We start from the raw sequence: 121,896 nt of genomic DNA, 5'->3' as shown, positions 1-121,896 counted from the left end.
TCTATCACTGCATACCTAATAAGCAGTTTTTAAAACCCTGGGGAATTTAAAGCAAATTTATTTACCCTCGTTGAAGGAAACGACATTAAACTTACCATGGAAAAGTGTTGCAATTCTCTTTTGCTATACACACAGTAGCAAATTGAAAACACTTAAGTAGGAATTACACCATGCTTTTGCTGTAGATTTGGGATTTTTCCCTGTACCGCAAAGTTCTCTATGCAAATATGTTTTCCCCTACAAGCTTTTTGAAATATGCTGCTACACTGCTCCTAATTTTGTCAAAGCTGTTAAGGAGATGTGTGTGCACAGGTCATTAATTGTTATTAATGTCAAGTGGATACCGAAATCCATTAAGTGGTTTTGAAAAATCAGAGCTTATTCTGTACCTGATCGACTCTGTGAGGGCATTTGCAAATAAATCCACCAAATCACACTGAGGGGGAGACTTTTCCTCAGCTGTGTGCCCTGGACCTCAGCTCCAAGTTTTTACTGCTAAGAAAGGTGTGAATGGGCAGGATCCAGCTGCTATCTCTGCTCCTCACGGTGTTCATCTCCCTGCAAACTGGCAATGTCTGCCTCAGGAGTCAAAGCTCACCCACAGATGTGAAGAAGAATGTTTTATTCCTCTATTGCTTTGCCATTTGATGATTTTCAAAACTTTTGGTAAGGTTAACCAAGTAAACATATATTATTGAGGGGGAAAGAGACAAACAAAATGACCTGTGATATATCAGGAGGCTGTTCCAGGAGCATAAACCATCATCTTATCCCTCCATCCAAACAGAATATGCTCCACCTCCCATTTGCTCAATAATCCCTAATATTTTGCTGCTTAGGTTACTGGTGTCTAAACAAAGCCACTTTTATCCTGCTCTGACCTTGCCTGGTATCCAGAAAAGGTGGGGAGAAAAGGCAGGATTCCCTTTCATGCATGACCAGCCTATGGCAGCGCCCTCACCTCGGATTTCCCTGGAGGTGATGCCTTGGCAATCCTGGGCTCGAGGCTTCCCATGATAAACCCGATCAATTGTGTGCCCATCACCTGCTCCCTGAATTATCCACCTTTGACAACAGAATGGATTTTTTGCCAGCTGCAAAGGTGCCTGTCAAATACAAAGGAGTGCCCACGCACTCAGCCACAGGGTCTCTGTTTGGGGGACACAGTTTCTCCAGCCACTGGAATTTGTAGGGGTTGGAGCACTGCCTGCATAAAACATCCATTTGTCATGGGGCAGGGGCAAGGCAACTTTTCCCAGTGACCAATATTTTGGTGTATTAAAACCACAAAATTGCTTTGTGACAGTAAATTTAGTCTTCTTAGTTTTGTTTTGGTTCTTGTGGGTTTTTTGTTGGTTTGTTTTTGATTTTTTTTTCTTTTACTTACATTTAACAGTCAAAGCAGAGCTGTTAGGTCACGGTTTGACCCTGCAGTAAATCTAAGTGTAACTTCAGCAATGATGCAAAGGACTGGTCTGATGTAAACTCACTCTCCCAACCCCAATTTACTTTTAAAATCATAAAAGGTGAACATTCTGCAAGCAAGTTTTATGCTGTATTAGGTATCACCTCTCTATCACTCCAGCTGTGTGGTGTAGCAATACTCAATTGCTTCATGCACTGGTTATTTGAACAAAAATATAGAAAAATATTGGGAACCTACACCTGCTCCAGATGAAAGTGGGACTCCTTCCTGCTCTCCATCACTAAGGATTTTGGCATCTTCCTTTCCTGGTCACAGGCTGTGGCAAGTAAAACTGATGAGAAACATGCCCTGTACCTGTCTCTTCCTTCTTCTCTCACCTGGACACTGTGGCTGCCTTTGAGTTCTCAAGTCTGCTGGGGGAAATTTGAAGGATGAGTATATAAAACACTTCATTTACATTAGAAGTTGGGCTTGTATTGTTGAGTAGAAACTCAACAGTTTCCACAACCTTTAAACGCAACACCCCCCTCAACTTGACAGTACTATTTTTACATAGAACCACCAAAAGGAGAAACAAAGGCGTCTCGTGGGCTTCCTGAAACGGTGTGAATCCTCAGGAATATGTTTTTTCTTTATGTATCGGATATTATGAAGATGACTTCCTTGCAAGACCTTTGCAAGATATGACTTTTCGGGCATTAAAATGGGATCTTTCAAACCTCAGCTGCCCTTGATAATTTCAGCGGTGGAGGGGAAAACTGCAGAAGTGCTTAACCCTACATAACATGGAAGTCTGGTATTCAACTAATTAAGGCTCACATCGGAAAAGAGGAATATCTTAAGTTTTCATAGGGCATGCCAGCTGTATGTAGTATACACCACCAGGTGAGAGGGGAAACCCAGCCACAGTTACAGGGGAAGGAACGTCCATAGTTTTAGGTGAAGGAATGCCAAAGCTTGGAGGGAAAGCAAAGCCCGTGTATAACGGAGAAGGAATGCCAATGGTTAGAGGTGGAGGAATGTCCATGGTGAGAAGGGAGAGCAGCGTGAATATCCCCACTGACAGACGCCAGTACTGCCAGTATTTATTTGCTTTTTTTGGCACTGCTGGCCACCATCGACCTTGCACGGAGTCCCCTCTGCCCAGCGTGCACACACCTGAGGTGACATGAAACGGCCCCACACTTAGGGGACCTCAGGGACACGGACCCTCCTCCTGCACCGCACCACGGGCAAGCACCGCTGACGCCCGGTCCCCTCCACATTGCCGGGGGCCTGTGAGCTGAAGAGCAGCCATGGCATTCCCGCCCCACCCTGCCGCACCCTCAGCCCGTGCCCGCACCAAAATGGCGGCGGCCCCTGAGGGCCGGGGCCGCGCGCGCTGGGCGGGGCTGCCCTCCCGGGCCGCGCCTGCGCGGGCCGCGCGCGCCTCCACTTCCGGCTGCCGGCGGCCGCTTCCGGCCCCCCGTTCCTTGGTAACAATGGAGCAGAAAATGGCCGCCTGAGCGGGCAGGAGGCGGCGCGGCGGCGGAGCGGCACGGGCGGAGCGCGGACGGCCGGCACCCAGCCCCGAGCGGCGCGGGCAGCGGCGCACCCACAGCCGGGGGGGCGGCGGCGGGCGGCGGCAGCGGGCGGTGAGCACCGGGGCGGGGGCGGGCTCTCAAAATGGCCCGGCGAAGGGAGAGGCCCAGGCCCGGGGGAGGCGGCGGCCTCCGGCGGGAGCGGGGACCCTCAGTCCCCGCTCGGGGCCGGCGGGGCGGCTCGGCGGGGCGCGGGAGGCTCCATCCGCGGTGCCGTGAGGGAGCGGGGGGCGGTGATGGCGGTCCGAGCGCGGGTGTGCCCGGATGGGCCGCGCTCCGTCACCCCGGGCGTTCTCCTGGCGGGGCCGCCCGCCGCGACCCTGATCCTCCGCTGGGGGCCGGAGCTGGGTTTGCGCTGCCCCCGGGGAGGGCAGGCGGGCCCGGCACCTTCCGGCGGTCCTGCTGGGCTGGGGCAGGAATTGGAAGAAGCTCTTTTGGGAGGGGTGGGGGAGGGGGCGGCGGTGGCCGCTGTCCTGGGCCCTGTCCACAGCTCAGTGTCTGCTGGAGGAACCGCAGCTCCTCACGGCCCTGTTGCAGGCCGAGCTTCCCGCGAGCTGAGGCCAGAAGCCTTGTTGTGGACGACAGGCGAGAAGAACTCTTCCTCTCCCGCTGTGCCGAGCTCTGGATCAGCCTGTGACCTGTTCAGACCTGTGATGTTTGCTATTCCTGTGCTCAGTTTCTCCCCAGTTAAGCATGTCATCTTTGCTCTGTCACCTTAGCTTCCTGTGCAAGGTTTTCCCTGCCCCTTTTAATGGTGTTTGTTGGCATTTAAGGTTTCTGTTTTTCTGTTTCAAAACCTTTGTCAAGTCCAGCTGCATGTATGTGTTTATCTTGAGGGTAACACAGGTCTGCTTTAAGGTCTGCTTTAATTGAGGAGCAATATCAGGTTGTGTATAATAGTGTATATATAGATGTATATAATGTAGAGATGATTAAGGTTTGTTTATAAATTGTATTATGTGTCTTGATTTTAGTGTGCAGTAGAAGTCTGACAAAAGGTTTCACAGCAAAAAAACCCTGACTTTTTAAAATAATAGTAGTAATATTTTGCTGTTTCTCAGGAAGGTGGAGCCTTGATAGAGAAGCTCCTAAACAAGAATACAAACTTGATAATACCCAATAGTACCATCACACATCACTTCTATTTTCCTGACCAGGTTGGCAGTGTTGGGTAATTTCAACTTGGAAATACCTATCAAATGTTCAGAAGAACTTCTGACACTAATTTGTCCCTGAGTTTTAATTGCGGTGACTTGTCAAGTTTTTCCAAAACAAATAAACAGTTGGCTGCTTCTTGGGCAGTTAATTATCTTAATTGAGGGTCGGATATTTAGTTTTGTTGTAGTGGTCACCGAGCACTTAAACTAACTCTGTTCCCTCTACAGGTTTACCATTTTGGAATTAAAATAATGATAGCTTGGAATTATGTCCTGGGTAGGGAAAACACACCACACATTATAAAATTAAGGGTTTCTTGTTATGTTAGACCACTAAGGCACAACAACTGCAGTGTTCCCTTCATCAGCAACTCTGGCTGGGTAAATGTTTGTCACTGAAATAACAACACACCAGTATTTTTCAAGCTGTAGTGGCTGCCATCTGCATCATATTTCTTTTCCATATTACTGAATTCCTGAGCAAGAGTGTTGCAAGTGTCTGCTCTCCAGTATCTGTAGTTGTGCTTTTTAAGAGGAATGGATAACGTGACCCTTGGATTGAAATGTTTTCCAAATACCTCTACATCAATCCACCTGCCTAGCTTGTTCCTTTATTCCTCTTCCCTGTGGGAACGTATCAAAATAAATCCTTTGATCTTAGCAGAATCATTCCAGTTGCAGTGGAGGTGTTGTACATTTTTTAACAATCATAGCATAATATAACATAATGTTCTGACTCCATATGTGAGTCTAAAGATCGTATTTAAGTCCAGCCTAATGTAGCTTAACACATTACTGGAGTGTCCTAAATTCTTTTTTTGTAGAGAACTTAGTTTCCATGTGTTAGAGCACTGGAATCCAGACACGGTTAGTGGGCGTTTATCCAAGGTTTTGTGGTTTAATCTCAGTCTTGGTGAAAACTTATCAGCTGCTTAGCTTGCAAAAATTACTTGTGAGGGGATAAAACCAAATGTGAACATTTCCATCTTCAAGAGACTTTTATGAGAATCTTGTGCTTCTCAAAACCAAAACTTCTGAAGAGTGTACCAGTGTCATAACTTAGTCAGGAGCTTTGTGTGCTGAGTAGGGATAGCCAGGAGCATCCCAGGGACTGGTTTTGCCTTTGCACGGGTTCTGGCTGCAGGTAAGATCATAAACACAAGCCTGTGTCTCCTTCAGACTGCTCAGGTTTGTATTAGCAAGATGCCTGCTAGGAGCTTTTGGTGCTGTGCAGTGTTGAGGCTCAGCTTTTGACTCAGGGAGGTCTGCAGGGTTGGATGGTCTCGTAAAACCACCTGATGATTATGGAACGTAGGAAAAGCTAGCACATATTTTACCTTAGTTCAGTATTTTAAATCATCTTGTGCTCAGAGCACTCTGGGTTTTGATGTGCAAGGTGTACGTGCACATAGTCCTGTTAAAATGCTGGAGCTGCCCTGCCTTGGGATGGCATCAGAAATGGAATTCTCATGGTACAGACGTCTGTTTAAATTCAGATAAATTTGCCTTCGTTTTATTTCCCACTTCTGTGTTTGTTGTGCAGCGGGTATCAGCAAGAACAGGAGCGCGCGTGCGGGAGTTGCTCTGTGGCTTGTGGTTGCAGTGATTCTCTGCTGTTAGCAGTGCCTGCAGTAGCAGCGGCTGTGTGGAGACAGCAAGATCCAGCAGTGCTTTTAAAGATGGCTTTTTCTTTTTTAGTTAAAAGTCAGTGAGTGTTGGTTGGCTTGGTGTTTTCACCAACCACAGCTTGTGTTTCTTCAGGAATCGAAACTTTACTTGTCCTTGGATATCAGTCCTGTTCCAGTGCTGTCTCTCAGGGTCAACGCTGGTTACTTGTGTGCAGCTTCACTTCTTTGGAGTTCAGAGTGGGCCTTCTGCTGCTGACCCAGCAGGAAGCTCATTTCTGGGCAAGAAGAGCATCATTTCATGAGCTGCAGTGCTGGAGACTTGCTGCACCTCATATACACCAAGCTTTCTCTTCTGTGCTATCTGCATTTGATGGCAAAGGCAGTGTTATCTTAATTTTTATTTTCCACTTGTATGTGAGAAGTGTTGTTTTAGTAAGTGCAGATGATAAAAGGCAAAGCCCAGCATTTTGGCAGTTGTTGCTGCATTTTATTTTCAGAGCTCCATCTTGGTTCCACATGCTCTCAGTGTTCTGGAATTGCTGAGCTCTGCCCTGATTTCCTCACTCCTTTCTGACTTATCAGGAGTTGTTAGTGTTTCTCTTCTTTATCTCAGCAGTTGGTTCAGCTGAAGTGTTTTTGCTCTCTGGTCTGTTGGGTTTTTTTATTCTGTGGAACTTTCTGCCACTGTTCTGCAAAAGTATTCATTTGCTTTCTGTTGTTTGAAATGTATGTTCAGAATGACATCTTGTTTGAGGGCCTTTGCTTTGAAACACACTGGGGTGGTAAAAAAGCTGAATCGATGTTTAACACTCCTTGTTAAAGTGGGATTTAAATTTTACAGCACTTTTCACAGAACATTTCCATAGAATACAAAACTTTCTTCCAGCTTTGCAAGAGTGGTGCATGTTTCATGATAACTTTGGAGTTAAAGAGGACATAGGGAGTTCTTGACTTTAAAATTTGTGGTAGGTTTATTAAAAAGCTAATAAGAACCTAAATCTGCTGTTCATCACAGTGGAAATAAAAAACCACAATAGCAGAGGAAAAAAAATCCCAAAATTCACGATGCCACTTTGAAAACTGGAAAAGTTTGTTCCTTTTTCCTGTTTCTAAGATGGAGATGAGTGTATTGGACCTGTGGTATCAAAGCCTTCAATGTGATCACAAAAGGAAGCTTGTGCACCTGCACAAAAAGAGAAAGCCAAACAAACTTGGCATAATGAAGCTCCATGTATAATGCAAATAGATAACTTTCATTTCACTGTCTTAGGTGTCTTTTTCCTTTAATGATGGGATTCACTGGCAGTTTTTGCTTCTGCTTTTGAGCTTGCAGACTTGAGTGATGAAATATTTAAGATGAAAATGTAGTTTCTGTTATGCCTTACTTCCAGCTCGTTTTGAGTATGGAGAAATTGGATACTGACTGGCATGCAAACTGTTTTACAACTTCGAATTCTTCTAGGAAAATGAGGTGGAGTGGGTTGGATGAGTGCTGTGTGTGAAGTGGGTTCAGTTTGTGCTGAAGGAGCTGGGGTAAGAGGACTCCCTGTTCTAGCTGCTGTTCCTGTGTCATTTGAGACATGGAATCGGAGCGTGGCTGGCTGGGGCCGTGCTGCCATGGCACGTCAGAGCTGCTGAAGTCACAGTTCGTGGAAAGCGCTTGGACACGCAGCTGTGCTCTGCTTCTCTCGAGCTGAAGTGTCTCTGAGGCATGTTCACTGCAGCCTGGGCAGGGAAAATAGCCTCTAACGACCCAAAGCAAACAATTCAGTGCTTCTGGCTTCCATCCTGAGTCACTCCTTCAGTCCAAGGGTTTGATCAGTTCTGTAGACTGCAAGGAAGCAAGGTGCTCTACCGGTTGGAGTAGCTAATTAAGGTGAGGGTATGAATCATAAATGAGAATTTGGCCTTCTGCTGAGGACATCTCTGGAACACCCACACTGCCATCCTCTTTTTTGTTTATCCAGAGGTATTAACTGTGTTGCTGGGACGTGAGGTAACTCAGGAAACATTCCTGCCACACAGGGCACGAGAGATTCTCAGGTGAGGTTGAAATACCAGTAACACCGACATGGGGGAGTTCTAGAGGAACTTCTTCTTGCACACCTGACTCATGAGCAGCTGAGTTGTTCCTTCGGTTTAATTAAATTCCATGCCTTGTCCTGTAAAGATTTGAGGCTTGCCCCATAAATCTAATGAAAATTTTAATTTTAAGGTGTTGCTTTTTCATTTAACCCTGCCAATTAGTGATTTCAGGGTTTGTTAGTTTCTAAGTTCTGCCTAGTTGGTTTAATGAGAGCTCTAATGTTTTATTTTAAATTTCTTCTAAATTTAAAAGGATTTCTTTTAAATGTAAAAAAACCCAGGAATGCAGGCTAAGGTAGTGTCTTGGTAACTGATGTCAGGAGATATTAGACATTATTGAAGGAGGAAGAACTAGAGATTTATTACTGTGCATTATGGTCCATTAATGCTTTTTCTGGGAAGAATCCTGTAGTCCACAAGTGCAGTGTAATATGGAGATAGGCTGTGTTACTGTTGAAGGTAAATGGGAGACACACACATGTTATCCCTGCTTGCTGTCCCACTAGATTTGAGGCAGTAGCACACTCCTGACTGGATTTAGTTTACAAACAACCTGGCATGAAAGAAAACAAAATATTTCTTACGCTGTAGGAATGATAACTTTGTATAATTGAGGGAATATTTCAGTACTCTTAAATTGTCCCTATCAAAAAACCACAGTATTACTTCCTCTTGAATTAAAAGAATGTAACAAACAATAGCTTTCGTGGGCTTACTGCAGTCTGGAGCAGCAGTGGGGAGACAGGCTGTCATTTGTGCTTGGAAATCTCTGAGGCTGTTGAAGCGTAACTGCAGGGAAGATACTTTTCTGATTTGTGGCAGGATGGGAACACCAATTAAGAATTCACTGTAGTTACTCTTGCCTGGATATTCAGCTGCTGAAGAGTTTTGTTGTTTTGTTTTGTTTTTTTTCAAGGAGAAGATTGTTTATCCTATCTCTGGTTCTCTTGCTTTGTGCAGTCCTTAGGTGGTCACCCCCTCACTTCCCTGTAAAGAGATTTTCATACCTGGGTGTCTCAGCTGAGGTTGGCAGTAACCAGCAGATCTGAACTTCCTGCTCGTAGTTGTGACCTTCCCCACCCTGTGTCAACTCAGAGCTGACAAGGGAGGACACTAAAGGAGGAAATTCTGAGTCTTTTAGCTTGGATAAGAACAAAGTATTACACTGGAAGAAAGAAAAGCAGAGTTGAACTGTACTTGCTTATTAGATAGCCAAATGTTGGTTGTTTTGTTGTAAGCTAATAGTACACCTGTTGGTTTCCCCTCATCAGGCTTCCCTGCATTACTGGCTTCCTTCAGCCAGTCTTAATTGTCTGCAGGGTGTGAGCTGAGAGCAGCACTCTGAGGGGCAGATTTCCAAGTTCTTTCTGCCTCTCTGTGCAGGGCCGTAGTAACTCCCACTGTGGAAATCCTGCTGTCCAGCCAGATGGGCTCTGTGGAGCTGTGCTGAGGCAGGAGCAGTCTAAACATTCCAGTAGGTTCAGTCTGGCCATGGAGAGCTCTGCAGCAGGCTGGGAGGTGAGGCTTATGTTGGACAATGGGCACAATGAGCTGAGTGCACAGGGAGGAGATAGAAAACAGCAGAAGCCTTGGGGTAGAAGTCCTGGTTTTCATTTGCTGGTTTTAATATCAGAGCTCTGGTTTGAAGAGTATCATCCCATTTGCTGTCAGCAGTCACACGGGGAGAATGTGTTGTTGCTGTGATGTTTCTGTGCCATCTGCATTTCCATCAGTGTAAGCATCCCAGAGAGATGCACAGCATTTCTGGGGGATAGGGGGGACTGGTGTAACCTGTTAGTAGCTTGCAATAGGAAAATACAGCAATTTGTCACTAGCAGGAAACTCCTCATGTAAATTAAATTCTTCATTCATGCCACCTCTGAGGCTTTTTTCTCAGCAGTTAAGTCTATTCAGCCTTGACCATTAGCTGATTTTATGGTTTAAGAGGGAAGATAAGACATGAAGGAGGAGCAAAGAGGAGCACACCTGGAAATTTGTAGTACTGACTTATTCTAAGCATTTCCTAAAGAATCACCCATTGACTGTACATCAGCGTGTTGGTGAAGAAGAGGTTTTTAATTCCCCCCCAATTGACTTGTTTTGAGTCTCCCTTTTTCCCTGACCAAGAATGGTGCCCCTTCGTTTTCTGAGATGGAGTAGGCAAATATCTTTGAATCATGTAGGCATTAGATAGCCGAGGTGCCTGCAAGCATTTTCAGTTAAAGGGAAAGTAGTAAATAATTAGTAAACAAATGTTATGTTTTGTACGTGTAGTGCATCTTTCTGTTTTAAGAGCTGTTGAAGAATTGGTCTAATGCTTATAAAGGTGTTAATATTGCCATCTTTCTGAAGACATTCCACGTGTTTCCAAGTTTGATGTGTATTCCCAAAGAACCGATGCATTTCAAGGTTTTATTTTGGATGCAAGTTTCTCATTCTACTTGAGACTTTTATTGGGATATTACCAGAACCTCTGAGTGCTGCTTTTAAAAGTATCTTCTCCTGCATGTCTTTAAATAACGCTACTTGGAGTAATAATTCTGCTGCAGAAAGCTTGTAAAAACAGTTGATTGAAGCTGTGTTCTCACTAGAAATACGTGCCTGGCATGTGAAGGGCACAGGGATTTCCTAAGTGAGCCTGGTCAGAGCTCACCACACCTGCAGAAACTATTGCTCAACTGTCCTGTGAATGGGGTCATTTATCGGTGTTTAACAGCAAGTCACAGCACACAACACTCGCATGTCACATGCCAGTCTGCAGTCTTTAGATTGCTCCAGGGATTTGGAAATGCACAGAAAGCTGATAGGCTCCCATCTGACTCAGGAGTGACTCTGGCAATTGCCCCTGATTCCTGAAGAAAGGGTGTAATTGCTTTGGTAAAGTGGTGGAACTTCACAGAACCAAACAGCGCCGGTAGCCCTGAGTGGCAGTGAGTTAATATCACTAACTTAAAATCAAGTTCTGCTGCATCAGAACTGGAGACAAAGAGGGGCAGAACAGCAGTTTCATAATTTTCAAGTCTGCAATAATGGGATGTCCTGTCCTGTGGAATTTTTCTGGTGCTGCACACCGAGGTGGTTGGTGCACTTTAATTTTAGCATAGCAGCTGAAATAAAGTGCCCATGGAGATCATGCAGTGCTGCTCTTCTGGAGAAGCACTAATGTAAACTGTGGGCAGTCTTGACTTGACAGCTGTGCTGACAAACCAAAAAAAGATGCTTTTTGCACTAGACAGATGTCTAAGTGTTGGAAATTTTCCAGTGAGAAGCAGAAAAGCTTTATTCTTCCAGTATTTCCATGCCACTTGAAATATGGTTTAAATGAAAGGAATGTTTTCTGATGGGGAATGTTATTGCAGAGCTTTTTAGCATGCAGAAGATTAGCTTCTTAATCACCTCTGAGTAACTAGATTCTACCAGTTGTACAGGAAAATTCTCAGTGCTGTGAATAGTGAGGCAGAGTGATCAAGGAAACTGGTTATTTTATCTTCATTTGATGTATTTGCATGGCACGGCCAGTGCCAGAATGTCTCCTGCATTTGCATGTGTTCCTTATTTATCAGATACAGACACGGCATTAATCGATTATTTTCCTTGAAAGAGAGATGTTGTCGAGTATTTCATCCAAATGAAAAACAATATGAGAAGGTTATATTTTAAAATATGCAGCCTAGAAGACAGCTCTTTAAAGCAGTGGTGTAGCTGGCATATGCTGGAGTTTTGTCTTGGAAATTTGCTCATCAACATCAGTAGTTCAGTAAAAGCTGAAACTTGAAAGCAAATTCCTCTCTTGATGTAAAACTATAAAGCTGATTTTACAAACTCGTTTTGTTTTTTGAGGGAATGAGAACCTGTCCCTTTTATTTTTTTTGTGCACAGGGTTTGACAGCATCTTCTTCATTTGAGTTCTTCATAACCACTTCATTCTGTTAAAATCCACTAGTATGGTGAAGAGGGTGTTTCTGTAGCAGGCAGGAAAAGGCAAGGAGCACCCAATCCTGTGCTCAGAGAGCACGGTCAAGGATGGCTTATGCCTTGTTCTACACTTCAGTAAGGCTGCTTGGAGAGGCAGTTGTGATATTAGGAATATTTTATGCAAAAAGCAGATAATCATGGTCACCTACTATGTGAATTCAAAGATGGGCTATAAGTCCTATGGCAGATGATATTCTGTGTTCAACTTGCTGCCTTGATGAGTATTTGGGCATCAGTTTGGTTTGTACTTCTTGAGGAGGTTCATGCTTTGTTTTTCATTCCTGTGGTGATGAACCTGATCCTAACTAAAGCTTCATTAGCAAACTGCTTAACCTGTACTTCACTCTCCATTGCAAACATGCATAAATTCCATGCTGTATTTCACTGCTCACGAAGGGTTTGTTCTCTCCTTTTTTAGGTACTCTTCTACTCATCAAGATGGAAAGCTCAGATTCTAGTGATAAAGGAAGTGTTGATCAATCAGAAGCCCAACGGCAGAGCCAGCTGGATCGGTTAGATCGAGAAGAAGCCTTCTATCAGTTTGTGAACAACCTGAGTGAAGAGGACTACAGGCTTATGAGAGATAACAATTTGCTAGGAACACCAGGTAGGTAATGCTTGCCTATGTCCATCCTGCTAGAGTTGCTTGTAGGAAATGTGTCATTTTCTGTTCCCCTGAAGCCCTTTCACCCATCTGTGTGCTGCAGCCGTGTTCCGTGGTAGGAAGTAGCTTCTTGCTAATTTGTTCACATTCAAATTCAAGTGGTCCCTTGACTTGTGGAGACCCAGGATGATGTGGATTCGTCAGATACAAAAGTCTGGTGTTTGCACAACTTGGCAGGAACACCCAGATTTGACCCAATTCCAGTTATGAACCCTTAGATGGACAAAAAAAATCTCCTTTAAGTCTGCGTGTGCAGATTTTGTGCTGGTGAGGTTCAGAGTTTGTAACCAGGGTAAGTAGTCTGGTATGAGACTCTGCATGGGCATTTTGGTGTCAGCTCTCAATCAACTTGATGGATTTCCTCTTCATAGGCTGATACCTAATTCAATCCATGACTCAAGTAATTTAAACCTTCTGTTTCTGCCTGTGGAGTGTTAACCTCAAATACTTCATGCTGTACACCCTAATGGGTTTAGGATGACAAAAATTGCTGCTCAGTTGTTGAGATTACAGAACCAGAGAGCGCATCTCTCTTGAACAGGATGGAAATGATGGGTATTTCAGCTTCAGGAAAACTTACTTGGGACAACAGTGCTAAGAGTGTCTGAACTTCCTCTTAGCAGCGTGCTTGGCCAGTGCCATTATGGCAGGATTTAATTAGACAGAACACAAGCAGTGGCTTGTACCTTCTTTAGAAGCTTTTGATAATGCTTGCCATACATATATGATTTGGAAATATTTTTGGAAAATTTTGCTTATTTTCTAAGGTGAAATTACTGAAGAAGAGTTGCTGAGAAGGCTACACCAAGTTAAAGAAGGTCCGCCACAGCAAAACAGTGATGAGAATAGAGGTATATACAGTATTTGTGAAAACTCTTAACTTTAGCACCCCATACGGACCTTAACTTGAGTGCAGGAGTGGAACAAGTTAAGCCTAGGCAGGTGCAAGGTGAGCTTTGTTTCAAAACTCAGTGAACCTTATGTCTGATATCTGCTGCAGAGGTCAGTTTGGGACAGATTTCATTCATAACACATCTGTTACTTGTATCAAAAGAAAGTTTTGCTTAGGTTTGTTTCTTTTTTTATTTCATTTTTTTTAAGATTGCCTTTCTGTCTGCTCCCTTCTGGGATGCTTTTTGGCAGTCCCTCTTTTTTTAATTCTTCCCTTCCAAAGATGCTGCATTGCTTTTGTTGTCACCCTTCTGTAGAGATTGGTGGGGGATGCTTGGAGCTGACCACTGGGGGTTCATTCTTCAGTGAGACAGATTTGCTATAAAGCTCTGCAGGTGAAGGTTCAGGACAAACTTAATTCTCTGTTTCACGGTCGATAGATCGCTTAATTGCTTGGAAAGGAAAACACAGAATATTGATGTGTTATGACACCTGACATGTGACTTTCCATTTACTTATGATAGAAAATAGATGTTCTTTTGATGACTTGTTTGCTCTGTGATGGCTGCAGCCTATCTGTGCATATTAGAGCAATGTCCACTCCTGCTCCCTTAGAAGAGCTCTGGTAGTTACAGAATTGTCACGCTGCCTGTGAAGCCACAGTAGCACTCGGTAGGATTCAGCACTTCTAAATTGTCACTTGTTAAGCTAAGCAATTATGTTCTTGGAAAAGATGGTTCCAAAATTAGCTCAGTACTCTAATTTTGGTAGTTCCCTGTCTTTTTCACAGGTGCAGAGTCCGCAGAAGATGTTTCAAATGGAGATTCTATAATAGACTGGCTTAATTCAGTCCGACAGACTGGAAATACAACACGAAGTGGGCAGCGAGGAAACCAGTCCTGGAGAGCAGTGAGCCGGACTAACCCCAATAGCGGCGACTTCAGATTCAGTTTGGAAATAAATGTCAACCGTAATAATGGGAACACGAATCCAGAAACTGAGAATGAGCCATCTGTAGAGCCTTCCAATGGGGAGGATTTGGAAAACAGCCAAAGTGACTCTGAAATTCCAAGGTCTGAATCACCATCCGTAAGGCAGCCTGGATCAGAAAGGAGCGGTGCGGAGGAGCTGACAGCTGAGGAGGCTTCCCCTCCTAGAGGGCAGAGGAGAGCCAGGAGTAGGAGTCCAGAACAGCGGCGGACGCGGGCTAGGACTGATAGAAGTAGGTCACCTATTAATGCAGTGAGCGAGGCCTCTCGCAGGTCTCATCACAACACATCATCTCAAACACTTGACCACTCCTCAGCGGGCGAGGCTGAGGGCAGCTCTAGAACCAGGCAGCACGTGACGTTAAGGCAGCACACAGTGGGGACTGAGGTACCAAGTGAAAATGCAGTTCTGTTTTCCCCCCCTGAGACGAGGCCTGCTCCTCAAGCAGCAGGCTCTTCAGAAACCACCGGCACCAGTGAGTCCACGGCTCCTGGGCAGAGGCCTCCCACCATAGTGCTGGACCTGCAGGTGAGAAGAGTTCGGCCGGGCGAGTACCGGCAGAGGGACAGCATAGCCAACAGGACCCGCTCCCGGTCCCAGACCCCCAACAACACCGTCACCTACGAGAGCGAGCGCGGAGGCTTCCGGCGCACCTTCTCCCGCTCGGAGCGGGCCGGGGTGAGAACTTACGTCAGCACCATTAGGATTCCCATCCGGAGGATCTTAAACACGGGCCTGAGCGAGACCACGTCGGTCGCCATCCAGACCATGCTGAGGCAGATCATGACGGGCTTCGGGGAGCTCAGCTACTTCATGTACAGCGATAGCGATGCGGATTCCAGCGGGTCAGCTCCCAGTCACAACGTGGAGACTTCTGAGCCGCAGAGCGGAGGCGGGGGCGCCCCGGGCAGCGAGAACGCAGATGTTAGCTCAGGGGAGGTGTACGAGGGTGGGCACGAGGCTAGCTCAACATCTGGTGCCAGGCGGGAAGGCCGGAATATGAGGGGATCGGTCACTTTTGAAGAAAGCGGTTCTCTACCATTCCTTAGCCTTGCACAGTTTTTCCTACTCAATGAAGATGACGATGACCAACCAAGAGGACTCACCAAAGAACAAATTGACAACCTAGCCATGAGGAATTTTGGTGAGAGCGACGCTCTGAAAACCTGCAGCGTGTGCATCACAGAGTACACGGAGGGCAACAAGCTCCGCAAGCTGCCGTGCTCGCACGAGTACCACGTGCACTGCATCGACCGCTGGCTGTCGGAGAACTCCACCTGCCCCATCTGCCGCAGGGCAGTCCTAGCCTCTGGGAACAGAGAGAGCGTTGTCTAAAGCAGAGCTGAGTCGATGGCCAGGCAGCTGGTGTGATAGTGATGGGCAAAGAAGTCACTTCCTTTATGGCCACTTTTTGAGTGGTACCTCAATGTATAGTAATGACTCGGAGTGAATCTTCCCTCATGAAAGCATTTTCTCTGGATTCAAGCTTTGGGAATTGGAAAATTTCTTTAATTAGGTTTTTCGAGTTCTAGTCGGTTTGGGTGTTCAATTTCACTTGTCCAAAGACATCTCCCCGTTTCAAAATATTTTTTTCTTTGTGAAGATATTAAGTTCTTTCTCCTTCCCAGCCCTTGCCGTCCCAGCCCAATAAACAGTTTTTCCTCAAGATTGTGCTTCTGAGGAGTTATTTGAGAAGTTATCCCAGCTCAGTGTCCATGAGTCATAGAGGAATTTTTGCAAGAAATCCAACTCTCTGAAAAAAATAATATTAATTCAATTGCACATTTGAACATACTTTTAATTTTCCTCCTGGGTTAATATTGGACATGTCTGTGTAAATAACACTAATGTTAGCCCTTTCCCCATCACTATGGCACGCTGTAGGATGAGCTGTTAGCGTAATTGGGATATTTATCTTGTTGTGGAAATATAAGAATTGCCTATGCTTGTTTAAATAAAGGAAAAAAAAAAGATCTGTTTTAAAATTGTAAAGCTTTTTTGTAGAAGCTCAGTACTTTTCCAATGCACTGTTGTACTAACGCATTAAGAATTAAAATTGTACCATGCTTAGAAATCAAGAATGCTTTTCATACAAACCCCACTACACAGAGAGCAAACTGAACACGAGAGAGCTGCTTTTGTGACTGTGTACCTGTCAAGAGCAGTGCATATCTGTACTATTTATGTGAACAGCTACTGTAACATAAAAGCAGTTGGATTAGACATTTAATTGCATTTAAAAAAACGGAAAGTAAATGTTATAGTTGCAGTGTTTTGGCTCAGTAATGCCACCAAAAAAAAAAGATTATAAAAATTAGAAACTGTTCTAATGGCTGGTTATTTCTTGGTATGGTTGCAAATATGGAATAATACAAACCTGTGTGTACTGGCTTGTTCACTGAGGTTTGTGCCCAATTTTTCTATCAGCTTTTCCTCACAATTTTTGAGGCAATGTTGTAACTTCAGCAAACAGTATGGACAGGTTGGTTTTTAGTTCTTCACAAGCATCAACTGTACTGGTAACTTCTGGATGTGTTGAGTGCTCTGATGTTGGTAGCCTGTGGTGCAGGTGCCTCAGGGAATAACTGGAAAGCACATCATTAGTATTGGGTTTCATTTTAAAATGAGTGCACTTAAATGTGTAGGAGATTCTTGAGGCTAACAGTAAAAACCCAACAAGCTCTTTATATTCCTATTGGACAGAATGAAAATGAATTTACTTCTGAATTATGTACATGATGTGTTGCAGTTGAGAATTGGAGAATGTGCCTCAACTCTCACCGGAGTGTGTGTGTGGGGAAACATCCTTCACCCTCACTGACCCCTTCTTTGTTTTAATCTCTAAGGTTTTGGGTTTTTCCTGGCTTTCATGTGCAGTGGGAAAGTGGTTTTTATGTATTTCCATTCCAGGGCAGTAGCTCTGAAGGGATATGAGCTGCTCTTGCTGGCTGGATGGGAAATGTTGCTTGTTCCTCAGATGACAAAACCAAAGCTGGCCTATCTTTTTTCCTAATTAAAACACATTTTTGGTGTTTTATAGTGGTGGGTGCATAAACTATAATTGCTGCTCTAAGCCATTTTAACATCTCATCAGCTAGTTCAGGATTCCACTGCATCCCAAAATTCTGGGTTTTTTTCCTCCATGTGCATTTTGTGCTGATGTTTAGTGGGAAGCCCTGACTGACTGTTGAGCTCTTTCCTCCTGGTGGGACACGCCATCATGGCAGAGGGAGCACAAGGGTTCTTTGGGAACAGAACAATCAGTCATCTCACGGATTTGGCTTTTTCCTTGGACACATGACTGTAAAATTGGAGTTGGTTGTTGATTCTGGGTGCTGGCTTCTCTGTGCCAAAATTTCACAGCAAAATAACACTTCTGAATTTCACAGAGCAAATATTCACTCTCAGTTGCAGTTTCCAGACTTACGGAGTGTAGAATTGGAAGGAAAAAAAACCCTCTCATATTATATGAGTACCGTGTTAGATGTTGGAAGTCAGAGATGTTCATCTCAGACTAGAGCTGGTGACCACCAGGAAGGGAGCCCATTTTCCCAAACCCACGCAAAGCATGGCTGTGGTACCTGTCACCCCACCTTTTCCATGGAATTTCCACCTTGGTAGAACTGCCCCAAAACAAGTTTTGTTACAGCTTATGGCATGTCTTAACATTTTATCTTTCTGTAACGAGAGCAACTAATAAAATCTTGGAGGTTTCCCAAACGGTACCAAGAACAAATAATTTAATCTCACTTTGAGAGATGATGATCGTTCTCCGTGGTTTCTCTGCCTTTCGCAGTGCTGAGTGTGCTAAAGGGGCTGGGGGCTCATTGTCTGCAGCAAAAACGTCTTTATGTAGCTCGGTTAATTGGGGTAATTAAATTTCTATTCCTCTAAATTTAGATTGGAGTTAGGAAAAGCCAATATTAACATTTCAGTTGGTTACAAAATGTGAAACACTTTCATAATTAGACTAATTTACATTTCATGAATTATTTTGATAGTGAACATGTGTATTTAGCTCTTCTCTTAGTTTGTTTTTTTTTATTTGTATTTCTGGAGGGACTCAGCGTTTTCACTCGTGCCTGGAGGGGTGTGAAGGGTTAGAAGGGCGAGTTTTGGCACGTTCCTAGGGCTGATTTGTGGGAGTGATGGCTTTGGAGAGGCAGAGCCCTGTGCGCTGTGGCCTGGGTCACAGTGCCACCGTGTGGGATCTGCCTTCAGCACCAGCGGGATTCCTTGCAGGATCAGCAGCTTTTACCTTGCTTCCGAAGGATTCTCCTTGTCATTGCCCGACTCACGGGGTTTTTTCCCAAATGTCCAAACTCCTGCTGGGAATGCCTGGTGCGTGAGCTTCATTCCTTTGTGACAGGACAGACCCCTACCCACAGCAATGACAGCGGGCCAAACCTTGTGACAAACACAGTTTTAATAATTACATTCGTTACGAGTTGCTGTTAGTTGGCATTTTAATTCACGTTGTGAACAAACACAAACTTGTGGGCGCTCACTTTTTTATTTGTTGTTTGGGTGGAGGGGCTTTATCTGAAAAGTCTGAATTCCTGGTGCTGATTGGATTTCCCTTTCCCGTGCATATTTTTTATTTCTGCGAACAAGTTGGGTTTTTTGCAGAGAACTTGGAGGCAGTTGAGTTGTTTTTAAAACGGTTCGATTGTGTCGGTACTTCGTGCGTAGAAATCAGGGGATTTGAAGGGCCTTTTGTAGGAAGCGCTGCCGTGCAGGCGCAGCAGCTGCAGAACACGACACCCACCCTCATTGTCCATTGTGTCGCCTTGCAGACAAGGGGTTTCCCACCAGAGCTGCCACAATGGCTCATAATGAGTGTCATCCCAGTTTCCTGTCACTTGTCTGGGTTATGCAAATGTGGGACTCCAAAGGCCCCTTTCCCGGGTGGTTCCACGGTGGATAAACAGGGACCCGCAGACCCAGCGGTCTCATGATGACAGTGAGGGGATGGATAATGGGAGGGTGAGGAGAGGTGCAGGTCAGGCTGAGCAGGGTTCTGAGCCCTCGCAGCGCAGCACGAGCCTCCATCCCTTCTTGTGTCACCCTTCATTTGGGATCGGTGTGTCCATGGAAGCGGTGCCCTGCTTTGGGAAGGGGTCTGGGAGCCGAGGAGGAGCCCAGCTGTCGGAAATGTCTGCCTGCTCCTGTGCCTTGGAGGAGGAGCTTTGGATGAAGGTTGGCTTGGAGCCACATGCAGGGAATTTATAACAACTTCAGAAATATTTCCAGCCCTCATGTACAGTAGGCTTTTTGTTTATCCACGACTGGGGGGAAGCAGGAGGCTGAAGAGACACAATCACAATTAATGGTAACGTACCCAAAGTACAAATAAGTGGTGGTGTGTTAAAAAAAGAGGTGTGCATCTGTTATACCAGGGCTTCCCAACCTCTCAGACAGACTGTATCTCTTTTGTCTTATGAGGAAACATAACAATGAATTTATTTGATTTATTTCTGGTTTTATTCCCTTCAGCTACAATATTTGAGTCCCTTTTTGAACTTCACTCTGCTGGGAAGGCTGTTGGTTGGGAAGCCCTGAATTCCACTGTGAATGTAATACTTTTCTTTATTATTTTTCCTTTTTTTTTTTTTTTTTTAACAGTGCTTTACATTTGTTTATACTGGACTTGTTTAATACAAACTGGTACTCAGAGGTTGTTGGACACAGTTTGACCAGGTTTGCCAGCTAACACTTAGGAGGAGTTTGTTCCCTATGTAAGGTGTTATAATGCAAATTTAAATAGACTCAATAAAATGCATGAAGTGTTCATTTTGTGCTGGATCATCACTCCTTGGGTTTGTTCTTACGGTGGGAATGCACTGGAGTACACGGTGGTGGATGTTGCAGGAATTCATTTCCTCCATACACCTTTCCCCTTGAGGCAGAAAGGAAGGAGCTGGAGTGGTACAGAATTAACTCAGAAGAATTTATTGCATTAGGACAAAGAACCGAAGAAATAAATACCTCTGTGTCCCAGACTTTGTCGGTCTGGCAATGGATAATGCAGGATACAAAAGCAGCATCTCCAAGTTGTCCTCCAAGGAAAAGCTGGGCCCCGTGCAGGGCTGGCTGGGCTGAGTCTGCCTGCAAATGCAGCCAGGATTCAGGGAGAGTCTCACATGTGGCTTAAAGCTCTGTCCTAAAATTAGCAGCTGAGGTACGTGAATGGGAAGGAAGTTTTTTAGGGTGTGGGAAGCTGTATTTATTATCCGTGCTTCCCCCACCTCAATCCCATTCCTCGGGTAGGAAGTGGGAGCCGCTCGCCGAGAGCAGCGCAATGGCATTGGAGCAGAAGGGGACAGGAAGGCGGTGTGTCCCTGGAGGACACTTGGGGTGCCAGGGCAGGGGCTCAGTGCCACAGCTGGGCTGATGCTCCTCAGCACTGCCAGCGATGCTCTTCTCCAGCCAGGAGAAGTTGTGGGCTGCTCCAGGGATGCACGGAGTTGGGATTCTGCTCCAGCTTCACTCTCCAGAGGGAGAGCTCTTTGATAAAGAGGGTTTTTTCTTATTCCCACACACTTCTTGCTCTTTGAGAGTTCAGTTCAGTCTGGGTGTTTAACACAGGTGTAGCTTTGATTTCAGTGACTATTCATGAAGTGACTCCCACACTGTGTCAGGAGCTCTTTGCCTGGTAGCTGTCTCCAACCCCTCATCTCCCTGTAGGATCTCCTTCAGTTTGGGTAACCCTGGATTTGTTTCTCAAAAACTCTCGATCAACCCCCGAACTGCTTGAAGAGCCCAAGCCAGCCTTGGCACTCGTGTGTGGCTGACTTCATCCCTCTGTTTATTTTCTTTAATATATTTGAGATCTTTGTCCTGACCTGTAAAACTTTATATAACCTTGTTCCTCCCTCTTGGTGCTTAAACTCTGTGACCTTTTACGTTGTCCTACTCCTCCCTTCAGGATATATTTCCATGGCACATCCAGACTTTCTCAGGGGAATGTGTTTGGCTGCTTTGCTGGTCCTGCTGCTGGGTGTGATGAGAAAGTTTGTGTTTGGTGACCTTGAGCCAACCTTTTGGGGGCTTCTCCCTTTTCTGACCCCTCCTCGGTGGGATGGAGTGTTTGGAAAGAGAAGCGGGGAGAGTAGCACAGGCTAGCTGCTCCTCCTTGCCCTTCCCAGCTATTTCAAGTGTGATTGAGCCTGTTCTGGGACTTTTAACACAATAAATCTAAACTCAGCTGTGTTGTGGCTCCCTAAACTCTTACAACAAATTTATATAGGGAAAATTAACCCTACTTTTCCGTCTTAGACTGGCTGGGCATTGTCTTTGGCACTAATGAGATGCTGCTGCCACATGCTCCATCTGTGCCCCAGAGTAAATCCCCTGCTAAGCCGAGCATGTGAAAATCCAGGCGTCAGGTCCCCTCAACAATGATTACTTCATGCCACATTTGTGGAGGGTTCCTTGAGCTCTGGCAGCCTACAGCAGCAGGTTCTGGGATTTCAGTGCAAAGGGCTGCGAGGAGGTACCCTTGTGCTGGTGTCGCAGCACGTTCCCTGTGACCCTGGTACAGCCAGGACGGGAGCCAGCCAGGCTCCTGGTGTCCAGCAGGGATGTCTTCACACTGGCTACATTTCTCAGGCTGCATTTGCAGAGTGTGATTTCTCCAGGCTGGAAGTTTGAGGCCAGTGGATTTTAGCTTTGCTTGTTGCTTCCTGTAGAAAATGCCATGAAGGACAAAGTGCCTGGTTTGATTCCTTGGCTGTAACACTTTCTTTCATCTTTCCTTTCACAGCATTGGAAGAGCTCTGGCACCTCTCCAGACCCAAACCCCAGGGTCTGCCCGGTGTCTGCAGAGCCAGACCTTGGCTGGCCAGTGGGTTTGGAGGTACCAGAGGGTTTATAGGGGTAAAAACTCGAAATAACTTCATTTCAGGAGCCCATAAGGTTCCTCTCCAGAGCAGGGATTTGTGGACTGGAGATGGGACCTGTGTGTGCCTGCCCTGAGCTTCATTCACTGCTCACCGTGCAGGTGAAGGGCTGGAAAAGATGCAGTGGAAGAAATAGGTTAATCTCTCTGTGTACTGCTAAACTAAACTAAATAAATCCTAAATAAACTTGGAAATGACTCAGCCTTTGCTGCTGGCACCTTTGGGATGGTTGTGTGTTAATTTGTAAAGATGCGTCTAAATAAATTCAAATATTTATGGGATGGAAGAGAGTGGAAAGTGCCCTGAGCCACTTGCTGCCCGTGCTGGTTGCCCATCTTCCCTTAAAGTGTGACACAGCCAGGAGGGAAAGGTGAGGGTGGAAAAGATGGAAAGGGATGAAGAACAGAGGATGGGAAGGGGAATAGGAGGAGAAGTAAACCCAAGGAAAATTAAAGGGTGAAAAAAAAAGCCTTTTGAACCATGCTTGTCTGAGTGGGATTAAACATCAACACAGGTGGAAGAAGAGAACGGGTGAGAGCCAAGCCATGGAGAGATGCCAGTGGTTGTGAGGGCACGGAGCAGGTCCAGGAGCACAGTCTGGACACAGCCTGGCTCCGTGGGGATCCAGGAGCACAGTCTGGGCACAGCCTGGCTCCGTGGGGATCCAGGAGCACAGTCTGGGCTCAGCCTGGCTCCGTGGGGATCCAGGAGCACAGTCTGGGCTCAGCCTGGCTCCGTGGGGATCCAGGAGCAGAGTCTGGGCACAGCCTGGGTCCCTGGGGCAGAGCAGGAGGACAGCAGGCGCTGCTGAGGCCGTGTGGCGTTGGCCACCAGGGCAGCCAGCCTGAGCCATGCTCCAGGTGAGCCCAGAACAGATTATAAAAATCTGTTAATAAATATAAGGTATAAATAAAATATAAAAATATATAAATATATAAATATATAAAATAAATATATAAGTAAAATATACAATATTTTATTGTATTATTTTATAGTTATTTATTATTATTGTTATCTATGTTGTACTACTTTATGGTTATAAATATTTTATAAATAGATAAATAAATAAATAAATAAATATGTACATGTATAAATATATAAGTAAAATATAAAATATAAACACCAAATCGTGGTGGTGGGCGGGACAGGAGCATGGCAGAACAGCAGCTGGAGCCTGCCAGGGCAGCCCGGGGGACACGGGGCCAGGAGGGGATTTCTGCACCACCCTGCCCAAAAGCCCCGGGCCCTGCTCGTGTCTCCAGGGCGGGCTGCAGGTGATGGAGGGACTGGTTCAGGGCAGCTGCTGTGCCGAGACAGAGGGCACAGTAAAGCCAGCACAGCCCCGAGCCTGGCCAGGACAATGCTCGCACTCCAGGGGCAATCCTTGCATCCCAAGGGATTTCTGCTCCCGCTCTGGGACCAGCTTGGGCTGCCCCCACACCTGGGCGGGGGGCATTATTTAAAAATATTAAATCTTATTTTAAGATATGAAATTTTATTTTAAAAAACTAAACCTTATTTTAAAATAAGATTTTTAAGAATAGTAGATAAGGGTAAAAACTTTGGGTTAAAAACGAATTAAACTATTTAGTAATTTAATTTTTTGAAGTTTTTTTTTTTAAGATAGAGATTTTTTTAATATAATAAACTTTTTTTTTAAATATTTGAAATTGGTTATAGATAGGATTATGAGTTTAGATTTGGACACTGAAGGTGAAGGTGGAGGAAATGTAGTTGGAGGAGAGATTAATTACTTAGTATGAAATTAAAGAAATGTTAATGTTATGTTTGGATTTTTTGTTGGAGTATTTTTGTAATAATAATTGAAGAAAGTTATGAGATTAGTAGTTTGGATAAAAGCAAAGTATAATTAGTTAGAAAATAAGAAGTAGAATTTTAAATAGATATGTGTTTTGTAGGTGATTATATAAAGAGATGGTAAAACACATGAAATTTGGTTGTAATGCTCTGTAATTTGAAAGGGACCTGGGGGCTCTGGTCAGTCGGCTGAGCATGAGCCAGCAGTGTGCCCCGGTGGCCAAGAAGGCCAATGGCTCCTGGCCTGGAGCAGGAACACTGTGGCCAGCAGGAGCAGGGAGGTCACTGTGCCCCTGTCCTTGGCACTGTGGGGTCACACCTCGAGTGCTGTGCCCAGCTCTGCCCCTCAGTTTGGGAAGGACCTTGGGACGCTCGAGCGCGTCCAGAGGAGGCAACGAGGCTGGGGAGGGGCTGGGAACACAAACCCTGAGAGGAACCACTGAGGGAGCTGGGGGTGCTCAGCCTGGAGAAAAGGAGACTCAGGGGTGCCCTCGTCACTCTCCACAGCTCCTGGAAGGTGCCTGTGCTCAGCTGGGGCTGGGCTCTTTCTCCAGGCAGCACTGACAGAACCAGAGCACACAGCCTCCAGCTGTGCCAAGGGAAATACAGGTTGGATATTGGGAAAAGTTTTTTACAGAAAGGGTTATTGCCGTGGGTCTTCTGGGCAGTTAGGACTTAGTAAAGGGAAAGAGAAATCTTGATTTCATTTCAGAAGGCTGGTTTATTATATTATGATATATATTACATTAAAAAACCACACTATAACTATACTACAAAAAACAGAGAAAAATTCATCAGAAGGCAAGACAGGAATAGAAAGGAATGAATAACAAAGTTCTGTGACTCCCAGAGAGTCCCAGAGCTGCTGCCTCCTGGATTGGCCACCAAGTAGAAACATCCCACACTGACCAATCGAGAAAGCACCTGCTGCATTCCACAGCAGCAGATAACAAATTGTTTATACTTGAAGCTGAGGCCCTTCAGCTTCTCAGGAGAAGAAAATACTAGCAAAAGGATTTTCATAAAATATCACAACCACTAAGGGTGATAAAGTTCTGGAATGTTCTGCCCAGGGAGGTGGTGGAGTCACCATCCCTGGGTGTGTTTAACAAAGCCTGGATGTGGCACTGGGTGCCAGGGTTCAGTTGAGGTGTTGGGGCTGGGTTGGGCTCGATGATCTTGAAGGTCTCTTCCAACCTGGTGGTTCTGTGGTTCTGTGATTCTGTGATGCTAATATTGGCTGCTGATGCTTTGGGTCTCTCTCCTGGCTCTCAATCCCCCTCTGCTGGGCCGTGTTTCCCTCAGATCCCACCCCGCAGCTGCTTTTCCTGGCTCTGCCCCGCTGCCAGGGGCCGATGCTTTCCCGGCGGCAGTCCCAGCCCCGGTCCCCGCTGGCGGAACGCGGCGCGCCCCGAGCCCGGCGGGCGCCGCCCGTGCCCTCCCGCGGGCCGTGCTCCGGGCAGGGACAGCCCGGCCCTGCCGAGCCTGCCTGCGCCTGAGCAGCCTCGGGAAGGGATCCTTCCCAAACTGCTGCTTTGAGTAACGACAGCTCCAGGAAAGATTTGCATTTCAACGCGGGGATGATGTAAAAAAATCTCCTGCCACTCCTCAGTGCATCCTTCAAGTCCTTCAAAGGCGCTTGCAAATGGGGCTTTTGCCTTTTCCTTTTTATTTTTTTTTCCTTTTTCCCCTGAAGGATTATAACATTTAAGTCCTGCAAAAAGAAAAAAGATGGAGAAGAAGACAATGAAAGAAAGCAAACCCAGCCCAGAGCCCGCAGGGAGAGGAGCAGTGGCCGGCACAGCAGAGCCCAGCTTGTGTACACACTGCACATCCATAAATAGATATATTTGTGTCTCAATCTATGTGCAAACTTAAAAAAATCAATAGATAGATGCTGTTTGCACATATTGGTCTAAATCATATTTATTTTAAAACTATTAAATTAATAAAAAACATTGACATGTGGCTCATATTTGATCTAGAAAACATACTTATTATGTACATTTAATATGTAAAACACACATGTGTTTGGTAGCACAAATATCAGCCATTACATCTAATTAACTTGGTTTAATCCATGATATTTCAATGTTAATGTACGAATAGATATCTAAATACTGAACCACTGAGTTACAGTAATGATAACACCCTTGTATTTTGTTGTGGTTTGTTTTTTTTCTCATTTACAGCCTTTTTCACAGTGGAAAAACTCAGGGTTTTGCCTGATGCAAAATGCTTCCCCCCCCCCATTTTTTCTGTAAGTTAGGGGAGATGCAGCAGCCTGGCAGAGCAGGAGGAGGTGGCAGGTGCTCCCTGCCCTGTGCTCAGCCAAGCTGAGAGGGGATTTCCAGGGACCCATGCACAAACACACCTTTGGAGATGCATATATATATATATATATATATATATATATATATATATATATACACACACACACACACATGCGTATGTGTATATATATATTTATTTCTATGGAATTTGTGGGGATGGGCTGTGATGATCTGCTGCTCCTGGGGGTGCTGGAGCAGCAGGGCAGGGTGTCCCCTCCACCACCTCTCTGGGTGTCCCCATGGATGCACAGCCCACTTTTACCCCAGCACCCTCCCACTTCCCCCCAGCTTTCCAGCCACCCAAGAAGGTAATTTTGATATCAAGCTAAAATTGCTGCTTTTCCTGTGCCTGTGAGTGAAGGGCTGTGCTTCCCTCTCCCAGGAATGGGATGCAGCATTCCCTCTCCTTGCTCTGTCCCTGCACGAACAGCACAGAGTCCTCTGGAGGAGCTCTCTGCTGTACTCTCATTCCCTTTGATTCTCTGTTTACCATCTCTTATCTCCTGATGGGGTTTTTTTAAACACTATTTGCAGTAAATATCCCCAACTTGAAAAAGAGTTGAGGTGCACATTAAAAAAAAAAAAAAAGCCTGAGTTATATAAAATTAATGCACGTGTCAGCTTTCATCTAATGGCAATTAAAGCACCTCATATAAACAAATCATTAATAGAAAACCCTGGATGAAAGCTGTGTTTTCAGTGTCTCACAGCTTCTATAACCTCATTCATTAATTATCATCCCTGATCTTTCCCAACCTTCCCATATCTTCTCTTATTGACAAAAATGATTAATTCTCTTGTGACCAGGAGGTACCTGGAAGGCCTTATCGTGCCCCTCACCCACTGCCAAGTGGAAGAAATAATGTTAATGACACTTAAAACCAGCCCTGGTGCTGTGGCTGTGTGAAAGCCCTCACGGAGTGAAGAGGCTGCAGCCCCTGGAGAAGCTGGGGGGTAAAATCCAGACCCAAAGCTGCCCCCAGGGGAATGGAAAACATCCAGGAGGCTCCAGGCTCATCCTGGGCACCCTCTGGACACCTAGATGTTCTCGGGGTGGATTTTAAAATCATTTTTACTTCTAAATGCCTCAATGGACAAGGACCGTCCACTTCCAGCAGTCACCCCTCACCAGCTCATGGGAGCATCTCCCCCTTTGGGTTCCAGCACCTCGGCTCAGCCTTTCCTCAAGGTGCATCAAACACTCCATGGAAATAATTCCCAGGATAAACCCTTGCCTCTCCAGCCCCTCTGGAGAGTTGGCAGCATCTGGGAAAGCTGCTGAGAGCCATGACCAGCCATGAGGAGCGACCTGGCAAAACACAGGAACAAATCCCTTTTCTTTTTAAACTGGTTTATTCTACACAAATCTTTTCAACAACATTCATAAAACATTAATTACAAACATGTGCTAATATGGGGTAGGTTTCTTTCTTTTTATTTTTTTTTTATTCCAACAATCAGAAATTCACATTTTGAAAGGATAGGCATACTTTTAAGAGACACATTCACTTTACTTCCAGATACAAAATTTTGAGGGATTATAAATCACTTACAAGGAGCAGATGTCAAAAAACAAAAAGAAAAGAAAAAAAAAGTAATAATTTTAAGCTTCAGGATCTGATTTCAGCATTGAACTGGGCAGCTGCTTTTGGACCACTGGCTCTGCTGCTCTGCCAGGGTGCCCAGCAGGCCTGGGCAGCTCCCCGGACCAATTTCAGAGCCACACACAGCTCCTGCTGCTCCAGAGCCTGGAGCACAGCAGAATAAAATAGGATTGCAAAGCTACCAACGGTGCTGCAGCCTTTTATTGAGTCGTTCTAGTGCGTACAGACACGGAGAGGGTGCATCCCACCCCAGAAACCCACGGGCAGACTGTTTTCCATCAACAATGGAGCAAATGCCAGCTGTGACAGGGCCCGGCTTTGGAATCTGCTGAGCAGGGTGATGGCAGCAAGCTTGGAGGTCCTGCTTCAAAAACAATTACCCAAAACGGCCAAAATTCAAGCCTCCGCTCCGGCGCTCTCATGTGGAGCCAGCTCCAAAATCCACCCATCCAAAAGCAAATATTTGGCTTCATCCTGCTGGATCTCAGGGCAGGGGAGGGGGAGCGGGGTAATTTCCTAATTGCCCTCAGTCTCCCCAGAAAAATCCTGCCTCTGGCTCTAACGGGTTTAAATGGCTGAAACGGGATATGCTGGGAAAGTTCAGGCCCGGGGAGGCCGAGTTCTTTCCCGAAAGGATCGGGTTGAGCGCGCTCGGCAGCCAAATCCCAGCCGGGTTCAGGCAGTTTGGCCACGGCCCACCTGAGGGGGAGCATCACCTCGGTGCAGAAACCTGCTCCAGTAAACAACTCATCTTACACACCACGATAAAAATCTACAAAAAGGACAAAAAAAGGAGCTGAATTCCTTGGTGAAACAGCCCCTAAGTCTTGTCTCTAAAGCTACAGGAGGGGCTGTGCTCACGGGGTGGGCGCAGGTGGGTGCAGGGAGAGCCTTGGGGAGTTGGGTACAAAAAGAGGAGAAACTTTGGAGGCACAAAGCCTCCTCCAGAGCCACGTTTTGCAGAAAACAGGAGGGATTTTGGGTCTTTCCTCTTGTCTGGGAAGGTGGATCCCAGCCTTGCACCTGTAGTGTTTCATCACCGAGGTTCGTGGGAAGAGGGGACGCAGGGACACTCGCAGGGTCTGGCCTTGAGGGGAGCACTGAGGGCACAGCAAAATATTTGCAAAAATAAAACTCCAAAGCTCCCCCGACAGGGGTTGTGCCGGTGGTCCCACCAAAGCCCAGTGATAACCTCACTGTCACCAGGGCTTAAGTCCACAGAGTGGCCGTGCCAGCAGATAAAGGACCTGGAGCAATGGCACAGGCTCACCCCTGGAGACCAAAGCCCTTTCAGAGCTCCATCCACCTCTGTGTTTGCTTTCCTGCCAAGGGCTCTCAAAAAGAAAGGAAACAGTTTTATTTTGGTTTGTTACTTGCCCATGGAGCCTTTCTCGGTGCCAGTTCTTTGCCTGGCGTTATTCAGAGCACCTTGGAGCAGGATTTAAGGAGCACTTGTCAACCACATCATTGTCCCCAGAGGTTACAAGGGTGCTTGTAAGCACCCAAAAGAGCTCAAGTCCACGTTTGGTGGCACGAAGGTGGAGGGAGGGAGCTTCTCTGCTTGCCTTGGCTTTCAAAGTCGTTCCAATTCTCTGCTTCCAGCTGGAAAAGGAGAAGCAGGCTCTGCCAGCTTGGAAATCATTGAAGCTAAAATAACCAAAGTGACCCCAAACAAAACTGTGGGGTGCAGGAGCACACAAAAGCCAGGAATGGTTTGCAGTGAAGAATGGAGAGACAGCAAAAGTCTCAGCTGGATCTGTCCCCCTGCATTCAGAGGATTTGATCCGAGTTCACCTTTACCCAGGTGAGGATTACATGGCCACTTATAGATGCAAGTGTCAGCCAGGGTTCAGATCCAGAGCAGGTGAGATCCTCAGCACCAAATCAGGCTGCCCAGAGCAGATTGCTCTTGGCACCTACGTACCAAAGAGAGCCTCTGCTGCCACGCAGAACATTCCCACGGCACTGCCAGGGAAGGAAGGGCAGGAATGTCCTTGCCCAGCTGCTGGTCACCACCCTGCTGGCTCCTCCAGGCAGCTCAGCCCAGGGGGTGATGAAGCTCCTTGAGTGGCAGCCCCAAAGCACCACCATGGTGGGAGGCAGAGCCAAAACCTCCTGAAATTGGGGGTCTCCAAACCCCACTGTACCACAGCAGACCTGCAAAAGCCCTCTGCTTGGCTGGCAATTAGGATGTGGCCTTCCCACAGCTCCCACAGCAGAGAAATGTTAGGAAACCTCAACCCCAGCTGGAGAGAGGCCAGAATTTGATAAATTTAAGCTCTGTGACTTTGAAACTTGTGTTTGCCTGGCTGCAGGACCTCAGGGCAGGGCAAGCTGCAGTGAAGCAGCTCCTGCACATTGTTCCAAAACTGAAAAAAGCACTAAGCCATGAATTATGGCACTTCCCAGAGAGCTCCCAAAGCCCCGCTGCCCTTCCCATCACAAACACAACCATCCTGGGAGCCCTTCCAGCTCAGCTGTCCCCCTCCATCCCTCAGCCAGAGCCAGAGGAGTTAAACCCGATGCCTCACTCTGCAGTAGAATAATAATAATAAAAGAAAAAAAGGAGAAAAAAAATAAAGAAGAAAAGACAACAAGTTGGTTTTGAACACCCTTAAGGTAAAGATTTAAGAGGCAGCCCCAGCCCAGCCCCGAGCAGGAGCTGCTGGGACATGTCCTGTGCTCACTGCACACTTACATAAGGCTGTGCACTCTGCAAACACCCTGGCCACGGGCTGAAGTGGGGCCCTCCCTGCTCCCTTCCACCCCTTTCCCACCCAGGGGGCTCAGCCCACTCCCCTTCCCTTGCTGGCTCCCAAAGCTGGCCAAGCCTGAGTGCCGGGCTCTCCCTTCCCTTCCCAGAGCAGGGAGAGGGGCAGGCATCACAGCCTGGCACTGCAGGGGAGGGAGTAGGTTGGGTTTTTAGTTAGAAGACTGAGTAAAAGGCAGCCCCAAAGGGGATGGAGATGTGCTGGGCCAGGACAAGATGACCCCATGGAACAGCGGGAGCTTTGGGATGAAGGTTTTTGCAGCAGTTAGGGACCCATTGGTGTCACACCACCAGACCACCAGAGGCTGAGCAGACGTTTTGAGAGCAGTGCAACCCCTCCCTGCTCACAATCCCACCTCTCACAGGCAGAAATTCTTGCAAACTGCCTGGTGTTCATAAGGGCCAAACAAGACCCACAGCAGCAGCAGCAATCTGACAAACAAGCCCCAAATACTCCCCGTATGTTGACACTGCTCCAACCTTTGCCCTTCCCATTCCCATCTGTGTTTGCTGATGAGGAGACCTTTCATGGCTGTTGTCCAAACCTGCAGAATTTGTCCTTGTGTCCACCAAGGGCAGGATTTTGACCAGACAAAGACACTGAGTGTGGTTTTGGGAGGCTGGCACCAGACATGGGTCTGGGATAAGGTGAGGGGTGGCTTCCTCTGACCAAGCTGGGGTGGCCAAGAAAGCCCCTAGTCACTCCAAATCTCCTAGAGGGTCAATAATAAAAGCCATGGGGAAAGATCAAAATGTAGGGGGGGGGGGGGGGGGCAGATGTGGGTACCAGCACCCCTCCTCGGCTGACACAGCTGCTCTGATGCCACTGCAGGGCTCAGCACCCCTTGCACTGAATGCAGGCTCCTCCCAGGGCCTTTGCAGGCAGATGAGGCAGTTAAGGCAAGTGCAATTCTGTAGAAATTTGGGATTTGAACCATAAATCACCTTAGGAGCCAGGGAGGCTTTGCCACGATGGTGCAGCCATCAGTGGGCTCTGCTGTGCAGCTGCTCCCTCAGCCCAGATGGGGTTTGGAGACAGCTCTGCTCATGCTCTGCTTGCTCTGAAGAAGCTACTTCTGGAATTTAAACCTCTCATAATCTCTCCTTTGGGGGGAATTAAGGTCCAAAGTATGATTTAATGAACTTCATAAAATTCCAATGTGAATTAATGCCCCAAAACTCACAGGAGGAGTTACAATGAGGAGTTTTTTATTTCCTTCAGCTGTCAGAGGGCTTTGAAGCTGCCCCACTTCCAAGGCTCCCACCCAAAAAGCACCAGATTAACGCCCTGCCCTAGGCTACGTCTGGCAGATCCCAGCTGGAGCTGGGGTTAGGTGGTTCAAGCCCTGCCTCCTCCTGCAGCTTCATCTGCCTCCTGTGGCTCCCAAAACTCAGTGATGGCTCAGCAGAGCCACAGCAGACGATGCAATACAGGCCATGAAGGGTGAGAACAGTCATGGAAAAGTGTATCCGAGAAAGAGACAAGTAGACATCTCATTTTATATCATAAACAGACACATCACAACACACCAGGTAATTTTCCAGCTCGTACGGGGACAGAAGGGCTACAAGACCACAAAACCTTACAATGCATCAGCCAACAGAGGTTAAAAACAGGGCCAGAGGGACATGCAGGGTCCTGAGCCTATTATGTACAAAAGTCCCACTGCTGCCTGTGGGAGGGGCCTCCACTGAGCCCAAATTTCCACAGCAAAGACATGTTCTGGTGTTACAAACCCCACACTCGCCCGGAGACCAAGGGATGATTCCCACGACACACGTCCCTCTTCAGACATCTGAGATTTTACTGTCAGGTGAACAAAATGAAAATCTGATGAAGGATGGGTTTGCAGTCAGGATAAATGTGATAAATTTGTTTCTTGCTCTCTCCCAGGAAAAGGTACCCCAATCCCAGCTGGCTCCTTGTTCACACAGGGACCCACCAGGGCAGGAGAACTTCCCCTCTCACTCATTAGCCACGCCCATTAGCAATCCCTGGAGATGACCATAGAATCATGGAATGGTTTGGGTTGGAATGGACCTTAAAGCTCATCTCATTCCAGCCCCTTGCCATGGGCAGGGACACCTTCCACTATCCCAGGTTGCTCCCAGCCCTGCCCAACCTGGCCTGGAGAACTTCCAGGGATGGGGCAGTCACAGCTTCTCTGGCCAATTTGAATTTCTAAATTTTCTGTGGGCAGTGATAGATTCCTGCCCAAGCTGGGGTTGAGCTCTGCTGCCACTCAGTGTGGTGGGTACCCACTGGCTGTGTGATTTCTTTGCACTCTCTCCCTCTCCCCCCAGATCAGCACCGACCCTGCACCAGCTCAGTGACAACACACGGGCTACGAGTTAAATGCTACTGGGGCTGTCAAACCCTTTGGAAAACTGGGATTCCCCACCAATACTGACTCATGCTTATTGCTGCATAATACACAACTGGCCCCCAAAAACAGCAGAGGCACCCTGTGCCCTGAGCCAGCAGCATCCCCACACCTGTGGGTGCCCCTGAGCCCAGCAGAGAAGCCACCTCCCAGCATGGAGCTGCTCCATGACACGGGGGCTCTGTCCCAACCCTGTGTGCCCCAAAGCCACCAAAGTGCCCTTTTTGGTGGTGATCCCATGGATTTGGCCCCACAGAGCTAGGCACTGTGGGCTGTGCAAGGAGCTGCCCCTCTCTTTTGCAGCTCAAAAGCCCAATCATTAATTGCTGTGTGGGAAAACGGAGGTGGAAAGCGGCCAAGGGACCTGCTGGTCTCATCCACGCGTTTTTAAGGCATATTTTGCAGGAAGGGTGTGCTCCCGCGTGACTCCGATGGCTGCAGCCAGCCGAGCTCCCTGTCATCCCAGCTGCAGCTCCCTGGGGGTGTGGGAGAGCAGCGGGAAAGGAGGAAAGAGGAAGATGAAAGCGGGACTCGCTGACATTTATTTGGTTTGTGCATCAGACTAAAGCAGCGTTTCCTCCTTAGGATCTCTGGCTCCAAAACAGCCCCAGGTGCTGGACGGGGAGGGGGCTGTCTCACTTGGATGTGACACCCAAGTGACACTGGAGGAGGAGGAGGATGGACAGCTGCAAGGTTCAACAAGTTCCATCCGTGGCCTGCTTGGAAAAGGCATTTATTAGCTGTAAACCTCTGTCGTGATGAATAGAAAACCGGGAGAGGAGCAGGAGCTCAATCAAGTTTGAATCCTGGTGAGAGTTCTCCTTACAAAAATGGTTAGGGGGAAAAAAAAGGTGGCTTTGAAATCAAAACTGTCCCAAAAAAAAAAAAAAAAAAAAGAGCATTTCTGCTAGTTAAAAGCCTTTAACTAGAAGAAATGTTTGTGTTTTCTCCTTTACAAACATAGTGCATCTGCGACCACTGGGAATTTCGGTCCGTCTGGGAAAGGGCCTGTGCTGGGGCTGTCAGAGGCTGCTGGTGTCCCGGGAGAGCCGGGAGCGGCGTCACATGTGTGCTTCAGAGGCTGGGCAGCCGGGCAGCAGCTCCCCGTTCACCACCGCCTCCGACACCAGCATCTTGTCTTTGCCAGAATCCAGGCGCTGCTTCTTCAGCATCCTCTGGTGGACCAGCGGCACCACGGAGAGCACCAGGCCGCCGATGATGGGCGGCACCCCGGCAAAGTAAAAGGCCGCGTCGTAATTCCCAAAATAATCGTTGAGGTATCCTGGAAGAGAAGAGAGGCGACATTAGAGCCTTGTCAGTCTAATGAGCTCGTTAGTCTAATGACCTGCTTGTTCCCTCCTTTGAGTGCAGCTTGCGTCACCCGCCAGATTTGGGGAGATTTGAGTTTTTAAAATAATCTTTTTTTTCCGTTTGCATTTCTTGGAGTTTTTACGCCCTGGATTAAGGGATGTGTGCAGCCAACACTGTGTACCAAGGGAGTGGAGAAGGAAAGCCTCAGCCGTCCTTCCTGTTTCTCCAGAACAGGACACAACCGTCCACATCCCAGACAATCCCAAATGCAAGCTGAGACGTGTTAAATCCAACACCTCTTCCCAGAGGCTTGCCAGCCAGGAGGCAATGGGAAAGTGGGCAGGGGCTGCTCCTCTGCTGATTGTCTCCACTTGGAAGCCCTGCCCTTTTGGATGTTTTATCTCCAGCTGTGAAATACACGCTGCCAGTTACAAACAATAGCCTAGCCTTTAAAACCCAACAAGGTTCTACATTTGTCTGGCAAGTTCCAACACAGCCAGGCATCCTTGGAGAATAACACATGGCCATTGATCAGCACTGGAAAATCCCTCTGAATGTCTCCTGTGTGGAAGCTTCCCTGGGGATTAGACTGATGCAAAGGGCCCCTTCACCCAGCAAGCCCCACTCAGGGGGTCCTGGTGCAGCACCCTGACAGTGAGAGGTCTGTGAGCCCCATGTTCCGTCCCGAGGGCGTTACAGTGAACTTTGCTGCCGGAAGCAGAGAGATCGGAGGTGCTTATCCAGCTTTGGCTTAGCACTGCTGATGCAGAGGTCCTGCTGTTCAGGGGCAGCTCTGGCAAAGCCCTCACTGTTAAGGACGTTGGGGTTATTGCTGTGCTGGAACACAGACCCAGGTCTTGCGGAGGCTCAGGTATCTCCATCTCTAACTTCAATTCCATCTAAAAGGACTTCTAGAAAATTATTATCTGCCAATTTTTAGCTCAGCTGCAAACAGAAATCACTTAATGTGACCTTGGCTCACTGTTCCCCCAATGACCACCTTTCATCAGCATTGAGAAAAGCCCTGAGATGCCACAGGATGTGGCACGGAGTGATGCCACCCCCATTCTTCAACCTCCACGTGACCTGATAAACCAGAAAACTCAAATCAGCGCTTGTGGTCTCACACCAAAACACCACCATGGGTGAAAGCTGCCACCACCACATCCCTCCCAGCCGCTGGGTCCTGGTCCAGCCCCGTGGCATTACCAACCTGCAATGGGCGTGCCCGCGGTCATGGGCACGGCCATCAGCCCCATGAGGTACCCTATGGCCTGGGACGCCTGCATGGGCCCCACCAGCTCGAAGGCGATGGGGGCCATGATGGTGGTGAAGAAGCCATCGCAGAGGCCAAGGAAGAGGCAGATGACAATGACACCCTCGAAGCCTCGGCACTGGGGGATCATCATGCACAGGAGGCCCAACAGCATGAAGGACGCAACCTGGGGGAACAGAAGTGGGCATGAGAGGGGGGTTGGGCAGCAGGAGGAGTCATGGAGGTGACACTGAACAGGTCAATGTCACTGCTCCCTCCCCTGGACCCAGCAAAGCCATCCAGCCACTGTTCCTGTCTCAGAGAGGCCCTTAAGAATAACCTTTTAAGAAGGGTTAAGAAGGATTAACTGCTGGATTAGCTGCTAGATTTCAGCAGTTTGTTCTTCAAAAACCACAAGGAGGTTAAAGGGTGTCAGTAGTTTGGGAACAGGGGCTACCATGGAGTTTGATTGCTGAACAGACACTGATCCCTGGGGTCAAGTGTGTAACTCCTCTCACACATTTCTGTAGTAAATTTTCTTCCCTCACAGCAGACAATGGTTGGTAAAGGCTTCGAGATTGACAGCTATTAAGCAGAGTGTGGACACCAATGTAGAGATATCATCCGTGCCCCACTGTGGTTGGCCAGCACCTCCATGGAGGGCTGGACACACTGTACCTGCAGGTGAATCACACTGCACCTGCAGGTAAATCACACTGTACCTGCAGGTAAATCACACTGTACCTGCAGGTAAATCTTCTTCAGCCCGGGAATGCAGTCGCCAATGCGGCCTGAAACCAAGCGCCCCAGCCCCGACATGGCCCCGAGGCAAACCAGGAGGATCCAGTCCTTTTTGGTTTCCTGAAATCGCTTCTCCACGTATTTGACCTAGGATGGAGGGAAGGACTCAAGGACATGAAGCTGCAGTACATTGATTCCTCTCATCTCCCCAAAAGGAATGAGATTTCCTGCAGAGGGCTCATGGATTTGGGGTGGTTGTGTGACCCTCGTATCCACACCACACTGACCTGCACCCTCCGCCCACCCCAAACCCAGCAGGCCCTTCCCCTCCTGCTATTGGTGCTGGTCCTTTAGGAGCGCTGGGAAGTGACCCTGGCTACCCTGGTACAGAGGGGGCACACAAAACCATATCTATCACTATTCCTGTTCACAGGATGTGCGGAAGTCTCTTGGCTTCAAGGCTTTTGGTGCCTCTGCCCCTACTGCCCATCCCCACCTTCCCACCTCCTCCTCCCTCCTCCCTCTGGGCAAAGGGACCTCTCTCCCCTTCCAGCCCCAGCCACGGCTCTCACCAGGTTCATGTAAGGTACGAGGTATCCCAGGACAGCAGTAGCGATCCCAAAGGCCCAAATCCGATAGGTCTTTCTCCGGAAAACCCTCAGGTTGAAATACTTGCGGGTCTGGGCCCAGCACTGCTGCCTCATGCTCCGGCTGCCCAGCTTGTCGTGCCCGTCGTGCTGAGAGTCACAAGAAGGCGTCAGGATGGGCCGGTAGGTCATGGACAAGAAGATCTGGATGAGCATTAAGGCACTGAGTACTTGGAAAGTGTGTGCCAACCCGATGGCACCCCCGACCATCTTCAGGAAGAAGGGGAGCGGCACGGAGATGAGGCAGCTGCCCCCGGCCACGATGCCGTTGGCCAGGCCCAGGCGGCGCTTGAAGTAGTGGCCGAGGATAACCAGCGAGGGCTGGAAGGCGAAGGAGCTGCCACAGCCAAAGAGGATCCCATAGGTGAAATAACGGACTTCCAGGGACCTGGAATAACACACGCGGGAGTGGGGATGTGAGGCAGAGGTGAGGGAGCCTCCTCCTCCATGATGCTGCAAAGGCCCGGGTCCCACGTGCCGCAGGTACTGCACAGACAGTCTGACCTCGAGGAGCTTATCCCCTCACGGAAACCGGGATAATCCTCACCTTACAGCTGGCACATGAAATCTGCAGCAAAATGAATAGCAGCTGGGAAGTGCTTTCTGCCACCAGGAGAAGGCAGCAGCCAATCTGGCCTCCTTGGGAAGCTGACCTTACTTCAACGGTTATTAAATTGCAGCAAACAAGATTTTCTAAGGTAGGGATGGTGGGATATTTTTAGCTAGGACTCCTTTTAATTTTTCCACTGAAAGGACTAACTGAAAACATTCTCCACCCAGTGTTTGGAAGCAGAAGGCACCAACCCTGCTGGTTATTAGGCACGCAGGAAGGAAATGTGGTGTTTCTGCCCAGGCTCCAGGCTGGTTAATTAAGTTTTTCTTCTTTAAGCTCCTCTGGGAGCTTTAATTAGACAGTTAATAGATCTCATTTGTACCTTACATTGGTGGCTGCGCTCAAAGAGGGAGTGAAGTGGCTGCTCTACAGAGCAGATGGAGTGTGCTGAAAGCTCTTGGAAGGAGCTGCCTCCCAATTTCCAGCACAATTTTCCCAACAGAGGCAGCTGACAAAGGGGCCTGGATTTAGGCAGTACAAACAACCTGTTGTGTTTCTCTCCAGATGAAGGAATTTTTTTCTTCATTCCCATGCAATCCATCCAGCTGCAAAGGTCTGCCGTGGGATACTGCCTGGGAGCAAAGGGTGAGGAAAACCTTCGGGCAGCTCAGAGTGTTGTACAAGCAGGGTCTGTGCTCCAACCCTCGGAGTAAGACTGAGTGCTGCTCCCAAAGCAAGTGAGGAGACAGCAACCCATGTCTCCCAGAGCAGCTGGAAGTTGGGAAAACCTTTACAAGCACATCATGCCTTCCATTACACGCTCATCCCTCCAGCCTGCCAAGCAGAAAGCAGAACAAGGTTGCTGTGCCTGACGGCGCCGAGACAAATGACTGTCATGAAAGGCAATTTCCATCCACTCCAGAGCAAAACCACATCAGAAGCCCCCTCTGTGGGAGCCAGGCAAGCAGCTGGGCCTTGTGGGCCGTGCCCGACCTCCCACGCACCAGCCCTGGCCTGGTCACAGCAGCCCTGGTGCCGCAGCTCAGCTGACGTGTCGGATAAGTGGAGACAAATGCCACAGCTCCCATCTGCTCCCCAGTGATGCTCAGACACCCCTGCATGAGCAGGGGCTCCTTTCAGCCATGCTTCTTAAAGAGCCAGGATTTGCCAGCCTGCTTACTGGGAATCGGCCTGCAGCTGTCCGGTGGGAAGGGCGGCATCGTCCCCTCGGATTGTGAGGTTGCCAATGGATAATTGTTCCTCCTGGGACAAGGAGATCTCCCTCCTGCTTCCAGCTTTCAGTGGGAACAGCCCTGGTTCATCCTTGCTGGCAGAAGTTTGGGGGATTCCTCTGTGCAGGAGTAATCAGGCAGAAATTGGGGAGGGGAAGGAGAAGCAGATGAAAAGGGACCTAACCCTCCCTAGGGAACACTCAGTGCAGAGGAGGAGAGCTGGGAGGGCACTGGGGGCATGTGAAGACAGCCCTGCTGAGCTGGCCATCATCTCCCATTCCTCATGCTAAATCAACCCACTTGAACTGGAGGGAAGCTAAAGTCTTAACTGGGATTTCTCTTTTCTTGAGAGCACACAAGGTCTCTGGTGGCTTGAGCTGGTTACGAGTGCAGGAGACACCTCAGACCAAGGCAGCAGAGAGGGAGAGCCTTGCATTGACCCCATCCAGCCTTCCCTAGAGCTCCGCTTTTCAGTACATTTGATTTCTTTAGTGGCTTCCTTACAGAATTCCCAGTATTTTGAGACAAGAGGCGCTGAGCCGGGCACTGGGGTATTGCCACACAGTCTTGGTGGCTCAGAGGGTTTTTGGAGCAGCTCAGTGCAGAGCTGGGAACTGCTGCTCCTCCATTTGGACAAAATAAACCCATTTGAGAGAAACTAGGAGATAAAGGGGGGGTAAGCCTTGATCCAGCTCTGCCTGAGCCCACCAAAGCCAGGCTGTGTCCCTCTGCACCAGCGCTTGTCTCACAGGGGAATGATCTCCAGCTGCGGTGGAGGGTCTTGGCAGGAGGGACCAAAGAAAAGCATCTCCATTGTTCTGGGAGAGCTGGAGCCACAAGCCCCGAATTTCAGGAGCAGCCTCCACCATCCGGGTGGAGCGCTGCCAAATCCCACAGCCTCCCTGCTCTGCCTCCGGCCCCGCTCGCTCAGCTCTGCCGGCGCAGCTTCCCTCGCTGTGGTCCAGCTGCAAAGGGGCTCCTTTCTCCCTTAAAAGGCAGCCAGAGGAATGTGGTCCGAGAGTGAGAGGCAGGAAATGGGGATTTCAGTCCTGTAGCTCTCCTGGAAATGATAATTCTCACTGCCTGTACTGTTTGATTTTTAATTTTTTTTTTTTTTGAAGCCCAACACAACAAGCCCCTGGCAGCGATGAAGTCCCACGAGCCCTTCTTCTTTGCACAAACATTTTACAATAGAAGGGTCAAAAAAGTCCTAGCTTTGTTGATTGGAAGGAAAGCAGGATTACATGGGAAGCTCCTGTGATCTGCATGCCAGGGCACGGCTTCCCCCAGGACCCACTGCACCTTCTGCCGTTATCTTCGGAAACACAAAGGGTGGCACCTGAGGAGGAAGCTGCAGACGCTGCTGTCCAAGATGGTTTTAGAAACCAAAAAACCCATCTGCAATTGGCCACAGTCCTGGGGGGTTTGCCTGGGGATCAGAATTGACCCCCACTCCCAGCATGGTGGGGGGATCCCACAGATAAGGACTTGAGGATCCAGGGAAACAGGGCTGGGACGAGCACAAGGGTCTCACTGACCAGGAGGAGCACAGCGCAGGCAAGTTGCCCTCTGGAAAACTGGTGTGTATTTGCTTTAAAAACCCACTCCTTGAAGCATTTTCATTAAAACAATATTGATTTTAACTGAAATCCAACCCATAGCAATGTTTTTATTCTGAAAAAGTGGGGAAAATGCTGCTTTGGAGGTATCTCCATGGAGCCTCTGAGACTGTGTTTAATAAGTGTCACATAAATTACCCCAGAGGTGACCTCTTTTTGCTCCCACAACGATGCCAACCCCGATTTCTGGGCTGGAAAGACACACAAGGTACACCTGCCATTGGCTAGTGCCTGCCAGCAGAAATTCATGGCATGGGATCAGGCATGGAAAAAAAGGAGCAGCAATGGCCCTGAGCTGCCGCAGACACATGAGCCAGGGCAGGAACACCACAAACTGCTCCAAACCCTGTCTGCCTCCCCCTCCCTGTCTGCCCTGCACAGAAACTCTCTCTTAGGCGTAATCCACCAAATATTATTTTAAGCATTAATTTACTTTCAGCACCAAATGTGAAAATGGTTGCAAAGGTTGAACGGTTTTCTCTGTGAGTGCCTCTCTGGAGCTGCCTGTGAGAGGCACACCAACCTCTCCTGCTGTTTTAAAGATCAAATGAGGGACCTGAGTGCTGAAATCCCAGAAAATACAGTCCCTTGCATGGGTAAAATTCGCTCTCTTTTTACCTGAGGACACAAGGTTTAATTTGGAGGGGAACAGGCTGAGCACACGTGGGCTGTAGGGATGCCAGGACATCTCTCATGTGGATGGGAACCACCTGCTTTGCCCCCAGAGGCAGCAGCAATGTGTTGGCAGGGGGATTGCAGGGAACAGGGAGGAAGAGGAGCTCTCCAAGGATCTGGGTGTGCCCTCCTAAGCCTTACTTGGTAAAGGAGCTGGAGAGGAGCCCGATGAAGGCGATGGTAGCTCCCATGGCCGCCGTGGTCCTGCAGCCGATGCGGTCGGTGAAGATGCTGACGATGGGAGAGCAGAAAAAAATCATTCCCATGGCCAGGGAGCCAACCCATGCTGGGGAGAGAGAGGAGAAAGGTGATGGTCAGGGTGGGACACCCAACAGGGCAGGGGAGAATCAACCAGGGACCAAGCGCAGCTTTGGAGGTGTCTTGGCAGAGAGGCAGCCCCATCACACAGTTAATTAACTGTGTTAAGTGCTGTTAATTAACAGTGCAACTCATAAATGACACAGAGACCTGGTAGCACCACAGATGGGCACGATGATGGAGTATGGACAGGTTTCCCTTGTATTCCTCTCTGCTGGATTACTGTGTCCCAGGGAAGGCATCAAGTTTCAATGCTCTTTCCAAACAACCTTGGCTGCACATGGAAAGATGTCCCACTGACAGCATTTCCATCAGGAATCTCCACAGCCAAAAGCCCCCTGAGCTCCTCCAAGCCCTTTGCTCCCCAGCTTTGGCTAGGGAGAGGTTCCTGTCCTGAGCTACAGCCCTGCATTCCCAGGGAGCACATCACCCACCCCTCCCTCACTCCCCAGAGCCAGCACTCCTTGCCTTCCGCTCTCCCCACGGTCAGTGAGGATTCCTCGTTGCAGCTGAGCTGATGGAGACACATCTTTATCCCAGGTTAAATTCCACCCCTGACCTTGCCAGCCAATGCCCAAGTGGGACCATCATGCCCTGTCTCCTTCCAGCCCACTCTGGAGAAAACCACTGTCTGTCTGTCTGTCTGTCTGTCTGTTTTTTCCAGAAATGTTAATTATTCACAGATTTCTTTTTCTGCCCATCGTAGAATCATTAAGGTTAGAAAAGCCTTTTAAGATCCTCAAATCCAACCATTCCCCCAGCACTGCCAAGCCCAGCACTAACCCATGTTCCCAAGTGCCACATCCACACGGTTTTTAATTCCCTCCAGGGACAATGATTCCATCATTGCCCTGACTAGCCTGTGCCAGTGCTTGACCAGCCTTTTAGTGAAGAAATTTTTCCTAATATCAAACCTAAACCTCTCCTGGCACAACTTGAGGCCATTTCCTCTTGTCCACTGTCTTCTCCCTGCCCTCCATCTTCTCCTTTTAATGGTTTATGTGACTATTTTGAGGAGGAAATGTAGGATTTCAAGAAAAGCAATGTGGTAAGGAAAAGAATTTCAGTTCTAACAGCTCTGAGGAGAAACAAGAGGTCCCCTGAGTGGTGTGTGGGGCAGAGCAGGATGGATAGGGGCTCCCAGCCCTACCTGGCACCAAACTGGGGGGACCTCCTGGAGCATCTCCAAGCTCCAGGTGCTGGCTCTGCTTTGCCAAGCACAGTCCCAGGACATGTGGTCCTTTTACCTTTTTTAATCCCTTTTTTAGGGTTTGTTTTGGGTTTTTTTTTTTTTGCACCCAAGCCAAGGGCTCTGCAAACCTTTTCATCACATCCCTGCATAAAAACACCCTCATGATTCTTCCAGAGCCGTGAGATCTTCGAAAAATAGCCAGGTCCCTATTAAAAGCAAATCCCAGCTTTAAAACAGCCTCTTCAACCTCTGCCTTTCACAAAAGGACCACACAAAGAAGCCCTCCCCAGGCTGGGAAGAGCTGACCCTTCCAAATTAATTATAAGTTCACAAGTACCCAATTTACTTCAAAATCTTCTTTAATAAATGCAGAGTGGAGCAATAAAAGGAAAAGCAAGGGCTGAGCTGGAACCTCGTGGGACTGGCTGGGCTCTCTTCTCAACTCCAGGCAAAAAGATGGCAGAGGAGAAGGGAGAGGACCCCCCTCTCCAGCTGATTTTCTTGGTTATAAACACAAGGCACAGTGTAACCAAAGTCCCTCTAATAGGATTAGGTGGCACAGATCCAAAGAGCCGTCCAAAACAGCTCCGAGAGGGGGTGAGGGGTGGGAGCCACGCCAAGATGGGAAAGGCTCGTTAAATTGGATAATATACTTCCAGAAATGTTCCTTCTACTCCAGCCAAGGCAGTAAAACGTTAGATGGCCCCGTCATGTTTGAAGTTTGTTATTTTTGGAAATTACTTTAAGAAACGCGGAAATAAAAGCATAAAGCGGAGTATTAAATTTAAAGGGCCAGATTCGGATCTTAATAACCTGGGGATTTACATGCAAATAGGCAGGATCAATCTCTGGCCCCAAAAATGCACACTCACCTGCAGAGATCAAAGCAAACCCAGAGCAGGAGGCTCAGCAACGGGCGCTTAAAAGCTCCTCCAGCTCTGGGTTTGTAAAAAAGAGATATCTCTTTCAATTAAAATTGGTAAACACACCAAAAAAAAAAAAAAAAAAAAAAAAAAAAAAAAGAAAGAAAGAAAAAAAAAGAGTCCTGTGGCAAATTGCTCTACCTTAGAGAAAGGGCTTACCACAAGCAATGAATAAAAATAGGCTTGGGGAAGAACATCCAGTTAAAATTAGTAAGAACAATAGCCTCACTTCCAGAGCGGGGTTTTGTCTTCCCAGCGCTTCCCAGCGAAGCCCCGGGAAGCCGGGAGGGCTGGGCCAGCTCCAGCGCTGGAAGGAAGCCTCGGCAAAATCTGGGGGCAGCACAAAACCGCCTCGGTGCCGGCTCCCATTCAGCATGATTCACACCAAAACACCCCCCCGGAGGCGGGGGGACAGTTTTTCCCCCTGTTTTATCCCTGGTGATCTCCATTCACCTGGGCTGGGGCAAGGATGGAGGGAGGTGATGGCAGAAAAGCATAAGTTGGGTAAGAAATGGAGCTCAGGTGAAGCCTAGCCCCAAACACGCCCCTGTGGGCAAGGTCCTTGCATGAACTCCAGGGAAAGAAGGGTTTATTTTGGGCAATCTGTGGTGTTGAAGTTTCTCTTGGACTTTGCTGGATGTGAAGGACAGAAGCAGCCATTTCTCCAGTGGAAACCAGGCAGGGCTCAGCACCTTCCCTCCTACAGCTTCTCCAACGCTGCAGAAGCTTGGTTTAAAGCCACAGTGGAAAAAAAGGGGGGGAATTTCTGCTCCTGATTTCCAGAGGGTTTGGATGGGATGGTTAATTCCCTGCCTGGCCCCACCTCCCACCCTCTGTGGCTGATAAGCTGGGCGAGATATGGAAACACACAGACAAGCCCCCACATGAGGCACAGAGGCTTATCAAGCACGTCCTAAAAGAAGCTATGGAGAGAATCCAGCTGAGGATGGGGCTGGAAGGAGCTCAGGAGCTGCCAGAACTTTGACAGGGATCGGGTTAAGACTTGATTGTGTTTTAGGGTGCTGTGAGTCCAACCAGCTGCTGGGAGCACCAGCTGAAGGGGCTGGTTTTGGAGCTGGGTGCCATGGGGGGACCTGGCTGGTGACAGGGGTGTCTTGACAGAAACAATTTGACAGATGACATGCAAGAGATGTCTTGACAGAAACACAAAATGCTTCAGAAACCATATTTCTAGATTAAAAAAAAAAAAACCAAAAGGCATGAAAGCACTCTGCTTTTGGTGAGGGGAAATGGGCATGACTTCTGATTTGGGGGTTGATGATATGGGAGGTGACTCGAGGTGTGTTGTCCCTCCCTGACAGCCACCTCTCTGCTGACTCTGTTTGGCACTGAGAGTTACATCGAGCCCAGACCTGTCCATCCCACCCTGCTCCCACCACAGCCCCTCCAGAAGGGATTGAAGGAGCTGAGGAGCCAGGACACCCCCAGGGCACACATCCTGCTCCAGGGAGCTGGGGGACAGTACCAGCCCCAGCTGCCACCCCAGTCCAAGCCACCTACAGAGCTGATGGAACCTTCCTGGTGGTCCTAGGGATGCTCTGGGCTAGGGGAAGAGCTCAGTGGGGCTGGTGCTGCTTTGCTGGAGCAGAGTTGTTGACCGAGGAGAACATTCCACCAGCAGCTCTCACACAAAGGGGAAAGCTCCAGCTAAAGCTCCACAAATTCTTCCTTCCCACCTTGACATAACAAAGGCAGCCAAGCAGGCAGCCCGTGGCTGATCCAAAGCAATGCGGTCTTCAACAGGAACAGGGAATGCAGTGGTTGAAGTTCTCCAAGGGGAACAGTGATTCAATGGTGTAAGAGATCACAGAATCATAAAATCAGAAGGGTTGGGGTTGGAAGGGACCTTAAAGATCACCCAGTTCTACGTCCTGCCATGGGTAGGGACCCTTCCACTATCCCAGGGTGCTCCAAGTCCCATCTAACCTGGCCTTGGACACTTCCAGCTGTTGCAATAGCATGGCCAGAATGACCCATCCTCCCCAGCACCACCAACCCTGGGTTCAGGACAGAGGGAAAACTGGTGAGGTGACCCATTTGCCCACCAACCCATTTGCCAACCAGCCCAAGAGCACCAAGCTGTGCCCATAGTGGAGGAGGGACCAGGAATGCTTTAGTCACTTTCTCCTCCTACCAGTGGGTGACAAAGTTCATGGAGACCCTGCAGCAGAGGAGGACCCTGTGGCCACATGGGGGTTGGGGTCTCAGCTCCCCCTGCAGTGGAGCTGGTGATGCTGACGGGTCCCTGAGGGCTGTGTGTTTGTGGTGGGCAGGGCCCCCAGGGTCAGTCCAGGTGGTCCCTCCTGGATACCAGACCAACTTTCTTTCCAGCAGGACCATCCAGCAGCATGACAAACTTCCCCTGTTGCTGGCATTTTCCTAAGCAAAAAAAGGTTCCTGAGAGCAGAGCAAGATAGGAGCAGGAAGGTGAGAAAGGAAGAAAATCTCACCACTCTGAGATGCAGATCCAAACCCCGCTGGTATTTAGCTCATTGTTCCCAAAAACATCATTAAAAAATCAGACTGCAGCACTTGAAGCCAAACCTATTTGTTCCTTTAAAAGCAAATCTCCAGGGAGAGAGGAGGAAGGGACGTCGCTCTCAGCTGTGCTTCCCCGCTGACCCAAATACCCCAGGCTGGAGGGATCAAGGGCCAGGAGGTGACCTCAGATCCGCCGCTGGAGGAAGTGTCTTCCCTCGCTTCCCGCGGCTTCTCCCGCTCGCGCCGCGCAGCTGGGACAGGGGACAGGGACAAGATGCACAGGTCACCTTCCCCAGGCACCTGGCATTTCTCAGAGGAGAGATGACGCAGCCAAAGGTAATTGACCTCCTGCACCTCTCCTACAAGAAATAAGTCACTTTTTGACTCGTTCCAGGCACGGGGAAGCTCTGCTGCTGTGACAAACCTCGTCACGCATCTTCACAGCCCTCCCCAGCCCTACCTGGCTTGATTTTGGGGTGGCCTGGGAGCACAGGCAACCTCGTGGCCTTTCTCAGGTGGAGGCTGTGGGGGAGCAGGCGGCTGTGCCCCCCTCAGCAGGGCTCCCACAGCACATCTGGAGTGAAAACCAAGCAGCTGTTTCATCTCGTGCCCTTGGAGAGCCATTTGCGTCATCCCCTTGTGCTCTCAAAGTGAAGCCTGAACCGCTCCCAGCGGCTCAGCCCCATGTGCTCAACACCCCCCGCGGGCTGAGCCGGTCCTGGGGATGAATGGTCAAGGCTTAAATAAAGGCAGATGCAAAAATCAGAGCTGAGGAAGCCACCACAATGCGTGGTGGGATGGGAAACTGAGCTGGAGAGCAGCAAAACTGAGCTAAGGAGTTTGAAACCGAAGTTGGGGAACCCCAAATTGAAGCTGGGGAGCACCAAATTGAAGCTGAGGAGCAGAAACCAAACCTGGAGAGCACCAAACTGAAGCTGAGGAGCACCAAAATGGCCCAAAATGAAGTTGTGGAGCCCCAAACTGAAGATGAAGAGCCCCAAACCAAAGCTGGGGAATCACAAACAAAACCTGAGGAACACTAAACTAAACCTGGAGACCACCAAATTGAGATCCACAAACCAAAGTTGTGAAGCCCCAAACCAAAGCTGGGGAACATCAAACTGAACCTGGGGAGCACCAAATTGAGATTGAGGAGCAGCAAATTGAAGGTGAGGAGCACCAAACCAACACCAGGATAGACCAAACTGATGCTGAGGAGCCTCAAAATGATGCTGAGAAGTCCCAAACCAAAGCTGTGGAGCCCCAAACTGAGGAGCCCCACACTGATGCTGAAGAACCCCAAACTAAGGCTGGGGAACACCAAACTGATGCTGAAGAACCCCAAACCAAGGCTGAAGAGCACCAAACTGAAGCCAGACTTCTCTGGATGGGAGCTGGTGGTGGCACGGCATTGTGGTGGCAGCCACTGTGCATCACGTGCAGCTCAAAGCCAGCTAAACTCATTAATTGTATAGCAAGCCCTGCTTGGTACCATACCCTAAAGCTTCAGAACAAAGTCCTCCTTTATCAGGTTTGGCTGACTTCTCCCCCCCACCCCCACCCCCTCTCTTTTGAAAACAATTCCACAACAGCCTGAAAATTGGAATAAATGGAATTATTCAGAGGAATTATTCAAGGCCAGGTCTGGCTAAAGACCCTTTCAGTGCCCTGTTCATAGTGGTATTAGAAGAGAGTAAGGAAATATGTGAATGTTGTAGAAGTGGAAGCTCCTGTCATTGTGCCATGATCCCGTGGCCATGGATAAGGAAACAGCTTCCCAGAGATCAGACCCAGCCAGTGCCAATTCAGTCTTTGCCACAGGGGAGTTTTAAAACACCAATGTTGAACTGGTTCAGGAGCACAGAGCACTGGAGCAGAGCAGGCTGGGAATGTACTTTGCTTTAAAAACCCCACCACACCTCTCCTGATTGTGTCTCTCGGCCTCCTCTCTCCCTCAAGGATGCAGGGGACTTTTAAGAGACGATGCCCAGGCCACCTCCTGTAACCACTAAGTGACAGATCTCAGCTTATGTGAGAGAAAAGTCCCAAAATGAGCTGCCCTGTGGCCACACTAAGTAGAGATGGAGACAAATCTGTGGTTTCACTTGGCAAGCAGCAGGCATGGAGTGTTTGCCTGGTGTTCCTGTGCTCAACATCCCGGAGAAACTCAGTCCCAGCCACATTTTGCATCCATTTCATTCCAAATCCATAAAATTCAGCCCTGGCTAGAGCAAAATGGCATTACAGCTGGTTTCTGGGCTTCATCACATCCTCCCCATCCACAGCCTCAGCCTCGGAGGCTCCAGAGCTGGTCCAGAAATGCAAATTCTTGTGAAATCCATCCAAAAGCAACAAGGCAGCATGTGCTCTGCAGCTGAAACCCACCATGTGCCCAGGCGGGAATTTTCTTCCCAGCACTCCACTCCACAGACCAGGAAGGTTTTTCTTCTCTGCGTCGCCTCTGGCTGGCAATTTTTGAGGGATGATTCACCTACCACACTCCGAAGTTACCCAACCAACAGGAGCTGCAGCTCCTCAACGTGGGCCACGTCCCATCCAGACATCTTTCCATGACCTACACACCCAAGGAGGCCGAGGATCTTGTTACTCCAAGCTCTCCTGGTGTTGTGTGAGTCCAAGGGATGTTGGGTTGGACCCTGTTTGCCCATGTCCCATCTCACTCTGAGAGCCTGGGGCTGTCCTGGCCTTCAGCTGCTGTTGGGCAGAACCAGTGCCCTCCCTCAGCTCCTGCCCAAATGAACTGGCAAAGGCTCTTTAGCCCTGGGGAGGAAAAAACAAATCCTGGGGACGAGCATCTCCCCCCTTAACTGTGCTGTCAAACGCCTCGCCAGCCCCTGGCTGCATTTTCATCCAGCAATTTTATGAAAAACAGAGAAGTTCCATTTTAATTGGTGAAAATTCCCTCCTCCCACCCGCGGAGCACCAATCTGTAATTAGCCTTTCATGTAAAACGATGTTTATTCCTGACGGAGTTTATCTTGGCACAAACACGCGCTCTGAAATGTGCACACATTTGAAGACTCAAACCCTGCATTTAATTCTCTATCTGCTTGTTAATGCTCATTGTTCCCAAGCCCCTTTTCAAAACACACCCACAGGGAGAAGAAAGTATTTTTTATATATATACATAAAAACCTCCTTCCAGCATCAGGACACCAGCGGCGAGCACGGCACCGGCCCAGGGTCCGGCTGCCCCCGGATCCCAGCACTCTCCCAAACACACAGTGCCAAGACCAGACCTCCTGATTTTATCCCTCTTCCCCTTTCTTTAACACAGGTTTTTCTCCCTAGCTGTGATGCCCCTCAATGTTCCCCCTGCAGTACAACTGAAGGATGGGAGCCCTGAAGTGGGAGGATGAGAGAAGCTCCGTGGAGAACCCATCCCAACCCAAAGCACCCAGATCTGTTTTGGAGAACCTGCCCTCACCAGTGGAAGCCAGAACACAAGTCTCATGATTCCTGGGCTCAATGTGGAGTGATTTGGGAGTTACGCTCTCCCAGAAGTAGCGGCCACATCTCCTAGCACAGCAGCCCCCAGGACCTCCCAGCTGGGACTGGGTGACCAAAGCAGATCAGATCCTTCCCCTCTGTCCAGCTTTGGGTGCAGATAGCAGTGAGAGCCCAACAGGGGGTCCTGAGTGGCTGCCACTGGCTGCTCCAGGCTCTCCCATTTCCAACAGGGCAAAAACACAATATCCACCTTATAAAATGAAAGGAACAGCAAAGGTTTGGGATCAGGGATAGAGACAATATCAGAGTTGCAATTAGGGTTTGGGTTAGGGACTGGATAAGGCTAGGTCTGGATCAGGGTTAGAGTTTAGTTTAGTGTCAAGGTCAAGGGACATTGCTCTCCCCAGCCTGATGCATCCTGGTAGGTTGGAGTTTCCTCCAGGCCCCTCACCCTGAGCTTTTGGGGAGAGAATTCCCACTGCTGAAGCCAGGGAGGTTCCCAGGTGATAGCAATGATTAACTCTGGTGGGACATTGGGGGTCAGCTCTGGCCCCAGACACTGGCTGCTGCACGTCCAAAGCTCTCTCTTTTCTCTTTGGAAAAGCCATGACCTGACCAAACTTCACTGGGCTTTGACTATGATTAACCTCCTGCAGTCACCAGTGCAAGGTCACAAAGTCTGGGAACAGCTCAGCGCTCACACTCCACCATGGCCATCCCCTGTCCCCAGCAGTGAGGTGTGACCCCCTTCTGCTTCTCCAGCCCCAAAATGTGTCATCCCCTCTGGACCCCACCGTGGCCACCTTATGTAACCGGCAGGTTTGTACTGGTAACCAGTTCCTGTAGCCACAGACAACTGGGAGGACTGTGCAGCTGAGGGACCGGGGTCGTGGAGCCTCAGGAATCCACCCCGGTGCTTCATCTGCTCACAAGCAGGGCAGAAGGGATGGAAGGCGGAAGGAAGGGAGGAAAGGGGAAAGGCATCTGCCAGGACATGAGCATCAGCACCAGGACTGGGCCAGCAGTGCTGGGATATGTCTCAGCCAGGGCCAGCCACTGTTTCCCAGGCTGTGATCCAGGTGAGCGCTGCCACTTTTGGGGTCACACCTGAAAGTCCTAAAGGGCTGGAGTGTGACTCTGGGAGCAGTCCCTGCTCAGCCAGCTGCCCCATGTGAGTGGCTGCCATGGCTTTTCCCAGCCAGAGCATCTCCGCCAGCCCTGAGATCCACGAGGGCACGGAGCCGTGGCTCCCACTGGAGCAGCCCAGCCAGCCCTGTGATCCTCTGAGATGTGGAGCTGTGGCTCCCAGCCAACACAGCTCGGAGCAGATGGCAAAGCAGCGCTGGCTCACAAGCCGGGATGAGGGGCAAAGCCAACAGAGCTCTTCACGCCAAGGTCAGAGGTTCATGTCCCAGCCAGGCACAGAATCCATGAACATCCCTACGGGAGCCAGTGGCCAGCACTGATCCACCGCTGCATCTCCATCTACATGGTGACATCATACCTGACACACAGGATCCCAAAAATCCCCAGCGTTGCTTCAGGATGAGAACACCTGGGGCAATCCCAAGCCCTTGATGCCTTGGGGAGAAGATGGGATGGATCCTGGCCACCAGTGGGAGGCAAGTTGGGCTCCGCTCCTAAAACAAATCTGGTGGCCCAAGGCTGCTCCATCCTTGTGAAATCACTGGGCACTTTCTGCCTCCTCTGCCCTGCTCCCACCAACCCTTCCTGGGCTGTGTTTGGGAATCCTCCTCCTTCTGCAGTAAGACAGGGGTGAGAAAGGAAACTTTTTTCTAAGCTGGAAGAGACAGAAAAGTTTCCCTCTTTGCCAAATTTCTCCCAAGCCATCTTCTGTTTCCCATTAACAGCGAGGAGGAGAAGAAGCCCTACGGCCCAGCTCCGTGCTCCTCCCACCACAACTCCCATGGGCACTTGTCAACATCCCAGTAAAAAAAGGAGAATTAAAGCCATGCAACCTGGCTGGCCGTGACCCAGGGACCCGCAGAGCGAGGACCGGCGGCGGGTGGAAAACAACCCCCCTGCTCTACTCTTACATCTCCCCCATGGAAACTTTTCAACTCCAGTCGCTGGCAGGAGCCAGGCTGATCCCAGCTGAATTCCTTCCACTTACCAGCAAATAAATAGCAGTTAAATGAAAAGAAAGAGAAAAACACCCTTTTTTCAAAGGGGAAAACAAAGAAGTCAGGGAAAATAAATGGAGGCGAAATGTTGGGCTGGTCACAGGCTCACGAAGATCTTTTTCCTTCCCAGCTGGGTACTTGACAGCCTTCCCTTTCAGCTAATTAATGGATACTCAGAAAGAAAAATACTTCCAGCCCTTTGCCAGCCCTGAGCATTAAGGGGAGAGTCCTAGCAGGCTGGACACCAAACCCAGGAGACCTGGCCACAGCTCCTCACCCGCCCAGGCACTGGTTTTAGACAAATAATTGCCACTGCAGGACATCTGTGGCCTTCTCCCAGTTCTGGCAGATTTCTGCACAGCCTTTCCTCCAAACCCTCTGGTGGTGGACATGTCCAGCCTTGGAATTATAGAATTATGGAGTCGTTTAGGTTGGAAAAGCCCTCTGAAACCAATGAGTCCTACTGCTAATGCAGCACTGCCCAACCCATCACTAAACCATGTCCCCAAGTGCCTCATCAACAGGACTTTTCAATCTCTACACGGTGTTTTATATATATATATATATATATATATATATATCTTCCCCTAGGCAAGGGCTAGTCTTGAACTCCAAGTGTTTTTCCCAACTAACACCTTCCCTGCTGCAAAATTTCCAAGCATCACTTTGCACCCTGCCCCTCACTGGACAGAGAACACGGTTAATTACCTTTAATTATCTTGGGTTTTGCAGATTTGAGGGAGCTGAAGGCAGTGATGCACCTTCTGTCCCCTAGCAGGAACAATCCCAGCCCAGGTTTCAGCGCTGCATATTGTCCCTCCTCTCCTCCACATCTCCCAGTCAGCCCAATCCTTTCCCATTGTGTGGTGGACGGGGATGGGCATGGAGATGACATGAAATTGTGTCAGGGCAGGTTTAGGTTGGATGTCAGGAAAAGTTCTTCCCTCAGAGGGTGCTGGGCACTGCCCAAGGAATGGAATGCCCGAGGCTGCCTGAACTCCAGGGCACCAGGGATGCACAGGGTGGGATTGTTGTGGTATCTGTGCAGGACCAGGAGTGGGACTGGATGATCCTTGAGGGTCCCTTCTAACTTGGGATATTCCATGATTTTATTGTTCTGTGAGGTGGGGAAGGGGATGGGGATGAGGATGGGCATGGGCATGGGGGTGGGGATGGTGTGAGAAGAGCCAAACCTCCCAAACACTCGTCAGCCAAGGCTGGGGCATCCCCAGGATGAGCGAGGTTGGAAGAAAGCATCTCTGTGTTTTTCCCTGCTGGCTCTGCCCTGCAGCATCATCTCCAGAGCCACCCACACCCACAGCCAACCCCCCAGAGCCCTCCAAGCTCCAGAGCAAAAAAATACTGTGGCAACTTCATCCTCAACCCCACTGGAGCAAAAACCCTAAAAGGGAGAGGGCTGGGATTCCTCCCCTGTGGCACCTGGGCAGAGCCACCCACCCCAGTATTACCAAAATATTTCAGTTATGTTACTTATTTGCTTCCACCCAACACAGCCCAAAGAAGACAAAGTCTGCCCAATACCCAACGATGCACAGGGCTGGAAATAAAAAAGGGAAAATCGTGGTGGCTGCTCCAGGTGCTCTCTGAGGGGAGGCCCTTCCCCAGGCTGTGCCAGGTGGCTTTTAAGCTGTTTTGCCCCCAGGGTTCACTGACAAAGGAGGTAACACCTCCCTCCATAGCCTCTTCCCCCTCAGCTCTCCTCCCCAGACTGTCCCAGGGCTCAGCCCCAGCCCCAACTCTCCTGTGGCACGAGAGACACGAGGTGATGGCTGACCACGCTGGAGAGCCTCCTCCACTGCGAGAATATCTTTAACAATCAAAAAAAAAAAGAAGAAAAGCTGTTTTTAAGCAGGCTGAGCAGAGCCTGGGGCAGGCACAGAGTCATCCCGGGGTGACACAGTGTCTGTGGGACAAAACAGCTCTGTGGTGGAACATCTGAGCCCTTCTCCTGATGGCCATCAGGAAATGATTTCTTGCCCCAACGCTGGAGAGTTTCTGCAGCACAGAGCAGCACCTTTGGATAGTGCTCCTGGAGCCTACGGACCAGAAAAAAGATCACAACTCATCATTGAACCAGACACCCAGAGGGCAAGAGAAGGGTAAAATATCCATGTGATTTTAATCTCTTGGAGCTTCCTTACATTAAAGACAACATTTGAAAACAACTGGATATCTCTGAAAAATAGACCAGGCTGTCATTAAGCAAATCCAGCCGCTAAAGGAAAGTGCAAACCAGCAGTGTTTTATCTAATTACTTTTTTTTTTTTTTAGCCCAGCAAGAAGCAGGTTACACCCCTTTGCCAACGGGCTGTCACTTTTGGCTGACCTGCTCTCATTTGAAAGTTTTTCAGACACCGGGTGGCTTCGGGGAAGGGCCAGCCCTGCCCTTTGGTGCTGCAGGCAGGAGGGGCAGAGGCACGGCCGAGGCGAGGGGGTCACAGCAGGATGAGCCCCTGCTTCCCATCCCCATCCCAGGAACCCGCCCTGAGCCCTGCAGCTCCTGCTGCTGCCCCTGGACGGGGATCTGTGATCCATAGACATAAATATGCCTGTGTGGATCTATGCACACACTCACATCTACATATAAATTAAAAACCAGGCCCCCGAGGCTTGAGCCCACACGACAGCCCCAGGCAGAGCTCCCTTGGAGCCACACAATATTTAACGAGAGCGAGGGGAACTGGGGACAGCCCCGACCACTCCAAGTGCCCCGGTGGCAAAGGGCTCTGAAGGCAGGTGAAACATTAATGTGCTTTCCTGAGGAAAAGCCTTTGCTTTTTGCTGCATCAAGGGCTTTGAAATGGGAATAAACAACAGGGCAGGTTAATGAAGGCTTCTGCCAGTTACTGGGTGAGGTTTGGTCCTGCCAGTCAGGGTTAAAAGCCTCCCATCTCTGCGGCCAGGGAGCCTCCTCTTCCTCCCCATGGAAATATGGCTTTTTGGGGTGGGCGTGGGAATTAAACCACCCTGTCCCTACAAAACCACCCTGTCCCTACAAAACTCATCCTGTCCTACAGGTGCCAAGGGTGGGATTGCTGTAGGGAGCACATCCCACGGCCCCCAGCCCTGTTTCCAACTACCTGAGCTCCCACTTCACCCATCCGTGCTCAGAGGCACAGGAACAGCAGGTGCTGAGAGGATTCAGCAGTGTGGAGCTGAGCCTGCCAGGATTTTGGGGTATGGAGGGATGTGAGGGGCCAGGGGCAGCCCTGGAACACAAAGCCCCAAGCGTGGAGTGGGTCCAACCCCTGTGCTGTCCCCAGCATGGATCCATGGGGATGTGCTGGGGGACACCAGCCTGCCCTGCTCTGTGACAGCACCAGGACACTGCTCCTGAGGGATCATCACTTTCCTCAGCCTCTGCAGTGACCCTGGCATGGGGCAATCCCCGCCCAAGGGAGCTGGCACACACGTGTGGGGTGGCATTATGGACAGGCAGAGCAGGACAGGGCTGCTGAGTGCCAACAATGAAGGGAAGAGCAGTGACACCGTGGCAAATCCTCAGGACAGGGCTGAGCAGAGGCAGCCACACATCACCGCTGCCCCTGTGCCCCAAAATCCCAAATCCCGAATGCTCCAGCTGAAGTTGTGGCAAAATGTCAAGAATTTTCCACTGGCCAAGGACTGGAACAGCAAACACAGCCGAGCTGTGCTCCCCACAGCAGCCTGGAGCTGAAACTGTCCCCTAAAAACACCCCTGCTGCAGCACTGATGCACCTAGAGAGCAGCAGGCTCGGCCTGCAGGACCCTGGGTGCATCCACACTGGTTTGGAAGTGTCCTTGAAGCTTCAGCGTGCCCAGGAGCCGGGAGAGGCCCAGAGGAGGGAGGGAACAGGGTGATGGAGGAGCTCAGCCCCGGCAGCCGCGGGCCTGTCGGGATCCCAGGAGTTTGCAGAGCCAGGGAGAGGCTCGTTTTTGTCTCTGCTAATGAGACTGATACCAGCTGCTTCTCGTGGAACCAGTCTGACCATCGGGCCGAGCCAAAACTGATTCATTCATAAGAAAATGGGAAAGGAGATCGACTCGTCACCCTGACTAATGGGGAACCTGGCCAACCACCTGCTGCTTCCACAGCAGCCCCGCGTCCTGCTTGCTGCTTCTCCATCATCCTCCTCACCTCCAGTGCTCAGGTGTCGGGTCTCCTGCCCACCCAGGGACGCCAGATGTGGGGTTTCACCCCTGGATTGGGGTGACCCCAAAAGATGGAAAAGTCCCTCCTCCAACCCGTGCCTTCAAAGAAAGACTCAGTAGTCTTCTGTTGTCTGTTCTCAAGGTTGTTTATTGTTGGTTATCTAAAAGATTCTTCTCCCTGAACTGCTGTGGCCCGTTCAGCAGCTCAGACAAAGGCACACTGCCCTCCCAGGGGGCTGGTGCCATCTTTTATATCATATATTACGTACTACTTGTTTATACCTTTTCCCCAATGCCTACTATCTATATTGAATGGTGACTTTCTACTCCAGACCAACCTGTGAGTGCCAAAATCACCAAAGACATGGAGGCGAGGAAGGAGAAAGAAAGGAGGACAGGGCACACCCAAGTCCCTCCATCTTAGAACTCCTGACCCCCCATGTACAAAACTTGGACCCCTGCGTACAAGGCTTAAAACCCCCCTGTACAGCACTCAAAAATCCTACCCTTCACTTCGTGACTACTTCTACTAAAATATCTAAACTTCTGTGACTTCTTGTTCTTCCTGCAAAGTTGGTAAACTGTTCCATGGATCAGATTCAAAGCCACAGGGGTCTCTGGCTGCATGCCAGGGTCTCAGATGCTTTTGACCTGGGTCTGGAACGTCTGAGAATGTCTGTGGGACATTCTGAGTTCCGACACTCAGGGGGAGCTCTGGCTCTGGCCCGGCCAGGTGGGCGATCAAGCAGGAGTTATCTGCTGCAGAAAGTGTCAGGGGCTGCAGGCAGCTGGCAGTGCCTGGCATTTTGCAATAGCTGATCCCTGATTCAGAAGCAGAGGAAGCATTAAAGCCCTCAGAGACATCGCTCTCCACGCTGCTCTGCCTTGCATCATCTCCCCGGCAGCTTTTAGGGTTGTTTTTTATCTCCGTCCTTCTTCATCTGGCAATAAAAATCTAAACAGCCACCTTTGTGGAGTAGGAAAACTCTGCCTGCTGTAAAAATTGTTTTTTGTGGGGTTTTGTTTTGCATCATTTTTGTTTATGAGGTCAGTGGAACACAAACTGTGGCAGGGGGAGGCTGCAGATGGTGGGGCTGGGAACCCTGGGGCTGGGAGGATGCTGTCCCAAGGGAAGCAAAGGAGCTCTGCAAACCAGGCTGGGGCTAATCTTATCTCCAGATGGAGATTAGGATGGGCCAGCAGGAGTTAACAGCCAGGCACAGGGGTCAGAGCAGGACCTGAAGTGCCTCCTCTCAGGGCTCTTTGGTTCACGCTTTGGTTGATGAACTGAAGCAGGGCAGAGTTTAACAGCTTTATAAAAATCTGCCATGATTTCTTAGCTTTGGGCAACACGTTGGATTTTACATGAATAATAATTTTAATTAGGACCTTAATAAAGGTCCTCTCCTAAAATGCAGATCCCAAGGGAGTTTTCAGCTCTCCCAGTCAAAAGCCTGTGGCACCATCCCTTGCCCCCAGATCACCTGAGCTTTTATCACCTGACCCTGCAGACATCAGGACGAGCAAGGCAAAACTTCAGTTCTTGGTGAGAAACCCACCCTGGGTCTTGAAAATCCCCAATTTCAAGGCAGAAAAGCACCAGCCAGGCCAGTTTGGGTGGGGAAATGCCCCAAATCCTGACACTGGGAGTGCTCAGCCTCCTTGACTGTTCTACAGGGAGAGTGGAAAATGGGACCACGTGAGTCAGAGACAAGCAGAGCTCTGGATATCGCAGCCAACGTCTCTCACCTCTCCCACACCACCCCAGCAGGCTGTGGAAGAGTTGCCAAATATAAAATTTTCATTTTCCCATCTGGGTTCCAGGGCGGTAATGGAGCATTTTGCGCGTGACACTGACAGTGGAAAAGCCTGGTGCAAAGGGATTCATTAGGATTCATTAGGATTCATTCCCAACTATCTCTCCCAAGGGCTTCCGGACCCCCAGAATTAGCCCCATGCCCTCATGCAGCCATGAGTGTGCACCCCACACCTGCTGAGCAGGACAGGAAAAACCTGCAAGGGATGGAAATCTCATTCCCAAGGTGCAATGGAAAAGCTGTCCACAAAGTTGTTGACAACATCCCTGTCAGTCCTCACCCCTTCCCCTCCCAGACTGGGTTCTCACCGACTCTGGAGAAGCTTCCCTGGCATCAGGACAGTCAGCACAGTTTTATTTAATGCTGAATTTTCCCTTGGGTAAGGGAATGGTGGAGAACAGGCCGGGGGAGCCCCACAAAGACCTCAAACCTCCAGCAGTGCTGAGGCTCCAACGAGTTTATATTGAAAAAACAAATATAAAACCCAACACCGCCGATATTCCCTCCTTGGCAACAGCCTATCCTGATACCACTCCTATTATTATACCGTGCAATTAAGTGATAAAGCTGTAATTGCCTTATCTGATGCTGCTGGCCACAGCAGCAAAGCAGGAGCTGGCCTCGAATTCATCACCCTGGGCCTTTTAAAGTCACCCTGTCTGAAAGGATTCTCCTCTTCTGGACAGATGGACAGACAGGACCCTACAGCAGCTTCCTCCCCCTGAGCCTGGGGCAGCAGCATCAGCCCTGTGCCTGTGCACTCCCCCCTGGCATGCCCAGCCCCAGGCAGGACAGGGTCAGCCCTAGCCAGGATGGAGCACAGGGAAGAAGGGGCAGCTCTGAGTCCACTCTGGCTGTGGGGAGGCAGAAGCAGATGGTGGAGGGACCAAACCCACATCCCCAGCGACTCCCCAGCCCTCCCCACATCCCTGCTCCAGCATCCTGGGGAGCAGCACGAGGCCAGGCAGCTGGGAGAGCCTGCCAGGAGCCGGGCAGTGTGAGAGCAGCCCTGCAGTGTGGGGTCCAGCTGCCCCAGTGGGACCGGGGCACTGCATTTAGAGAAAGTGACCCCAGTTTTCCAGCCCGATGCCTTGGCATGAGGAGCAAAGCCACACCCAGCTGCTCTCAGGCCATAAAAAGGCCAATTTGCTATTTCCATTCACATGTTCATCATCTCTAAAGGAGCTCGGATGGACTGTGGCATATGCTCAACATCACCAGCCCTGATTTAAGCTGTTTTAAAGTCTGGTGTCCCCTGAAACCTGATCCTTGCCATTCTTCCAAGCTTTTTACAATTTGCCCTCAGCATCGCTCCTGACCCTGGGAGCTGCCACCAGAACCTCGAGAAAGAAAACTCCAGAATCCTCCCTGTGTGAGCATTTCCCAAACGTGCCCCCATCCCCTGGCCAGTGAAGGGCAAAGCCCGCGTGGCCCTGCAGCCCAGCCCAGGGGCCACGGCGAGGGGCACCGTGCCCATGCCCCCCTGGCAGGGTGGGCAGGCTCCCGCCGGGGAGCAACCACAAGAAAGGCCGGCGCGATTTGCATCGTTAGCATTCTTTCCCTTTTAATAACCCAAGGTGTTACCAGCAACACTGTTACTGATTTTTATCTCCGCAGTGCCTTTTAAGAGCTCCAATTTGTTTTTCTTGGAGATCTCATTTTGTTTTATTAAAGCTGACACCGAAGAGGGAAAAGGAGACATTCTGGGCCCAGAACGAAAATATCCCGTTTAGAAACCCCGTATTATTTTCTTGGAAACGCTTCTCCGTTGACTTTAATTAAGCTCTCCCCGGGCTCGCGAGCTTGGCGTGCTTGGCTCTCAGGCAGGTTTAATCCCAGACAAGCTCCCCACACCCCCAGCTGTCCCCGCTCCCACAAATCTTAAGAAACAAACTGGGTTTTGCTGAAATACACGGATTAATAGCTGGCCCACCATCAAGAACATCCTGACGTTGCCTTTTCGTCACCGGTCACGGCATAAGCACACGGCTGCAGCCGCTCTGCTGGCCTTGCCAGCAGACCCAAAAAGCAGCTTTGCTCCCTTATTTTTTTATTTTATTATACTTTTATTGCCATTGCGAGGCTGGGGGGATGCATTTCTTGTGCCTGACCATGCCCCAGAGCTGTCAGGGCAGGCAGGGTGGCCACACAGTGGCCTGCTGTGCCGCTGCTGAGCCTTGTGCCGCGTGCTGCTGGAAAATCAATAATTACCACCCCCCTCCTTGGTAGAAGGAAGCTCTTTAGGATGATTGCAAACACTCCAAAAGTTGGGAAATCCCAGAAGGGAGCTTGTCTGGGCATCATCTGGTGCATACCCATTATGTAATTACCGTCAATCTTTAATCACAGATGATACTTTTCCATCGGACTCGAATCAGACGGAGAATGTGAGGCACAATCCTCACTGAAGGAGCTGCCATTAGATGTGATTCCCACCTCGCTGGGCTCCAGTTTATTCCCACCTCACTGAGCTCCCCCTGCTTTGCCCATGTTTTGCACAAAAACCGCCTCTGGCTCCCTGGCAAACACCCACATCCCCCCAGGAAGGGAGGATTTCACCTCCCTTTTACACACGAGATCTGCAGGCGGACAAATTAAGGCCAAGATCTTGAAACAAAAGCTTTGTTTTGGTGCCTGGTGTGAGATGACCAAGAAAAGGACCTTTGAGGATGCCACTTGGCAGGGTGGCCACGTGCCCGGGGGTCCCCAGCTCAGCTGGTCCCCAGGATGGGGTGGTGGTGGGGTGCTCAGAGCAGGTTCCTTGGCTGCAGGCACTGTGGTAGGGTTGTTTCTCCTCCTTGAGAAGGGCCCCGGTGTTTGCCCGGGGCGAAGCCCAACAAGTCAGCCCATGCAGCGGGCGCTGAGCCCTGCAGAGCGCGCGGGGCTGCCCGCCCCGAGAGGCGGCTGCTCGGCAGGGACCCGTGGCATGGCTCCCGTTGGAGGCCACTGCAAAGATTCAGGTCCAACCCCGCTGCCATGGGCAGGGACACCTTCACTGGACCAGCTCGCTCAAAGCCCTGTCCAACCCAGCCTCGGCAAAGCAAGCAAAACCCATCATGAGCTGCCAAATCCACTCTCAGAGCCAAAAAACCCCAAAGATGAGGAGCAGCAGGGTTTCGTGAGCTCATGTCCTCCAGCGGGAGGTTCTGCAGACCAGAATCTCCCCAAACCATGCTGCTGGCAGCACTGACCCCAAAGCACCCTCCCCACCTGGCTCTGGGGTGCTGCACAGGGACAGAGCTCCAGGAACCCCGTTGCAGCCGTGGGGTGCGGTGCTCCTCTGCCTGCGGGGTGCAGGATGGAGGTGCGGGATAGCCCCTGAGGCAAGCAAAGGGTGCTGGGGCTGCCCTCCTGCTGCTGTGTCCTCTTGGTGATCCCACATGGGGCCGGGAGGTTGCTCAGAGCACGCTGGGCTGCCCCTCGCACAGAGGCCAGCGTGGCACAGCACGGCACAGCACAGCATGGCACGGCACAGCATGGCACGGCACGGCACAGCATGGCACAGCATGGCACGGCACAGCATGGCAAGGCATGGCATGGCATGGCATGGCACGGCATGGCATGGCATGGCATGGCATGGCATGGCACAGCATGGCACAGCATGGCAAGGCATGGCACGGCACAGCATGGCACAGCATGGCACGGCATGGCACAGCATGGCACAGCATGGCACGGCACAGCACAGCATGGCAAGGCATGGCCTGGCCTGGCACAGCCGCCAAGGATGCCCGAGGTGAGTTCCAGCGAAAGAACTCAGGGCTGTGACCCGGCAGCTCTTCCCGAGGGTTTTCCCCTGGGTTTCACCCGGCTCCAGCTCTCGAAGGATGCGCTGGGGACACGAGGCAAGCTCGTGCGCCGGTAATTTCTGAGGGATCTACACCCGAAAGGGCAAGGGCGGGGGGAAAAACGCCGCAAACGTGCGGGTGGAATGCAGGGCTGTGCCACCCTGCCCGCGGGGTGTTCCGAGGGAGGCCGGGGCAGCGCAGGAGCGGCCGGAGGGAGCCGCGGGCGGGCAGGGCGTGCGGGCAGCGCCGCGTCCCGCCGGCCCCGGAGCTGGCAGGACCTGTTGTGCGAGGTGCCGGGGAGAGGCTGGAATGGCTCGCGCCCGCGAGCGTGTTGCAGCAATTCCCAGCGCACGTCATGTGGGTTTTGCAACCGCCCCAACTGTCTCGGGCTGGATGCGCCCGAAGGGCCCGCGGGGAACCGAGCGCTCCGGGGCCCGCGGCGGGCACGGCAACGCCCGGCGGGACAGCCGGGCACGGCCCCCGGCCCTGCCCAGCCCGGCGCACAGCTCTCCAGCGGCCCTTTATCCGCAGGGCTGAACGCCAAAGGGCGGCATCTCCTTCCCTGGCAATAGGGAATAATCAATCCTTCGAGGAAGAGGAAGGGAAAACCCGAGAAATCCCGGCCGCCGTGGGTGCGGCAGGATATTTGCACACGTGCCGGACTGGTGTCCAGTCCTCTTGCTGCCCATTGCCGTGGTGATGCCATGGGATGCACAGGCTCGAGGTTGTGGAGATCTGGGGAAAAGTGAGTCCTCGTGGAAAACAGCGGCTGCAAGATGTGGGTGCGTGGCCTCTGTCTCAGCTGGGAAATTCTGGCATCCTCCTCCGTGCTCTGACCTGCTCATTAGAAACCCCCGAAGGGTGATCATTCCAAAAAAAGTGAGTGGGAGAGACCGAGGAATTTGGTGACGAGCCAGAAAATTCCGTATGGCACCCGGACAGCAGCCAGCAGTGGGCAGAACACCAATGTGGCTGGACTCGGTGATCTTAGAGGCCTTTCCCAAACTATTCCCTGATTGTGGAGCCAGGGTAGAGCCTCATTTGATTCCAGAGAGGGGGCACAGCTTTGGAAGTGCCCACGGCATCAACCCAAACGCAGCCAATGTCCCCAACAGCCGCATGTCACCTCATGTGGCCACGGCATGTGCCACGCTGGCTGAGGTCCCCAGGAGTGAGCGGGATAAAACAGCAAGAGGCTGCCCTGGGCTCATGTCCAGACGGTGCCAAATCCTGCCAGGCACAGCAGCAGTGCCACCGTCCCACCGGGGTCACCTCCCTGTCGGCATGGCAGGAGCGGGGCTGGCTTGCTTCCCCCCAGGCACAAGCATGTACCCCCGTGCACACCATGGGGCACAAAAATCAGCCCTGGGAGGTGGGACCCAGGTCCTTCCTCCTTCCCCAAACTGCCCTGCAGGGCATTCAGCTCCACGCCCACCGATCCTGGTGGTCCCCATCACACCACCAGATCTTTTGGAAGACTGATACTGGTGGGATGGGGTGATTGACAGTGCTGCCTCATGAGTGGGATAATCCCTGGGAGCAGACATGTCTGGAGACTCTGGATAAGCAGGGAGAGAGCCAGAAGGGCTGTCACCCAGGGCAGGGGACGAGGCCCACGTGAGCCATGCACAGCCCCCCCTGGGCACTACCAGCGAGGTCAGCAGCACCTCCCAGCTCCAGGGTTTGGCCCAGCCTGGTGGGTTAGGTCTGGTTTAGGGTGTTGGATGAGAACCATCCCAGCTGATGGGCAGCTTCCAGCTGCTGAGGGGTTTTAAGGAAATTAAAGGGCGACTTATAAAACTTGTGGGTTTCTCCCCAAAACAGGAAATGAAATGGTTCCTTTGCCTTGCACTGCATCACACCCCGTTGTCACTTGGTGCCACCACATCCATCCCAGCCCTGTGATCTGCAGCACTAACTCCTTCACCCTCCAATCCCTCCTCCTTCTCATTCTCCTCCTGCTTCCAGCCCGGTCTCAGTGACAGATTTGCAACTCAGCACCTTCAAAATTTAACCTACGATCCAAACCCCACAAAGTGGAGGTGGTTTTGTTCATTTAGTTGCAACTAAAAGGACCAAAAAACTCCAAGCCAACTGCACAAGTCCATGTCCCACTTCTTCATAGGCCACAGCGAGGTCACAGGAGCTGCCACCACTCGAGGACAACGGTCCCCAGGAAACACAGCCTTACATCTTCTTGGCTGGCTGGTGAAGGACACTTAAAAGTAAATTAAAAACCACTAAAATGGCAAATGTGATAGCTGAGAGGGCCCCTGCAGTCTTGAAAAACAAGAACCTCCCTTAGAAACAGCACTCCGGCCTCCTAATAACCTTAATCGCTCCCGACAGCCCCAAGAACCAGGTTTAACAACATGACTGGGCTTTGTTTGCTTTTCAGGCTGCTTTATCTCACACGGCACCTTGCAATCAGCTCAGGCAAAACCCCAGTTCTTCTAAAACTCCCCCCTGCTTCCCTGTAGTCACAAACTCCAGCTCCCAAAACAGAGGCTGGGGCAGATCCTGGTGCTGGCACGCTGGCATCCCACCATGGGAAACCCCCAGCAAATCTGGGAAAGCTCTGTGCTGCCCTTTGTACTCCCCAGCTTGCAGGGCAGGGTAATAAAAACATCTTTTTTATCTCTTTTTGCTGGATTTACATCCCCATCTGGGCTATGTAAATATTGCTCATGTCAGTGCATCCCTCTGTGGGGTTAGAGGAGGGCTGGGAGCCCGGATGGACATGGGAAAGGCTCCAGGAATGCTGAGGTCCACAGCACCCTAGGCCAATAAAGCTGTGAAACGGCACCAGAACAGCACCCTGATAATTGGTGAAAGCTCCAAATCCTGCAGATTTGGGAAAGAGGGTGACAACCACAGTGTCACCTTTAGGGGATGGGAGCCTCCAAAAGGCCAGCAATGGTCAATGACCCCATCATCCCAATTTAGATGGGATCATTTCCAAGAATTACCTCTTGCAATCAAAGCAACGTGACCAACAGGTTGAGGGAGGAGATTCTCCCCCTTTTCTAAAGGGGCTTCAAGGGAGCTGGACAGGGACAGGACACAGGAGTGGCTCCACACTGCCCGAGGGCAGGGTTAGATGGGATATTGGGAAGGAATTGTTCTCTGGGAGGGTGGGCAGGCCCTGGCACAGGGTGCCCAGGGAAGCTGTGGCCGCCCCTGGATCCCTGGCAGTGCCCAAGGCCAGGCTGGACATTGGGGCTTGAGCAGCTGGGGACAGTGGGAGGTGTCCCTGCCCATGGCAGGGGTTAGAATGTGGTGATTTTTTGGCTTTGAACCCAAAGCACTCTGTGATTTATCCTTACATTGGGATTTCTCTTCCCAGCTCCTAAACCTCCAGCCATGCTCACCCACCCACAGAATCTTCTTCAGACCAGAGAGGAATCCAGGTTTTCTCCTCCCCCTCTTTCACATGACTGTTAGCATGAAATGCTTTATTTTCTCAAAAGAAAAAAACAAAAAAACAAAAAACCAAACCTTGTTCTTTCTTACCATCACAATGCTTTCTTCATTACAATACTGAGTAAAAATAGCCTTTTCCACCTGTTCTCACCTCTAAGGATGTGAAACCAGCACAAAGAAATCCCCCAGCAAAACATGTGGGAATTCAGGAATAAGGGTGACACCAGCCCTGCCATGGCCTCAGGATCTGGCCACTCAGGACTGTGGTCCATGCACCATTCCAGCTTCCCTAAGCACAAGGAGCTCCAGCAGCCTCTGCTCCCTGTCTGGAGCTGGGCTGCAGGGGGGAAGCTGTTCCCCAGATTCTTGCACACAGATCAGGGGATGCTGATGGACACAGAGATGCACTCAGAGGAGCTGCAGCCAAACCAGACCAGCTCCTCAGGCCATCTCTCCGAATGCTTTCAGTTCCATTTCCAGGCCCCAAAACATTAAATATTAAGCGAAGAGAGTTAATCTATACCTGGGATATTGACACAAAGCAGAGGAGGGGAGAAGGAAAAGATAAATAGACCTTTTTAAAAAAAAAAAAAAAAAAATCTGTGTGCCTCTGCAGGCTGTCCCATTGGGGCTTTCCAGACCTCGGGTACAGCACCAAGGATGTGTTTGGAGGAACAAGAAGCACCAAGAAATGTCACTCTCCTGGCTCTGCCCAGGTAGCTGGAGCTCCCTCTGGGACCCTCGGGTGGCTCCTTGGCTGGGGGCACAGCCCTGGTCAGGGACAAGGCCACCTTGTGGTCCTCTGTCCCAAGGCTGGGGCACGTCCGAGCAGAGGCAGAGCGGACCCTGAGGTGAGAAGGTTCATGCCCAGGCCATGCTCACCAGGACTGTGCTGCCACTCAAAAGGGCTTTTGGAGCTGAGGAAGATGAGGGGGCTGGGCTGGCTCACCTGGCCCTTGGCTCAGGTTCAGCCCTCACTGTGGGACCAGCACCGGGACAGCCACGGATCCGTGGATCCCTCAGCACCAGAACGAGCCTTGTACAACCGGAGGCAAACGTCAGCACTCGTCTCCCAGCAAACACCCTCAAGCATCACTCAACACCTCTCCAGCAAAGCTGGATTTTTTTTTTCCTGGCCGAGTGCTCACATGTATATTATTTTTTTTATTCCGGTCTCAGCATTCCTCCACTCCCCCCGCAAGAAAATAAACCCGAGAGCACAGAGTGTGCCTCGCAAAGGCCCCGGCGTGGCGTCCCGCGGGGAAGGGACACGCGGTGGTCGCAGCAGCCCGCCCGCCCCAGCCCGCCGTGCTTGTTGACATAGGCAGCACAGTATATTTCTTTAAAGAGAGGAGCCTATGCATTCGATGCATTGCTGCCACAGGGTTTGTTTTCAAAGCCTGACCCCAGACCTGAACTCCACAGATCCTGCATTTCTCAAGATCAAACGCAAGAAAACGTGACCAATGCAAACAAGAAATAAACCTTGATAATTATAGCCGGGGCGGCTATTGTTTAGTGCCGACTAGCACCCGCTTTAGCATAAACAGAACCCTATTTTTAAAGGGATGCCTGACCAGCTGACAGCATTTCTCCCCATTTTGCCTCCAAACCCCCTGTTTGATAGAAACCCACCTCCCTGAGACCTGGAGGAGGTTTAAGAGCACAGACAAAAGGCTGAGCCATGCCCACAGCCATACTGGATGCCGCTGCCGGAGCAGGGAGCGGATCCTCGTCCTCCCAACCTGCTGCCTGTTGGCGGGGGATGAGGGGCTCCCTGGGGTCCGGCTGTTGCTTGCAGCTGGCGGGCTCAGAGTGACGTCGGAGGACAAACAGACAGCACCGGTCTTTTCAGGAAGGCCACATCACTTAGCGCTTGGAAAGGAGCTACGATATTTTCCTGATTATGTTTGCACGCAAACGAGCGCCGCGGGGAAATTATGCAATGCTGAGCGGGGAGGGGTGGGAGCGAGGGAGGAAGGGCTGGAGGGGGGCTCCGGGCTGCACCCCGCTGCCCTCAGCCCCAGCCAGTGCAGCTGCAGCCCCGGAGGTGCCGCAGATGGATCCGCCACCGCCGCCGGAGCCTCGGCACCACAACCTCGGAGCCGCGGCTCAGTTATTAACGGCCTCTTCATTAAGCACCCAGACCAAAATGCAGATATTCCTCACCCAGGCAATTTAATTACCCAGCCCGGGTTCACCTCGCACACCCACACGCCTTTCTTTTTCGAGGCCTCTGTGCGGTCATAGCCTTAAATAAATAGATGGCAGGAGCAAGAGGCAGATGCTGACTCCTACAACCTCTGTCTTGGGCACAGAGCCTTTAAACCACCAGAACTTGCAGTATTTAATTTCTTTTGTTACCGCTTCTACCTTTAGAGCCCTGCCTTAGGCTTTCTAGATACAATCACAGGCAGCAGGAAACAGAGAGCTACACTATGAGCTTCCTGGGCATCACATGCGCTCACACACAACACACACACACTCCCGGCCCATCAATCACCCTAATTACAACTGGCCACACGTCTGCAGCTCGCTGTGGTGCTCCGTTAGTGCCTGTAATTACATGGTCCCATCGTTTCCCTGGTAAGAGTATCACAGAGTTAATTTGGGATTCTACATGTGGTGGATCCCGTAATGAATTTCATCCTGGCGCGCTCCCCGCCGCACTCGCCGGCCATGCGCCAGCTGAGGGAGGGAACAACGCTGGTCCCAAAACAAGGCTTTAAGGTCCTTACACAGCCCTGGCACTCATCTCTCCCCGGCACGCTCCTGGCTCCTGGCTGCTGCCCACGTCCCACCCAGAGGCAGGACAGCACCACGGGCAGGTCCCCTCAGCGTCAAGTGCCCATCTGCCCCTGGCAGATGAGAACAAGGTGGGCCACGGGTATCCATCGCGAGGATGGATGTGATCTTCCAGGGGGACAGCAGGACCTGGGACAAGGCTGGGCCTCCCAACACCGGTGTCCAGCTGGGACCACCATGACATCAGGCTGGTGACCCTCTGCCAAGTCTACTGCAACAGCAGGGTCTTGGCAGCAAGGAACATCCCTTTTCTTCATATTAACCCTACCCAGTCTGCACCCTGGCCAGACCTGTCGGTCCTACTAAAACACACATGGTGCAGTCCATGGATTCTGCTTTTCAGGGATGTGAAGTGCTGGAGACCCCGCGCTGCCCTCGGAGTGACCGCGCAGGTGGCGCTGCCAGCCCTGCCCTGTGCCGACCGTCCCACTGCATGGACACGGCTCGGAGGGAGCGTGGCAGCAGGGCAGATGCTCTCCTGGAGCCACCCCCGCCCAACAAGGCAGATAGAAAGCTTGAAAACCCATAAAATAGAACAATAATAAAGCAAACTGGAGGGGGTGGCTCACACCCAGCAGCTGATTCACCAGCGCTGCTCTGCTTTACCCCAAGACACACCGGCAGGACAAGCTAAGGGCGTGTTTTCAGCCGAATTACTTTTAATTGAGTACATCGGAGCTTAGAAACACATGATGCTGTCGGAGATAAATATAGCCACGGCTACGAGGATAGAGGGGGCAGGGAGCAATCGAGGTTCCACACAGCCGAGAAGGAGCTTCCAGCTCCGGGAGGCAGCGCCGGCCGCGCCGCCGCACCTTCCCCCGTTCCGCTCGGGCATCCCCGCTCCGCTCGGGCACCCCCCGCACGCACCACCCTGCCCGGCCCGGGGAAGGGGCCGCGGAGCCCATACCTGTTTTAAACTCTAGCGCCGGATCCTTCTCCCCCTCGCCCAGGTCGCTCTGCAGCATCATGTAGAGGATCCCGAAGGAGTTGTGGATGCCGAAGATGGAGCCGTTGCACCAGGCGGCGGCGAAGACCACCACCCAGCCGAAGCCGCCCTCGGGGGGCTGGAAGGGCGCGGCGACCCCGCTCTGTCCCCGCTCAGCCGCGGACCCGGCCCCGGCCCCAGCCCCGGCCCCGGCCCCGGCCGCGGCCCCAGCCCCGGCCCCGGCCCCGGCCCCGGCCCCGGGCTCGCTCTCGCCCGCCGCCGCCGCCGGCACCTTCTCGTCGCGTTGCGCCATCGCGGCCGCGCTCCGGCCGCCGCCCGCCGCCCGACTGCCCCGCAGCCGGTCCCACATGCCCGCCGCCCCCCCCGGCCGGCCCCCCCGCCCGCCCCCTCCTGCCGCAGCCTCACTCCCCGCCTCCCCTCCGCCGCCTCCATCCTCCTCCTCCTCCTCCATCGCGCCGCTCGGCCCCCGCGTCCCTACCTGCGGCGGGGGCCGCCCGCCCGCCCGCGCCCCCCTCCCGTCCCCCCGCGGCGCTCAAAGGCGGCCCCGGGCCCGGCCGCGGCCCCGCATCGCCCGCCGAGCCGCCGCGCCGCCCCCGCCGCCGCATCCTGCGGCGGGCCCGGCCCGGGGCGGGCCCCCGCCAGCGCCGCCCCCGCGGGGCCCGGCGGGGCGCGGGGGGCGGCGGGGAGCGATGGGGAGCGATGGGGAGCGATGGGGCAGCCGCCGCCGCCCCCCGGCCCCGCCGCACGGTGCCCCGGCCGCGGCGCATCCCGCGGGCGCGGCCCGGGGGCTCTCGGTGGCCCGGCGGGGGATGCTGCCGCTCCCTCCGCCCCGCGGCGGAGCCCCCGGGGCCGCCCGTGCAGGTGGCGAGCAGCCGGCGAGGAGATGCCTTTCCTTCCACGCCGGGCGTCCCGGTAGGGTCTTTGGCGCGCCCTACCCCGAAAAGTTCGGAGAGCGTTTGTGTGCCGCTGACCCGGCTCCTTGCTGGGGGAAGCCGCCGCCACCGCCCCGGCAGCGGGGGCTGTCCCCAGGGCCGCGGGTCACCCCACGCTGCCTTCTCCGGGCGGGATGGCAGCGGCCACCCAAACCCAACGATTTCAGGTGCTGTTCCCTCGCTTCTGCCTTGTTTTGCAGCAAGCTGTGCCTTTTCCCTTCTTTCAATAAATAATTACAAACCCACCAATATATTAAAGCCTGTCTTTTCACACGCTGAAGGTATTTACACTTTCATATATGCCAAGTCTGAGTTATTATTCTTTCTTTCCCCTAATGGCTGTGTCAGTGTCAGATTCCTATCAGAGTAAAATAATACATCCCAACCTCCCGCTGCTCTTTCTTTACCTCCAGGGATATTAATTACAGGGCAGGGTGCGGAGCCGGCAGGGAGGCGGCGGCAGGGCCGCACTATCTCCCTGCCTCTCCCGAAGCCTGAGAGCAGCACCCGGCCAGGGACTGCGGCTTTGGAAGGCTTTTGTCTACGTGCCGCGGCTCGCCGGGCTTGGAGAACCCTTCTGGGACACGGCTACAGCCAGGAAAACCTCTCCTCGGCCTTCCCGCCTGCTCCCGCCGGCAAATCACTGCCAGCTCCATGGCCATCCGCTTCCTCCCAGGCAGAGGATGAGGAGCAGCGGCTCTGCCCGGCTCTGAGCAGCCTCTGTGAGCGATGGCGAGACCCGGGCTGGAGGGATGCGCCCATGGGGAGCTCGGTCTCCTCCCCTCGCCTTCCCTCCTGGGCGCCGCACCCATGGATGAGCCCAAATCCCCCCGGCCGGTGGGCTGCCCGGCGGGAACGCCGCGCTCAGGTCAGCCTCGCTGCTGGAGGAACTGCATTTTTATTTCCCTTCCTCTCCGGTGGAGTCTCCTCCCCGGATCCCCATCTCCACAGCGCGGCCGGGGGAGGCTTGGGAGGTTTGGAAGCATCTTCCACTGCCCTCTGCCGACACAACCAGCAGCTAAATTTTAATTTCCACATCACCAGAAAGCCTGCTCAGATTCCTGGCCTGCTGGTTTTATTTTGTTAAGCCCCTGCAAGCCGACAGAGAAGGGGCCTGGGGTACACCAGGTGGTGCACAGGGAAGCTGCCCCCCAAAATATTAATTCAACACTGCAGCAAAACAAGGCTGGATTAAAAAGAGCAGTGAGAGAAGTGGGAGAGCCCTTTGCCACAGAAAACACCATGTTATGGAGACTTCTTCCTCCTGGAGCTGCAGAAGGCTCTCACAGACTCGGAAACAGGAGATTAATTCTCCTTGGACCTTGAGCCAGACACAAAACCCAGGGAGCAGCATCTGCCCTGGATGCTGGCTGCATGGTGCCTGGGCAGAGCATTTTTTGGCCCAGGCATCACTGGTCTGGACTGGACCAGTAGGATGAGTGAAATCACAGAAGGGGCTGAAAAAGTGGGGTTAAAAGTCTGGGCTGGGTGAGATGATAGAGGTTTCATCGAGGAGGGAGATGTAGCCTGGGAAGCTCTGGGAAATCCAAGCAGGAACAGCTCTGCCTGCTGTAAGAACACGGAGCATCCCACCCAGAGGCTCTGCAGCTTCATAACCACAAGATGAAAGAAACTCTGAGGAAAACCAGATAAAGCTGCTCTTCCCTGGTTGAACTCCATGCTAAAACACCCTTCTGTGTCTGCCACATGGTTTCCCTCGAAGCCCTGAGCCTGCCAGCTTGGTGAGGGATGCAGTGGATGGCAGCAGCACCTTCAGGCTCTCCAGATCCACATCTGGCATCCCTGGAGAGCTGGCAGGGAGCACCTCATGTCACATCAGGCAACGTGTGGCTGTCAGCAGCCTGTGCTTGGCTCCCAACCCTGGTGCCAGAGCCCCTGCCAGAGGGATTGGCTCCTGCTCAACGTGTGTGCCTGGTTGTGCAGAAAGGGAGGGGGAATGGAAATATCTGTGCAAACAGCTTGGGAAGTGCTGTGGGAGGACGTGGCCTCGGAGAACACAAATCCCTGGCGGCTTTGCAGCCTGGCTTGGTTTAGTGACATGGGGATGATGCCTTAAATTTCAGTTTCTGTATTTTCCAGACTCTGTACTGCATTAGTTCATAACTCTGAACTCCATATAAAGTGTTAGCAAGCTCTCCTCACAGCTCAGTCACACAGAACAATCCTTTCCAGCCCCAGAACCAAGGACACCGTTGCAGCTTCAGGCCCAAAAAGTGCAAACAACAGAGAATTGAGGAGAGCAAACTGAGAGGATGGGACTGCTGGAATCACCTGGAGCTGGATGGGACTGCTGGAATCACCTGGAGCTGGAATTGGACAATGAACCCCAGTATGAAAATGGACCAAAACTTATAAAAGTGTGAAAACTCGTGACCCTCGTCCATCTTGGGTGTAGCCCTGGTTGGGCTCTTGCACTGCCCAAGGTGGATCCTGTGAAGGCCTTTCAATAAATCCCTACTCTGTTCCTTTAACTCTGTCCAGCCTCTGCTCTAGGAGCCTCTCAAAGCATCAGGGACATGTAGGGTTGTCCTGAGGACAAAACCTCACTGACAGCATCTGCTGCAAGGCCAAAAGCTCTGGGAAAACATCTCTACTGGTGAGCAGCTCTCAGCAGAGACACTCACATGCTGGGCACAGCCCCTTCCTTCATTAGCAATGCTCCTTTCTCTAGATTGGAGCTGTAGCTAAGACAGCTGCTGCATCTGGCCTGGCAGAGGCACCGTCCCAGAGGAAAAAGGAGCTCGGGGGCAGCCTTTGGGATGCGGCAGAACTCCCTCCCTGGCAGGGCTACTGGAATGCAGAGTCGGGAGCCCAAGGCTTGTCCCAGGGAGAAGGCAGAGAGAGGACCAGCACACTGCAATGTCCTTCCTCTGCCTGACCTTCCCAATATTTGGGATCAAAAATATCACAGGTGGCATTTTCCACCTTATTGGCAAGATTGAAGTCTGTTCTACTTAGCTTGGCTGAAAAATGAGGCAACTTAGAAGTGCTGGTGTGAGCAGCGGGTTTTCAGGGAAGCATGTGCCACCAAACCCCACATTTGGCTTCATTTTGGCAGTGGAAATCACAGCACTGTGTCCACTCCAGGGGCTCCAGGCTGGGTGGGGAACATGGTGCTGCTCAGACTCTGCTGCCCTACCTGATTTTTCGTGCAGCAGAGGAAATCCACTGTTTCTGGCCCAAACAGAGGAACTGGGCTGTTCTGTGTTGTATTAAAGGACTTCTGGAGCCCCACAGCTGCCTGCTCACCTTCAACCATCCAGCTGCAGAGGTGTGGAGGGCATTTTCTCAGCGTGCCTCACTGGCTTTCCATATTTCCTTTGAAATAGGAGCTCCAAGGGCATGTTCCTGTGGGGAAGTGGAAGTTCCTGCCCAGCCCCACCAACCTCAACCACGCTGCAGCCGCCAGCGGCCACCCCAGCTCTGCCACGTAACCCCGCAGGACCTCGGCACGAGGTGCCAGAGATGCTCTGCTGATGGCAAGAGCTCGAGCCGGCACACAAAGGAGGCAAGGATCCAGCTGTAAATTAATATTTTATAGAACACCAAGAAAAATCAGAGAGGCTAATTACAGCGATAATCATCGCGGCCCGGAGGCATTTCCATGGAAGTCAGGAATTACCCAGGATTACCTCAGCCCGCGCGGGAGGCGAGCGCGTGCGGCGGTGCCACGGTGCCCGACACCTCCTCCTGGGCCACATGGGGGTCCACGACCCAAAACAAAGAGCTTTGGCAGCCTCCTGGCGTCCCACTGCAGCCGCAGAGCCTTTGGCTTGCTGAGCTGGCTGGGGTGGATGCAGGGGTCTGGGGTTTGGGGCTGGGCGCTCCCCTGGGCCCCGCTGTGCCTGTTTGTCTGCAGTGTCACCGGTGTGGGAGCCACCGCTGACCCCGAGCTGCTCAAAGTCTCAAAGGGTTCAGGGAATCACTGGCAAAAAGTTTGTGGATGTGCCCCCAGGGTAAGTTTTTCCCATGATTCATTAATTTACTGTTATTAACTGATATTTGCATCGTTTATCCAGTGATGGAATGAATTCCCTTGGGAAAGGGTGAATTCCCCATCAGCTCCTCACTTTGGAGGGCGGGGGCACTGCCCAGCTCCAGCATGGCACAAAGGTGGCTCACAGCAAGCCTGGAACCTCTCTGGGAGCTGCACGGCCAGGAGCTCTGCAGGCTCCTGTCCCACAGCCCAGGACAAAGCCAGCCAGACACCTCCAGGGGGAGCGGCTCGGGGAGCAGAGAAGCCTTGGTGCAGCTGGTTTGTGCCTCTGAGCTCAAGCAGAGGACACAGCCGGTCTGACACCCAGAAAAAACTCAGGTAAAACCTCTCGTGTGCTGTGCACAGAGCTGGGAAGATCCTGGGCAGAGGCTGGCCCTGGGCTGAGGGTGCTGAAGGTGCTCAGCTCTGTGGGTGCTGCTGCCCTCACCCTCCCAAGCTGTGTGGGGCACCCTGGGCACGCTGCCTGTGCCCCCCAAGCTCGGGTATGTGTGTGCCTGAGAGCACCCAGGAATAGAGGAGCTGCTCTGGGAGCTCCAGGGGCTGAGGCCTGGGCAGTTGTGCCACCCTTTGGGTTTGCTCCTGGCCCCTCGAGGGCTTGCGACATGCTGAGCTGCTCCTGGCAGCACTGAGAGCTCCGGAGCTGCTCCGAGCGAGGGCTGGGAGCCACCGAGGGCTGCAGGCAGGAGGGGGCAGCTCTGTCCTGGGGCACGGCAGAGGGGCTGCTCATCCCTGCTGTCCCCAGATCCCTGCCTGGCGCTGTCGCAGGCTGTGCTGTCCTGGCAGCAGCATCATCTTCTCCCTGGCCGGCTGCACTTGTAGCTCTGTTTGGCTCACGGAAAACTTTTACTTCATTTCTTGAGACGAGAACACTTCTGGTGACACCAGCACAGGAACAGGACAGCTTGGCCAAGGCAGTCCAGGATGAATCTGAGGTGCCCAGCCTGAGTGTCCGCTGCTCAGGAAGGTCCTTGGGCACACCGGCAGGAGTGAGGACAGGAGGGAGGGTGCAGCAGCCGTGACTGGCGTGGGCTGCAGAGCTGCCCGGGCTCCTCCGGGCACGGCAGAGCTGCCCCGGCTCCTCCGGGCACGGCAGGGCTGCCCGGGCTCCTCCGGGCACGGCAGGGCTGCCCTTGCACCGCTGCCTGCGGAAGAGACGGGCTCCGGGCTGGGACACAGCCTTGTGCCAGACCCCTAGGTCCAGCCTAGTGAGTGCTCCGGAGATGGCAGCTGTCCCTTTTGGGGTGCCCTCGCCCCTCCTCCATGCCGGTTTTCTCTCCCTGACAAGCACCATCCCGATGTGCAGGGGATGAGGAGCTCTCGCCGCTGCCTCCTCGCTGCTGGATGCGGCGCCTTCCTGACAAGCACGGCTTAATCCCGCCCTGGAGCGCTCCGCGAAGAAATCAAAGCGTGAGTCATCTCCCTCCAAACCTCAAACCGTGTCACAGATTATCCCTCGTGCTGCTGGAGTTCTTTCTTCCCCCACACGCCTCAGTGCGAGGGGAGGCGAGCGCGTTTCCCGCACGGCAGCTCCCGCGCAGCTCGAAGCACCTGTCCCTGCCGGCTCGCTCTGCCCTCTAGTAGCGGCTGCGCTTAGAGCAGCTGTAGAATCGCGGCATCGTGGAATTGTTCAGGGTGGAAAAGCCTTCATCGAGTCCGACCATCCCCACAGCACTGCCAAACTCAACATTAACAAGTGCCACATGTACACATCCTCTAAATCCCCTCGGGGACGGCGACTCCATCACTGCCCTGGGCTGGGCAGCCTTTTCCATGAAGAAATTGTCCTTAACATCCAATCTAAACCTCCCCTGGCCCAGCCTGAAGCCGTTCCCTCTCCTCCTGTCCCTGTTCCCTGGGAGTAGAGCCCGACCCCACTGGCTGTCCCCTCCTGTCAGGAGTTGTGCAGAGCCACAAGGTCCCACCTGAGTCTCCTTTTCTCCAGGCTGACCCCCTTCCTGGCTCCTTCAGCTGCTCCTGGTGCTCCAGCCCCTTCCCCAGCTCCATTCCGTTCTCTGGACATGCTCCAGCTCCTCAACGTCTCTCTTGAGGGGCCCAGAACTGCCCCAGGATCTGAGGTTCAAATTCTGTGGGTGCCTTGCTCTGCTGCACCCCCAGACTCGAGCCCAGAGTTCCCCTTGGCTGCCCTGGCTGGGCGGGGGCATGGCCAGGCATTTGAGGAAGGGCTGTGGGGTCCCTGGAGCCTGCCCTGGCTCTGCTGCCATCCTTGGCACAGACATGCAGCTGCCATGGGCAGAGCTGTGTGGTTTTCCTGCAGTCTCAGCCCCTGAAGGAGTAATTCACCTCTCTCCTTTGCCAGCCAGCAAAATCCCTGCTGGTCACTGGGGCTGGAGTGTGAGCACAGCCTGGGATGGGTTTGGTGTGGCTGGAGTGGCCTGAGAAGGGCAGAGCCCTGAGGTGGGGTCAGTGGAAGGCGTCCCTGCCATGGCAGGGCTGTTGGGATTGCATGGTCTTTAGGGTCACTTCCAACCCAAACCATTCTGGGATCCTAGGACTCCCAGGCTGGGATTTTGTCAGACCCCAAATCAGGTGAGGCTTCTGCAAATGTCTGCACTCAACATGGTCCAGTGCTGGCACTGGGGCACAGAATCATGGCGTGGTTTAGGCTGGAGGGCAGCTTTAAAGGTCTTTTAGTCCAAACCCCTGCCATGGCAGGGACACCTCCCACTATCCCAGGCTGCTCCAAGCCCCATCCATGCTGGCCTTGGGCACTGCCAGGGATCCAGGGGCAGCCCCAGCTGCTCTGGGCACCCTGTGCCAGGGCCTGCCCACCCTCACTGTAAAGAACTTCTGCCTCACATCTGGTTTAAATTGACCTTCTTCTATTTTAAAACCATCACTTACTGTCCTGTAACAACAGGTCCTGCTAAAAACTTTGTCACCATCTTTCTTGGGTCCCTTTAGGCACTGAAAGGAACTCTTGAGTCTCCCTGGATCCTTCCCTTCTCCAGGTGAACACCCCCAGCTCTCCCAGCTGCCCCCAGAGCAGAAGGGCTCCAGCCCATGGGGTGTCTCTGTGACATGACCAAGGAGAGGACCCCAAATCCTCGGGCACCAGCAGCTGGTGACAGTGACAAGCTGGGGAGGACGATGCTTTCCTTGGGCCTTCCTCAATACCCCAGACCAACACCTTGGCCTGGATCTCATCCGTGGGGAGACACCCAGGGACTCCTCAGGGCACGGGGGAAGCGTGCAGAAGATGGTGGCAACGCCACACCTGGAGAAGACGCTGCCCAAACCGCTGCCTCTCAGCGGAGCATCGCTTCCCCTGCGGCCGCGCCCGCGGGAGGATTTCCAGCGGGATGCTCCAGAGCCGCGGCTCGCGGCGAGAGGCCGGGCAGCCGCGGGGAGCGAGGGATTTGCGCAAAGCCCGAGGCGAAGTTGTAAGGGCGGCCGGGGGGTGCCGGGGCGGCGCGGGGAGCGGGGCTGGGGCCGGGGCGGAGCGGGGCGGGGGCGGCCGGGGGCACATGCGCCGTGCGCGCACTGCGGAGCGGCGCGGGCAGCGCGGGCAGCGCGGCGGAGCGGGGCGCGGGGCGCGGGCAGCGGCGGCGGCGGCCGCAGCCCCGCACGGCCCCGCACGGCCCCGCACGGCCCCGCCGAGACACAGCCCGGCCCCCCCAGCCCGGCGGAGGTGAGCGCGGGGGATGCGGGAATGACGCGGCGCAGGGAGAGCGGGGGGCCCCTGTGCCCCCAGGTGTGAGCGCGCAGGGGGGGACATCCCTTCGAGGGGCGCTGGGGGCTTTGCGGCCTTTGGATGGGGGTCTCCCGCATCTTTTCATCCTCTTGGGGAGGCGTCGTTGCGTGGAGGGGATCTCCCACCGCTCCGCATCCTGGCGTGGGGGGTGGCTGATCCTCTGCTGCTTCACATCTTTCCGGTGGGGGGGGGGGGGTCTTGCGGGGGAGGGGGTTCTCCATCCCTTCACATCCTTGCGGGGGGATCCTCCATCCCTTCGCATCCTTTCAGGGGGGTTCTTCCGTCCCTTCGCATCCTTGCGGGGGGGGGAGGGCCGCTCTGCATCCCCGTTTTGCTGCATCCCCCCCAGCTTTGCATCCGTGCACGGGGGCGGGGGGCTGTCCTCCATCCCTTCGCATCCTTGCTTTGGGAAGGGGCTGTCCAAGCTGCCTCTCATCCTCGCGCGGGGGGGGTCCCTCCACTTTGCAGCTATTCATGGCCGGGGCTGGGGGGGATCCTCCACGTTTTGCACCTTTGCCTGGAGCGGAGGGGAGGGGGTCAGGCTGCTCCGCACGTTTCCGTGGCGGGGGGAGGGATCCCGGCAGCGCTTGGCACATTTGCACCGCGGTGCTCCGGGCCTCTCCGCACCCTTGCGCTGGGGAGGGGGGGTGTGTGCTGTCACTTCGCATTCCTACATGGAGAGGGAGAGGGATCTGGCTGCTCTGCACCCTCGCATGGGGGCGGGGTGGGGGCGGGGGGCTTCACCTGACATCCTTGCCATCCTGGGGAGGGAGGATCCTTCATCTTTACATCACTGTGGGGGATAAACTGGGCCCACGGTTGCCTGTGCTCCCACAACCAGCGCAGGGCAGGGCTCATCACCTCTGGCTGGAGAACTGGGGGGTCTGGGGGGCTCGGCAGGCCGATGTGAGGCTGGGGATGCAGAGGGGACAGCGCTGAACAGGGCACAACCTGCTGTCACCTGTCATGCCTGCCCCCCGCCCCCCGCCCCCCACTCCCCATCCTGGTGCCCTTCCAGGGATTTGGAGCCCCGCTGGGTTCAGAGCGCCCCTGGTGACCCCCCCCAGCCCCGGGCACCCCCGTGGGCAGAGCCGCAGGTGGGCTCGGAGCCCCTCAAAGCTGCCGAGCCTGGGCCTCCACGCTCAGTGATTCAGCTACTTGCAGGGAGCTTTAATTGTATCGTTCAAACTCGAGTTCTTGCTGCCTCGTGGTGGTGTCAGCGCGATGGATTACCTGCGGATTGAGATGCTTTTGAACGGAGTTGGTGGCTGCTCTGTGTGGCCGGCACAGCGGAGCCGGCGGCCGGACACGCTGCCGGAGGAGGGGAGGGGAGCGCAGCGCCGGGATGTGCTCGGGAATGGCAGGATTAATAATTCATCTCCCAAACTTCAGCGTGCCAAGGCACACCCCTCGCCCTGCAGCTCATTGCCCGGGCTTTAAAGAGATTGCTGGTATCATTTTCTTTTTAAAAATGGAGTTTAGGTGGTATTTGAGTACGCCGGTAGCTGCCAGGCTGCCAGGTCGCAGAGCTCGGTGAGGAGGGCAGGGCGATGGCAGCATCGGTCCAGCACAGCCTGCTCTGGCAGGCAGAGGGTTAATGAGCACCGGGCTGTGCTGTCGCAAACGCAGAGCAGGAGAAGGGCTCTTACCCAGAGCGCTGCGATGCACTCAGACCCCAAATGTCCGCTCCTCTCCCCGGCAGCTGAAGCCCACGGAGAAAACTGGAGATGAGGCATATTTTGCTTTGAGCTGTCATCTCCCTTGGCCCAGTTCTGAACCAAAGATGCTCATCCTCCATTTTATGGCGGATGACAAATCAGTCGCCGATGCCAAGATCTTGACAAGTTACGAACAACAGCCCTCGAGCCAGAAGTGTTAAGAAATAAAAAAAGAAAAGCAAGAACGCTTTTTCTTTTTTCTTTTTTTTTTTTTTTTTTCTTTCTTTTTTTTTCCCTGCAGAGCTGCTCATCCAAAAAGACACCCTCTGAGCTGCACCCCGCGGGCAGGAGCCGCGGCATTTCGCACGCCTCTGAGCAGCGAGGCTGCAGCCAGCTCCAGGCTGGCATCTGCCCCCTCTTCCCCACATCCACGCGCAGTTTTGTAGGGTGCACGTCCAGCGCTGGTGGGAAAACCCAGATGGACGCGCTGGGGAGCGGCAGGCAGAGCGGAGCCCCGCAGGGAGCAGCCTGGGGCTGGCTGGGAGCGCTCTGCTCCGCGGCTGGAGATGCCAGCCCTGCCTGCGGCTGTTCCCAAAGGCAGCAGCGGCGCCTTTGCAGAAAGCCCCTCGCTGCTGGCCGAGGGTTTCCCCGGTTTATCAAAGCGCCTTCTATACTGGGGAGAAAAAGGCTGGTTTGTTCAGCAGCCTCCTGCCCGCACAGCCCGGCAGCGAGCGAGGGAGATCCTTCTGGTAATGAGCTGGGCACAAAAGGGGAAAAAAGCTGTCATTGAAGATTTTCCTTTGGTGATAGAGTCATTAAAAACAACACATGATTCCTGGGCCAGCGGGGATCTTTCGCAGCCAAAGCAGAGCAGAGATGTGTGCTGTGTTCCCACAGCCCCGGCCCCTGACGCCTCCTCTGAAGATCAAGGCAGTGCCGCCGCTCCCGGGCAATCCCCGCGCAGGAACCGGGCACGGAGCAGCCCAGGGATGATGGCGGAGGGTCGTGCATAGTTTCACTCACAACTTTCCCCCTCCTTTTTCCCTTCAGCCTTAGGATATTGGGATAGATGTCTTCTTTTTATTTTTTTTTCCCACGGATTTTGCGTGGACACGGATACTCTGATCTGTATCCACAGCAGAGACAGAGCCAAGGGTGAATGGGAAGGACCTGGAGAAGTGGCCCTCAGCTCCATGACCAGTGCCAGGGGACGCTGAGGGCTCCCCATTTCTGAGAAATCAAACAACAGAACCCAAACTCTGTGTTAACTGAACCCCAAGGAAAGCTACTGCCTGAAAGCCAGAGATGGGGTTGTTCAGCCTGGAGAAGAGAAGGCTCTGGAGCCACCTCAGAGCCCCTTCCAGTAGCTAAAGGGGGCTTATCAAAAGGAGGGAAAGGCTTTTTACAGGGGGAAATAGTGATAGGTCAATGGGGAATGGCTTTGAACCAAAAGAGGAGAGATTTAGATTTAAAGTTAGGAAGAAATTCTTCCCTGTGAGGGTGGGCAGGCCCTGGCACAGGGTGCCCAGAGCAGCTGTGGCTGCCTCTGGATCCCTGGCAGTGCCCAAGGCCAGGTTGGACAGGGCTTGGAGCAGCCTGGGACAGTGGAAGGTGTTCCTGCCCACGGTAGGGGGTGGGATGAGATCATTTTAAAGGTCCCTTCCAACCCAAACCCTCCTGTGGTTCTGTGATTTGCAGCATTTGCTCTCACCTACCCTAAAATAAACACCATTTAGCTAAAACCCCTCCGGGAGCCTGTTAGTTTTAAACCAGACTCACAGCAGGACGAGGTTTCTGTACTAACCCCGGGGTAAGAGGCAGTTGTTTTATGGCATCCTCCGAAGCAGGGCTGGTGCTGCAGAGCCCAGCCCTCGGCAGTGCTGGGGGCTTGGAGACAGCTCCATCAAGTGCTGTTCCCAGAGCTGAAACATCTTACAGTAGGAGGAGGGGGGGAAAATCCCCCAAACCAAACCACCGACGGTGGCATTTAGTAATCAAGCTCCCGAGGAATATTTTTAGCTCTGATTTAGCGTTGTGTTGCACTTTGCTGAGAAGTGGAGCCTCCTGGAGCTGCCGTGGAGGGGCCGGGGGGAGGCCGGGCAGCGCTTCCCGGTGGGACACGGGTCACGGCTCAGCCCGGCCAGGGAGCGATGGAGCTGTGCCTGCGGCCGGCCGGACACGGCTCTGTCCCCCCGTTGGCAGCAGGGCCTGGCTCTTCCCCAGCTCCACCCAAATCTGTTCCTGGCCGGCAGCAAAATCCCTCTGTGCCCCCCGGGGCTGAGACCTCTCCACTCATTTCACAGCGAGCCTCAGCCCTGGCTTCCAGCCTCCCCGGGCTGATATCCTGGGGACAGGGGACAAAACCATCACCCCACACTCTGGGGTTTTCAGTCTTCAGGGCGTTTTTCCACCTGATGCTTCGCTGACCCTGCAGTGGGGCAGGGATGTTTCCGTGGCCCCAGAGCATTTGGAAAGGCTCCTCTGGGATGCAGGGGCCTCAAGGAAGGGGCAGGCAGCGGCATTGCATCTCCCGTGCCCCCCAGGCCCAGTGCCACCCTGAGGATTTATTCTCTCTGAAGTCCTGCCCTCTGCTTCATTTTGAATGAGAGAAACACTCGGGATCCAGCTGGTTTTAATATATTTAATGGACCTTTGCACAGCAGCTCCGGAGCAATGGTCACCTTCCCAGGGAGCAGTGACATTTGTCATGCTGGTGGTGCTCTGAGGCATTTGGGCTGCCAGCAAATGAAGAAGTGGTGGCAGATGCATTTTGTAAATTAGAGCAGCGAGTCCTTGCGGTGCAGCTCTCGCTCCATTTTGTGGGAGGTAAATCAGCAGATCTGGCCCAGCTCTCCCAGGCAGGTTTTCCCTGCACCACAAAGAGCCACCTGCAGAGCTTTTCCTGGCTGAATTTCTCCTGAGACAACAAAACTTCAGCCCCTGTGGGCTACAGGTTCTGCTCTCCCCTACTGGTAGGAAAGCCGGAGTTTAGGGCCACCTGAACCTGAGGTTGCCCCCAACCATGAGGTGGCTGCTGGTGGCCTCTCTGCCCTCTGCAGGTTTGTCCTGTTGCTCTTTGAACCATCCCACGCTGGTTTCCACCACGCTGTGGCAGAGCTCCACAAATCAACACCTCGAGAAGCTGCTGCTTTCACACCTTCCACCTATTTCTGGCTGCTCAGAAGCATCACACACCCCCAGATCCTTCCCAGCCCTCTTCTCTACCAGATCCATCCTGCCAAACTCCACAGGATGAGCTCCTTCAGGCACCTGCAAGCCCTGCTGAGTGTCACCTCTGCCTCTTGTCCTTTCCCTGACTTCACATTCAGGGGTTTTGTTGCTCCTTTCACTATTTCAGGGCTGCTTTTCGCCTCCCTCCTGCCCCCAGCCCTTCCTCACCTTTCCATTCCAAGGGTTCTGCACCAAAACAGGGTCCTGAGCAGACACCATGAGATGTGGCACTTCTTGTTTGTTTAATAGTCACTTACAAACTTTTTTGTTCAAGGTTAAATGATTGTTCAACCTATCTATTGTTGTTTTTTTTCTCTACTCTGGCTCCTGGCATCCAACCAAAGATTTGCTGCCTTGCAAAAGCCTCCAGTTCCTGGCAGTGTCTGCTCCTCAGGGCCCAGAAGGATCCCAGGAAGCCCAAATTGGGAAAGAGCCTTGATTGCAAGGACTGAGCAAACAGAACTGCCCCAAAGCTTGGCCTAGAACTGAGCTTAGGGCAGGGCTGACCCCAGCTCCCAGTCTTGAGGCATTTGCTTTATCACACACTTACCCACATCCTCCCCAAACCCAAGCTTGGGGCTTTTCCTGGCTGTCTGAAGAGTGAAGGAGGTTTCCCTCACTCCTGCTGCTCCACGCACTCCTGATCCCATCAGAAATATTGGAGGTGCCTCGATTGCAGCTGGTGATTGCAGCTTGGACATCCTTCCCTGCAGTGCTGCCCACCTCTGCCATGGCTCCACTCCCACTCCAGGTGTCTCCTGCAGGGATCACCCATGGGAAACAAACCTCAAAACTCTTCTCTGCTCCACCACAGCCCAGTGGAGGGAGGTGGGAGCCAGGACACCTCTCCCTTCTCTCTCATGCCACACCAAGCAGGGCTCCAGGGCTGCAGGTGCTGGGCACTGACCAAGCCAGAAATCTGCTCCAGGGATTAACCAGCACCTGAGAGATCTGTGGCCAGCAGCCTGTCCCTCCTTGCAGGGCCACCAGAGCACACCTGGTCCTTCAGGCCACTTTGGATCTGCCTGCAGGGCTGTAAATCACAGCCCAGAGGGAGAGAGTGGCTTTGGGGGCAGGGAGGGGATGAGAGCACGGTTATGCACGTGGAAAGCTGTTGAAAAGAATGTGAGGAGCAATAGCTGGATGCAAAATTCCTTTTTTTGGACCCTTTTACAAAATGAGAGCTGCTTTTCTGCCCTGATGGATCGAAACTGCCAGATGCTGGTGCTGCTGAGGTGAAGGATAACATCTGGAAGGAGCCAGCTGGAGGGGTCACCCCTGGGCCAGCAGCTGCAAGTCACACCCCCAGTCTGGTCTGCAGGGACAGGGGCAGCCCTTACTGCCCAGAACTGTTCTGGGACAGCAGGGGTGGCTCCTCAGTGCTGCCAGCAGCTCTGCACTTGGATGCTGCTGGCAGTTTGTTCCTTGGGGGAAATCAGCATCTTAGGGCACAAAGAACAGCTCATTTCTGTCCCTTGTCCTCCCCTGCCTGGTCAGCTCAGCTGGGTGGGATTCCCTTCCAAGCTGCACCACTGGCTTTGGGAAGCAGGTGGGGAGCTGGTGGGTGTCTCACCTGTGGCATCTCCCAGCACAAGATTTAGGGCTGTTGGCTCCCTTCAGTCACAGGGAAAAGCTGAGTGATGGGAGAATCCCCACAGTGCACCTGAGACCTGAACCAGACCCTGGCTGGTCCCATTTCTCCTGCCTTTACCCTCCAAGAAATTCCTGCTGAGTTTGTGGCTCCCATTTTCCTCCTCCTGCATCCTGACCCCACATCCCACTGAGGGCTCCTGGCTTCCTTCCACTCAGGAGACAGTGAAATCCCACAGGTTTTAATCCATGCACATGACACTAGAACCTGCACCCAGACCATCCCTGCCCTTGGGAGCCTTTTCCTGAAGGTCTGAGGAAAAGATTTTGCCACCCAAAATCACCCCCTTGAAGTCCTGGAAATCACCTGTGATAGCAGGAGGAGCAGGAGCAGCGCTGGGCACAGCTCAGCATCCCCTGCTGAGGCTCTGGCCAGCTTCAGTGCTCAGGATTTGTGTGCAGCCTCTTGGTGGGTGAGCAAGATGTGCCAGAGAGGACAGAAATGAAGCTGGCCTCTCTGGAGTCACCCATCCCCACCCGGATCACTGGACTCAGGACAGGCCTAGAGATGACAGGTTTTAGGTGAGCAGTTGGGATTTCAAGGCAGAGGTCAGAGGTTTGGTGCTGTTGGTGCAGCAGGTTGAGAGAACTTTGTCAGGGGAGGGCTGTCTGAGGGTTCTGATCCCTGTGCTCCATTAATTGAGGGGTTGGAAAGCAGATTTTCCTGTGATTCGGTCAAAATTTCCTTTACAGGCTCTCCTTGCACAAAAATGTGCCAAACTCCTCCTTGGTTCCTTCTGCTGCAAGCTCTGAGTCTTGCTTGGCCTCTTTGGGGTGAGATTAAAGGGATTTTCCTCCTCCAGGGATGCCCTCCCATGGCACAGTCTCAAATGCTGCCATCACACCCCTCACCCACTTTCTGCCTCTCTTCCAATCTGTCCCTGCTGGGAAGTTTCAAACCACAAAATCCCTTTTTATCCTTCATTCTGTTCCAGGGTCCCTGCGGGGGCTGCGGGCTCAGGTGGCCCCAATTCCCCCCGGGAATTTGTCCCCTGTGCAGGGACAAAGAGCCCCGGGTGCCAGGGCTGTGTCCAGCGGCCGTGTCCCGTGGCTGTGGCCCAAAGGGATGCTGAGAATGGCTCTTTGTTCCCCGTTCCTAATTGCTGGGCCCAGGCAGCTCGTTAAGGCTCTGCCCTGTGCCCTCCAGTCCCTGCAGCCGGGGACGTGCCAGGGCTCAGCCTCTGAGGGCAGCTTTTGGGGGACACATTAAACCAGCTTGGGGTGAAGCTGCCTCAGCTCTTTCCTCAGCCTGGAGGGCCCGGGGGTGCCCAGGAAGGGGAGGGGGTGCTGCATGGCCAGAGCAGACATCCCGAGCCTCCCCTGCAAATGCTGGCACACAGGAACAAACCGCCGGCAGAAATCTTGATTTTTGGGAGGCAGGGCCATCGCCACGAGCAGCGGCTCTGCGGAGCACCGGGGGACCCAGAGCTTGCTCCGAGCCCGGAGCCCCGCGGAGGGTTCAGGGCCGGGTCCCTCCCTCGGCACCCCGAGCGCCCCGGGCAGGGCCCGGCCCTCAGGAAAGGCTCCGGGCTCCTTCGTGGAGGGAGCTGGAATTTGCATTTGAAAACGGCGGAGGAGCTGCTGCCGCTGCTGGGAGCGCTGGCCGGGCGCTGTCAATGGGAAACTGTTCTGGCTGACGCTCCCGGGGCCAAAAAATGTGAACTCTGCAGATCGCTGGCTCCGCTCGGGCAGCATCGCTGGCTCCGCTCACGGCGATGGACGGAAGCTGCCGCTCCTTGGCTGCCAACAATTTGGGAAAGACGGGGCGGGTGGGGATGTGAAACGAGGGGTTCTGCCCTCTGGGAATGCTGGTGGTGCCCTCTTGGCCCATCAGCACAGCCACCAGCTCGCCTTTGCCTTGGGAGCTGGGCTGGGCCCAGAGGCACTCGTGGCACCCGAGACCCCCTTGTGTGAGCCTGTGGGGTGGCTGCCTGTCCGTGTCCCCATCCCAGGGTCTGTGTCCCTGTCCCAGTCCCAGCGTCTCTGTCCCTGTCCCAGTCCCAGGGTCTGTGTCCCTGTCCCAGGGTCTGTGTCCCTGTCCCAGGAGACACCACCATGGATTCTAAATGCTCCATTTTTGCCTCTTTTCCCAGCCTGTTTCCCACCATTCACCCTTTACATCAGCAGGGTACCCTGTCCCCAGCACCCCACAGCCCATGGTGCCCCTCCTTCATCCTTCTCTGCAGCTCCCATGGGTGCCCTCAGTGGGGGTGAGGCCTTTGATCTCCCTGCATCTCCCTAAACCCTGCAGAAAATGAACCATCCCCAGTTCAGAGGGGGACAGTGGAGCAGAGGACACCCAGAGATGCTGTGGGGACACCTAGAAATGCTGTGGGGTACACACAGGAGCTATGGGGGCACCTGGAAATGATTTGGGGGCACCCGGAGATGCTGTGGGGGCACACAGGAGCTATGGGGGCACCTGGAAATGGTGTGGGGACACCCGGAGATGCTGTGGGGGCACACAGGAGCTATGGGGGCACCTGGAAATGATTTGGGGGCACCCGGAGATGCTGTGGGGGCACACAGGAGCTATGGGGACACCCAGGGATGCTGGGGGCCATGCAGGGAGCTGGGATGAGCTGGCCACAGCAGCTTGTCTCAGTGTAGTGTGTGCACAAATGAAACCCTGGAGAGGCTGCAGTGAGCTGGAAATAATGGCATTACAGGCGCTTCCTCGCCTCTCTTTGGGCTGGGTGAGGCTGCTCGGGGCCAGCTGAAGGGCTGCAGCACAGGGCAGTTTGCTCCTGGTTTGAACAGCTCTGGGAAGTGAGCGGGAAAGGACACGGTGGCACAAAGGTAGGGACAAAGTCCTCACCTCCACGCTGGCATCTGTGTGCTCACAGCACCCCGAGGTTTGCACCCCCAGAGCACATCCATGCCCTGCTTGGGAAAGTCCTGCTGCACCTGCCGTGTCCCAGCGGGGCAGGAGGAGCCTCCTGGAGCAAGCTGAGGCAGTGTGGGGAACAGCCAAATGATCAAAGCTGTATTTTGATTTTTCCTTGCTCTGCTTCCCCAGGAGAAGCGTGAGGGCTCACCATGCCGCTGGTGAAGAGGAACATCGAGCCCCGGCACCTGTGCCGGGGGGCCCTTCCCGACGGGGTGACGAGTGAGCTGGAGTGTGTCACCAACAGCACCCTGGCTGCCATCATCAAGCAGCTGGGCAGCCTCAGTAAGTCATGGCACGGCCACCTGGTGTGGATGGCACCGGGGTGGCACTGGGATAACACCGGGATGGCACCGAATGGCACTGGGATAGCACTGAGATGGCACTAGGATAACACTGGATGGCACAGGGATGGCACTGGGATGGCACTGGGATGCCACAGCCACTCCCACCAGTTTCAAACACAGAGAAAACAGGGGTTGTGTGAGAGCTATGTGGGCTGCAGCCATTCCTAACTCAGTGGGAATTATCCAGCTCGTTGAAAATAGGAGGATGCTCCTACTTTTTAATTTTTATTTTATTATACATATTTATTAATATAATTTTATAGAATCAATATTTCTAGAATAAATTATTATTTTTATTATTTATTTTTATATTATTTAATATTATTATATACTTGTTATATTTTCTATATTAGATCTATATTTTTATATATTTATATATATTATATATTTTATATATATATATATATATATTTGTTTGGTTTTTGGTTGGGTTTTTTTTTTTGGTTTTTGGGTTTTTTTTGGGTTTTTCTGTCCAAGGTTGAAGTGGGGACTTGGTGACATTTTGAGACCCATTTTCCTCCCACAGCTGGTCTGTGCAGTGGGGGATGGAAAGCCTTCAGGAGCCCCTTGCTTCTCCACCTGGCCAGAAATAGGAAGGCCAGGTGAAGATTTACAATACCCCAAGCTATTCTTTTTAAAGTTGGAGCTTTTTGAGGAAGAGAGGTCTCTGTCACAGGTCTAAACCCTCAGCTGCCCTGGGACTGATCTCAGCAGGAAAGGGGCAGATGAGAGCACTGCACTCACCAGTGCGAAGGTTTAATGGGGGCAACCTATTTCATGCTGAATATGCACTTAAAATAGAGAGAGAAGCTATTTGGGGCCTCCCTCTTTCACACACCTCCACAAGTAGATTCTGCTCTAAAATATTCCCAGAAAAACAAACCCAGGATGTAGGGAGCTGCTGGAAGTGCAGCGGCTCACACGAGCAGCACCCACGCCTGCTCAGGCTTCCTAGTCCAGGAAAAAGGGAATCAAACATGACCGGGCTGGGGAGTGCTCTGAGGAGGTTCTGAAAGTGCCCTGATCTGGGGAAATGTTTGAGAGGTGGGATGGGAGGAAACCCCGAGGATCTGGGGGATGGGATGGGATGGGATGGGATGGGATGGGATGGGATGGGATGGGATGGGATGGGATGGGATGGGATGGGATGGGATGGGATGGGATGGGATGGGACGGGTGCTGTAGCTTGCAGGTATCAGCAATGCTCTGCCAGACACCTCACTCACCTCCATGGTAGGAATAACCCGAATAAAATGCTAAATAATCCTAAATAAATAACTCTGAATAAATAAGCTGCCCTGAGAGATGCATGAAAAGAGCTGATAAAATGAAACAAATTACAGATTCTCCTTGCGGTGGCACTGTCCCCACCACCCTGCTCTTGGCTTTCTACCTGGGTTGAATTTCCCCAGATCATGTTGTGTGATCTTTGGTCATTTTTTTGGTTCTCTGTCCTGATGGATCCAAGGGCTCTTTGGGACACTGTGAATGTTCTGTGCCCCTGTGGGTGCTGCTCTCTCTGGAAAGGGGTGCTCATTTGGGCTCCCCTGCCTCCTTGCAGCACTTTGGGAGAGGATGAGGCTCAGCTCCCAGAAATCCAGGCTGGGGAGAGCCAGTGGGGAGGTGGGTGCTCCAGGGGATGGGCTGAGCTGGGCGAGCCGCCTGCTGTGGTGACGGGCGCGTTGTCCCCTGCCAGGCAGGCACGCAGAGGACATCTTTGGAGAGCTGTTCAACGAAGCCAACAGCTTCTACATGAGGATGAACTCACTGCAGGAGAGGGTGGACCTGCTGGTCATCAAGGTGACGCAGCTGGACTCCACTGTGGAGGAAGGTGAGGGGCCGGGGCTGGTTTGGGGTGGTGTCCAGACGTGCTCTCGGTGCCAGAGCCCCGCCATGCCGTGCTCAGCGGGCTGAGGCCACCCCTGCATCCCTTGTCCTTCCTGTGCCCCCAGTTTCGCTGCAGGACATCAACATGAGGAAAGCCTTCAAGAGCTCCACAGTGCAGAACCAGCAGGTCGTGTCCCGCAACTCCATCCCCAACCCGGTGATGGAGATGTACCAGCGCTGCGACAAGCCCCCGCCCCTCAACATCCTCACGCCCTACAGGTACAGGGCACAGCTCTCGCTGGGGCTCCCATGGGGTCCTTCCCATGAGAAGGATCAGGTGTGCCCCCATTTGTGTGCTGTGCTGCCACCCCCATTGCGTGGGATGCTTGGGATGTGTCCACAGCCTGCAGGTGGTGGCTGCTGTGTTGGATGTGTCTGTGGTCATGGTCATCCCAAAGCCCTCGGGAAGGGGAGCAGGGGGTCTTCTCCTGTGGCTGATAACCCTCCCTCTGCTCTTTGAACCCCCAGGGATGACAAGAAGGATGGTCTCAAATTCTACACTGACCCCTCCTACTTCTTCAACTTATGGAAGGAGAAGATGCTGCAGGCAACAGAAGACAAGAGGAAGGAGAAGCGCCGGCAGAAGGTGGGTGTGGGCAGGAGGAGGACAAGGGGCAGGAGCTGGGGGTGCTCAGGACCTGGGGACAGCCACCTCCTGGTGCATCCTTCGTGCTCCCCTCCCCTGCACTGGGTGCATCTTGCAGGGCTGGGTGATGCTCCCCAGGGACTGCTCCTGGCTTGGAGGAGCCGTGCTGGAGGTGCAGCCATGGCTTTGTGTCCCCCCAGGAGCAGCGGCTGGTGGAGGACTCCACCCGGGAGGTGAAGAAAGTGAGGAAAGCCCGCAACCGGCGCCTGGAGTGGAACATGATGGCATATGATAAAGAGTTCCGGCCGGATAACAGGTTCTCACCATCCCCCTATCACATGGCATCATCGGAAGGATCACTGTCCCCAGATAATAGGCAGGTTCTACCTCCTACACCTTCAGCTCACAGCTCTCCTTTGCTTTGCTCTTCCTCTCCGTCGTTGCGGGGGACGGGTTGTCCACAGCAGGGTCGGGGTGCTTGGCTGGTCGCCTGTGGTAGCTTCATGGATAGCTGGTGTCCCCAGGGTGTGATCCTGGAGCTCAGGAGGAGCCTTGGCACTGGGATAAAACCAGAGCACTTTCTGTTTTGCAGCTAAGGGAAGAGAGTGGCTCAGCTCTGTTGCGTCCTCCTCCCCCCTGCTCTCACTCTGCTGTCTTGTACATCGATATTTTCATGGCCTTTTCTTGTGTTGTTGTCTCAACCCCAAAATACTCCCAAACCCACCTCCTCGAGCTCCCTCAGGAGTGCAACAGTCGGCTTCTCCCATGCTGCAGGTCCTACGCGTCGGACGCTGCCGACCACTCGTACCCGGCCAGCCCCAACCACCCCGCGCAGCTGCTGGCCCCAGCCGCCCACCTGGCCCCGGCGGAGCACAAGGAGGGGCTGGCGGCCACCAACCCCCCGGAGCACGTCCTGCGGCCGGCCGCGGGCAGCCGGCAGAACAGCCTGACCCGCCTGCAGCAGCCCCACGCGCCGCCGCCCCCCGAGGCCGTGCTCAACGGGCCCAGACCCCACCTAGTCAAGGATTACGGGTAAAGCTCCAGCCTGCTCGCTGCTGGAGGGGTGTCCAAAGGAAGGGAGGCTTGGTGGGAGTCTAACCCCCCCATTTCTGGGCTGATGGAGCAGGAGACTTCCCCTGCAGCTTTCATGGGCCAAAACTGCTGGTGAGAGGCCAAATGAGTCCAGGAGCGCTTTTGGGGTAATGTCATTCCAGATAAGGGGGCAGGGTGGATGGAGGGTTTTCCCCTGGGGTGTTGCCTGCTTTCCACCGCTGCATTACCCATAGCCCATCCCACCAGCAGAGCTCCACCACCCTTCTGACCCTGGGACAGAGCTTTCACTGGGGTTTGGAACAAACCAAGCCAGAGTGGAGCCAGCTGGGTGCTGGGATGGGTGATGGATGCTGGGATGGGTAATGGGTGCCATCCTTCAGTCAGCAGTGCTCTGGCAGCCAGGAGGGCCAGGTGTGCCCTGGAGGGCATCAGGCCCAGCATCACCAGCCAGGCAAGGCAGGAGATTGTCCTGCTCCGATCTGCACTGGGGTGGCCTCACCTTGAATACTGGCGGCAATTTTGGGCACCACAATATAAAAAAGACATTGAGATATTAGAGAGTGTCCAAAAGAGGCCATGAAGATGGCAAAGGTCTTTGAGGAGAAGCTGTGTGAGGAGTGGTTAAGGGCATTTGGCGTGTTCTGGAGGAGAGTGGGGGGAGGCATCATTGCAGTCCACAAATTCATGAGGGGAAGCAGAGGGGCAGATGCTGATCTCTTGTTTGTGGTGACCAGTGACAGGACCCTAGGGAATGGCCTGAAGCTGTGTCAGAGGAGGTTTAAGTTGGGTATCAGGAAAAGATTCTTCCCTCAGGAGGTCGTGGGGCACTGAGCAGGATGCCCAGGGAATGGTCCCGGCACCAAACCCGCCGGAGCTCCGGGAGCGTTTGGACAGAGCTCCCGGGGATGCTCAGGGTGGGACTGTTTGGATGGCCCTGTGCAGGGGCAGGGGTGGACTGGATGATCCCTGTGGGTCCGTGCTAACTCAGCCCGTCCCCGGGCTCTGTGATTCTGGTGGCGCTGACCGCTGTGCCCCCGTTGCAGCCCGCAGCCGGTGCCCATGGCCGAGTACTTCGTGCCGCCGGCCCCGCCGCCGCCGCCGCCCGTCATCCCGTCGGCACAGACCGCCTTCGACAGCCCCATCTCGGCTCCCCCCGCGCTGGCCCCCGGCTCGGCCGCAGCCCCGTCCTACGCCCCGTCGCCGCCCCCCGCGCCCCCCGGGCCCTACTCCGCCTCCCCGCCGCAGAGCGGCCCCATGGGACCCCCGGTGGCGCCGCCGCCGCCGCCGCCCGGGCCCCCGGCCGTGTCCGCCTCGCCCGCGCACTCCGCCTCGCCGCCCGCCCCCGCCGAGACGCGCAAGCCGCAGATCCCGCTGATGCCCATGAGCGACGCCCGGAGCGACCTGCTGGCGGCCATCCGCAGGGGTGAGTGCGGGGACACGGCCCTGCGGGGGACACGGAGCCCCTCGCGACAAAGCGGAGTTGGGTGGCGCCGGTGACCCCGAGGGCGAGATGAGCGCTCGGTGGCCAGGTGATGGGTGAGGATGGCGGGACCTTGCCGGGGGAATAAAGGCAGTGTAAAGGTGGGGGACCCGCGGCTGGAGGTGGAATGAAGCCCCACGGATTGCTGGCAGCTCCCAGGCGTGTGGCTTCCTCCCAGGCTGCAGGAGATGATGTTCTCCAAGGTCTCACGCATTTCCCTTTCCTGCGAATCTCCAGGTCAAATGGTAAATTTAACCTTTCAGAAGGTTCAATATCTTCAGGCTGAGTGGAAGCAGAGGAGGAGCTTTATTCTATCATACAGCTTTGTAATCATAGATACTCATAAAATCCTAGAATGGTTTGGGTTGGAAGGGGCCTTAAAGCTCACCTGATTCCACCCCCTGCCCTGGGCAGGGACACCTCCCACTGTCCCAGGCTGCTCCAAGCCCATCCATGCTGGCCTTGGACACTTCCAGGGATCCAGGGGCAGGCACAGCTGCTCTGGGAACTTGTGCCAGGGCCTCACCATCCTCACAGGGAAGAATTTCTTCCTGACATCCAATCTGGGCCTACTGTCTCCCAGTTTACAACCATTCCCTCTTGTCCTGCCAACCCTATCTTATCATCCCATATAACTTTGTAACCACCAGGGCAGCAGCCCCCTCGTCTCAGCCAATACTTTATAACTGGGGGGGATACTGCACATTGTGTGCACTCCCCCCTGAAGCCTTTTCCCCTTTCCTGTAGGAATCCAGCTCCGGAAGGTCCAGGAGCAGTGGGAGCAAGAGGCCAAGAAAGAGCCCGTGGGCAATGACGTGGCGACCATCCTGTCGCGCCGCATCGCCGTGGAGTACAGCGAGTCCGACGACGACTCGGAGCTGGACGATAACGAGTGGTCGGACTGAGGGCCCCGGGCTGGGCGGGCTCGGGGCCCTGCCTCCGCTCCAGGTGTGTATGGGCACCTCCAGGTGTGTACGGGCACCTCCAGGTGTGTATGGGCACCTTCCCCAGTGCGGGGCCCCGCTCGGTCAGGAGCTTTGCTTTTACACTATGTCCAAAACCCTTCGGGCAGCAGCAGCAGCAGCACTGGTAGGATACACCTCAGAGGCAGTGAGAACAGAAATTAGCAGCACCTTCACAGTTAATGACTTCCAAAATTCTCTGAAGGCAGGTTAATAGGATTACTCCAGATTTACACCTGGAGCAAGACTGAGACTGGCCCTGAAGTGCTTTGTGAGAGAAGGGAGCCCCAGAGGCAGCAGTGCTTTTCCAGCTAAGTGTTAATTGTGGTAACGAGAAGCTCCTGGAGAAGAAGCCTTGCTTGCACAGCTGGTGCCACCATGGGAGCTCAGGGGTGAGCTTGGGGACACTGCTGCTGGTTGTTTTGGGGTCAGGCAGCTCAAAGGCTGCGTGTGGGCAGGAGCCTCCTTCCCTACAGAGCAACGCACCACGTTCAGTAGCAGTTACACCATTGTGTTGTTGCTCCCTGGAAAATCATGGAATGCTTTGGGTTGAAAGGCACCTTTAAAGCCCATCTAGAACTGGGACACCCTCCACTAGACCAGGTTGCATGAGCAGCCCAAGGTGTTGGTGACCTTGGCCTGTATCCACCCTCAGAGCTGGTTTTCTAGGAGCAAAGGGGGAAGGCAAGGCTGGAGTGGCTGGCAGGGAGACCCAGCCTTGTCTGGGCTTGCCCTGCCTTTTCCAGCAAAGGAGTAGAGGTGTCCAGGGAGTTCCCCCAAGCCCAGCTCTTCTTGGCCTAAGTGTGGCACCATTTCAGTGTGATTTGGGAAAAAGTGAATCAGACAATCTGCTGCTTTCAGGTAAACTCTCAACTTGCACTTTGCAGCCCCACAAAATGTGCCTGTACAATTGAGATCAGCTCAGAGCCAGCCACTGATTCCCCCCACCTGATCCTGCTCCATCCCCTGTCCCACGTGTGGACACTGATGGAGGAGCTGGGTAACCAGCCCCCGTTTCAGCACTGCAATACCTGTTTCAGCACTGAAAATGCCTGTTTTCCCACCAAAACAGAGTGTGATCCATGGAAGACTTTTCACAGAGCTACAAAGGGAGGAGGCCCAGAGGAAGGCAGAGTAAAGGAGTGGGAAATACTGGAAATATCACAGGCAGGTGTGAAAACCTGCAGAGAGCTGGGAGAGGTTCCCCACCTGTGGAAAACAGGCCAGGACCAGCCGTGGAGTGGCCAGTGTGATGTCCCCAGAGCCTCTCTTGTGTTCCCCTATACCATGAGTCCCTGAACAGGGAAAGCCCGAGCTCTGTGCCCAGTTCCTGCCTCTCCCAGGAGCCCTGCAGGTGATGGATACTTCAGCAGGATTTTGGCTATGTAGAAGCAGCCAGGCCTGTAAAAGAGGCGGGAGGATATGGCTGAGACCCAAATGCTGATGGTTAAATTCACAAAATCCTAGAATGGTTTGGGATTAAAGACATCTCATTCCAACCCCCTGCCAAGGGCACCTTCCACTAGACCAGGGTTTCCTGGGAAATGCTGGTGTTGAGCAATGTCCCAGACATCTGCTTATTTGCCCCCAGTGACCAGTGGCCCCTCATGGCCAGATGTTGTGAATCCTCTGCCCAGCTGCTGGGAAATGCCCCCAGGAGCTCTCCCTTCTCTTGAGTGGCACAAAATGGTCTCTTGTCCCTTGGATGTGACACCTTCCACACCTCCACACCCAAGCTGGGAGCTGTGCTGCCAAGCGGGCTTGAGCAGGGGTGCAGAAGGGATTTGGGATGTGGGAGAGGGCAAGGCAAGAAGCAGCAGGAAGCAATGGAATAACTCATCTGCAAAACCCAAGGAGCAGCAGTGACCAGAGGGGCAGGGAGACACTGTGCCCTGCAGGTGGCCAGGAAATTCCTGGTGCACACCGAGAGCTCTTGATTCTGGTGTTGACCCTCTGAGATGCAGGGAAATGGCTGCAAGAGCTTTTTACAGAGCCCCTGCAAGGCCCAGGACCTGCTTTCCTTGGGAAGGGAGCTGGGGTTTGGCTGGAGCAGGTTCAGAAGGAGGCAGTGTAAACATTCAGGGCAACATTTACGGTGGAGTTTCTGGTGGAGCGTTATTAACGTAGATGCAATCGCAAAACCGTGTGTAAGCAGAGAAATTTGGTTTGTTTAGGAAGAGTAATAACCCTTTGTGTGAAAGAGAAAGAGCAGGGGCTGGTGGAGCTGCTCTTATCTGTTCCAGAGGTGCAGGGGCTGCAGAGCCACCGTGGGGACCCAGCAGAGCTGAGGAGCCCCGCTGGCCCTGGGAGGGGGCTCAGGGACACAGGGCACTGGCTCGTCCCTGGGCTCTGTGACTGTCCCAGTTCTGCAGAGCTGAGCCAGGGCTGGTGGGAGCTGGAGAGCAGCCCAGTGCCCCTGAGAGATCCAGTCCCTGCTTTTCATGCACCAGTTGCTCTGTGCGTGTCACGCGGGGCCGTGGCAATCGGGGCAGGGCTCTGTGGGTGCGTGGCACTCGGGGCTGTCCCTGGGGCCTCCCACAGCCCTGCCACCTCACAGCACCTGTGCTGGGACTGGCTGCTGCCAGGATTGATGCCGTGGCATGGCAAAGCGCTTGACAATCACAGGAAGGTTGGAAGGGATCCTAAAGGTCATTTAGGTCAGGTCACATCTGCAGAGCAGACGCACAGCTGGCAGCCCCAGGGGAGCAGGAAAGGCTCACCCCCATTTCCTCACATCTTTGTTCTTACACCACGTCCCCATTGGTGCAAGAACACCCGTCCCAGCAGCCCCAGCACGTCCTCACCCGTCCTGTTCTGCTGAAGGAAATCCCCTGGGAGCACAAACCCCGTTCACATTCTCAGCTGCAAAGCCAGCCAGCAGCTCCATGGCCTGCCAGCACTGCCAGCTGGATGGAAACATCACCACCCTCCTCTTCAGGGACCAGAACTGCCACGGAAACCCTTCAGCTGTCTTGGTACAGGGGTGGGATCCCCCATCCTCACCCCAGAGAGGTGGAGCTGGTGGAGAAGTGACCTCGGGGGGGGTTGGACACCCATTTCTGCTCTGGCCATGGCACACCCAGCTCTTCCCGACCCTCCCAGCAGCACCCCAGGGCTGGCAAGCACCAGGGATCATTCAGGTGGGAATGGACCTCCAGGACCTCCAAGCTGGAGCATTAATGCCGCATCCCATGAGAGCCAGTCCATCCTCAGTGCCTTCCCTTGAGGGACTCAGCCACGCCTCACCACCTTTATTTGAGGCACAATCACCTGGTTTTTGCTCAGGTGACCTTTGCAGTCCAACAGAAGTGACACCAATTCCTTGGCTGCTGTGGGCCGGTGCTGCTGGGAGTGTGCCACACTAATTAACACTGTCTGTGTGCCCCACATGCTGCACACTCAGAGCTTGGTACACATGTGCCTATTTCTGTGCATTCCCCCCAAAGTAGGCCATGCTGAGTTACACAACCTGAAATGCTCAAATCCTCATGTGGGCTGATATAAAAGTGAATATTTAAGTATTTTATCTAGCTTGGCAGACATTAAAAAATACAATCCAGGTCACAGATGATTGAATTTCTCCTCTCTCAAGAGTGCCAGAATTGGGCTGAGGAGATTCTCCTGTACATTAAGGTGTCGTGTTCCCTGCTAAAATACAGCAGTGGCATTTCATTGCCAAAGGATAATCACAGAGTGCCAAACATTTAATGAGTCCAACTGATCTCCTGAGAGCTTCTCTTTCCATTTTATCTGCTTCCCCCTACTTGCCAATTTATGGGCATAGATTAAAAATAATAAATATGGCTGTCAACAGCAGGGGAAAATATTCTGTGTCCATACAAATGGGTCGGGCTGGAGTCAGTGGAACAGTAAATGAGTAAATTTTGGTTCTGCTTGGAGATGTCAATGGAAGGCTGTCATCCTTGAGGTCCATCAGGAGGCTCTTGGACATCCCAGGTGCATCTGAAAAGGGACTTTTCAGGGAGCACTGTGCCCAGGGCACACCTGTGAAGCTGCTCCAGCTGTGAAGGCTGGTCCTGCTCAGCTTGCTGGGGGTTGGTGGAAGTCCTGCAGTGTTCACTCTGTGTCTCCCTGATTTGGAGTGACCACTGGAGCTGGCTGGTGCTGCTGGTGGCTCTTAGAGGATCAGTGTCCTGCAGGAGGAATGGATTGGGCAGTTTCTAGTTTCTAATTTCCCAGCCAGGGAAGAGACCTAGAGAGGAGCAGTCACCCATCCCATGAGGGCTCCTGCCTTTGCAGCTGTTAAATCTTGGGAAGGTTTTGCTCCAGTGACAAACTTAAGGCTGAACTTGGCTTCTTCAGAGAGCTCTTTCCACAGAAGAGCCCTCAAATTTCCTCCCAGCCACTTTTCCACCTCTCTCTCCCTTCCCAGACACCCATCAGCCCGAACAGAAGCTTTGCAGACTCCCCTGAGCCTGAGCTAACACCTCAGCTTTAATGACAAATGGGAGTTTTGCTTGGAGGGAGGCAGGTGGTAGCACTGGAGGTGGCATTTTGGAGGGGACATTCTAGAGGTCCCCAGCTGGCAGGAACTCGGTGTCACTTCCTTGTGGATGGAGCAGGGATGGCCATGGAAGCACTCCCCGTGGGGGGATGCTGGCAAGGGGAGCACAGGCTGTTCCTTTCACCAATATTCCTGTTTTTCCTGTAGCAGTAGTTATTTAGGGGTAAGGTTTTCTCAGCTGGAATGTCACTTTACAGATTTAAAAAAATAAATAAAATAAAATAAAAATAAGGGCAAGGAGTCTGTCCTGAGGAGTTTACAGTCTACAGCAAAGACCATGTAACCTGCACTGCACTTTAGAAGCCTCAAATGCTCACTCACCCATGAATTTCCCTCGAGTGGGCAGCAGCCCCTTGAGGGCTGTTGTCCCTTCCTTAGTTGGCCCCTGACCAGCACCAGCCACATCCCTGCTGGTGACAGAGTCCCCGGGGCCCTCCTGCCCCTCTCCCTCATCAGAAGTGCCTGAGCAAAGCCCAGGGGAGCCAAGCCATGCTGGGTTTGTCCCTGAACAGGTCCCTGTGCCCTCGGGGGCCTTTCCCTGCCCCCACACAGCTGTGCTCCATGACCATGGTGGGCTGGGAATGGTGCCTGGGAGCACCCCTGGCTGCCCCTCAGGGCTGTCACCATCCCATGGCACAGCCTCTGGAAAACCTCCTCTTGCAGACACAACCCAAAACGGGACTTTGAAGTGGTTTTATCTTTTTGAGAACCAAAGGGGTTGTTTTGGTGTAAATCTGATTTGTCTTGGACATACCCCAGGGTTTTTAGGCTCACTCTCTCAAGCTCCACCTTCTCCAGGTGAAAATGTGCCTGTATTTTGCTGGTGGGGGGAATAAAAAACACCAAACCAAACCCCACAGTTAAGAGCTTCAGGGAGGAGGTGTTTGCCCCAAAGCCTTCAGAGCTGTGCCCACAGGCAGGGTGAGACAACAAGATGTCCCCAGGGCAGGACACCATCCTGGTGGTGTCACCCAGGGTGCTGTCACCGTCCTGGTGGTGTCACCCAGGGTGCTGTCACCATCCTGGTGGTGTCACCAGAGCCTGCATCGAGGGCTGGGCTCCCGCTGAGGGAAAGCCCCAGACAGGAGCTGCATGGAGAATGTCCCCCGAGGGCAGAGCTGATGTGACAGGAGCCAAACTGGTGTCTGAATTACAGGCTGACAGGACCCTGAGGCCACCACAGCACCGCTGATGCTTCACCCTCCCTTGGGCATCTCCCAGCAGGGATTGTCCCACAGGGGCTTCCAACCTGTCTCTCCTGGCAGGACCAGGATTAAAGCTCTTGCTGGTGGTTGTGAGCCCCGGGGGTGTGAAAGGAGCCTTTTTCTGCACACTGGTGCTGCCAGGGGACAGGGCTGGCCCCGGGGGGTTCAGCTCAGCTAATTCCAGCTCTTGGTTCTGTGTAAGGTTAAGAGTGCAGAGAGGGGAAAATAAGGCAGAGAGGAACCAGCCCAGCGTTTCAGGTTGGTGATGCTCACATCAGGCTGCACGGGGGAAGCCTCAGCCAGGTCAAACCCTGTGCAAAGCCACAAAGGGCAGTGAGGGAATAGATCTGTTCTGCAGGTCAGTGTGGGATTGAGCTGTGGCATGAAGGAGCTGAGTCAGGTCTCAGGGAAAACTTTCTGGAGGTGAGGATGGAGAAACTCGGGTCACAGGAGCTCTGCCATGGCTTTGAGAAGCCAGAGAGAAGCTCTCACCTTGCGTGCAGCCAGGGAGCGGTGGAGGTGCCCACAGGGCCTTTCTGGCATGTTTGTAATTCTCCCTCATCCTCTCCCTGGTGGTCTGTCCCCCCAAGGGTGGCTTACAGCCCCAAAGCATCCCCCAGCAGCCAGGGCAGCTGCTTTTGCTCCCTCTTGGTTTTGGTGTTGAGCCTTAAATAGAATAAAGGTAAAATGTGCTGCAGATCAAGCACCTGAGAGGGAAGGACGGGAGCTCCCAGCTGTTTCTGCTGTATTTCAGTGGTTAAAAGGCAGCAGCTCCTCTGGACCAGCCATGATCCACAGACCGTAGTGAGTAAACCATTAAGTTGGGCAGTTTAACATTTACCCTTTGATTTGGGGCAGATCAGTTGAGAAATCTAAAAATAAAATGTAAAAAAAAAAAAAAATCTAAAAATAAGCAAACAAAAAAAAACCCAACCCACCCACAAAACAAAAAAGCAAACAAACAACTCACATGTGATTTCCAGAAGGATAAACTGTTCCCTTTCCTTCCCTCAGACCTAGAGGGAAGGTCAGACACAGCAACACTTCCCAGTCAGTCAGCAACAAAATGAAGCAGGTGCCACCAGAACCACTCCCAAAAATCCCAGGAAAGTGGTGTTTGAGGAAAAGCAATAATCACATCACCCCAAGGCAGCAAGGAGAGGGTTTCCTGCCACTACAGGAAGTGCTTTTGTCCCTGGACCCCCTTCCCCAGCTCAAGTGTCTCAAATCCCATTGATCTTCACCTCTCACTGGTGCTGGTGCAGTCCTGGGGCCTCAGCTGGGATTGCTGACTCCATGGAAAATCACTTCTTGCCGTGGAAAAAGCACAAAAGTCTTGTGTTGAAAAGGGAGAGGACCTGGGGGCAGGGACACTCCTGGATGCCCGTGGAGAGCTGCTGATGATTTCCTCCTGCAGCAGGAGCAGCTCAGGCAGAGCCCTGCCAGGGCTCCAGAAATCACAGCCATGAGCAGCAACACCCCCCTCACTGCTCCCCCTCCAAATTTGATTTTGCACTGAGATGTTTCAGCTCTGTCTGTAGCTCTGGCCAGTTTTCCACAAATGGGGCTGCTCTTTCTGGTGTTCATTGTCTGGGATAGCAGATCAGGTAAAGAAAGCAAATCACAGAATCCCAGAGCTGTTTGGATTTCCAGTCTGGTTTCCACCCCCTGCCATGGGCAGGGACACCTTCCATGAGACCAAGTCCCACCCAACCTGCTCAAATCCCCACAAATTTAAAAAAACCTTTTTTCAAAATGCATTTTCAGGGTCTTTTGGGGCTGATGGCTCCTCAGCTTAACAGATTTCCTTAATTTTGGGGCTGCCTGACCTGTTGGGGGGATCTGAAGCAGGCTGTGAGTTTGGGGTGATGCTGAGCTGTGCTGGCACCTTCGTCCCTCTGCCTTCAGCTGTGCCCTGTCACACAGAGGGCTGGGGTCCAGAGCTGCTGCTGGGAACACCGCGGGGCCAGGGCAGCTCCCAGTGACACAAGTGCCTTTCCCGGGGGTGCCTCTGGCCCTGCCAGGGAGCCTCCTGGGCTGGGTGGTGTTGCTGGGCTGGAAACCTGGAGCTGCCCAGACCCCAGGGGATCCTCTGGGATCCCTCCTCCCACAGCAGTGTCTTGGGGAGCAGTTTGCACTCCACTCTTGGCAAGCCCTGGAAACCTGCTGCAGCAACCTGGAGGCATGGGGACAGTCCCCGGAGGATGTGGGAGCTGTGGGGAGGGGACAAACCCTGTCACCACTGTGCTGTGGGTTGCTGCTGTCACGGGGCAAGCATTCAGGAGAGCCTTCCTCTTCCTCCTCTTCCTCCTCCTGCTGTCCAGCCTGTGGCTGCCGGGACACTGCCAGCTGCTGCAGCAGGACAGGAGCCATCTCCTTCCAGCTTCCACCCTCTGGAGCCAGCAGGAGCCCTGACGCCTCTGGGGGAGGCCAGGTGCTGTAGGAGAGATATTTTGGAGGGGATTGAAGGCAGGTGAGGATCATCTCCTGTGCCCTGCAGATCAGGGCACCTCAGACCCCCAAACCCCTCGGCACCACCCAAGCTCTGAGCTCAGGAGATCTCCTGGAGCGCTGGGGCACCCATCCTCCCAAAGCAGACCATCCAGGAGCAGCCAGCTCCAGATGGGCACTTCAAAAGCAGTTCTCTCTCCTTTTGGCATCAACTGGTCACACACAGAGCCCAGAGCAGGGCTTGGGCTGCTCCTGGTGGAGGTTGGCCCCAGCTCTGCAGGGTGGCACACAGGGGACAGGGACACCTCGGCATCCCGACGCTCCTGCAAAAGGCTCATTTTTTAATCACAGCAGAAGAATTACTCTGTCTCCTTAGATCTGCCACCTGGTAGAAGGAGCTGATGCAGGCTAGGCACCTTCCCAAGGGAGGGTGACCCATTCCAGGCCATGAGGGACTCCCACTGTTCCACAGCTGAGCTGAGGGAGGGGATGCTCGCTGTCTGCTGGGGTCTTTAACCATGTGCCCTTAGTCAGTAGGTGAGTAGATGTTGCTGCCCGTATCTATCTCCCCTACCCAGTTGCTACGTGTGAACAAGTGTATTTCTCCCCAGTGTTGTGGGTTCTGCCTGTGGTGACACGAGGATGGAAAGGCAGGGATGACCTCAAGCTTCCTTCTGTACAGGGTAGAGAGGAGACCTGGATGGGTCCGAGGCACCGCTTGTAACTACATTTGTTCAAGAAATGTCATCTTAACCCCAAACTGTTGACACTTTATGCATGTGCTAATTAAATTTAAAAGAAAAAAAAAAGAAAAAAAATGAAAGAAATTAATAAAGATTTTAAGAGGTTACAGTAGATCTGGGTTTGGCTTTTTGTTGGCTCGTGCTTTGCTGTGAGTTAATCAGCCCTGTGATGCTCCCTCCTCTGTTAGAGACTGGGGCATGGAAGGAGCAGCAGAAAGCTGTGATCTCTGTAAAACCCCTCATTTGGAGAATCAAGGCCTCAAAGATCAATTAATTCCCCAGGGTATTTAATCCCTGACTGCCTGGGTAATAAGAGGGCAGGGGAAGTCTGTCTGTGCTTGGAGGCTCCGAGCAGCAGGAGCTGTTCCTTCCCAACCCCTCTGTGTCTCCAGCAGCTCTTGTCCTCATCCAGCTCCTCCGGATCCCGGGGCAAACACAGAGCCCGGGTGAGGGAAAGCAGAGAGCTGTTCTGGACTCTGAAATAAGAACACAGACACACAGAGCATGGCACATACCTGGGACAGCAGCCCAGATCTTCAAAGGTTTTAATTTTACCCCACGCCCCCTCCCCAGATTTTTGGATATCTTCTTGACAAATCACTTTAACAGTTTTATTTACAGTAATAAAAATAAATTACTCTTACAGATGAATGTATAATATTATACACAATAGAGATACAGTGCAATAACAGCATTGATTTGTTTTCACTCGGTCATAAAGTGCATCGAAGGGGCTTGATTGAACCATAACTGGATGATAACTGTACATTTTCCTTTGAGATCATCTTTCCCAGTCAAGTTTAAAGGCTCGTGACAGCACTGACAGCAAAACAAGGTGCTGTCCTGATTGCTGAGGGATGGCCTCATTACTGGGAGATCGGGTGGGACGGGAGGCAGGGGATGGGGGATGGATTCCCACCCTGTCTGTGCTGCTGGCAGTGCCCGGCCAGCGCGGCCCGGGGCTCAGAGCCCCAGCGGGGAGCACAGAGCTGGCCCTGCCTCTGTGGGAGGCTCCTGCTGGGCTGGGCCACCAGAAACTCATCCCTGCCTCGAGGCTGGAGGATTCCCTGGCCGGGAGGATGCTCTTTATCGCGGGGGCTGGTGTGCTCTGTCCTGCTCCCCAGGGACAGCAGCCTCCAGCCCCGTCCTTGGTCCTTGTCCCTGTGCTGCAGAGCAAAGGCAAGGCAGAGCCCAGGGCTGCAGCCCGACCCTGCCCAGCTGGAATAAAAGCTTTTCCTGGGACGAGCCAGCTGTTTTCCAGCTCCCAGAGCCTGCAGTAAGGCCATAAACCTGTGCTTGTGGTTTCAGTGGCCAGGGACACGATGTGCTGTCAGTGGCCTCAGCAGGGAAGGGATCACCTTGGAGCCCGCTCAGCTGGCACCGAGCAGAACTCCTGAAGGAACTGGCACCCCTGGAGCTGGAGACAGCTCACTCACACCCCTCAAAGCCAGGGACTAAAGGGCTTCACACCACCCCTCTGACCTGGGTGTTCTCTGCTGAAAAGCCCCTTTTCTCTCTGTGCTGCAGAGTTTTCCAGTGGGATGGGAGAGCTCTGCTCCCAGGGCTGCAGGGACACTGGGAGGGTGCTCAGGGGATTCTGCAGTGGGCAGCTGCACCGACAACAGAAGAGCTGCAAAGGGTCCAAGTGGAGCTGCCTCACCTCGCCACGAGGGAAGGCTGAGAGGAATTACAAGGAAATACCATGTGCATCCAACAATTATTCCCGACAATTAGAAGTGTACTGTTAATTTGTCATTAGCAATGATGTGGGTCTCGATGCTGGTCGGGACACACCAATACAAGTGAGTACCAATGGCCTTTTGAAAGGTCTCCCCACCCCAAATTTGATGCTTTTACAAGAAAGAGATACTTCATCACCTAACGAGAACAGTAATGGTTTCTTGGGGGTTCATTCCAGGTTCAATTAAAACTCTTTGATATGAACACACTGGGGCTGCCACATCAGGACTGAGACCCTTGGCATCTTTACTGCTGCTTACTGACATGAGGCTGGTTAAAGAGAGACATTTTCACTGCTCAAAGTCCCAAACTGACCAAAAGGGAAAAGGAAAAAAGAAAACAAAACCCAAAATAAAACTAAGCAGCTTCGTTGGTAGAGTCTGTGCATTTTAATAGAGTTTTTTGGTTTTGTTTTTTTCTTTTTTTAATTTCTCATGCTTGGACAGGGACATGGGCTTGTTGTAAATGCACAAGCTCCCCCCAGCCCTGGCACATCTCCACGAACCTCATGGCAGCTGTGGTTACATCCCGCCCCACGGTGGCCCTGGCCTTGTCACAGTGTATTTGAGGAATGTTTGCTCCTTCTTTCTCCTCCTCACCCTCTCCTCATCCCCTCAACCAGCCAAGCACCAGCACCAAAAGCCTTTCACCTCTACATTCTGCTGGCCACCAGCTCGTAGTGGAAAAGCCAAAGGCACCCAGAAACCTGTAAATAAATCAGCAAATAAGCATGGATTCATTTCCCTGGCTATGTTGATCCCTGCCATGGGCTCAGCGCTGCTTGGATGCCACCTCTAATTACTAAGGACCAGTTTTCTGCCCATTTCTGCTGCTGTAGATCCAAACCAGCTCCTGGAGAGTCCAGAAGCGACCAGAGTCTAAGCCCAGCCTGGCTCTGGCCTCTCATCCTTTATCAAAAGCTATGTGCAAAGCTCAGAGTTTGAAGATGCGGTGGCAATACCCTGGCCAGGGTGAGGACAGGGAGTCCTTCCCAACCAAACACCATCAGCCCTCTCCAGGCAGCTCCAGCTCCCACCTGGAGTGGCCAGGGGGACTCTGTGGACATCAAAGGGCACCTGCAAATTTCCACAAGCCAGAGACCCTGTGCTTTGCAGGACTGCCACCGTCCCCTTGTCTCAGCTGAAAAGCACAATCATTACATCAGAGGCTTTCAGGCCCTCAGTTTAACAGAGATGCAGAATCCCAGGTGGAGGAGGCCTCCCAGTACATCCAACACCAGGAAACATGGAGCACTGGCTGTACCCCAGTTGCTCTGTGTCCTTCTGGTGGTGCCAGGAGGTGGACAGGGGCTGCTGGGCTCTTTTCACCAAGTTTTGGATCCCCAGTGGATCCTCAGAGGATCCACCAGCTGGAAACCCCATTTTGCTTTTGGTGATTCCCTGACCATCGGTGCCTCATCCTCATGGGATTCCATGACATTCATGGGAGCTGCTCCCTCTTTATGGCAGCAGAACCCCATCCTGAAGCCCTGCATTCCATCCTAAACACATCCCAAAGCCAGCCCCAAACACCAGGACATTCCCACCCTGTGCACAGCAACGCTGCCTCAGCAAGTGATTTAAGGTTTTAAATCAACTTTCCTGCTGTTCACCATGAGGAGGCTCCAAAATCCATCATCCCCCTGATGTCCACCATTGCCACTCCAAACTTTCCCAGTAAAAGGTTTTATCTATGGGAAACAAAACCAGAACAAAACCAAAGCACTGCAGCAAAGGTGCAGTAAAATGGTCAGAGGTTTCCACAAGGCAACGCATGGCAGGTGAACCTAAACCTCTTCATCCTCTTCTTCATTTCCCCTCATTTCCCCCTCTTTCCTCTGACAAAATGGGAGAGGAAAAGCAGAAAACAAACAAACAAACAAAAAAAACCCCAAAAAAACCCAAAACAAAACAAAAAACCACCTGGAAATTGCACTATTTTTATTTAGGGCAATGACAGAAAAAAATGCCAATTTATCAATTTATCAAAAAGGGTTTTTTTTAGAGGAGATTTCTTGAGACTTTTCCTGAAACCTTACAAGTGTTCTTAACAACTTCCATGGGCAGCTTTAGCATGTCAAAGAGAGATGTGCTGGCCCATCACACAAAAATAAATGAGACCCTTATTTTACAGCAATTCTGAGCATGGAATAGGCTGGTACCACATCCCGGCGCTGACTGTGAGCAGGGTCAGTGCACTCAGGGACCAGAACTCAGAGTTTGCCTTTGCCAAAGGGGTGTGAATGTGTTTGGGTGAGCCCCCAGTGCCCCAGTGAGGACACCCCCCTGCTCTTAACCTCACTCTGGCAGCGGCTGTGTCCCCAGCTTTAGCTCCCCACACCCCAAATCTTTCTCCTCTTGCTGTGGAGGGCCACAGCGAGAAATTTTTCATTGATCCTCATTTGACTTTGGCGAAGTTCATGAGTGCATCCCTCAAACTGAGACACATTTTAGGAAAGCAACTAAACTCTAAAAAGAACATTGTTAAAATCAAGCTCTTCAGCGACAGGGAATTTACTGGAAAGCCAAGAAAATGCAACTTTTTTTTGTGTCAAGGTTTCTCTGGAGCTGATTAGTTAAACTACCTTTCATCTAAAGATACAAAATGAGCTGCCCAGAGAAACAAATCCTGACTTCTAGCTAGGGTGGTTGTAGAAAAACATTTCAAATGTTCACAATGTTTCAAAAAGGGTTCGAGCTATTGAGTTTTCACACTGAGGAACTGCAGGGACCTGGCTGCACTTAAGAAACCAGAAGAATGAGTAAAGTGTTTGTAAAAATATTAGTCTTACATATATATTTACTTTAAAACTTACATTGATTCCACATTGTGCCAACTGCCCATTCTCCAAGGAATTCATCAGAGAAAGGGAATGGGAAAAAAACCCCAAACCCACAAAACATAAAAACTGCAGGACTGGCCACCTCTCACAGGCAGACAATAAGTCCAAGCCCCAGGCACACTTGGGAACCTCAGAGCTTTCTCTTGTGCACTTAGCTCCGAGGAGCAAGAGATTCATTGCCAGATCCAGGGACAAAACCCACCTGGACCTGTCTGTACCCAGCCATAAAGTGACTTTGTACCCTCTGCAGCCACGCAAAGCAGGAATATTTCTTCCACTGTCACAGACTCACAGAATGTTACAGGTTGGGAGGGACCTCAAAGCCCATCCAGCGCCACCCCTGCCATGGCGGGGACACCTCCCACTGTCCCAGGCTGCTCCACGCCCAATGTCCAAGCTGGACTTGGGCACTGCCAGGGATCCAGGGGCAGCCCCAGCTGCTCTGGGCACCCAGTGCCAGGGCCTGCCCACCCTCCCAGGGAAGGATTCCTGTCCAATATCCCATCCATCCCTGCCCCCTGGCAGTGGGAAGCCATTCCTTGTCCTGTCACTGCACACCCTTGCCAAAGTCCCTCTCCAACATCACAACAATTTCTCTACAGCAAAGCAGAATGTTTGGGTACCAGACCCAGCTGCTGGGGGCTCTCCCGAGCCCCCATGCCAGGACCCCGGGCAGCACCCCCTGTGCCCTGAGCCGCCCTGGATGTCCCGCCCCAGCCCTGCCCCGTCTCCGGGGGCTGCTGGGGTTCTTCCTTTCTTTATCAGTGAATGCACGATTCCACCTCCCGGCCAAAAGAAAGCACAGGATAAAGGACACTTCATCACGGCCTCGCTAACACCACAGAGCACATCACACAGCACGGCAACGGCGGGGCTGGCGCTTCCCGGAGGAAGCGAGGTAAAGTGGCAGCATCAGCAGTGACACGTGTGGCGGCAGAGGCTCCTCTCTCGGGGACTCCAGCAAGCCCGGACCCCTCTTTGGATGAAAACCCCACCCCATGTAAACAACTCGTGTGAACGGGGGGAAAGCAGCACCCCGCTGCCCAGCCGGACAGGGAGAGCCCTTCCTTGGCCGCCCAGGCTTTGGGGTGCAGGGCACCCCAGCTGCCCTCGCCACCCCCACACCGCCAGCGCTGCCCCAGCATTTTCGGGGGAGGGGGGAAGGAGGGAACGGATTCCCTGGGTGCCCCCATCGCTGCGACAGCCCGAACAAGCCGCAGCTCAAGTGTCTTTCACGGGCAGGTTCTCAAAGCACGCAGGCACGGGCAGCCGCCGTGCCCCTCCTGCCGCGGCCCCCGGCCGGAGCTCTCCTCCCCGCGGTGCTGAACGCGCCCCCGTTATTGCATAGCATCGCAGGCCCTGATTTCGGGGGATGGGCGCAGCCACCCCACGCGTGGGGACCAGCCCCGCCGGGGGGACGCGACACCTCCCTCCCCGCCCCCCGCCCCTGTGGCCTTCCCATGGGATGTGCCCGAGGCGCGGCACCACCCGGATGGGACCCGCTGCTCCCCTGGCTCCTTACCCCGAGAGCAGACAAACGCCATCGTGCGAGGATCCTTTTTCTTTGCTTTTTCTTTTTTTTTTTTTTTTTTCTTTCTCTCTCTCTCTTTTTTTTTTTTTTTGTGTGTGTTTTGTGTTTTTAAATAAAAAATAAAATGTGTAAGAAAATAACATTTCTAAAGGAAACCATTATCACTCTACTCTCTCTCTTTCCTTTTCTCTTTTGCCTTTTTTTTTTTTTTTCCCTCTTTTTGGCCACCTTTCCATGGAACGAGATGTGCTGACCGGAGAGGGGACTCCTCCCGGTAGGAGACAAAAACGACAGAGGGGAAAAAGAGAAGGAGCAGGAGAGCCAGGGAGCTCCTCCGGCTCCGTGCTCGGTCCTCACACGTCGCTGGATGTCCTTGGTCTGGAGGAGAACGTGGAAGGGATGCACCCGCAGCAGGCCAGCCAGAGCGACTTCTGGATGTCCGGGTTTCTGAAGGCGTAGATGATGGGGTTGATGAGCGAGTTGCAGGTGGCGGGCAGCGCCAGCGAGTAGGTGTACACCGCGGGGTAGCTGGAGTCGGCCACCAGCGAGTAGATGGCGAAGGGGATCCAGCACAGGGCGAAGGTGCCGAGGATGAGCGACAGCGTGGAGAGCCCTTTGCGGGTGGAGCTGGCCTGCGCCGTGGCGATGAACTGGTGCTGCACGGCGATCTGCTGGGCGTGCCGGAAGGCGATCTTGCAGATCTGCAGGTAGAGCTGCATCATGAGGGCGAAGAGGAGCAGGAAGGTGACGGCCAGCACGGCCGCGTTGTCCTTGGTGACGGGCCGCAGGATGCTGCAGGAGCTCTGGTCCCGCAGGCAGTTCCAGCCCAGGAGGGGCAGCAGCCCCACGCCCAGGCACAGCAGCCACATCAGCAGCACCATGGCGCAGGTGAAGCCCAGCGTGCGCTCGCTGTGGTAGGTGAGCGCGTTGTACAGCGACAGGTAGCGGTCCACGGTGATGGCCAGGAGGCTGCAGACGGAGGCGGAGAAGGCGGCCAGCAGCAGCCCCGCCGCCGCCAGCTCCGCCGCCTCGCTGGGCGGCCGCAGCAGGTAGCGCACGGCGAAGTTGGCCACCAGCCCCAGCCCGGCCAGCAGGTCGGCCAGCGCCAGGCTGCCGATCAGCAGGAACATGGGCGCCCGCAGGCTCGGCGTGTAGAACAGCACGGCCAGCACCAGCGCGTTCTCGCCCGCCACCGCCGTGCCCGTGGCGCACAGCGCGATGTCCCAGGGGCTCACGGACCCCGCGGCCGCGGCCCCGCCGCCCGGCGCCGCCGTGCCCGGCCCGGCCGCCGCCGCCGAGGGCCAGGCGGGGGGCTCCGAGGCGTTGCCGAGCCCCGGGAGCCGCTGCTGCTGCTGCGGCTGCGGCGGCCACGGCTCCCCCATGGCGGCGGGGCCGTGCAGCATCGCTGGGGAGAGAGGGAGAAGGGGGCGGTGAGGGACGGACCCCGAGCCCCCGGAGAGCCGCCGAGCCCCGCGCTCAGCCCGGGCAGCGCCGCGCCGAGCCCGCGCCTCGACCGTCGCCCGGAGCCGCGCCGAGCCGGGGGAGACCCCGGCCGAGCCCGCCCCGCGTTGCGGAGCCCCCCGCCCCGGGACACCGCGCCCCGCACCGGGCCGCCCCCGCCCGCCGCATCCCCGCCCGCTCCCCGCCAGCCCGACTGCAGCTTCCCTGGGATCGCGCCCCCCCCATCCCCGGTTCGCCGCCCCCCCCGCCCCACACGCACCCCTGGCCGCTATCTCCCGCCGGGCTGAGGCCGAGCACAACTCATCACCCCGCTGCCCGCAGCCGCCTCCGTGCGCTCGGCTCCATGCAGGGTCCGCAGCCACTGCGCACCCGGTGAGGAACCGGCCGCCCCCTCCTCCTCCTCCCCTCCCTGGGGCACGGCCACCTTTGCTACCTATTTATAGCGCAACCCCTCAGCCCCCCCCTCCGCCCCGCAGCCCTTTCTTTTTTGCGTGCAGTGAGTAAAAATAAACACTATTAATAGGCCAGCGCCTGTATGCGGAGCCGCTGATGGAAGGAGAAGGCAGCGGCAAGGAACAGCCTACGTTAAGTTTCTCCTTCCTCCCCGCCTTTCCCTCCTTTGGAAAAGGCTGCTGCAAGATGCTCCTGGCCGGCGGCAGCATCCTGCCGTGCCCGCGGGACTGAATCCCCCGCCCGGGGTGGGCAGCCGAGGTGTGCGAGGTGTGAAGGTCGGGCTGTGCCCGCAGCCCGCTGCCATCCCCCGCCGCCACCATCGCCCCTTCCCGCAGGCAGCCGCGGCGCCGGGGGTTGTTGTTTTACCTGGTTTTAATGCTCGAGGATCGGCTTGCTCCCCCCTCCCCGTTTTTATTTTTTTCCTCGCCGGTCCTTCCAGCCCTCGGTGCGAAGCCTCATTCCTCGGCGAGCATCGCTAATAGCGTTGGCAGAGAGCTGGCTGGCATCGACTTGCACTTAATATTCCTGCCCCATTGGATCTGCTGATAAATCTCAACTCTGACGTCAAAGTCTTCACTTATATTCATGATCCAAGTCTGTGAATCAGAGCCGCTGTGATCAGAATAACAACAAGGCTGGCTCCCCGCTCCACATCCCCTCGCACACCCGCAGGCACGCGGGGGGTGCCGCGCCCGCCCCGCCGATCGTTCATTCATCACCTCCCGCCGCCCCGACGCGCCTCCCCAAGGTCGGGCCCGCTGCACCTGCGTCCTGCGGATGCAGCTTGGGCACCGGCCAGGCCCGGGCGGCACGCAGGGTTTATTTTTACCGCTTGTGCCGAGGGACGCGGGGATGCGAAGGGAGGGCGGCGATCCGGCGCGGCGCGGCTCCGGGGCCGCGCTCCTCAAGGACAATGTCCGGGACAGCGGCACCGGCACCCTGCGCCTCCGGGACGCGGCGGCCGAGGCTGCTCGGGGATCCTGGACGGCCAGCCCGGGCCAGGGGCATCCCTCCACCGGGAAGCACCGCATCCCGGAGCCTTCGCCCCACACGGGCTTCCCTCCAGCCAGCGAAAAGCTGGGATGAGGAGGAGCTCACTGGAATTGGGACCTGCCCAAGGACGCTGGGTACGGGGGTCTGACCCCTCACCGCAGCACCCACCCATCCCCAGAGCTTCCTCCCCGACTGTTTGGGAAAGGAACAGCCTGGAAAGGAACAAATCCCAAAGACACGGTTATTTTTCCAGCTATAAATGGCTCCGTGATTCATCTCGGGAGCAGGATCATCAAAGCAGGGATGCTCAGCTCCTGGATCCACGCGATTTCAGCTACACCTTCTCCCCTTTTTCCTACTCGTTTCATAACACTCCAGCTTCCCCCTTTCATCCCCCTCTCTCTTCCAGGCTGGTGCAGCCAGCTCAGCGCTGGGAAGGATTCCCAGCTCCTGATGTGCAGAGATATTTAGGTGAATAGCGGTGATTCTGGCTGAACCCAACCGCCCCAATTTGGAGCATCTGGGTTGCTAATCAGGCCAAGCCCCGTCCCGGGGGATGGCAATCGTCATCTACCTGGGGCCGCGTGACCGAGCGCCGTGAGCCGGGCGGCGGCAGAAGGGGCGGAGGAAACCCGAGCGAGGAGCTGAATGAATTCGCTCCCGCTCCCGGGAATTACGCACGGCCCGGGGAAGGGGAGGCGGCTGGGCGGCTCTGCCCGGGGAAGGGGAGGCGGCTGGGCGGCTCTGCCCGGCTCCCCCCGGCAGCGGCGCCTGCCAGCAGCGGGGTGCGGGACGCGCTGCAAGGAGCGCCGGCGGCAGGGGGGATGCGCCCGCCGTGCCTGGTGGTCTGTGGGGTCAGAGCCCACCCAGGACGGGCCAGGAGCGCTGCGGGGCTGAGCAGGGATGTCCCCGCTGTCCCCAGCCCCCGGGTGCGGCCGGCAGCAGGGCTGAGCGAGGATGGGCACACCCAGCGCGCACCAGCGACCCGCCTGGCCCTTGTCCCCTGGAGCTGCCCCTGGCAGGGACACGCGTGCTCCAGAGGATCCCGGCTGACCCCAAACCCCGTGGGCTCGCTGCAGCTGCCTTGGCGCTCCTGCTCCATCCAGCATCCCACCCTTCCTGCCCTCTCCCTGCCGAGCTCCTCAAACGCCCGGCACTCCCACGGCAGCCTCTTCCTTCCCACCTCCAGCTCCTCCCCTCGACATCCCACCACAGGTTTGCCCCAGTCCCAAGATGTTTTTCCTGTGTCCCACAGGAATACCAGCCCCTGGCAGGTGTTACCTCTCCTGGCTCCAGAAGGGCCCCTTTCCATACACACATCCCAGTGGATTTCAGCCAGTGCTGGGAGCTGCGTGTCCTCCTGCCCAGGGAAGGGCAGCCCCGTGCCTCCAATGGGATTTTTTGGGATTCCACCTGTGCAAGGGGGTGTGGTGCATTGGCAAAGCACTGGCTGGGGTACCCCAAGAATGCTGAGATTTTCTGGTGACAAAAATGACATTACCTGGCCCCTTTAAACCAGGGCTCGCTGTCCCCAGAGCATCCCTGTTGCACATGAGAGGACGGGCCACTGCACACCCTGTTTTCAAGGCTTGAGAGTCTTCTTTTTCAAGTTGTATTCAATGTTCTGAGCTCCCTGAGCAGCCGCATGACCATTCTGGAAATATTCCTATATTAGATATAGGAATTTATCTGTATTTAAATTACAGACTCAATAGAGAGGAGCAAAGATCAAAGCTAAGCAAAGGCACAAGCCTGACATTAATTACTGAGCAAGAGGCCACCAGCCTCACCTGGGAATGCTGTTCAGCATGGAAAATATCTCCCACCTTCATTCCTCATCATCCTCCTTGGATTTTGGCCCTTGGGAGAAAGCTCAGTGGTGGACAAGGCAGATTTTCCTGTGGCACTGCCCTGTGGGGGTGTCGGGTGCTCCCAGCCCCCAGCAGGGCTTGACCTGGGGCTCATCCTCCCTTAGAATTTGTGCTTTTCTGGTTAAAACAAGTGGGTGGCAAGTTAAAACTGGGCTGGCAATCACTAATGACATGGCATCCCAGGCCCAGCCCACTGGGAACCAAAGCTGGAGCAAGGGCTGCTGTGTAAGGGCGCACTGGTGGTACAGAGGGATAACCACAACCCCAATTCTCCATCATTTTATCTCCACAAGTATCAAAATCGGCTTTTCATCTTTTCTTTGGGGAAACGTCATCACCTCCCGGCATCCCATCAGCTTTTCCCACCCCTGCTCCCGCTCCTCTGGGAGCATCCTGTGGCTGAGCTGACAAATCCACGAGCTCCCTGCCTCGTGCCCCCCGAGCCAGGCTCAGAGCCACGCTGCTGGAACATTCCCCCACATTTTATTTCTCTTCTCTGCAGTGAGCGGATCCAGCCTCATTCCAGCACCTCCGTCGTTCCCTGTTACTCCAACGGTGCTTGAGGAGCTCCAAGCAGGAAAAGCTCGGCTATAATTAGCAGTGCTGACTAATCAGGGTGGCAAACAAGCTCTCGGAGCCCGCCACCCTCCCCAAAACGGGGCCGTCGGGGGCTGCGCTGCTGGGAGCGTGCGGAGCCCTACATTCAAAGGCTTTGCATAATTCGTGGTGGAAATGAGGCCATTTTCTCACTGCTGCCGCTGGAAAGATGGGAATTCTCCTAGAGCTGCTCCAGCTGCAGCATCCCAGCCTGGTGGGAAGAACCAGGGCTCCGAGGTGGGTTGGGCCGGTTGAGGTGCCGATGCCAAAGCCAGGCACTGGAGGGTGGCAGGCAGGAGTGTGGCTGATAAAATCATCCAGCTCTGTGGAAAAGGAGCTGGTTTGCCTGAAAAGCCTCTCTCCGGATAGCTGGAACGGGCCCTTCCAGGTCCTGGCTTGCAAGGGTGACCTCTGCCACCCCCTGCAGCAGCACTGTTGCAACCCTGACTCGGCCTCTTGGAGAGCCACGGGCGGATCTTTGGCTGTCCCAGCAGCAGGGAACACCTTCCTGCCCCCTTCTCTCTGGGCTGTCCAGCCTGGGGACAGTGGGGACACCGTGCCCCACTGCCCTGTTGTTGTTACACACGCAGGGAACGCTCCCCATTTAGGGGGACAGTGTCTGGCTGTGCCAGGAGGGAAGGAGCAATCCCAAGGCTCACTCTGACTTCTCCTCCTGATTCCCACCAAACAAACACTCAGGCCAGGCCAGGGGGAGGATTTTTGCTCCTTCCATCAGTGATATCATCCCCACACAAATGGTTTTGCTCCAAGTCCTTTCCTGAGCCAGAGGGACACATTTTGGAGCACCTTTGCTGGCACATGCTGTGTCACCATATGTCACTGAGCAGGGCTTCTGGGAAAAGGGTTTTTTTCCCCAGATAAAGGGTTTTGCACTGTGTTTTACTCCTTCTCCCAGGCTGTATGTGCTGTTCTGGCTGGGTGCCTCATCAGGAGTGACTGTTCCCCTAAACTGCCATTCAGCCATAGGGAACACTGGGAGCATGCAGAAGATGAGGCAAAATATTCAGCAAAATATGAGTGTGATAATTAATAATTAACAGTAACCCAATTTACCTGACATGGCACGGAGGTAAGGAAGGTTTTCTAGGGGTTTGGATGGGGAAAAGTAGGAAAAGCCCTTAAAAAAAATGGAAAACCTGGAAGACTTTGCATCCAAGTGCTGGGCAGCCATCCCTCCCTCTGTGCCACCTGCTGCCACCAAGGGGAGTTTTCCAAAACCAGGCTGGGAGTGAGCAGCTCCGGAGCACCAAACCCTGGAGCCACTGCAGAGAAGCAGCTCTGAGCACCAGGAAGGTCCCAGCTCTGTGTGGAAAAGCCCTCGGGTGTCCCGAGCCAAGGACACGCCAGCACCAGCAGGAATCCACAGGCACTGAGTGTGGAATCCATGCAGGGAAGGATTTGCTGCTCCATTCAATCCCTGAATGCCCTGGTGATCCCTCCTGGGGGACTGGCACAGGGCAGCACGATGTTTTCCTGGGAAAACCCCCTGTGGTGGCCCTGGAAGCACCTCCAGCCTCCCCAGCTCCCTTCCCACTGGGCAGGAAGGACACTGGCTTCCAGAAATCCCAGGGAACAAATTCCCAGCTTTGAAGTGGAGCACCAGGCAGCTCAACACCCCCACCCCCGTCCTCTATTTATTGATTTTAACTCGGGCTTCTGACATTAAAACAGGGTCCTGTGTGGAGCCACAGCACTGGGCTCCCCTCCTGAGCACAGGCACATTCCTGGGAATTAGCCTGGGGAACCACAGTGCCTGGATCCAGAGCCCTGCTCTCCAAGATAGGGTGGGTTAGGACATCACCCAGAAGAGGCCACAGCTGCTGGCTGGGAGTGAAATCATTTCCATAAAGCAAGTGCTTGGCTTGGAAAAAATCAGTTTCCTTAAAGAGAGCCATGAGTGGGGCTTGCCAGCAACGTGGTCGCATCCCAACCCTCAGCCTGAGCTGCACCCACCTGGATTTTGGGAGCGTGGAAGTGTTTTTCCCTCTCTGGGCATAGCAATTTCTCCTTCAGCACCACTGTCCAGAGCTGTCTCAGCACTCGGGGATTCCCCCAGGATGAAAGAGACATTTCCAGGAGTGTGAACACCCAGCCAGAGAGGGGAGCTGCCAAACATCTGGGAATCTGCCTTCTCCATCCTCCAGGCTGGGGTTTAAAGCAGGGAGGTTCTCTGGTCCCACAGGAATTCCCTCTGCCCTGGGGGTTTCACCCCAGAGCTGTGCTGGGCCTCTCCCCCCGGTGATGCTGGAGGTGGCTTGGCTGAGAAACATCCTCCCCCCAGACCCCCACGGAGGAACTCATGGCAAAAAGGCACCTGGAGGAGGGAATGGGAGAAGCAGCAACAGGGAAAACCCTCCAAATTCTTTAAAACTGCTGAATTTGAAGGGTTTGGGGGAGATGAAAGCAGCAGGATGGATGGGGAGGATGAGACCCAGAACTGCACCTTCCCGCCCAGTTTTGAGCTGTTCCCCCGAGGTTTTCTGATTTTTTTTTTTTTTCTCCTGAAAGGTCAGCTCTCTTGTCAGAGCTGGAAGTCACAAGCACCATCCCTGACACGAGTGCAGTGGTGTTTGATGAGTCACTTGTTTAACAGGAAGAGGCTGCTGGTTGCTATAGGGATGGCAGCAGAGGGGAGAGGATCCCTCCTTTACCCTGGTCAAACAGAAAAACGCGACGATTCCGGCCCAAACTCCCCTTTGCTGCAACTTTTTGGCACAGTTTGGTATCCTGGCTGCGGGATGGCCAGGCAGGTCCCTGAGCAAGGGACATCCTGGAGTTTGGGGACATCACAGGGCTGGGAAAAGTCGGGGGAGGGCTCTGGATGAGCTCTGGGCTTGTGCACCACGGGGGACTGGGAGCTCCAGGGGCTTTGGGGTGACAGGAGCAGACCCTGCTGAGGTCCCCACCCCTCCTCAAGGCTTTTCCCTCTAGGGAAGGGAATCGCAGCGCTCCCGGGAGAGCCCGATCCCTCTGCCAGGGAGCTGCCGCCCTGCTGGGAAAGGTGAGAACCGCGCGGGGCTGGGGAGCCGTGCCTGCTGTCACCTTCGGAAATGAGGCCGAGGGTCACCGAGGACACTCCCAATGTCACCGTGAGCCATCTCCTCCCGGCTCGGTGACTGCCAGCCGTCATCCCCCGGCTGTCAGCACCCCCAGCCCGCAGCCAGGCTCCTCCAGGGCTGCTCAGTCCCTCCTTGCCCCCCTCGTTTCCCCTTCCCTGGGATTCATCCCCAGATTCAGACCCGCACGAGGCTCCCGGCTGCTTCTACAGGGACGTGGTGGGGGAATTCTGCCAGGTCCATCCCTGCAGACCCTCGGGAACCCCCAGCTGCTGCTGTCCCCCGGGCCACCCCCAGCTCCTCATTAGGGAGTCGCTAATTACCTCGCCACTGCTCCTTGAGGCTTTGTGTGGCTGAGTTTAGCTCCCGGCACGGATGCACTTTGCCCACCCGCACTTCTTCCTGTGGATCAGGAGAATTTGGTGCCTCTTCGTGAGGGGAGGAGAGAGGGCAGAAGCCTCCAGGCTTCACCTGTGCTCTGCAAAAGTGTTTGTATTCGATCCCTCCTGCATGAGGGGGTTTAAGAGATCCTTACTGTGCTCCCAGCAGCTCTGGGTTTCAGAGAGGAGCATCTTTACCCCTCCACAAATCCACCGGGAAAAACAAAAGGTGGAGGAAAAGAGAAGATGGCACTGGGAGAGACCCAGCCCTCCGTGGGGGCATGACGGTTCTGGGTGCTCTGATGCCACGGTGGCACTGCCAGCACCGGGGGAGGCTCTGTCCCCCCACCTTCGTCCTCTCCAAGCCACCACGGCCCCCCCAAACCCAACCTGGCAAATTCCCCAGGCATTTTGGGAGCTCCTCACGCTGGCAGCACCACGCCCATGGAGGGGGGAGCACTGCAATTCCCTCTGCTCCACGAATCCCCTCGTGCTTCACAGGGTGTCTGTGCCCAAATCTGCCTCGTTGGGTGCCTGAGTTCCCCAAATCCTGCCCTGCCGGGTTCCTGCATCCCAAATCCTGCCCTGCCAGGTTCCTGCACCCCAAATCCCCCTTGTTGAGTCTCTTCCCATCAAATCCCCCTTGTTGAGTGCCAACCCCCCGATCCTGCCTCAGCCAGTCCCTGACCCCCAAGTCCCGTCCTGCTGTGTCCCTGCACCCCAAGGTGCACAACCCCAACCCTGGGGAAGGGTGGAATTCTCCATGGCCACCCAACCAAATTATCACAGCCCTGTGCTTCACGAAATCCCACTCGAAATCATCCACCATGGGATCATCTGAGGCCAGGTGGTTCTTTCAGCGAGGGGAAACCCCTCGTTTTCCCATCAGGTGTTTCTTGGGGCACACCAGAGGTTCTCTAAGGAGCGCAGCACCAGCGGCAGCTCCCGGCCGAAGGTCGGCTCCGCGCACGGATTCACGCCGGGACACGGCGGGCGGGCGAGCGCACGGCTATTTTTAGCTGCGTGGCTTTTTAAGAGAACAAAACCCCATCCAGGAAAAAAACATCGCGGGGATATCGGGAGAAATAAACCGAGCCCAAGTTGCCGGTCCTTGGGAGCGCTCCTCGGAGCATCCCTGAGGGCTCGGGCACCCGCAGCCCGACCCCCCGCCCTGGCTCACGGCAAATTTAGGGAAATGTCAGAAATTTCACCCCAAGGCACAGGGTGTCGGCGTTTCCTGACCCTGTGAAACCGGGAACAGGGAGATCAGAGCATCCTCCCGGCGCCCAGCTGGGTGCTCTGGCATTCATTAGTGCCTGAGCTCCGTTAGGAAGGGGAGGGAAGCGAAGGCAGCGGGGTTGGTTTGCGGAGCACCCAGGGCAGGTGGGGCCACGGCCAGAACCCCCCCAGCAGCCTGGCTCGGCCCTCGGGGGCTCTTCTGGGGCTGGAGCATCCCCAGGGCTGGGCTCCGTCCCTGTGCCCCAGCACAGGCATCCCAAGCTGTCCCTGGGTGCCCCTTCCTGCCTGGCACTGCATTGGAGCAGGCAAATCCAGGGGTATTTCCCCTCTAATTACAGCATTTTCATCCTCCAAACCTTCCAAGGTGTCCCAACCCGGCAGCCAGAGCAGCACCGGGGGGTGGCACCTCCCCCGTGCCCTGCGCTGTGCCTGGCTCTGCTGCCCGGCCAGGAGGAACGCCCGGAGAAATGACCCCAAATCAGGGTGTGTGGGCTACCACGGGCGCCCGGACAAGGGGCAAAACCCTGGTGGCGAGCAGGGCTGTGCCTGGGTAGGCAATCTGCTCAGCAGGGTGAATAAAAGAGAGTTAATGCAGAGCAAGAGCCGCTGGAAAACCCCTGAGCCAGCCCAGCCCTCCATCTGCTGCTCCCGGCTCTGCACGGCTCTTGAGACAGCCTAAATCGTGCTGGAGTGAGGGAAAAGGGGGAAAAGAAACTGCCCAGCTTCTCCCGGCACCTGAGAGAGAGGAGATGCCCCGGAGCAGTGCTGGGGACTGCTCAGCAGCTTCCAAATGGAGCAAAACGCTGAAGTATTTTACCTCAGCTGCTCCAGCTGATGGGAAAATACTCCAACTATTTCTTACAACTACTTTAAACCCCTTTTACAATATCACAACAAACTAACAGTACTTGCTTGGCGATCTATCAACTATTTTACAACAGTTTCTAACCTATTTTTAACAGCCACCACACACAGAGTCCCCTTGGTTTTCCCTTCCCGTTTTGGCCCCGCTCCCGGGGGATGCTCCTGCAGCCGCTGCCTCCCAGCACAGCCCTTCTGTCCCTCGGCTTTGTCCCCTCTCTGCTCCAAGCACGGACACATCTCCTGCTCCCGGCTCCTACCCCTGCCGCAGCCCAGGATCGCGTCCCGCTCCTTGCCCGCGTGGCTTCGGAGAGGTTGGAGCTTGGCTGGAGATCTTTCTAGAAGATAAGGCGGTTGCCAGCTCTCCCGGGAATCCTTCTGTCCCCGAGTCACTGCTCTCGGGACACTTGGCTCAGACCGGGTGGAAACAGCACGGAGAAATTGGTTTTCCCAAATCCAGCAACCTCCTCCCGTGGAAGCTTTAATAAAACCAAAGCCTGGCTTTTCTGCTGGGTCTGAGGTTCAAGAAATTCCATTTGAACCTGGGTTTAGGCTCAGTTTTATACCATCCATGAGAAACCAGGAGAAAAAAAAAAAAGTAAGATCTCCATTCTCTTTTTCACTTTACTACTCCCGAGGGGTGAGTTAATAAAATAATTCCATTTTGCTCTGTCTGCTGGCTTCAGACATCCCATAATGGCTCTTCCTGATCCTCACCAACCTACATCTGTCCCCACATCCTAAGGGACACCTGGCTGGAGGCTGTGGAAGGAGATGAGCACCCCCAGCACCTGGAGGTGTCAGGACTGTCCCTCCGTGCAGCAGCAGCAGCAGCTCCCAGCTCTGCTTTGGCTCTCCTGTGCTGCAATGATGGCAGAGAATTCTGAAGGAATAAACTGGATTTTTTCCAGACTCGTGGCCTTTTGCTTGGAGAAATATTGTGACTCAAAATCTGAAAATGAGCAGTTTAATGATAAAAAAAAAAAAAAAGAAAAAAGAAAAAAAAGAAAAAAGAAAATAAAAGAGGACCTGGGGAGGATGGACAAGAATAATCCTTTCCCTGATCACCCCCACGTGCTGCCTCGTGCAATTCCCTGAGAATTTGCTGAGGAGGAGCTCGGGGTGTGAGGGTGGAAGCAAAGGGACCTGGAGCAGCTTCCAAATGGAGCAAAACACTGAAGTATTTTACCTCAGCTGCTCCAGCTGATGGGAAAGGGAGGATTTTTACAGGCGTGGGTTGGACCTACACGGGTTTCACCATCCAGGGATTCTCTGGGATTGCAGGGATGGAACTTGCCACCTGCCACAGTCCCCATGACCTGCAAGGACCCTGCTGTGCAGCTGATGCTTCCAAAATATCCAAGCATTCAAATCATTTCAAATCATCCAGAAGGACCAACAGACCCACACTGTGAGGGATGCAAAGGAGTCCAGACAAGGAGGTCTCTGAGTTGCCATCAGTGTGAGATTCCTGGCTAAACACATGTCCCTGCTGGCTTTGAGCAGGGTTTAGCCCACAAAGACCTCCAAGAGAGCAACCCCGTGGCACCAAGTGCCTCTGGACACAGCTGGGCCCGCACAGCAGCACTGACAGATGAGAATTCCCTTCCTTAGGGGCATGGCGGGGCATGGCATGGCATGGCATCCCATCCCAACCCCAATCCAATTCAATCCAATCCCAATCCCAATCCAATCCAATCCAATCCCATCCCAACCCCAATCCAATCCAATCCCATCCCATCCCAACCCCAATCCAATCCAATCCCATCCCAACCCAAATCCAATCCAATCCCATCCCATCCCAACCCAACCCAAATCCAATCCCATCCCATCCCAACCCAACCCAAATCCAATCCCATCCAATCCCATCCCAACCCCAATCCCATCCCATCCCCTACAGCACTTCCCTGCCTTCTGCCTGGCAATGATTTGCTGGAGTAGCTGTGGCTGCTCCTCAGAGAAGGAAACAAAACCACTTAATTGAGTGCTAATTAGGGCCCTTAATCACTACCGAACTCAGCTCCTGCTGAAGCACACCTGCGATTTCATGGACACACAAACTTCAGCTGCATTTGGCCTCAGCCTCCCACGGGCTGGTGGCAGCAGCAGCCCCAGATTCAGTCCAGCTCTTGATGGCTTAGCCCTTCTAATTCCAGGCCTGAAATCCGAGTAAATGTCTCTTTTCTACATCAAAATTCCTCACACAACGCGTTCTGCTAAAGCAGTTCACTCCAGTTAAAAACTGCCCGGGAAACAAAATGAACTTTGGTGGGTCTGGGGTGTTCCCGACCCCAAACACAGCTCCCAAACCCCATCCTCGCCCTTCTGCCCTCCCCTCACTCTCCCTGGGACTTGAAAATCACCAGGGAAGACCCAGCTGGGCCCATCTGAATATTTTTAATTGATTTTACATGAGCTGAAGTGTTGCAACCACGGCAGCGTTTTGTATTTATGTTTGTTATTTGTATTTAGGAGCTTTTAAAACAACTGACAGCCACTAAATGCACTCACTATTAGCAACTCAAATATTTAACAGCCTGCTGCTGCTGCTGCTGCTGTGTAATTAATTAATCCTTCCCTTCCCTTCCCAGCTTTCCCTCTCCTGCGGGTGCAGAAACATCCCCCACACTCCAGCAGATCCAAACAAACGCCACGAGGGAGGGGAGGGATTGGAAGGGACCTTAAGGATCATCCCAATCCATCCCCTGCCATGGCAGGGACACCTTCCTCTATCCCAGGCTGCTCCAAATCCCACCCAGCCTGGCCTTGGGCACTGCCAGGGATCCAGGGGCAGCCCCAGCTGC

General features: G+C 53.4%; 4 protein-coding genes across 7 annotated transcripts; 2 read left to right on the top strand and 2 right to left on the bottom strand.

Annotated features, from left to right (window-relative positions):
- The first annotated feature begins 2,877 nt into the window (after positions 1-2,877).
- Positions 2,878-16,062, top strand: RLIM (ring finger protein, LIM domain interacting). 2 transcript variants are annotated; one of them, XM_038122788.1, is made up of 4 exons: positions 2,878-3,060; positions 12,270-12,458; positions 13,283-13,366; positions 14,197-16,062. In XM_038122788.1, the coding sequence occupies exons 2-4, from the start codon at positions 12,290-12,292 to the stop codon at positions 15,729-15,731; spliced, it is 1,788 nt and encodes a 595-aa protein (XP_037978716.1). In that variant the 5' UTR covers positions 2,878-3,060; positions 12,270-12,289; the 3' UTR covers positions 15,732-16,062. The 2 variants fall into 2 exon arrangements, with proteins under 2 accessions (XP_037978716.1, XP_037978717.1); XM_038122789.1 differs by lacking the exon at positions 13,283-13,366.
- An 11,720-nt stretch (positions 16,063-27,782) lies between these two features.
- SLC16A2 (solute carrier family 16 member 2) lies at positions 27,783-69,069 on the bottom strand. Its single transcript, XM_038122668.1, has 6 exons — positions 68,682-69,069; positions 41,381-41,525; positions 37,086-37,548; positions 36,517-36,660; positions 35,731-35,959; positions 27,783-34,488 (listed from the first exon to the last, which is right to left on the bottom strand). Exons 1-6 carry the CDS (start codon positions 69,067-69,069, stop codon positions 34,268-34,270), a joined length of 1,590 nt encoding a protein of 529 aa, XP_037978596.1. The 3' UTR covers positions 27,783-34,267.
- Positions 69,070-77,257: 8,188 nt separating this feature from the next.
- Positions 77,258-102,159, top strand: LOC119695001 (wiskott-Aldrich syndrome protein family member 3-like). 3 transcript variants are annotated; one of them, XM_038122761.1, is made up of 9 exons: positions 77,258-77,319; positions 86,941-87,093; positions 88,852-88,986; positions 89,108-89,261; positions 89,511-89,628; positions 89,829-89,944; positions 90,403-90,660; positions 91,725-92,104; positions 92,909-102,159. In XM_038122761.1, the coding sequence occupies exons 2-9, from the start codon at positions 86,961-86,963 to the stop codon at positions 93,064-93,066; spliced, it is 1,452 nt and encodes a 483-aa protein (XP_037978689.1). In that variant the 5' UTR covers positions 77,258-77,319; positions 86,941-86,960; the 3' UTR covers positions 93,067-102,159. The 3 variants fall into 3 exon arrangements, with proteins under 3 accessions (XP_037978689.1, XP_037978686.1, XP_037978687.1); XM_038122758.1 differs by having other exon boundaries at positions 89,829-90,004; XM_038122759.1 differs by lacking the exon at positions 77,258-77,319 and adding an exon at positions 86,455-86,720 and having other exon boundaries at positions 89,829-90,004.
- A 393-nt stretch (positions 102,160-102,552) lies between these two features.
- Positions 102,553-110,023, bottom strand: LOC119695003 (G-protein coupled receptor 12-like). The gene is made up of 2 exons (XM_038122762.1): positions 109,881-110,023; positions 102,553-109,565 (listed from the first exon to the last, which is right to left on the bottom strand). Exon 2 carries the CDS (start codon positions 109,561-109,563, stop codon positions 108,514-108,516), a length of 1,050 nt encoding a protein of 349 aa, XP_037978690.1. The 5' UTR covers positions 109,564-109,565; positions 109,881-110,023; the 3' UTR covers positions 102,553-108,513.
- Between the last annotated feature and the right edge of the window lie 11,873 nt (positions 110,024-121,896).

Source organism: Motacilla alba, chromosome 4A (genome assembly GCF_015832195.1).
Source record: "Motacilla alba alba isolate MOTALB_02 chromosome 4A, Motacilla_alba_V1.0_pri, whole genome shotgun sequence".
NCBI classification, from domain to species: domain Eukaryota; kingdom Metazoa; phylum Chordata; class Aves; order Passeriformes; family Motacillidae; genus Motacilla; species Motacilla alba.
This window is presented reverse-complemented; position numbering and strand designations above follow the sequence as displayed.

What these genes read in the sequence shown, in the direction of transcription:
- RLIM (XM_038122788.1), top strand. Translation starts at nt 12,290, where the DNA reads ATGGAAAGCTCAGATTCTAGTGATAAAGGAAGTGTTGATCAATCAGAA. An exon ending in CAATTTGCTAGGAACACCAG is followed by an intron (nt 12,459 to 13,282) that starts GTAGGTAATGCT and finishes TTATTTTCTAAG; the next exon opens with GTGAAATTACTGAAGAAGAG. An exon ending in AAACAGTGATGAGAATAGAG is followed by an intron (nt 13,367 to 14,196) that starts GTATATACAGTA and finishes TCTTTTTCACAG; the next exon opens with GTGCAGAGTCCGCAGAAGAT.
- SLC16A2 (XM_038122668.1), bottom strand. Translation starts at nt 69,069, where the DNA reads ATGTGGGACCGGCTGCGGGGCAGTCGGGCGGCGGGCGGCGGCCGGAGC. An exon ending in CTCTCCAGCTCCTTTACCAA is followed by an intron (nt 37,549 to 41,380) that starts GTAAGGCTTAGG and finishes GTGTTATTCCAG; the next exon opens with GTCCCTGGAAGTCCGTTATT. An exon ending in TGAAGAAGATTTACCTGCAG is followed by an intron (nt 35,960 to 36,516) that starts GTACAGTGTGAT and finishes CTGTTCCCCCAG; the next exon opens with GTTGCGTCCTTCATGCTGTT.
- LOC119695003 (XM_038122762.1), bottom strand. Translation starts at nt 109,563, where the DNA reads ATGCTGCACGGCCCCGCCGCCATGGGGGAGCCGTGGCCGCCGCAGCCG.
- LOC119695001 (XM_038122758.1), top strand. Translation starts at nt 86,961, where the DNA reads ATGCCGCTGGTGAAGAGGAACATCGAGCCCCGGCACCTGTGCCGGGGG. An exon ending in TCACTGTCCCCAGATAATAG is followed by an intron (nt 90,005 to 90,402) that starts GCAGGTTCTACC and finishes CCCATGCTGCAG; the next exon opens with GTCCTACGCGTCGGACGCTG. An exon ending in GCTGGCGGCCATCCGCAGGG is followed by an intron (nt 92,105 to 92,908) that starts GTGAGTGCGGGG and finishes CCTTTCCTGTAG; the next exon opens with GAATCCAGCTCCGGAAGGTC.